This window comes from Ixodes scapularis, unplaced genomic scaffold, assembly GCF_016920785.2.
Source record: "Ixodes scapularis isolate PalLabHiFi unplaced genomic scaffold, ASM1692078v2 ptg000154l_1__unscaffolded, whole genome shotgun sequence".
Classification (NCBI taxonomy): Eukaryota; Metazoa; Arthropoda; class Arachnida; order Ixodida; family Ixodidae; genus Ixodes; species Ixodes scapularis.
In genome coordinates, this window is record NW_024609924.1 from 141,523 (window position 1) to 285,701 (window position 144,179).

General features: G+C 45.1%; 1 protein-coding gene across 1 annotated transcript; it reads left to right on the forward strand.

The window, feature by feature from the left end:
- Positions 1-14,039: 14,039 nt before the first annotated feature.
- On the forward strand, positions 14,040-111,050 carry LOC120838522. Its single transcript, XM_040208478.1, has 12 exons — positions 14,040-14,125; positions 26,753-26,921; positions 56,283-56,452; positions 56,525-56,619; positions 57,074-57,151; positions 72,714-72,850; positions 85,597-85,653; positions 85,989-86,042; positions 88,687-88,832; positions 94,605-94,690; positions 94,768-94,842; positions 110,896-111,050. Exons 1-12 carry the CDS (start codon positions 14,103-14,105, stop codon positions 111,048-111,050), a joined length of 1,245 nt encoding a protein of 414 aa, XP_040064412.1. The 5' UTR covers positions 14,040-14,102.
- Positions 111,051-144,179: the final 33,129 nt, after the last annotated feature.

Consider the following 144,179-nt stretch of genomic DNA (forward strand, 5'->3'; position numbering starts at 1 on the left):
GCTGCGGGGAGGGGCCGGGGCTGCGGGGGGGGCCGGGGCTGCAGGGGGTGCCGGGGCTGCGGGCTGCTCCAGCGCCCTGCTGGCCAGCAGGAGGAGCACTTGGACCAGGGTGCTGTGGGTGTTTTCTTGTCCCGAGGCCGCCCTGTCAAGGTTTGCAAAGATCCGCTCCAGGACCTCCAGGAGCTGAAATGGCAAAGGAGTTTCATTAACATTGGGCAGCATATTTCCATACACCCACAGTCTGCCAAGACCTTGCTCATGCCACAACTGTGTCATTCTGCACCATTGTGGACATGCACTGCTTTCTGTGGCCTCGTGGCAGCACCTTGGTCTTAACCTTGTTAGATGTAAGTGCGTGTAAGGTTAAGTTTGAGCCTGTACCCGGCCTCGGAACTCCCTCTCCTCTGCAGCCTGGTCCACGTTCTGCTGCAGCAGCAGGGCCTGTTGCTCCACGGCCTGGATGGCAGCCGCGTCGTGCCGCTCCTGCCTCGACTGCCGGGGGGGGGGGGGGGGGAGGGGGGGCGAGGCACGGTGGGCCGCACCCACGGCCCCCAGCTTGTCGTTGTGTCTGCCAAGAAACCGAGTATGGGTGATGATGGTGCTCATACCTGCACCACTGATGATAGGTCCCAGATGCCCTAGCAAGAGAGCTTACCTCGTGAGGTGGAGGGCACCGGCTCGGCTGCCATCTGGATAGCTAGGTTCGACATTGTACATGTACCTTTTTTTAGTACACGGAAGTGACGTCATCACGTCCGATTAATTGGAAACAAAAGTGACGTAATTTCTCTAGAAAAATGTGGGCGGAGTCGGCAAAACTGGGCGGAGTCGGCTACCGGACGTGACAACAAAATGACGTTTCGTTTTGTACCGAGTACGTTTCAAAAGGTACTTGCTCGGAACTAGGTGTCATTGGCAGCATGTTTTCGGCGGCGAGGCGTCGTCGTCTCGTCAATTCGACTTTTTCTTTAACAGAGCTTTTTTTTTCGCCCGAAAGGCTGTATCGGGAACACCGCGATGCATTCGAGCTCCCGGGGGAGATCTTTCGGAAGCAATACCGCCTGCCCAAGATCGTGGTGCGGAGGTTGTGCGACGAACTTCGCGAGGAACCGGAGGTGAGGAGAGTGCGTACCTCGTGGACGGTCATGACTGTGGAGCTTCAAGTGTTGTGTGCACTGCGCTTCTACGGCACGGGGAGCTTCCAAGGCATGGTGGCGAGCGACGAACACGTAGCGCGGGACCAAAAGACAGTCAGCGTTGCGGTCCGCGCCGTGTCCGTCGCTATCGTGCGTGGTCTCGGGGTCCAGCGTGGCTGGATCCACTTCCCCGAGACGCCAAGCGAGAGCTTCGACGCGGAGAAGGGCTTCAGGCTGCTCGGCAGGATACCCGGCGTCATCGGTTGCCTGGACGGGACCATGGTCTCCATCGTCGGCCCGTCCAAGAACGACCCCACCGTCACGAAGGCGGCGTACTGGTGCCGCAAGTACTTCTACGCCCTCAACGTGATGGTGGTCAGTACACTCATGTTACGTTGTCAAAACGCGCCCCAAATCTGTAGAAAAAAAAAAAACGTATTGCCGATACGGTTTAAGTATGCCGTTTTATGACTGCGGGCTGTGGGGTCTCACGACTGCGCGAGCGTGTGCTCTACATAGCATGTGAGCCGTGAGACTCTTCTCCCAAAAATAATACTTGTCTGTTAAAACGTGCAAGTTTCCGTAAAAAAAAAAACACATTATTTTTGTTTCAAGGTAGTTAGTTGTACCTTGCATCTAGGAAGGTGTGTTGACATGCATGTGTCAGACAAAATACGTTAAAGGTTCTGAAATTGCGACTGCTTTGTGAACCATAAGTACGATTTACTACTTGTGGATTCAGGTAATTACATGTCAATATCTCTCTCACTTTCAGGTGTGTGACGCCGACTGCCGGATAATGTGCATCGACCCACGGTATCCCGGGTCGGTGCACGACTCCTTCGTGTGGCAATTTTCCTGGCTCCGAAACCAACTCGAGCAAGGGCAGGTGCCACGCGACGGCCGGTTCCTGCTTGGTGAGCATACTAAATTCATTCCTTACGCACACGGTGGCTCCCACTGCTTGAAAGCCACAGTATCACACGTACTGTGCTTGTTGTGAGGCACACAGACACAGTTGCCGGAACTCCTTAAAGTGAGACAACACCCAAAGTTTGGCCATTAATCTCTGTTTATGTCCACATAACTCTCACACTCTGCAGGCTACGAAAGCCACACTACACCAATCTCACGACAGTGATAGACTATGCAAGGCATGCAACCGCAGTGCGAGTCGCTCTCCGGTTCGGCCCACTCACTGTTACTGTCTGCCTGTACCCTCTTGCTGGTTGGTTTTTGCATGAAGTTGGAGCTCTTTCACTGATACCTGGGGGCTCGCCTGGTCGCTTTGACGGTCGTCAGTTTGTACGGAATGGGATCAATTCCTCCTTGACCACTTGGGGCTCGCCAAATCTGTCCTCGGGTCGTCTCTGTCCCACACACTGGATTCATTTCCCTGACCCTTCTTCTTCGATTTGCCTATATAGCTCCTCCTATTAGACCCTCCGTGTCCCAACAGGACCTGACTCCTTTCCAATCTAACCACCCCCTCTCTTTTCCCCATCTCCAACTCCACCGAGGATTTGGAAAGAGGTTCGTCGAGCTGGCGCCTTATCCCCTTGCTTGCCAAAGACAAGGCCAGCGTGTTCTGCTCTGCCCGTGCCTAAGGTCACGGCCACACTCCCAAAAGCAACAGAGCTTTTATCTGTCGGATGCAAGGGCCTAATAATGCACTTGCATACAACACAGCACCCCTAAGGAATCGTGCACACATCCCATACAACCCACCAGGAAAACACATAGTTACATGAAATAACAGGGAGTTTGCAGGCAAGCTGGTGCTAATTAATCATAATGTAAACTGATACTGTAGTGCAGAAATATTAACACACTTTTAAGTCACACTTAAGTTACATTATAATTGACATAGTTGCACACAGCTGTTTTCTTGCCTTTTATTTGAAAAAGTAAAGAATGTAATATGTTCCATCCTCTACATGTGCAGGTGACAGCGGCTACCCCTTGGAGCCTTGGCTCATCACCCCTGTCCCCGGGAACCACGCGACCTCCACCGCTTGCGGCCGGTTTAATAAGGCGCATTTCTCGATCAGGTCTGTTGTGGAGCGCTGCATCGGGCTGTTGAAAAACAGATTCCGGTGTCTGCAAAGGCACCGGGCTCTGTATTACCACCCTTCAACAGCCACCGCCATTATTTCGGCATGTGCAGTGCTCCACAACATCTGCCTTGCATCGAGCGAGCCAGAACCGGAGTCAGACTCCGACCCTGAAGAGTCAGAGTTGGAGTCTGAGCCGAGCTCGGACGGTTCTGAGCCGAGCTAGGAGAGGTCAGCGTCGGCTCCCGAGAGGCTGGCTCCTGCCGGCCCTCCGGTGGGCCTTCCGGTCGGCCTCTCGGACAGGGGGAAGGCTCTGAGGCAGCGCCTTGTCGCCCGGTTCGGAACCCGCCGCAGACGTGCCCGTGCGGGGCGCCACACGCAAGGGGTCCGCCGCCACGACGGTAGTCCCGACCACCAGGGACACCGTCGGGAAGCCCCTCAGCGCCCTCGCTGCGGTGGTGCCCAGCACGGACGCCGCCAGCGACAGGGAACCTCTCGCCACCACGACTGAGGTCCTGACCACCAAGGACCCCGTCACATCCTTGCCCTCAGTGAAGCCCTCCCCGTGGAAGCCGTAAAGTGCACACTTTGCTTCCTGTTCCACAGTCATGGCCGTCCACAAGCTACATACTCTCTTCAGCTCCTACACCTTGTGAAGTTCATCGCACAGCCAGCGTGCTGCCTCCGGATACGTGTCGAGTGCATCGCGGTGAAATCGATACAGCCTTTTTTTTATTTTTATGAGCAGAAGGCATGAGACGCAGTCGACAGTGACAGAAAAGGTTCGGAGGTTTAGTTGCCAGACCAACAGGTCATCTGGATTGCCCCTGCAAAGAACTCAGAAGTAATTTAGACTATCTCTAGAAAGAAATGCTTGCTTTTGCAGAGATTGCTTTCTTAGTTGTTGATTGAACCAGGGATATTGTTGTCATGGACATTGTTTCATTTTACAAATGCTTCAAAGCGTCTTGCCTTCTGCTCCATTTTATTATCTCTTTTATGGTACTTCATCAAAGTTAGGTGATTGTGTTATCTCAAGACAGTGCACGTGTAGTTTGTTTTGAAAATTGCTTTATTTCTTAAAGAAAAACCTGTGACTTCATGAATAAATGTGTGATAACATGGAATGTAATATTTCATTCTTGGAAGTAAAACTGAGCTTCGACTGGAACCATGTAAGCAATTGGGCAATCTTAAGTATATATCACAGATATCTTGTTGAACACTCTGGTCTTATTTGAGCACAATAGTTAAATTTCGAAAGGAAAAAAAAAATATATTCTCTGACTAGCATACCACCATATAAACACTGGACCACTTTAAAAGAATTATCACAGGTGTTGCGCGAAACATTCTTATTTGAGCACAGCAATAGCAAGTTCTCGAAAGATAAAAAAATTGTTTCTGACTAAAGCAGCCGTCACTCGCGCGCTCCCCGTTGGTTCCGCCGACCCCTCCGCTGCCCCCGGCACACCCGGCTCCTCGTGGTTCGACATTTTGGTTTCAAGAAGGCGCGTAGCGCACATCCCGCATAATATTGAAACAACTTTCTCTCGAATTAATTCTTAAATGTATTGCAAAAGGGTACAAAAAAGCGGTTTGTTTTAACAACGCCCAACAGGTTTTGATTGTTTTTCAATACTTTTACCTGTACTAGAACAGATGCGACGGCCAGCGACGCACAGGATTGGTTGCCGTTCCTCTGCTAAACGCAGGAACTGCTCCCCGCGTCGTAGTAAATCCTACCCCTTATCCCGCGCGTAGGGACGCCTCAGGGAATGCGTAGCTACTTCCGCTCGTCGGTGGTTGGCTCCGGACGTCGCTCAAGCGGGTGACGGGTGTCAAGTTTGCGATGACGTAGCGGCGTCAAAGTGGGCAGAGCCGCCACGTGAGTGTTGCTAGGATACGCTCCCCCTTTGCATTACGTCACTTCCATGTACCTTTTCTCAAATGTCCAATCTAGCGATCCTGGCGCCTGCTGCTGCTTGGCCTCTCCTGGAAGGGGAATTTATAACTCGTGAGAACACGCAGCCTTGTCTGTGCTTCCCATTTGTTGACCAAACATTTTGACGAGCATGCATTCTACTCGGAGGAGAACGTTTAGAGAATGCCACCTCAGAGGCACTCTCACTTTCTTTTGATTGACAGGATTGGTTGCCGTTCCTTCGCTAAACGCAGGAACTGCTCCCCGCGTCGTAGTAAATCCTACCCCGTATCCCGCGCGTAGGGACGCCTCAGGGAATGCGTAGCTACTTCCGCTCGTCGGTGGTTGGCTCCGGACGTCGCTCAAACGGGTGACGGGTGTCAAGTTTGCGATGACGTAGCGGCGTCAAAGTGGGCAGAGCCGCCACGTGAGTGTTGCTAGGATACGCTCCTTCTTTGCATTACGTCACTTCCATGTACCTTTTCTCAAATGTCCAACCTAGCGATCCTGACTATCAACTTCGACGGTGTTGATTTTAAAATGCCATTCCCAAGCATCCATCGTGGTTTTTAGAGACCATGAAACATGACAGTCGCAGCTGATAATCTTTGTTGTGACGTCACACGTATGAGCCACGGTCGTCTCCGCGCGCTCTCTAGTGCTGCTCTTGTTCGGTGCCTAGGGAGGCGTAGGGATTTTTCGGTACCCCTCAACGAAAAACGTCACGAAGACAGACGGAGCTGCGGGTTTGTGAGAAAAGAAAACTTCGCAGCAATCTTTCGGCTACTCCCCCCACTATGTCATAACACAAAGAATATTTTTGTTGACGAGTTTAGCGACCCTGAAGAGTATTATCTTACACCGTGGCTGAGCCGCAGCATGCCGAGCCCTTCGTTCGTTTTCATCACGGTGGAAGAAATACATTTATAGGTGATGACTCTCTGTCTCGCGCGGCGGCCACATTATGTTCGGCGCACCGAGCGCGCTTCGCTCGCGCGGGGATAGATGGCGCCCCCGTATAGAGGGGCTTGTGAAGGCTTGTTTATACGGCTTGTGAAGGAAATTATGCATTCTTTACTCGGTCCCAGTGTACTGCGTAGTGAAATGATGGATTTCTGTTGGCGCACTGGCACTGATCGCCTTTTTCCCCGTGCGGTTCTTGCTTTTTTTTTTTTTTTACGAAAACATTTTGATGATGACTTAACGTGAGAAAAATACTCGTATAAATATAAAACCTCCGCATAATCTACTGGACCTTAAGGTTCTCAACCGCTGATGTTTTGCGGGCCCCTTGTAGATCGGCGGAGATGATGGAAGACCCCGTTCGTGGTGAGAGGAGAGGAAAGTTATAGGTTAAATATAAGAATGATTTAATAAATGGATATAACAAAGGGCTAGTGTGAAGTAGACATCTCTTATTGACATATACACGAGGAAACTCACCCCAAAATTTAAACGTCTATTCTCAATCTTCAAAAAAAGACAACTTTTATTGCCGGGAGGCAGGTCTTCGCGGAACCTTAGGATGCCTTCGCGGACCCCAAAAGGTCCGCGGATCTCAATTTGTGAACCACTGATTTAGAGTAAACAGCTGGGTTGTGCTCGCATGTTTTGTCAAACATCATGTTTGGTAACAGTTCCGTAAATTGTTTACACACAATGCATGGCTTTATATGAGATAGGGTGATTTTTCCACCATGCTCCTGCCTTATTGAAAAAAATAAATTCTAATAATGTTACATTGTGGGGCCTGAAAAATTCTTTACATGCGCATAACGGTGTTAGCATTACAAATGGTTTATACATACAATGTCAACTTGTACTGTGGAATATACAAACCTTGTGAGCAGAAAAAATTCCTTTTTATGATGACATAGTGACTGAAACGATCACACAGTATGATGACATACTAGCTGACATGATGACACAGTGACTGAAAGTCAGAAAAGTAGCGGTTATAAGACATAAATCACTTTTCATCTATACTCTTACAATATGGTGTCACCCCGTCTTACAGGTAAATAAAATACCTGACAAATATTTTTGCTTTAAAATGTACATAAAAGCTGAATTCACTGCATACTACCAAAGAACGCCATCTCCTACATCCTGTGTTTCTCGCCCAAGCCCGTAAAATAAGACGAGCGCTACTTCGCTGATTTCTTTATCTCTTGAGCTTGTTTGTTCCTACTCATCGTAATATGCTTACAGTGTTGTCGCATTCGCATGGTAAAGTAGTGGTGGAGCAACTGGGCGATTGTTTCTTCTTTGTGTTCAGCGCATGGAAACGTTATTGTGCACGTGTCAAGAACACTGTCGATTGTATCCCAGTAGAGTCTTGTGGCTTTTATTTTGCACGAAGAACTGTTCCGCTTTCTTCAGCAGCTGGAAAAGGTTTTTGTTGGGGTGTATAGAGCCTCCTCTGTTTTTTTACGTTTGTCAGTGCTGCTTCAGTAGAAGTGTTCTTGTCGATGATGAAAGCGGATTGGCATGCAGGGCAGCGTGTAGCTTTTTTTCTTTTCATGCTCAAAAACCTAGTTACATAATATAGCATGCAGTCCACAGCCTTGGTTTCATGAGCCTTTTCTCTCCAGACATCTTCGCATTCCCAGTCTTCGACAGAAATTAGACTGTCAAGCTCGGTCTTCACTGGGTCAACGAGATGAGGAGACTAGGCAGTAACTTGCGATCGGCCCTCGGGATTGCACGACGCCACTGCTTCAGGCGAGCGTCATTCGATGGAACTTTAAAAAAGAACACTCGCTCTGCGCAGTTCCAGTACCCCGAATTGCAGTTGGGAACGAAGCACATCTTTCCCATCCTTATAGCATAACTTCTTCTTCGGGTTAATGCTCATCTTCGTGCACGATGGTAACACCGGTGATTGACACAGCACCAAAGCAAGACATGATGCCAGCCATTGACCGCTCACCACCACCACACCGCGAAAAAGGCGAGCAAGCTACGCCCCCGACTCTGTGGCCGCCGAGGGGAGACCTCATACCCACGGTGCTCACACCTCAGCGCCCTCTGCGGCGGCACGGAACAACTACACTTCGTTTCACCCTATGTTGTACCGCAGCGAATGCTAGAAGTGCGAGCTCATAGCGTTGGCAGCTGCTCTTAGGTCACGAGAGCTTGTGCCGCCGGGATGTGCCCCAGAACAAGGAGCTCGCGCTTGTAGCCTTTCCTGCGATACATCATAAGGTGAAACAGAGTATACTCCTTGTTCAAGGCTAGCTCCGAACACGATCTGGTCGCTTGCTCCACGCGGACAGAGCGGCCAGAGTCACCACCTAAATGTATTTCTTCCACCGTGGTTTTCATGCATGTCAGAAAGAGAATGTGTGGTATGGAACGTGGTTTTATATGCATTTGAGCATTTGACCGCTGCATGACTTGGATGAAAACGAACGAAAGGCTAGGCATGCTGCGGCTCTGCGTCTACGCAGACAAGCACCACTAGAGCTTCGCCCCAATCAACATCATTCACCACGTGGCAGGGGCGGATCCAGACCTCCATTTTGGGGGGGGCGGTTCCTCGGCGTAAAACGGGGGGGGGGGGGGGGGGGGGGGGGGCAGGGAGTGTTTATATTTTTTGTGGAGTCACCGTTTTCACTAAACTCTGATAACGTAATATAGATCTTGAGAGCTTTTGTATCGGTTTACCTGTAGGGGATGAACTCTTTGAACTTTCTGTGACTATGCACACCAAGGCACACGCTCCCGTACTTTTGACTGCATAGCCTCAGAAAGCTGGGCATCTGGCCAACGCAATGTCTCTGCTCGTGCGGAAAATCACGTGCAATTGCAAGCCTACCAAAGCTATATTCACGTGCACGCCATACGTGCCTGCTCGTATGGGGCACCAGTCAGGACGCTACACTGTAGCGTCCTGACTGTAAATTTGACCGTAAAATTTACGGTCAAATACCAGGCAGCTGATGCTGCCAAGCATCAGCTGCCTGCTGTACTGCACTGGCTAAATTGCTCATCTACAGTGTAAACCAGTGTCGCCCCTACTGGCAGACCAACCTTACGCTGTATAAATCACTCAAACGTCCAATTTGACTTTTTTGATGCTGCCAAACTTGTACAGTAAAAATAACGGTGCACTGTAAATCTGGTTTACGATAAATTTAAACGGGGACCGTAGAAATCTACGGTCGGCCTTCAAATTTGCGGTAAAAAAAAAAATTTACAGCGCGCCGTTATTTTTACGGTGCAATTTAAACGGCGAGAAAGGTGGTAGTATTCAGGTTCATAACATCATTGTATAGTGATGTTATGAACCTCGACTGAACCAAGCACGTTTTGAAGGCTTTCAGCAAGTTGGCCGAACATGTATTGTTTGTACATGAAATGCCGACGTTGAAATTCATAAATGGTTTTTTGAACTATTGATACCGGCATAAGAAGCGTTCCGTTGAACTTCAGGTACAAAAAAAAAAAAACAAGGTCGTATTTTACGGCCTTCCTTTTTTCTCCTGCAGACAGAGACATTAACACGTCGTAGTTATCATTAGGGGATTGCATCACGTTAACAGCACCGTCTTCATTAGAATCCGCACTAGTCGACCGAGTCGAAGAGTCCTCAACCTGAAGCGGGCCTGCAGGCGATGCGCCGTCGCCCAAGAAACCCGTCACTCGTAAATGCGCCCAGTTCAAATGTGCCGTGATCGAACTATGATTTCACACCTTCTGACAGTTGGAGCACGAACACGAAAACAGAATACTGTCGGTGATGTGGCCTTTAGATGTGGCCACACAAGGGAGGCTTTTAGCAAAGCCTCCCTTGTGTGGCACTCCTCTAGGCATGGTGGCAAAGTGCACTGAAAGCTTTCCAAACTCGTCGAAACAAACCAAACTTCCCTTAGGCGTACCAATGCCTATGTCTTCTCAAAATATGACACCTGAGAGCATCATACGTAACAAACTGGCGACAGCATCCTTCGTCCACGTGCACACTGAAGAATTCGAGAGCTGAAAACGTGCTCATCGAATTGCACAACCATCAAGCGTGCTTGAACAGAAACTACAAATTCTGCAAGTAAACATCTTTTAGAGTGTTGTATTTATGCCACCATTACACTATCCTTGCCAATCAAGCAGCAGATTGATAGTGAAATACCTGCCTCGAGTATCCAGTTGCCTTCCGCTCCAAATTTTCAGGTGCACAAAAATCCGGGAATGCCACAAACGAACGAGGACAAAATGGCGCGGAGACGGGTGGGAAGGCGGGAAAATGAACTGAACGTCAGCTTTTTCCACTTCTTTCCGCGTTGTCCCAACCAACGTTCCTTTCTTTTGTTTATGCTTCTAGCTATTCGCATTGTTGCTCTACTGTTCGCTCTTAGTTCTCTTTTTTTTTTTCCTTTTTCAGTTAAGGCAGTTACGCTCTGCGTTGGCGCGGCTGGCGCGGACCAAGAAAGGAGGTGAAGGGGCGAGAGGAGACTCTCTGGGTTCCCGCAGCTTCCGAAAGGTCAAGCGTGGTGACCAATTAGCGAAGCGCGTCTTTTCTTTCTGTTTTCTTGCTCCATGAAGTTTTGCGTTTCCCTCTCGGTTTTTTTTGCTCGTTTACGGTGCATTTCAGATAATTCCTCTTCACGGCGTACTTGTAGTTTTTATTAGCGTATAGCGCCGTAAATTTGACGGTTACTTTTTACAGTGTATGCTTTCGAAGCTAAGCGCTTGTGAGCCCGAGCATGCTGGGCGACGATAAAAGCTGCGCACAATGCCTGGTTACTACTACTGATATGTCAAAAAACACCTCGACCGCACGAACACTCGTGTGGGGGAAGCTCCAAAACTAATAGATTGCATTTGTCCAAAGTGAAGTAGGGTAAGATGGGCCAAATGAGACGCGGGGCAAAATGCGACAGTTGGAGTGAAGGCACCCAACGAAAGTTTTTGTTTAGTGCCAGCTATTACCTAGACACAAGTCTCAAGCTTCACTGAGACGTGCCTTAGCCTGTTCCCTTTGCGTGAGCCATAAATGACTGCCTTTGGCAAGTCCTTTCCGGAGAAAAAGAAATGCCGATTTGAGATTGCCGAGTTTACCGCCCGTCAAAGAGGGGCATAATTCCGCGCGAGATATCGCTTCGAGAAGTACGCCCCGGTTGGCACAGACTTTCTACCAAGGTATAATTTAATTTCATTCCTAAGTTTTATTAGCTTCATACAAACCAAATTTGAGTGTTCAGAGTGCTTTTTTTTACGGAAATAATTATTCACGTAACGGGATACGCGCGAGACAAAACGCGACAATGTGGCATTGACGCGTGTGTCAATAATGTACCAGTTTCCTGGTTGTTCCTGAGTCATATTTTCCTCTCGGTGTCTAGGAGGATCAAAACGTACAAAAGAAAGACAACAGGGGCTTCATGGCGCATAAGTAACACTACGAATGCTCTTGAAAGTGAAGCAACAGCGTCACTCCCTTCGCGTTGCCGCCACACTTTTTGGCGCACCAAGGGATGTGCTTCAAAAGCGAGCAAAAAGACAAAAAATGGAAAAAGCAATGGCTCCACAAAAAAAAAAAAAAAAATGGCGAGGCGTTTGGGGGGGGGGGGGGGGCGATCGCCCCCACCGCCCCCCCCTTGGATCCGCCACTGCCACGTGGATGTTTTTTAACATTTGAACTTGTTTTTATATATAAAAAATCAGTTTGGAGGCGCCTGTTATTCATTAGAAAGATCACCCACAAAAACGCTGTACGCCTTTCTTTATTAAATAAACCGTCTTTAAGCGGCATAGATGCAAACTAGCATAGCCACTTCGTGCTTTGACATAGAGCGTCATTTGCTTGCATCCTACCAGTTGTGTCACAGGAGGGCGCCCGCGAGGTGGCGCCATCAAAACATGTCTAGAACTAATGTAATGGCCAATAGGCCATTACATTAGTTCTAGAAAATATTTCTGGCAACGAATATACACTTGTTTTTTTTTTTTTTTTTTCTGAGAATTGAAACTAAAATATTTTAAACTTCGCGTTTTGTAAAACGCCGCAGGTACTTCGCTCGCCTCCACCAATCGGATGACAATTTACAAAAGCCGTCGCGCATTTTCGTCACCCAAAATTCGTTTATACTCTGGTCGTTGCATTCTGGTATGACCGCTATCGCTGGAGCCTTTTCCTTGACTTTTGGTTCCAACTTATATACTATCTGAGATACATTTGGTGACTAATTTAGTCATCCTCAAATCCAACGTCTAAATTGTGTTGATATAACTTTTGATAAACTCTAGAGTACATGAAAAAAAGCAAACCAGAAGGAAGTAAAAGAATGCATGCCAGCTGGTTTGGAACGAACATGCTCAAAACGGTGTAACGCAAAAAAAAAAAAAAATAAAGAAAAACTGACAAACACAACACAAAGCCTCAAGAGAAGCTGGATTTATTTAACTGTCAACAGGAACAATACGCCTATCATCTACACTCAACTCACGTCAGAACAAAGGAAGGAAAAGACGTCAAAAAAGAAAAAGAAACAAAATTGAATTCAGAAACCGAAGATACTTTTAAGGTTGACAACCTTCGAGGTGTTCCGCCACCAAGCTGCCAACGGCCAACGCCGTTCACTGGTGAATGACCCAGCTCGTGGCCCTATGGTAACAAAAGATCGAAATGTCTGACTGCTTTTGCTCGTGTGCCTTTTGGCTAGAATCATCTACATTGTGCATTGATTAGCCGGCGTTGTTCTTAAAGGGGCCGTGCAACAATGTTTGGACTTCGGCAAATAATTGTGGCAGTTGTTCACTAAAACGTCTGAAAAAAAAAAATAACTTTGCGCGTTAGGTCCTTGGGAAAGAGTTCAAACAATTGACGTTTTAGGGGCCTTGAAATCACCTCATGGCGTGTTTTTCTACACGCGAAAACGTGACGCGCTATAAACGCTCGCGCGGAAGCTGACGCGGGGGCACCCGCACGCAGACAAAGCCAAGCACCGCCGGCCGCGCGGTTATCAGCGTTGCCAGATAACAGAATTCTCAACACGCGATGTAAATGTTGACGCGAAAACTACAAGATGGGAACGAAATTAACAAATAAGTAAATAAAACGGGTTTGTGTGTCAAAAGAAAAATCTTTTCAATTTTTATATGGAAAATAAAAATGCTTCTGAACACTTTGAAATGCGCTGAATACGAAACAGCGTAGTGTGCAAAATAACGTGATAGACCGACCCTCTTTGGGCGAGAGTTGTTTCGACGCCTCGGCGCGTGCGTCTTGTTCTGGGTCGGCTAGAAACCAACGCTCCCGCGAAAACGCGCGCCCGCGCGCAGGAAATGAAGTCAGTTTGACACCGACGCGCCTGAATCGCGACGAAAAACGCGATATGCCGTCTGCGCTTTACACTTTCTTCCGAGTCGCGTTCACATTGACGCGCGATGGGGATAAGGACTATAATGTTGGGTTTCCTTTCGAGCCTCCAGGGCGCGCGGCCTCTGCTTGTGAGTGCGATTCACATGTCGACCTCGAACGTTGGCCTGACAGATGTGCAGAGGGCGAGCACAACGGGGTAAGACTCAAAAAAAGAGAACGTTTTTTTTTTCAGTTTTTTTATTTTTTATTTTTTAGTTCCCATGGCCGCTACACCGCGGTCGCAAATCGCAAGATATTCCTGTTCTTTTCTTGGATATTACGCAACGGAATCACGATATTTCAAAAGTATAAGGCAGTTTCTTCATTTTTTTTGGTAAAGCAAACAATGTAAAACTATAAAACTGCAAAATATTTTAAGGTTAAAATTGTTGCAATCGCTCCTTTAAAGGTGGAACTCTCTTCGCAGTCACCACTTGCTTTTTTGTTTTCTTTCTCTATTATTGCTTTCCGGTAGGTCTGACATTCTGGGGTATGCTGAAAACAAACGCAACCTGATCGTAAATTTATATTTGTCCAGCGCAGGATTTCAGCATTTCGCACTCTGCTTTGGGCACGCAATCCTTCAGTGGTTCACCTCTGGGATCGGTCTGAGAAAACGAAGAAGGATGCTACCCTTCGACGAAAAGAAGTGAGGATTCATTTTAATATAAATTAATTAAAAAAATTTTTGGGTTATTACTTATTAGTTTAAGTCTGGATATAAAATTATACCAACCAGCATTTTATGTCACAAATGCATGAATTTGTGTACCACTCCAAAAACGTTCAATATCCCCATTTTATACACTTGGTAAGCTGCGACTAAGTTCCACTTTTGTTTAGCACTTTAATTCCACTTTTTTACATTATTACCATATTGCCCTATCCACTATCTCAATAGCTAACCACCCGATAACTGGTCATTTCAGCCGTCATCTTTGCACCGTAGCAGAAGGAGGTTGTGAGAGACAAATTTGTTACGTTGTTCCTTCCCCAACCACGATTTCGGCCTTGAGGAGTGGCCATACCAGTTGGGGCCTTTCCGCTGAGCGCTTCACCATAAAGCAGTTCTTCAGCCACCGCTAGCATAGCGCTCCTATTAGAAAAAAAAAAAAAAAAAAGTGGCGGGTTTGCCTTACTGGATACCCGACCCGGAGGAATAACACGGAGCCAACGGTTTCAGCAACAAGAAACTGAATTTAATTGGGCATGAACAAGACGATTAACATTGTTACCAGCGGCGCCTGAGTCCATGCAGCGACTCCCTGTGCGCCGCCTCTGATCCGCCTTATCAAGGCGGAGCACGTGATGTGCGCATGGCCGACTTGATTCCGCCGCCACGCGGGAAAGTTCGCCAGCTCTGCCCCGCAGTCAAGCAACTGGGCTGGGGAGCCGCCAGGGTGCACCCCCCCCCCCCCCCCCCCCCCCCTTCAAATATCGTCCGGCATGTCGTTGACGGAGATGTTGCGGGCGTCAGGGGGTGGATGGCGCTGCTGGGCGGACTGAACGTAGACTGACGTTGCAAGTCCGGTCGGCGCCGCTGGACGAGCGCGATGGCTCGTTGGAGGTCGCGCTCGCCACGTTGGTGGAAGCGCGCGATGCGTTCGGCGTACGCTCTCTCCCCAGCTCCTTGGTCACATGCTGCTCTTTCTGCAGCTGTTCGGTCAGCTTCAGCTTGTCAAAGACGTCCTCCATCTCCTCCAGCTGTCGCTTGAGCTCCTTGTTCTGGCTCAGGGCTCCGCTGGCGGGCACCCTGTTTCTCTGGATCATCTCTAGCAGGCGGCTGCTCTCCACGTAATCCTCCTTGATCTGAGCCAGCTGCCGCTTTGTCCTGTACGGGTCGTCCCTGACTTGCCAACGTCCTTGGTGTCCCGGTCCACCACGAGCCCGGCCACCATGTCGTTTCGATGACGGGTTTGATGACGGTGTCATCAACAAGCCATCTTTCTAGAGAAACAAGGAAGCAGACGACATAGGGCCTTAGTTGAGAGTTGAGCTTGACGTTATTTTCGCACCCTTCGAGAAAGTTCGAAATAACATATCTGAGATGCGCACACAATCTTCTCGCCCCTCTTTTGAAAAGGGGGCATATCCGTGGAAGTAGGTAGCTACCCCCAAAGTGCAAGAGAGACGAAGCCGAGGAGACAAAAAAAGAAAAAGGGATTCCTCTCTCTTTGGTGTCACCGACGTCGCAGGTTATATCGCCGCCTTGGTGAAAACAAGGGAGTTTCCGAAACGGGACTGCCGTCAGTGTCGCTCCGGTCCTGCGAGAAATCTTTGTCTTCTGTTTGAAAAATCGTTCAAGATCGGTGACATGAACAGGTCCGGTTTCTTCACCAGACTCACGGCGAAGTAGGTTGTAAGTTAGTGGTAAGCACTTTTCACGCACGCGAAACGGACCTTCCCAGCTGTTTGCAAGGGAGGCTGCGAAGTCTCGAGCGGCTTCACTCAGTGGGTGAGCACTCTGGGGTACAAAATCTCTCACCTCGAACTGCAAGTCACGTCGCCCCTGGTTGTACTGTTCTGCCTGCTGGACTCGGGCGACGTCGAGATTTTCTCGGGCCTCTCGAAGGTTATCGGAGAAGCGCTTTCGCAGGTCCTCTGCGAACTTCACGTAGGAGCGAAGCCTTCCCCCAGACTCTGTAGAAAGGAGACTGTTAAAAAGCGGGAACGCGAGCTCCTTGCCGAAATTCAATTGGGCAGGAGTGAGACCTGTCGACCAATTAGTATTCGTACGGGTTGCGAATGCCAGCCGGGGCAGTTTCGCGTCCCAGTCCTGGTGGCGCTCGGTGTAGGCCACTAACATCATCGTAAGGTTCCGATTTACCCTCTCCGCGATATTTGTGTGTGGGTGGTATGGGGAAGTTTTTTTGTGCTTAATTCTCAGCACCGCGCAAGAATCCACGAACACCTTACTCGTTCTGTAGGAGGCATTATCGCTTACAAGGTGTGCTGGAAAGCCAAACCTAGCGAATGTTTCAAGCAGGTTTTTCCAAATGTTTTGCGAATCTAGCTTCCGCAAAGAGAATAACTCAACCTACTTCGTGAAGTGGTCGATTGCAACGAACGAGTACTGACGGCCACGGGGATTACGTGGGAAGGGGCCCATGACGTCACAGCAACAAATCTGCCAAGAGCTGGGGCTCACGATTGGTTGCATAAGACGGAAGGGGGGGGGGGGGGGGGGGGGGCTGATCGCACGTGGCTGCTTGGAGCCTTCTGGCACTCCAAGCAGCTACGAGCGTGTCGGAGCAGATCCTGCCTCATGCCTGGCCAAGTAGCGATTTGGGATAAATTTTCATCAGTTTTGCTCCCACTGCTGTGTCCTGCCAAGGCAGAGTCATGTATGTATCGGATGAAAAGCTTACGTAGCTTGCGTGGTATCACGGTCCGAAACGCAGAGCCATCCGGATCGTCGTCGGCCTGGGGGATGCAGCACAGCAGGATGCCGTCGTCGCTCATCAAGTAGGAGTTGAACTCCTTGTCACTTGGGCGGTCGGCTGGACATCTTCCTGCCAGCCTAGCGGACAAGTGTTGGCAGAGTCCGTCATCCGGCGGCGTCTTGCGAAGCTCCTTGCGGCTCACCAATGTACCCCACCGTGAATCTGGGGATCCTCGTGCCGTGGCCCGAATGATCACCAAGCCATGGGTATTTTGCGGGTGTTCCTCGGCGAGTGGAGCACGAGAGAGCGCATCAGCAACCTTGTTAGTTTACCCCGGGCGGTACACAACGGAGTAGCCATGCTGTTGTAGCGTAAGCGCCCAACAAGCAAGATGTCCAACCGGATTTTGAAGTCCCCTGAGCCATGAGAGCGCTAAGTGATCAGATTGAATCTGAAACGTTGCGCCATTTAGGCACATGTTGGAGCGCTTCAAAGCGTGAATAATGGCGAGACATTCACGTTCTGCGACACTGTAGTTGCGCTTGGCTGGAGTTAGCGTGTGGCTCGTGAAAGTAACTGGACGAAGCACACCGTCATACTCCTGCACAAAGACAACACCCAGGTCACAGTCGCTTGCACCTGTCTGCAAAACGAATGGCTTGTTCAAGACTGGGAGCTCTAAACAAGCGTTGTCAGACACGGCTTTTGAAAGGGCTATAAATTCGCATTGCTGTTGTTCGGCATAACACCATCACCCGACGTCTTTTTTTAGAAGGTAATTGAGCGGTTGGAATATTTCGGAACAGTGTGGAAAGAAATCACGGTAGAACGCAATCATTTCTAGGTATCTTTGTAGGCTCTTTACGTCATTTGTGCTCGGGTATTCCGTTAGCGCGCGCAACATCTTTTCGCTGGGGCAGAGCGTGCCGTTATCCACAACGAATCCAAGGAGGTTAATCTTGGGCGCGGCCAAATGAACTCTTCCGGGATGAATCGTGACCCCAGCATTACGCATTCGTTCATGTACGATGCAAAGGTGTTTGACATGCTCCTCGATAGTTCTCGAGAAAACAACCACGTCATCCATGTATGCCATGGCAAATTCGTACTTTGAGTTCCCAATTACAACATCCATCAGGCGTTTAAAACTGGCTGGAGAGTTAGACAAGACAAACGGCAGTCGAGTGAACTCAAAAAACCCTCTGTGGCAGATGAAAGCAGTTTTTGGAACGTCTGATGGGTGAATTTCGATCTGAATAAACCCGCGACAGCAATCCAGCGTTGTAAACACGGTTGCGTTACAGAGCGCGTTCATCACGGAGGAAACGCTGGGGAAAGGGTAGCTGTCTCATACAGACACATCGTTAATCCGCCTGTAATCCACACGAAGTCCGGCTGTTCCGTCTTTTTTTCGGAGAGAGGACAACGGGAAACGCCCAAGGGCTCTTCGACTCACGTACTAAACTGGTGGCGATCATCTCCTCAAGCGCCGCTAGGAGTGCCCTTTCGTGGACGTTGATCGGTCGAGGGTTGCCCCTCCGAGGCGGCGCGTCACCGGTTTCAATGCGGTGCAGCAGGATGTAAGTCTTTCCAGGCGTTTCCGTGAACATCGGTGAGAAAGACTGCAGGTCGGCTGCTGCTTCGGCTGGCTGTTTACGGGCCCTTTCGCAACGATTCTCGAACGCCAGCAGGCAAGACGTCCGGTACCATGGTAAAGTGGGCTGCAGTGGGCGGTTTACGGATGCAGTCCTCCCGTCTAGTAAACAAAGTAAGCTCCGGTTGTCCCAGCCGGTATCCGCCACCGGAAAATTCAAGTGTCATGCTTTCGCCTGTAATGAAATCTCGGCCCAAGATCACGGGTACCACATGCCCTGGCATATAAATAAATCACTGAAGCCACTTCTTTCCATTAAACCAAGTGTGCAGCCTCACAGCTCCTCCAGCTGTTATCGTTGTACCAGAAGCTAGCTGCAAACGGGTTTCGCACTCCCGGCGGCTTATCTTTTTTGCTTCGCCGAGCTTGAAAACGAAATCCCCTATAAGCGACATAGCGGCCCCAGAATCCAAAAGTGCGGCAGCGGAGAAATCCAAGAGTGAAGTCATCATGCGTGGTTCAATGCTGTTAGGCTCGGGCTGAATTCGACATACCGATGAAATCCGTGCCGCGGCTTTACTTCTCCCAGGGACTGTAACGGCAATCGGCGAGTGGCTGTCTGGTTTCAGCGTCGCCGGCCGTAATCGTTCCTTGGTTGTTCTTGTCCCGGCCTTTTGCCGCCGTCTCGTGCCACCTCTTGTTTGTAGTGTCCATAAGTATTGGAGACTGGTTTCGGTGATGGCCGGGCTGCTCGCACTAGTAGCAGCAGAGTGACGACGGTTGCCTGCTTAGGCCACTCGCACCGACGTTCCGGTCGGACCGCCTCCAGTGATCCGGTAAAGAGCCACTATGGGAGGGCCTCCACCGGGCTTGTGACTGGCTGTTATAGGGAAGGCTTGCTCCGTTGCGGCGGGGGTCCATGCTGCATGGCTGCGGGATTGCGACCGCACCGTGCCAGTTTGCACATGCACTTGCAGGAGCGGAGTGGTGAAGATGGTTCGCTTGGGTGGTGATCTCCGTTGGGCCCCAGCTTACGATAGGGCACGGCCAGCGACCTCCAACCTGCCGTGGCGGCCCCCAGCTGAGACCCTCACGGGCCCCGCTGTGACCTCCGGGGACTTCTCGACGAGAGTTAGGCGAACATCCGCTTATCCCGCACGGGAGAACGCCATGCATGCCAGGTCCACTCTCCTGGTTGACGTGGTGGGGAAGCGAGGTCTTGTTCGGACAGTCCACTTGCGTGGAGGCCCCGGGCCCCGCCGTGCGTATGCCGGTTCGAGCGCGTACTTGGCTGGTGGCGGCGGCACGTAGTTCCGGTCGGCATGAAGAGCTTTCTCGATGAGGCGGGCGCCCCGGGATAGCTCTTCAAGGCTCTCAAAGGTGCGGTTGATAAGGTAGACGTGGTACCTTTGGTGACACTGTCTTCTGACCCGAGCTACACTGTCTGACTCTGGTGACTTCGGGTCCGCCCTCTTGAAGAGCTCTTGCATGACCCGAACGTACCGGACCAGACTTTCGTCCGGGTGCTGCATCCTTGTTTTGAGCTCTCGAAGAGTCTGCGTTGCGTAGCCTGCCGGCAGAAAATCTTCTCGAAGCCTTGTATGGAAGTCCGCCAGGCGAGCTCTCGGAGAATCTGCGTTGCGTAGCCTGCCGGCAGAAAATCTTCTCGAAGCCTTGTCTGGAAGTCCGCCAGGCTGGTAAGGGGAGCCTGCGATTCCAACCAGACCCTGGCGCTGGCTTGCACCGCCAGCGGGACAATGCACTCCACGATGAAAACGTCCGAGGCACCGGAAGCAAGGTGGTACGTCTGCAACTCGCCCAAGAAGTCTGCCACGTACATGACGTCGTCGTACCCCGTGTGGACTGGAACAGTCAAGTGTGGTCGGGGCTCTTGCGGTTGGGTGTCCTGCTGGCCAGGCGCATGGGCCAGGTGCTGCATCACAGAGTCGCACATCTCCGTGGCCTTCGTGAGCAGGTTCATTTGTGCCGCTGCGGCCATCGCGGCTTCCTGCTTCCGTGTAAGCGTGCCTGCAAGCTCAAAAAAAGGAAGTAACGCCCCCCGAAAACCAACACAAGCGAGCACCACAATTGCCGCGGTCACTAAAGAAACAGTCGGAAACACGCCAATACCACCAATGAGGACGTGACGGAAGCACCGAACGAGGGTAGGAAACACGGGGGTAAGGAAAAAGACTTACCGAAAAAAGAAACCAAGCCCCGTGAAATTCCTGCGAGTGTGGGGCATATCACGTTGGGCACCATTGTGGTCGGTTTGCCTCGCTGCATACCCGACCCGTAGGAATAACGAGGAGCCAACGGTTTCATCAAGAAACTACAATTAATGGGACATGGTCGAGACGACTAACATTCTTATTAAACTCTAAGAAAAAAAGGAGGAAAAAAGTAGCAACGGCGCGTCTTCCTCCCTTCTACTGACGCGCCCCCAAGCGGACACGAGAAAAGTGGAGGAACGAAACGTTTTTCTCCTTCTCCACGCAGACGGGAGAAAGCTTTCGCCCTCCCGACTCATCTTCTTTCGGTTTCGTTCTTCGAGCAGGTCGCGCAGTTGTTTAATAAATAGCTGTTGAGTTGATTGAGCTTCAGCCGCAGCGAAGACCGCCTGTAATTCCGTCTTCTAGTCTAAACGTGCAGAACATTTCGGTTGAATTGACGTTTTTATCACTCATTTTATTAAACCAGCAAATGAAGCCGCTAGGAACAGCGAAGTTCCGGAGCAGTGCCAGCAGCGCCACGTACACTGGGGGATGGCCGTCTCCGGATTGCGGGACTCGCGCGGTACGGAACTGCAGTCACTACAGTAGCGAAACCACGCGGGACTGTGTCGACGTTTTCGACGTTATGGAAACCGCAGGAACTGCGTCCAAGACAGGCAGGTTTTGCTGCCGGCTGCCTGGGTGCCTTCCGCCCTGAGTTCGGTTCTGTTTTCCGATGCCGAGTGCAACCGGCGTTCAACGTGGTTCTGTATTTGTGCGTGTCAGCAACATAGCTGCAACATCGTGATGGCAGTGTTGTGGGTTGTGAACAGAAGACTGGAATTATCGCTGATGTGACCGTGTGTTCGCGTATCAGCGGTGTAATAGCAAGATGAGATCGTAAACTGGGTCGGGCATTGATGCCGTTGGTCGGGCCGTGATCGGAGGGGGCGGGGTGTCGCAGGTTGACATTCCGCTTTACATTAAAAAGTGTAATACTACTTGAGGAGTTACGTGCAATGTGCAATCAATCAACGTGCGGATAGTCATGTTGGAACGCTGGTCTGAACAGTGGAAGCTCCCATCGCTATCGTACAGTGGCCAATGTGACTGTCGGAATTGTCTCGTCCCCGAGAGCGATTGCGCTTTGGGGCAAGGACTGAACAGTACGAAATCGTGACGGAAAGTACGTATATTTACAGTATGGAATTTCGGCATTAAAAAACAATACGTAAAATCGAAAAAAAAGCTACCCTTTATTTTTGCTGTTTAAATATACTACGGTTCATGGAGAAACTGCCCTCCAAGTGGCGCGCTGGGATGAGCGCTAGAAGTTTTCGGGCTCGCCACGGCGTAGCTCCGTACACTTAACACCTGCCGCAAGTCGAGGCTTTGACTGCATTCAAGTTGATCGAAAAGCGATTTCTCAGCCCGTGAAGCATGACTTCCAGCTGAGTGAATATCCCCTCTACAGAGATCAATTCAAGACGGCAATTGCAGCTTTGCGCGAACAGCACTAATAGAAAAACCAATAGAAATACAGGCTACCACGTGCCGTGTGGGGAAGCAAACTCATGGCCTCGAACCAGATTGGAGCGGCATGATTTATTGGCTTTCAAAGAATTACGGCATGATCGAGCGTTTACTTTTTAATAAGAGATTCATTCCCTGAGCCATTCAAAATACTCTCAGAGGTATGACATTGCTGGGAAAAAATCAACAATGCTGGGAATATGTTTTATTGCTTAGGGAGTCACCGAAAAGTTCCGTACGTTCAAAACGACCAGTATAAAAGACGGAAACGCAGAGCACGGGTGTAGTGTTCGGGTCAGTGTGGTGCTCCGTTGTATTGATATTTGTGTGCGCCGTGTATGTGCTCAATGTATGTTCACCTGATGCTTGTAATAAGCGTAATGTGTGTATGGTGGAGGATCCCCAAAGGTAAGACGCAAAGTGCGCGAAGTAACTGAGTATCGGTTGTCTACGTTTAACATCGAAGTGCTGTCGACTAGAAGACTGAGTAACTGCTTTAAAAGCGCAAGTTTCTGTACCTACGGGGGGAATCTGGATTCGGAAATAAACACAGTTGGCGGAAAGCTCGTGTTACGCTTTTATTTGCTGCTCCTCTCGTCCCGTACAAGAGACGTAGCGTCCTCGTCAAGCCTTATTGGGCTGGATTTGCTCGATTCGGGGCTGCCATATTGAGATGCAGGCGACGGAGGAACTTTGCTCCCCTGCTTCAGGGACGAAGGTTTCTCCGTTTCTAAAGGATCATAGGTTACAAGACCGTTCCTCCCCTAAGAGAGGACTATCCATACCCTTTTTTCTAAGAGTGTGGCAGCGCCTGAGTCGAGGCAGCGACTCTCTGTGCGCCGCCTCTGATCCGCCTTATCAAGGCGGCGCACGCGATGTGCGCGTGGCTGACTTGATTCCGCCGCCACGCGGGAAAGTTCGCCACCTGTGCCCCGCAGTCGGGCAACTGGGCTGGGGTGCCACCAGAGTGCCCACAATACCAAAAAAAAGTACAACATTTTTTTAAGAATGCAGATTGCTATTTCAAAGTGATTCAGTCGGCGTTGATGTCGACGCGCGAGTGCGAAATGTGGAAAATAAAGATAAAAGTGAGAGCACTGGGGATGAGGAGGGGAGGAGTGAGTATGCTGCGACAAAATGGCTAATTATGCTAATCGGCTTGCGTCCTTTAACCTTTGACTGCGTTCTGGATCAAGTTCAAACAATATACAGGAAGGCCGCCTGCTATCTTCAAGTGGAGCAGTCGACGCTGCTACCGTGAACGCATAAGTGCGAAAGAGCCAGAAATATTATTTCAAATAAGGATAAATCAGTGCGCCTAAGAGAAGAAGGCAGATATCACTACTCTCTTTTTCAGGGGCCTTCATAAGTCACAGTTTGCGTGTTTCGTAAAAAGTTTCTGAACACTGTGCGGTATTTCTGGGAGCGTGGACTTGGTCACAAGTAAACCAGCTCTAAATTAATGCCGAAAGTGCCACCGCTCAACTGACAAAAATTGTAATGCTTGTATTACTGACCAAGAAAAATCAGAAAACCAGTTGCCTTTTTCCAGATCAATCGAAGAATTATTAAGGTACCTATTTAATCTAATTCGGCTAGCTATTGTGACGCTTATCCCCCAATTCATTACCTAATGCCCGCCGAACTCGATAAACATCTCTTGAAGACGGTATCTACGCATCGATCGTACCCTATTTAAATATGGCGGACAAGTTTGAAACAAGCACCTAGTCCTTGAGTTGTTCATGTAATGTATGTTTCATTCGGTTCTCGTAATGGGAAAAACTTTGCATGTTATGTTACAACCCAACTTTCAAATTGTAGATAGATTGCTTAGTTGGCAAATAACCTGTTGATTACCGGTTGCATTTGTTAAGACTTCCCCGAATACTTAAGATCAGCACCAACATTTGTTAGACACGTGCCAAGTCAATTCGTTTTCTTTCTTTATACCCAGACATAGGTTTAAAGCAAAAACAACAAAAAGGTACTCACCCAAATTCTCAAAAATTGCTGGTGTTTGCTTTTCGTCTGTTAAACGACAATATCGATTACATTCTATTTTTTCTTGTGTTGGATATCTATCAACAAGAAATAAAAGTAGGCATTCGGGATTCAAACATCCTTTCAAAGGTATGGCAGGTCGGGTCAAATGCTAATGTAAAAAAAATACATCTACCCCGGTGCGTAATCAGCACACAATTACCAAGAAAAAAATTGAACAGGAAGCAATAACAAAATATTTGTGAAACTTCTTTTTTTTTTGAGAATTTGCGTTTGGTATTAAGAAGGCTTGCATTGATCAACCATTTTCTGCATTTAATTGGAGGTATATATTCAAATAATTCATTGCTTAGTCTAATGCGGTGGCTGCTGAAACTGTTAAAGTATTGCCAGCATTATAAAAATAACACCTCACATTTGGTGATAACAATAAGTGCGATTCGCATAGCCTTAGCAAAGCAAATACAGGACGTTAAAAAAAATATCGAATATATTTCATTAATTCGTTTGTTTCACATATATTCAAATGCCACGGGCTGATAAAAAAAAAATAAAAGCGTGATGTATGTCATTTACCTAGAAATATATATTTTATTCGAATATAAGACAGTAGACGTAACAAAAATCCGAGGGCACCTAAGCACTTTTTTTTAGTAATAAATGCGAAAGTATGAAATCTTAAATTGAACGCCGCGGTGTGTTCCGCGGGGTTTCGCAGGCGCCGACGGTGTAAGTACGTGCTTGAGGCGGCGCATGTTGGTCAGCGCCCAGAGGGGCAGAATCGGCCGAGCGCGCGTAACCGTGTTCCTTTTACCGGCGCGTGGGCCCGCAGCGCCATGGAGTGGCGGTTTTTTGGAACTAGGGCGCGCGCCAGGGAAGGGGAGTTTATCCTCCGTTTCGCTGCTACAGACTACAGGCTTCGCTCCATGGGGCAGGAAACTTTAGGCGCCGTTTCACACGGCTTCAAGAGCTGATAACGCCGGTTTTCCCCGTGGGACCCAGTTAATGCTTTCGCATTAAAAGCAGCGCCATGCTTTATTGGTTCGCAACCTTTTTTGATATCATAGCGGCAGCAAGATGAAAAATAGAACGTGAGGTGAATAAAAAGGCATATTCTGCATTATGAAACCAAGATTGTGTACACTAGATGAACGTAGGCGTTCCAAATATTAAAATATTATTTCTGCTTGTGAAAATGAAGTTCGCTGTTGTGCTATGACAGAACATGACATGTTGGTGGCGCAGAAGTATCGCTCCAATTTTCCCTTTGATGGTGTGTTTCACAAAGACAAAGATGAGAAACCGTCAAAGGTCGCGGATCAGGTCATTAATGTAGTAAATGAAATCTAGCTTCAGGCGGCGTTTCTATTGTTTCTTTTTGTTTTGTTTTTTAAAGAGACAAGGAAAACGTACCGCCGGGTAACGGGTCCCATAGCCCCCTAAAATTTTAACCAGTACAACGCGCATTCGCAGCGCAATATAAATGACGCTATTGAATGAAACTAAAATAAAATTCGCACCAACATCGAAACACGCAAATAGAACGAAAATAACCCAAAGAACGCAGAATATAATTATCACTTGAAACATGCTATAAGAGTCTCGATCGCTAAGACTTAAAATCTGCCTTCCTTAACAAAATAGTCATAATCACCAATATAATAAAAATGCCAGGTATCTTTCTAATAATGCACTCTACAATGTATGTAACAAATGTATGTAAAAATACTAATTATTAAAATATTTTATAGACAAGGAAACAAACACCCTCAAAAACAAAACAAAAAATGGTTGGTCAATTTTGTTAGGAATATAAAAAAAAATCGAAAGGTTTTTTTTTTTAATCACGTAGCTGAAAAGCACATGACGCCATAAAAATATAAAAATACAGTTAGCGCAGATTGACCGTATAATTTAAAGTAAGACAATAGTAGGGAACGCACCAAGATCACGTTTAATAATACAGTAATACAATATAAAAAGGTCGCCCATGGTGCCTTTGGGTAACTTTCGATACCGTCCGCATTGTTACAGAATTTCTACATATCAAGCTGATGAGTAATTTCAATGTCATATATATATATATATATATATATATATATATATGTATAACGCATTCAATAATTGCAAACAACTGGATCAGGGCATTCTATTCTAATGATGATCTGAAGTTTATTATTTCTCCTTGGTACGTGTCGCTACTGATAACGCGGTCTCAAAAAGGTACCTTTCAATTCAAAACTTTTTGAATTTTATAAATATTTACAGTGCTTCAGGAAAAAAATATACTTACACAAGACAAGTCCTAGAAGGACATCTTTCTAGTTGCTAGAATATGATCATAATTTCTTGGAGATCATCCCTTTTGATTAAATAAATCAATGCGTTGTTTTTCACACATAATTCCCTGACCAACCGTGCTGGACAGCTTATTGTAGTATTTGGAGTACCACTTATGTATTTTTAATACTAGTCTTTAGGTGCCATGGTGTATAACATTCCAGTCACAATTTTAGATTAATTTTTTTTTTATGCGGTGTGTGACACAGATTCCAGACGTTTTCACAGCCAAGACTCATGGTGAAAACAAGAAAGATGGCCTGGTGCCTGCAGTGTGGAGCGTGCCCACTTCTGTTAAGCTGCCTTGGTCTCGTTCTGGCCATCACAGCAACTGCAGCAAACACAGCGCAAGAGGGAACTCCTGTGGATGTATCAAAGGTAGTTCACCTTTGGACTTATTTCAGCCCAAAACAGCATTCCCAAGAGAGTTGCCTATCTAAACAATCGCTAGATTAAAGCCTAAATTTGTGATAGGATATGAATGAAACAATAAGTAATTAAATATGACGTCGTCTGAAATATTTAGTTTGAAAACATTATAATTATTTTGACGAGCACAAATGATAACGACATATCTTTAAATAGAAATTCGCGCGTTTCTTACTAAAGCAATAAAATTCAAATGACATACTCGTGTTGAATTACTAGGGACAGAATGTAGTCAGCATCACACTATTGATGAGTCATGATGCACTCGTGAAAAATAAACGTTTATAAAAACCAACTTGCCGGGATTTTTACTACGCAACTTGTTAATTTGTTTAGATTCATAACTTTAAAAAAAAGCTTAGAAATCGGGAACAAGAGGCTGTCCTTTCTAGAGTGTGTGGCATATCAGTAAGCAGACAATGGGCTTTCCAAGAAAGTTATCTACTTTGCGCTGTGTTTTACTGAAATTAAAACACTCTAACAATTTTACAAGCCAAATAAAATAAATTAGTGAAATGAGCCTGGTAATGAAAGAAGAGGACGACGATCAAGGCTAGCGGGCAGTAGAATTAAGAAAAAAGTAAGATTGAATAAACGGTCTGATTCGCCTCCCCTGTGTAGCAATAATTCGTAGACCACTACAAATTTGGCGCAGTCAACAACACCCGAAAAAGGTCGGTAACCTTCAAATAGATCCGTTCTCTTAAAGAAATTGTATTTTCGATTTACAATGCTCAAGGCGATACCATGATAGATTTTCCTCCACATGTTAGCACACCGCGGTAGGTTGAGCTGGTCACACAGATGGCAAAGAAGGAAATCACGGAACTTCTCAGCTCAAGATCAGTCAAGGTAAACCTTCAACTGCCAGTTTTCGAAGAAGTGGTGCGACGGCTATGTCAGAGAGTGTCGAAAGAGACTTCGATATCCACCTTGAGCACGACAATAATGCTACATGGCCTTCAGCTACAGCAATAGCATATAACCCAGCAGAGTGAGCTGATACAGGCCGTCGTATCTTCCATGAAAGAACCGACGTAGAGCTAAAACTGTTAAGCCAGACATGCTTGATGGATAATCATCGAGTCCGAAAGGATAGATTAACTTCCTTGAGTATGCTTCATAAAAGAACGTCTGGACCTCAGAACAGAACCACATCAATATGCATGTGCATTTTTTGACGGGAGTCGCAAAAAAGTGATTTGAACTTTGCCTGGTGGATCACCCGGAAGCAAGCTGGAATGATTGGGAGGCAAGTCTTCTCACCAGTTTCAAGAGGAATCCCGTAGACAGTTGGGATCAAGTTATCTTTTACAAATTCAAGACAGGCCTGCTCCTCGATTATTGTTTTAGAAGAGAAAGCTCCTGCAACTTGCCAAATCCCACCTGACAGAGTTAGCAAAAATAATATTGATACTTCATGGACTTCAACATGAAGTCTAAAAACATGTACAAGCCCGACATTTACATCCGTGGACGACTTGCTTCAGAGCTTGCAAGACATCAACATTTCCAGTAACACCATCGACAGAAGTTTTGCACCTCGAGCTGCATCACGCTCATGACACATAAATACAGCCATGTCAGAAATATAAATTTTCAACATAACGCTGTAACGCAGCGAACAACACCAAACGATATTCGTCAGCAAAGGAGTTCGTAGGAACAGCCAAGCTACAAGTCTAACCAGAACCAGGCGGTACGCTTTACGAATGTCAAGAAGCAGCCAGGAGGTTCGGGACAAGAAACAAGAAAACGAATAAAGGAGAGCGGTCAGTCTCACCCAAAGATGCCTAATTAGGCTGTGTACTTATCCTCCAGCTTCTTACATATCACCATTGATATTGATGGGCGTAAGACGCGTACCCTTCTTGATAGCGGCGCCCTAATATCGATCATCAACAAGACAAAGACAGACGTATTGAAAACCTACTTAGAAAAAACTATTCAAGTTCAAAGTTATGACGGCAAGAACAACTTTTAGGCAGAAGGGACAACTGTCACCGTTAACGTCAAGGGACAAAGTATTGAAGTTGTCGCTCTGGTGATTGCCGGAGTGGATAATGACTTTATACCATCCCGGACAGACATGAAAAGGCAAAAATAAACATCCACTGGGATGATGAAGTCAAAAAAGAAAAGGCGGCTGACTGCAGATAGTTGGCCAGCAATCGCCTAAGCACTCCGCTGCCAAAGCTTATTACCGCGCCTGAAGACATTTTTAAGTTATTCCCTGAATTGTTCAACATTGGCAGCTGTTCTTTGAATTCACAGTGCCCTTTAACATCGGTGACAAGAAAGTTGTGCGTAAAAAGCCCTATACCATAACCAGAGAGAAGGAGGCGTGGTTCAAGCAGCAGTTGCAAAACAAGCTTGATGCAGACATCATCAGGCCTTCGGCATCTCCGTTTGCGTCACCTATCACCATTGCTCCCAATGAGGACGGGACCTTCAGGCTCTGCACGGACTACCATGCTTCAAACAAGCAGATTGATCTAATCTCTTTCCCTATGCCTCGAATCGAAGCCACCACTGATGATACAGGAGGTTGCCGATACTTTTCGCGAATTGACTCCTGCAAGAGATTTTGGCAGGTGCCCTTAGAAGAAGAAACCAAGATGTATATAGCCTTCACAATGCCTTTTGACCTAAATGAGTATAACTGCCTCCCATTTGGTTGAAATGATTTCCCTGAGTGGTGCTGGAAGATGATGAACCAGGTCCTGAATTCGTACCTGGGGATTTTTTGCAACGTGTTCATTGATTACATCATCGTCGATTCGAAAACAAAGGGGAGTACCGACAACACTTATTACAAGGGTTGTCAGGTTTCAGCTCCGCAAAACTGAAGGTTAATTTCAAAAAGAGCGAGCTCTTCCAGACCGAGGTAGTTTTCCTCGGCAGACTTTTTAACGGCGCTACAAAAAGCACAATAGCCTGTAACGAGGATTTCCAAACTTGTTTTTTATTTATTTATTTATTTGTACATACTGCTGGCCCGTGGGGCCGTGGCAGGGAGGAAAAAAACACACACACACACACAAAAAAAAAAGAATATGACTCATACCTCCAACAGAGCTACGAACAATAAAGTGGTTACAAGATTAAATACAAAACGCGCCGAGAGCGCAAAATAGAAAACAAGAGCACTAAACGCACGTAAAAAGTGATAATAAATTTAACAATGACAATATACTGACAAATATTATCACCAATAACTAATAACTGAGGGCACGTGCCGTGTACAAAAACACTATATACGAAAAAAAAAGCAGTACAATATTTAAAGTATCACGTAATATATGCGTATTTAACCCCAAAAAGAAAGAAAGAAAAAAAAAAAGACGAAATAACACTAAGGCAATATGATCACTCTTTAAACAGAGTAAAAAAGTCTAACGGCGTCTTCGAACACTGAAACATCGTTGAGACTTACGATATGTTCGGGAAGCTTATTCCAATCGTTAATTGTATTTGCAAAAAAGGAACACTTGAAAACATCGATTCTGGGCAGATACGACTGCAATGCTTTGGAATGATTTAATCTATCTGATCTATTGGTTATGTTTCTAAGATAAGTGTCTCGGTTGATCTTTACTTGTCCATGATAAATCAAAAACAAAAACTTTAGGCGTGCAATTTTTCTCCTAACCGCTAAGGGTTCAAGCCCGCAGGCACTCAACATTTCTGTCACAGAGGACGTTGATTTGTAATTTAAAGTTATGAAACGTGCAGCCTTCCTCTGTATTCTATCGAGCTTGTCTATGTCAGTCTTGGTTGCGGGGTCCCAAACGACAGAGGCATATTCTAGAGTGGGTCGTATTAGAGTTTTGTAGGCCGTAAGTTTTATTTCTTCATTGCTATTTTTTAGTTTATTTCTAAGCATACATAATTTCCTATACGCAGCTGCGCAGATATTGATGATATGTGGCTGCCATTTTAAGTTTTGGATTACCGTTACCCCCAAATACTTGAAAGTTTCTGCTTTTGTTAGTTCTACATTCCCAATGTGATACTGAAACAGAGATACATTCTTCTTATTAGTGACGTGAGTATAGGATGACTTTTTGAAGTTAATTTCCATTTGCCATTGGAAGCACCACTGTTTGATATAGTCCAAACTGTCATTTAATGCTGCCTGGTCTTCGGATGTCTTAATGGGTGAGTAAACTAAGCAATCATCTGCAAACAAGTTTATTTGTACTGGCGGTTTAATGACCGCCAGTACAACTTGTTAAGCCATATGACGTACACTCTCTCCGAGTGCTCCATGGACTGGCAGGGACGCTTCAGAGCATTCATTAAAAACTACGCACTGAAACCAAAATGCCTCACTAGGCTCACGCAGAAGGATGTGATCTTTGATTGGACGAAAGAGTTTGAGAGAGCGTACCGAGATATGGTTCAAGCTATTTCGTCGGACCCTATCTTATCTTACCAGACTTTGCACTCCCGATCGATCTAAACACGGACGCCTCTCATTATAGGACAGAGGCCGTGCTTTACCAGCGAGACGCAAAGCAGCCCGCTCACTAGCAGCTTCTAATGGCGGGCTACCACAGCTATACGTTGAACAAATCGGAGTTGTATTTTGCGGCCACTGAAGAAAAGGCAATGGCAGCTCTGAAGGCTGATCACTGTTTTTGCCGTATGTGGAAGACGCTTCGCTCCGTTCAAGTTGTTCACAGGCCACCAAGCCCTGACTCACATTCTTAATATGACACAGCCAAAAGACCGACTTGCGAGATTGGTCAGTGAGCTTTGGGCAGTTCCAGTTTTACATTATGCACCGCCCTCGTTAATTATTAACAGACGCCGATGCTTTTTCATGCCTTCTTGTTCCTCTAAGTGACGGCGGTTAGGGAACTGTAATCCGAGCAAAGCGGTGGGAGGGAACTGAACGTCTATTTCTTTAATAGGACAAGTTCCAAGTACCTCCTTTAATGATACATAAGTTTTACAAGAGTATAATTACAGGCCAGATTTCGGTGGACACTGTGGCTTTTGGCAAACCTACAAAACGCTCCTCAAGAGGTTCACCTGGCCAAACATGAAGCAGGACACTAGCAAATACATTCAGCCTTGTCACATATCTCAACTTCACAAGGCTAATTTCAAGCACGTTACAGACGTAATGACAACTCCGGAGTACTCAAAGGAACCATTTAAGGTTGTCCATTTAGATTTCGCAGAGTTGAAAAAGAAGAGCGAAGGAGTAAAATAGACGCAAGCGTTTCATATTTGTATTTATGATTGCACAAGAATGATAGCCACACGACCTGGAGAAGAAGATGCAAACAGCGTCAGACTTTACTCAACCGAGACATATTCAAGGACGTTAAGGTAATCAAATCCGAAAATGGATCAACCTTCAGAAAGAAGAGGCTCGAACAATGGGCAAGACAGCGAAGTATTTCACTGAAATTTTCTGCACCATATCATCCAGAAGAAAGACGTTTTAACTGTTCGAGCTTTTCGGAACTATGAGAACTACGTGAAAATGTACCCAGGTTTTCTAGGAGGTTGGAAGTGCTGTCTTAAGGCAGCTGTGTCTCACAACAGATCGTACACGAAGGGCGTGGGATGTAGCCCGATCGTTGAAGTCTCTGGGAAAGTTTCCTTTCTATCGGTCAATCATGAGCTGAGTTTGACAGAAAAATTGCGACTCACAGAAACAACCAGAACAAACGCCACAAAACAAAAGTACAGGGACAACATGAAACTGTTCATAAAAGTCACAACGCCGCGATACCAAAACCAAAGGTTGATGATGTCGTTCTCGTCAGAATTGAAATCCTTAGGTCAAACTCCAGTCTTTCTGGACCTTACAGCGAAGTGAAAACAGCTGAACAGCAGAGCATATTGAAGTCGATTTGGTACTTATGCCCTAACGAGGCGACGAGGACTGCCTCAATTGGACATGTTTTCCAGTATTATCCCGAGAGGGATAACTTCAGAAGTCTGGGAGAGTGAAGTGAGCCTGGTAATAAAAGGAGACGACGATGATCAAGGCTAGCGATGAGGAGGATAAAGAAGATGGTAGAATAAACAGGTCTGATTAGCTTCCCCGGTGTGCCAACAATATGTAGACGACTTCAATTAGTAAGGTATTAAAACTTTGCTGAATAAAAAAAGTAAGAGATGAGCGGCATATTTAATTTCGCTTACAATATGAAACTAAAATTATTGATGATTGAACTTTTTACCTCGGGATATGAAAACGCTAATTGTACGTGTACATTGAGCTAAACCGAGGCCGCATGGCATTCAAATTTGTTGTTTTATTGTGAAAGAGTTGCATTAGTAGAAAGCGCTTCTCTTCCATTTTAAATGGTAAGAGGCTGTCACATTCGATATTGTGCTTTTGAGAGACAAAGAAAATATGTGTGAGTTCACACTTTTTTATGATCAAAAAAGCAACTCACGCAACTTTAGCTACTACATTTATAAACCCGTAATAAATTATTCGCCTGTTCATATTCTATGCCCTACGGTTCTTTAGGAATAAAAGCTGGTTCACACACAACTGCTTACAGTCATGATGATGATTAGGAGTTTATTGGCGCAGCAGCAACGAGGGCTATTGTTTGCCAAACTAAACGTAATTTTGGCATAATATAACGAGAACTCTCCAAGGCTACAAAGTTATGACTTATATAAATATCCAGTTTGTTTCGAAAACTCTACAAAACCGCTGAGCGGAACTAAAGGTTTATCGCCAAGCAAAAACGAGGAGTGAAATGGTAGGTGATCTCTCAAACGTTCCGCGAAACGTGCTTGACGTCGTGAATTTTGAGACGAACAATGCCAAAAAAATGTGTAAAATGGTCAAAATTTCTTTATAATGGTCACATAATGTAACATCTTCTCCACAAATGATATACTGATATATCAATCGACAGTGACCTATTCTTACGGGGCACAGAAGAACCTCCACGTGACTTTCCTTGTTGTAATAGCTCTCCGAAATGCCCAGAACGGGCTGGACAACGTGGAGTTTGGCTTGGCTCCCTGTATCCCATTCCAGCTGTCATGTGGGAAAAATAGATATCCTCAAAACTGGTTTGAGATCCTGGTAGGGTAAGCCAATGGATATTGTTGATGAGGCTTGATACAACACGGCCAATTTATCCACCACTACATTGCCCACGATTACAACGTGACTCGGCGCCGAGCAAAACTTTATGTCCCGACCGCGTCGGAGGGCCCTGTTGATTTGAATGTGTAGATGTGCAAGGAGATTCTTTGCAGGCGTCTGGGAGGACACAGATAGTAAGACACTTTGTGGATCGACAAACGAGCTGTTGAAGATATACTCTTGTCGAGTATATGTTCGACAGCTCCTAAAATACCGTAGAGCTATGCAGTGAACATGCCTGCCATACAGTCACCTTGTATAGCTTTCCGGTATGAAGTAGAATAGAAAGCACATCCTACAAAAACGACGATTTGAACCCATTTGAATAAAACTCCAAGTGGTTTGCATATTTCCGCTGCAGAGAGATGAACTCCTGCTGGACGATTTTTGGTGAAATGAACCTCCCACTATATTTAGCAAGTGACCAGTCAAAGAAAACCGGCACAGCATCCCAAGGAGCAACCCTATCAGTGTGCTTAAGCAAGGCAACCTCATCGAGGGAGATATTTTGATATTGGCAAGTTGTTTCCAGGTGGAAGATCAATGGTCTAACATTGGTCGGTTTGTTTTCGAAAAGTTGCAAACTTCCGCAAGTAGGAAAGATGCAAGTAGGGCCCTGTAGGAAAGATGTTTTGGACTTGAAAATGCATTGTATGTATAAGAGACGCGAAGGTACTGCCTCAGTTTATCGAGGGACATTTGGTGCGTATAACCATACAAAGTCCTCAAAGGAGATTTGTGAAATCCACCTGTGACATGTCGGAGTCCATTGTGATGTATTGGATCCAGCATCCAGCATCGTGTGCAATTATACCATAGTCGAGACGGGATCAAACTAAGGAGTTGTATAGTCGTAAGAGACTGCGCCTATCTGGTACCCATGACAAATGCAACCGCACCTTAAGGATGTTTTAATAGCGTCAAGCACTTTCGTTTCAACTCCTTCAGATGAGGCACAAAGGTAGAATTCTTGCAAACAAACACACCCAAAGAATTGTGTTCCTGCTGGACCGATATTTAAAGGCTATAGATGCAAGGAAGAATCAAGAGACGATTCTTTGGGCAACGAAGAAAAAACGCAGACAGTTTTTTTTTTTCAGGAAAAAATTCAAAGCCATTTTTATCTGCCCACCTGCACTTATTGATTCCAAGTTACAACTGCCGTTCACAATTAGAGAGGTTACAGGAATTGACACTAATATCTGCACATCATCCCCATATAGAAAGTAAGATACTGATGATGGCATGATCTTTGCTAGACTTAATCTTAACAGCAAAGAGGGTAACACTCAACACGCCCAATGGAACTTGGGCGTGCCGCAAAACTGTCATTTGCGGCCCCTCAAACGACAGTTTTACAAGTACCAAAGAATTTCGTGCCTCCAAATAGTATCATATGCTTTTTATAAAGAAAGAACAACACTGAGACATAATGCTGCCGGTGTACAAATGCCTCGTGTAAAAATGAGGTCCCATCGACACGTTCGAACCTTCTGGCGGTCGCTGGGTGAGCCCGCATTCCCAGAGCTGAGGGAGAAGACTCGAAAGTTCCTCGGCCAGTTGTGGTCACCGCGAGTGAGAAGCAGTGTTGACTGTAACGCGTCACAAGTAACGGAGTTATCGGCAACGTGTTGCTTTTTTTTTTTTGGTAACGAAGTGAGGTACTCGTTCACTTTTTCAAAAAGAGTAATGGGTGACGTACGTACTTATGTTACTTATTTCAAGTAAAGAGTAACGTAGTGACGTTACTCGTTACATCTCATATCCAAAACTTAGAACAATTACACGTAAATATTTTTGTGTTTTTAGGCGCCAAGCATTGTGAATGTTTGAGGGTTTTTTTTTTTACCGTTTTCTTTGCGTTTTCTTTCGTGAGTGTTTGGGTGAAACCGCAAAAAAAAAAAAGTCATTATGGGCAGTTTCTGCACGAACATAATGTTCTTTGAGATATGGTGCTTATCCATGCCTGTACCGTAGAAACAATAAAACCTGTCAGTTTGTAATTTAAAAAGTAACGTAAAACTAACCTGCGTTACTTTTTATCGGTAACGGTAACGCGTGCCTTTTATATTGAGGTAACGAAGGCTGGTAACGCGTTCTTTTTATTTACAAGTAAGGAGTAACGTATTTTGTTACCTTTTGTCGGTAACGCCTACAACACTGCTGCGAACACAAGTTACGTTGTGAGGGAGCGTAGAGCGCCGCTCGTCACTACGGGTGGCCCTTACCCACACGAACCAGTCGGAACACAGAACCAGGTTGCTGAACATTTCTTCCTGTGGCCGTTAAGACGGCCATCGTGGGAAGGAGTTCCAAAGGGATCCCCACAGGCATTACATGTCATGGTTTCAAATGGCATTATGGTGCTACATAATACTGTGACGTCACATTGTGACGTCACGGTGTGATCTTGCACATCCGCCAAATAAGGCGTGGAAAACAGAGACCCGACGACTAGTCTCAACGATGTTTATGCTGGAACCGTCCCGCAATGCCCGGTCGAAACACGTGACCGATCAGACATGTTTAATATGGCGACGCGCGACGATGGAAATGACGGCACCGTGACAATATGAAGTTTTGGCGGAGCGCCGTGATGACTCCGATAACGATACGCTAAACACCGCCGGCGCCTTTCCGCGTGCATCGTATGATTATCCGTGCCATTACGGGGGTATCGGAACGATCTGCTAACACTATCTAATAATATTACGTAACCTAAACAAAGAAAAATTATGTTTTCTTTAGTTGCATACATGCAAGATCATTTTTTACTTGAATTTAAATGGCGAGTGAAAACTACCAGCTAAGTCCTAGACTAGAGGATCTCAACCATTGTTGTTCTGCGGCTTCTGGGTCGGCGGAAATGATGAATCCGGACCCTGTTTCTGGTTAGGGGAATGGAAAGGTAGGGGTTAATTATGATAATTATTTTGATAAATGGAAATAACTGAGGGCTAGTGTGAAGTATACTTCTCTTATTGAGATGTACACGAGAAAATTCACCCGAAAGTGTGAACGCTTCTTATCAGTCTGAGAAAAGACAAGCTGTTTTATCGAGCTTGAATGTTGAGGCTGGGGTCGTGAGCCCCCTTTTGAGAACCACTACCCTAGATCATGAAATATATATCGGTACGTATCACCTACCGATATGTATTGATTACGTAAACATGCGTATTACGTTCCAATACGCACTATGTAACGATAAATGAGAACTATCTCGTAGTCGATTTTCTGAGTATTTGCAAGTAATCTCAGCAAAAAAAAAAGAGAAGATAGTTACCGCATAGAGCTGCTCGTAATACCTCGTACTTTGTGTTATTTGTGATGTCGGTTCGAAGGGCTAGCGGAAAATATTTCCTGCGTGCTTTCCCGACCGGTAAAACGACCAGTAATTTGTGATGGCTTATGAGACGTTCTTCGTGGTTAATCATACTTTCTTGACGGCATATCCAACATTTTTTTAGCCCATCTGACTTCCGTAAAGGTCTAATTGACTATCTCAATGGTCCGACAGACTTTCATGACAGTATCGGATGCACTATCAGACATTTTTTGATGGGGCTTGACGGGCGATCACCAGCGGTGCTGTCGCCCACCTGAGACCACCAGTATACCTTCATGGGTGATCAAAACGTCAAAACGTTTGACGGTTTCACGATACCCTACTCTGCTGGATGAAACCCGATCATCTTCGGGACGTCCGAGCGGTGACCAAGAGGTGGTGCCAAATATCTTGGGTCTTCAAATTTATGTCGTCGTGTCGTAAATTTTGCGTACCTTCGTTTATTTAGACTCTAGAAGGAGGGGCCGCGGGGCGTCTCTGTCTCCTCCAGGTAGATCTTTTTATATTCTTGGAAGTTTAGTGTCTCTCCAAATAATGTATTATAACTTTAATAGATGTAGGAATAATTGATATTGCTAATAAGTCAAGAACAATATAGTTAAGGCGCATTGATCATCTTCGGAAAGTTCAAAGGAATCAGAAACGCCAGAAATGTATTTTGTTATTAGAGAGAGAAAGAATGTCTTTATTATCGAATACAAACTAAGTGCTCAAGACGTGCTACGCCTGCCACACCAGGCCGAGCTGGTCCTCTGCATGAGGTGAAGCCAGTCAGATATGCCAGGAGAGGACTCAGAATAATGAAGGGGGTAGACAGGTACTGAACAACGACAGGACAATAAAAGAGACAATGGGACAGATTGGCGTAGAGTTCAGGACGATTGGGGCGGCAGGAGTCAGAGCGGAAACGGTTGAAATAAATTTTTGCAGGTGTGATGAGTGTGTTTGTTCCAATTTTATGAAGCATGTAGGCCTGGAAAATAGAAAAACGGGGTGTGGAGCAGGTAGACTGGTGTGCTCCTGCTTGAATTAAAGGTAGGACCAGAAGATGGCTATCTTGATCAGAAGACCCTCCTTCCACAAAGAGCGGCTGGACCACGGGATCGCTAGAGCGGGTCAGGAGTCTCGCGGGCGAGCTAATTGCACAGCTCGTTTTCTGCAATCCTGGGTATCTGGATATTTGCAGACGACTGCGTAATTTACAGGCCCATTCTCTCGCTCGGCGATCACCATACCTTGCAAACAGATATTTCACAAGTCATTCAATGGTGCAATAAATGGCAGATGACTCTCAATTTCGACAAATGTAAATCCATTTCCTTTACTCGTCGTGCTCTTCAACCTTTTTCTTACCCTTTTGACGCGTCCCTTATCACCGTTTGCAGTTCATATTAATATCTCGGTATTCATTTAACATCTGACCTTTCATGGACGTCTCACATCAGTAATATAGTAGCTAGCGCAAACCGTACCCTCTGTTTTTTGCGCCGAAACCTGATACCCGCAACACCAGAGATAAAACAATTAGTATACTCAACTTTGGTTCGGTCTAAGCTTGAATTCGCTTCTTCTGTGTGGTGCCCTTGGCAATTTTACCTATCTAACAAACTTGAATTTATCCAAAACAGGGCTCTTCGTTTTATTTTTTCTGATTACTCATCATTCACGAGCATATCTGGATTGCACGAAGCAGCTAACCTTCACACGCTTTCATTGAGGCGCCGAGTGTCCCGTCTCTCTCTCCTTCACCGAATCTTTCACCATAACGTGCCTCTTCGTGAATCTCTGTTTTTACCCCCGTGGCAGATTTTCCCCCGCTTTGACCACTCCTGCAAGTTGCGGCCCATTTTTTCGTCAACTACTTCATACAGTAATTCAACTTTACCTTTGGCAATAAACGAGATGAACATACTACCAAATCACATTGTTACCATAACTGACACACATAAATTTGCCGCCTCTGTAACCCCCTTCATCTCTTCATTATCCGACTAGTTTCCTCTTCTATTGTGTTAAAATTGCGTGTGGAAGAGTTCGATTAAGAAAAATAATAACAAATGTACCACTCCCTTGTGTAATGCCTGTAAGGGCCTTCAAGGATAATAAATGATGATGATGATGATGATGATGAATGTGACCGTACAACGTTTCAGCCCCTGAAGAGCCATATTTAGATCAGAGTGTATATCCGGGGGTGGGGTGCGCTTTTGAAACGTCCGAAAGGGCGACTTGGGATGCAGTGTATACTACGTATTGCTGGATTGGGGAAAGGTGTACGAATTTCTAGACTGCATGCACGATAGGGAGGGTTTTCATAGTGGATTGTCCGGGAGTCGAGGTATGGACCGCTGGTAGACGAGAGAGGGATTAGAAAAGAAAGGGGAGTGAAAGAACTGAGCTGCAGCACCGTTCGATCCACGTATGGAGGCACCGGTGTATGCTACAGTATGAGTCTCTAGAGGCGGGAAGTGACGGGCAGCTTGGGCCTGTCTGCGTCCGGGGTGTAAGAACAGGGACATGTTTTGGAGGAAGGGGATAATCATGAGGTCAGAGATATATGGGAGGCCAGGGGCTTGAAGATATATGAGCATGGGAGAGATGTAAGCCTGTGAAATAATCCATAGGCCTTGCTGAGTGGGGGATAGCCGAGCAAGTTGACAGTCTCGGTGAAGATTAAGGAGAGAACGTTTAGGGAGAAATAGCCCGGTACAAGAGGCGTTGCGTAGAGGTTTGGATGGGGAGTTGGAGTGCCGCTTTGTAGAGAGTGTTCAGAGCGGATCCTAATAGGTCTATTTGGGTTTGAGAACGAGTGAGATATGGAAGGTAGTAGAAGATTTTTTTGAGCGCGTGGGTTTGGGAAAGACGACAGGATTGAGTCTCGTGGAGACCAGATGACGTTTGATTACATGGCGGACAAAGTGAGTGACTCTATAGCAGGTAGCGAGGGATTGTTAGAGAGCCTGTACTTTTTTATGTGAGTGAAGTGGCATGCTTACAACGCAACGAAATCTGACTGCAGGAAGGGGTTGTGAGTTGTGAGTAAGAGAGATGAGATGGTTGTGCGTCCGCTAATAGTTAGAGTGGGCGAGGAATAGTTCAGATTGTTCTGGTGCGGTAGTCAGGGCGGCCTTGGGGAGAGAGGTAGAAATTATGTCGATATCCTGCTAAGAGAGGTCTCGACCTTTCCTTGCGATCCCCGCAGGGGGCACCTGTGAAAGCACGTGTTTGGAGAGTGGTGTCTCCACGGACCCCGAGCCATGCAGGTTTGCCCGCCCACGTCTGGGTGTGCGTGGCTTTCCCGTGTCCAGGGAAAAGGGCATCCTGGTGGTTGAGCCGAGCCCGGGGTAGGTTCGGACCCTTCGGGGCCCCCCGGGCGAGGCAATGGACCACTTCGGCCCCCGCTTCCCGTAGACGAGTGTCCTGGCTTGGCCCGACCAGGATGATTCAGTCAGTCGCCACTTCTACTATCCCCTCCCTTCTTTCACCCTTGTCTTCTCCTTCTTTTCACTCTTCTCATTTCTCTTCTTTCCTTTTTCTATTCCTTCGGCGGCAAAGGCTAACCTTGGGTGGCGACAGAACTCTCTCTTAACCCACACTTGGTTATAGCATCCTAGTAGCACTGGTAGAGTAACATACTCAGACAAGCCAGACCTTTTATGATATGTTACCTATCCCTCGTTGAACTCCGTGGTGGGTGGTGCGCTACAGATGCCGAAGTTCGCGCTCTTTATATGGCGGCCCTCCTCTCTAAACCCGGTTCAAGGCAGGCTTCTAAGAGGCCTCGCCCTGAGCCCCAAGTCACTGAAAAATCCCCTGAGCTGGGAACATTTGCAGTTTTTTGTCATTCACTCGAACCTCGAAGACAAACCAGTGTCGAAATTGTCCCCCTTTGTGGTAGCCAAGGTGCTAGAAAACCTCATCGGCTTCTCATACAAAGCGAAAAAAACTTCACTCCGGCGACCTTCTCGTTGAAGTAAATACAAAAGTTCAAAGTGAGGCACTCTCCAAGATGACCAGCATAGTGGACGTCGAAGTGTCCGCGAGTCTCACCGGACGCTCAACACGATCCGTGGAGTCTTCTCTGAAGAAGACTTCCTCGATGCTAGCAAGGAAGAAATTCTGGAAGGACTGAAATATGCTGGTGTTGCCGCTGTCAAACGTAATATGTTCCGGAGGGATGGCAAGGAAACTCCATCAAAGCATGTGATCTTGACCTTTGCGAGACACACCCTCCCTGAAACTGTGAAGGCGGGTTATCTCCAGTGTCGCATTCATCCCTATGTTCCCAACTCGCAACGGTGCTTCCGCTGCCAGCGCTTTGGGCATGGGTCACGCAGTTGCCGAGGAAAAGAAACTTGTGCGAAATGTGGAAGCCAGGAACATGTTGCTGACATCTCTGAGGCGGCGGCCCGCTGTAGTAACTGCAGTGGGCCCCATCCAGCTTACTCCCGCACCTGTCCCCTTTGGCGTCAAGAGAAAGAAATTCTTTCCTTAAAGGCAAAGGAGAATATCCCCTACTTGGAAGCTAAGAAGCTGTCGTTCCTCTCAAAGAGAGGTTACGCTGAGGTAGTGTGCAGGGGTCCTGCACCACGCTCGGATACTGGGGCCACTCAGGTCTCTCCTGAGATCTTGGCGGCTAACCTAAGGGCCCCATTCCAACAACAGGAGCGGCATGCTGCTCCCCTGGGCAAGGACGGGCCAGCAATAGTCGTGCCCGCCCTCCCCTTCAAGACTATGGGTCAGGATCAGCAGGCTCCCTCTTCTCGCGGGGAGGGTGCCTTAGCTGCTTCCTCTGCTCAGGACATGCCAGCACCGTCTGCACCTGTCAACACTGGCCGCTCTCCTAAGGAGAAGACGGGAGGCCCTCGACCTCAGTCCCTGGAGAGGCAGCCAGCAACCAAGGAGCTGCGTTGCTCGCACGCAGGTTCCTCGTCGGGAAAAGAGGTGGAACAGATGGATGGGGCAGAACCCCTCCCCAGTACATCGACCACCCTTCCACCTAGTTCTGGTCGTGGTCGCGGATTGGGGCCCCGCGGCACAGACCCTCCCGGGCTAGCAGGCAAGTCTGCCTGCGGGGCTAAGGAGAACACTGGCGCTGCCTTGTCTGCCCCCTCATCGACTCCGGGTTCTGACCAGGATGAGATGGAGTGGCAGACTACAAAGAAACAAAAATCGAAAAAACTCGTAACTCCTCCGAAGTGAGGCAACTGACTCACTTTTTACATGTGCTCTGGTTTTTGTGCCTAAAAGGGCTTCAGTACTCATACAGTGGAACTGTCGTGGCCTGTTGTGAATTGTAAATTGGAATCCTCCTCACGGGAAACAGCCGCACAGTGCTCGTGTAAATATGTGGTTAACGAGAACGAGGAAGACGAAGGAACGGTTTGAAAAAAGGCAGATCGAAGAAGAAGATGTACGGAACGACTGCGATGACCGACACCCGTAGATTAACTTCGCCATGTAAATAGTAAATTCATTTAGTTTTCATACCGTAAGTCTTTGACGTTCAATTACTGCAACAACTGAATGGTGCCGAAACCCGGGACTTCAAGCCAGGAACGACCCTCAGCGAAACGAAGTCAGTTGCTGAGCAGCGAACGAGTGAACGCCACGGACTAACCTCGAACGAAATTTGGATCGACATCGGAACAAGTAACTATTACCCGAAGCTTACCAACCTCTCGATTTATTCAAACATGGAAAGGGTGCGAACGAAAAGGACTGCTCGCAGAGCACAAAATACCCGAATTGTCAGAGAGGCCACCGCAATTCTCAACACTGCGGATGTAATTCAAATCGAGGCCATAGCAAGAAAGCTTGAGGTAAATTATGAAGAACTCAAGGAGCTGAACACCGAGCTCGAGCCCCTCATTGCCGATGGAGATCTTGAGAACGAATACCAGTCGGTAATTGAGTACGAGGAAGAAACGACCCACACCTTGAGCATGCTTCAAAGTCGAGCAATTCAACTACATTCTGGTGAACCAGCGCGACCATCAACATCGGCAATTGCCTCACGAAGCGAAGAATGAAGACGGAGCGGTATTAAACTACCGAAGTTGCAGCTGCAATCCTTTAGGGCGAGCTTGCTGAGTGGCAGCCATTTTGGCAACAATTCAAGCGTGCCATTCACGAAAACGGAGAGCTGTCAAGCGGCGAGAAGTTTCAATACTTAAGGACGCTGGTTAGTGGACCCGCCAAGGCATCTATCGATGGTCTCCAAGTGACGGATGCGTGCTACAACGACGCAATTGAAATCTTAACTAGACAGTTTGGAGACTACAGGCGAATCCAGCAAGACCACCTTACAAAGCTTCGAACGCTTCCGAGTGTCACCTACTCAAACGACACCAAGGGTTTGAGGAGACTTTACGATCAGGTGCAAACCCACATCCGCGGTCTTCATGGACTTGGTGTCAGCTCAGACAGCTACTCGACCATGCTGATGGACATTGTCATCAAGGCTCTTCCATCTGAAATAGTGGTGGATTTCTACCGACGTGCTGGCCATTCTGAAAGGAAGACCGTCCATCCGTACGAGGGAGACGTGGCTGCACATTCATCTCCACCCACATTACAAGCAGATGAGGGGTCAATCTCAGGTACTTCCAGAACTGCTGAGTTGACCGCCAGGCCAACATATCGAAATGAGGACGCTCAACTCAACAGCAGAAGGGCGGAGGGAGATTTGCAACAGTTGCTTGAATATCTGCTAATCGAGATCGAGAGTAGAGAAAGATCTGGTGTCAGAGATGATCGTCCACCAAGAACAAATCGAGAGCAACTACATCAACGAGCTCATCTTCCGACTTCTGCGGTTCTCCATGCCAAAGCTCAAGATAACAAGGAGGAGTGCATTTTTTGCAAAACTACAGGACACAGCACGGAAAACTGCACCAGTAGCATCTCTCTAATGGAGAAGAAGAAGAAACTTTCAGGAGAGATGCGATGTTTCCGGTGCACCCTGAGAGGGCATAGGTCAAAGGACTGTCACAGGAAATCGTCTTGCACTTCCTGTGCGGGGCGACACGCAACATCCATGTGCGATCCGACCTGGAAACCTTCAGCGAACACTAGTGCAACACAAACCATGACGACTAGTGTTCAAAGCGCTGGCATTGGTAGCACTGGGATTTCGATAGACGACGACGTCTTACTTCAGACCTTTCGGACCTGGGTGGTCGAGGATGGGAATACTGTCTACGCACGTGCCATCTTAGACGGTGGAAGTCAGCGAACGTTTATACGAGAAGACGTTTCTCGCAAGATGGGTCTTAAGGTGCTAGGAAAGACCAGACTACGCTTGAACACGTTTGGAAGTTCTACTTCACTGCCGCAAAAACGAAGGCTGGTTCAAGTGAAGCTGCGTAGTCAGTACAACAACGAAGAATGCAGCGTTGAAGCGGTAGAAATCCCATTTATATGCGAGGACATTGTTCAGGTACCTGTAAACCATGAGTTTGTCCGCAGCATTGAGGAAGACGGAGGCTGCATCGCTGACAATCTTCTCTTCCCCGGCGTTTCTACCGAACCAGGCATAAGCCTGCTTATTGGGTCAGACCAAATGTGGAAAGTCGCCAGTGAGCCGGTGCGACGTTGTGAAAGCAACTGCAGCCTGATGGCTTCAGACACAACTTTTGGGTGGACTTTTCAAGGCCCTACATCACTTCAGAGTTCCTTAACCTGCAGTACAAACAAGGGGGGCTCTAATAAAAAAAGACGACGACACCGAGAAAACCACCGCCAAGACGAAGCATAAACGTTTCGTCGGATCCCCGATTTCCGTAAACCTGCAGTGGCAAGAGAACGACCACGAGTACGAAGAACGAATTCAAGGAGACCTCACTTGCGTCGGAAAGTACACTTACTAGGATATAGGCGGCAGCCTCAAGTGCAGTCACCCGCCGCATTCGCAGCACTCCCCGAAATTAACCAATCAAAGGAACGACCGGCAGTGTCAGCTGTCTTCGTCAAAACGCTCTGACATCAATGGGGGCCAGAGGCTGGATGTTGCAAGCGAATCAGACAGTGTTGGGCTCGAGGTTCAAATCAGACTGGATGAGACTTCCGACAGCCGCTCGCAATCAAAGAAGTCGAGAGTATCCGACACGTGGCAGTCTTCGAACATGGTTGTGTCGTGCGCTCACAATAATTTTGAGAAGGCGAGTGTCAGCGAAGAGGACAACGGCAAGCGTAATTTGCAGTCGGACAGTGTGTTTTGCAATCAGACGTCGACCAGGAAGTTTCTCAAAAGAAGGAGAACAAACCGAAGAATGGCCGACAAAGAGCTCTTCGCTTACTCCGTGGTAGTAGTAGTTGCCGTCGTCTCACTTACGCTGGTCGTCGCTCTGAGCAGTCGAGAAATACATGGGTTAGGACTGGACCATCATCTCGTCTTCAACCTTTCCAACCTGAAGGCTATGAAAGAAGATCCAACCTTTCGGCATGCTGCACCCACGAGACACAGGGACGCGCGTTACTTGACCAGTGGGCGAATGTTTCTAAAAATTCTAGGACTGAACTACTTCCGTCGTGCGTGCCGCAATTTCTACAAGTTTGACTGCAAACATTTGCCAGTCCGTCCAGCGACTACATCGCAAGACAATTTGATAGAAGGGCTGCTCGCTGTCGTCAAATCAGAAGACAAATACCCGGAGCTGATTACGGCGTGGAGGTTGTACAAAGAATGTCTTCAGAAAGATGCGATCGCGGAACAGGGCGGGGACACGCTGGCAGAGCTTCATACTGACCCCGGACTCCACGGCTTATAGAACGTGCTGAAAGGCAAGAGTGCAAGAGTGCAAGAATACCACCGAATAACGAATACAGTGGAAATTCATTGTTGACCGAGCTGCCTGGTGGGGTTTGTTTTGGGAGCGTATGGTATGGGGGGAGTGCGGCCAAAACATGCCATCGGAAAGTTCTTAGAAAAAATTGGTGCAGTTTTGAAGAGCTTACCACTATACTCCATGAGATTGAGGCAGTTGTTAACTCACGACCCCTCTCATTTCTGCAAGCCTCTCCCGACGAGCCCAAGCGTTGACCCCGGCGCATTTTTTCACTGGAAAGCGACCGACAGCTCTTGCAACTGCGGGTGCTGAGAAACTCCAAACCTCTACGAGAGAAAATGTCACCCGGCGTTAGAGAAAGCATCAACAACTGCTAGACCACTTTTGGCAGCGGTGGCGAAAAGAATACTTGCTCCAGCTGCGATCAGCACACGAAACAACTTGTCACCGAAATAGCCAAGCGCAAGAAGGCGATCTGGTTCTAGTTGAGGAAAACAAAACGCCCAGACACCTGTGGCGGACTGGACGAATTGGGCAGGTATTCTACGGCCGGGATAGTATAGTGTGATCCTGCGCTGTGAACGTGCCAGGCGGACAAGTGCTGAAAAGACCCGTACAACTTTTATATCCCCTAGAGCTTTATGTTGAATGAGCGCCTGGATGATGTAGAGCATCTTCTGGAAGAGTACAAGCCACGAGCGCTGTGCTTCCAAGAGACTCGTTTGAGTCCCACCCATACTAATTTCTTCAGACGTTGCCAGGTTTTTCGGAGGGATCGCACGAGCTCTGTCAGTTCCTCTGGGGGAGTTTCGGTGGTTCTCCCGAGAGAAGTTCCCTGCACAGAGGTTCCACTGTCCACACCGCTTGAAGCAATGGCTGTTCGGTTCTTGCACCATAAGGCTCTTACAGTATGCTCTTTATATCTGCCACCTTCCTTTACTTTGAAATGTTCAGATTTTAACTCGCTGATAGACCAGGTTCCTGAACCTTTCCTTTTGATGGGCGATTTTAATTGTCACAGCCCTTTATGGGGGAGCACACGTCAGGATGCCAGAGGAAAAATTGTTGAGTCAGTTTTAACCACACGAAGTCTTTGTCTTTTTAACACGGGCCAGCCAACCTATTTTAGTCCATCATCTTTGTCATCAACTTCCATCGACCTTTCAATTGGTTCTGCTAGTTTACTTACAGATTTTTCCTGGAGTGTGGATTCCAATCCACGTGGAAGCGATCATTTTCCTACTCTTTTAACCTGTAGCGTAGCCCCTCTTTTAATTAATTCACGCCCGCCTTTTTGGAAGCTTGACAAGGCTGATTGGCGCCTTTTCAAGCAGGCATCGCTTTTAGCATATTCTCGAATCGAAAGTCTTACAATTGACGAACTCAATCATCATTTAAACGAGCGCATTATCACAGCAGCCAAGCTGTCCATTCCGCAGATATCTCAATTTCTTCCTAGGAGGCCAAAGCCCTGGTGGAATTCGGAATGTGAAGAGACACGCAAGAAACAAAATCGGGCTTGGGGTATTCTGAGACGATACCCCACTAGAGATAATCTCATATCCTTTCGGAAAATGAAGGCCCGTGCACGCTACGTCCGAAGAAAAGCCAAACGGGAAAGTTGGCAAGGCTATGCTTCCACTATAAATAGCAGTACCTCACCTAAGGAGGTTTGGGATCAAATACACAAGATCAATGGTTCCTATCATGCATTTAAAGTCCCCCCGCTTTTTAGAAATGGAGCATGCCCAGTCACACTCGAGGAACAAGCTGATATTTTTGGAGAACATTTTGAATATATATCCAGTTCACATAATTATTCATCTACCTTCCTTCGACACAAGCTGAAGGTTGGGAGAAATCCCTTGAAAACCTCAGGAGCTGAACAGGAGGAATATAATGCTACATTTAGCTTGCACGAGCTCCTCGCATTTTTTCATAACACAAAGCCCTCAGCTCCTGGACCAGATGGTATACATTATTCAATGCTACAGTATCTTCATCCTTCTACACTCGATGTCATTTTATATCTTTATAACCGCATATGGCAGGAGGGCTATTTCCCTTCATCTTGGAAGGTAGCACATGTCCTTCCACTTTTGAAGGCTGGTAAGGATGCTTCTTGTGTTTCCAGTTATAGGCCCATTGCTCTTACCAGCTGTCTCTGTAAGACACTGGAGCGAATGATTAATCGTAGCCTAATGCACTATCTCGAACATGGTAAGGTGCTCGACAAATTTCAGTGCGGCTATTGTTCATCAAGGTCCACAGTCGACCACTTGGTCAGTCTCAAAACTGTTGTGCGTGAGGCCTTTGCACACGGGCAGCACTGCCTCTCCGTGTTCTTTGATCTCGAGAAAGCATATGACACGGCTTGGCGCTTTGGCATTTTGAGGGACATGTTGGACCTCGGACTACGTGATCGCATGCTTCGTGTAATTCAGACCTATTTAGACAGGCGCACTTTTCGAGTCCAGCTGGGAAACACACTGTCCCGTGAATTTCGACAGGAAAATGGAGTGTCACAGGGGGGAGTGCTAAGTGTCACCTTGTTTATAGTTAAAATGAACTCCATTGCTTCTGTAACCCCTCCGTCGGTTCAGTATTCACTTTACGTCGATGATTTACAAACTTCAGTTTCCTCCCGTAACCTCTCAGTCTGTGAACGCAGGGTTCAGCTAGGCATCAACAAGCTTACTGAGTGGGCTGGCAGTAATGGGTTTAAGTTCTCTCCTGAAAAGACTGCATGTGTTTGCTTCACCCGCAAACGTGGAATCCTTCTTGAACCATTCCTAACAATCTACAATAGTAATGTTAGTGTCCAACCTCAGCACAAATTTTTGGATTTTACGTTTGATAGTAAACTGAATTTTAATGCTCATGTAAAAAAAGCTCACAAGTCTCTCAATACTCCTAAAGTTCTCTCTCACCGGTCTTGGGGCTCGGATCGATTGTGCCTCCTTCGGATCCATCGCTCTTTGGTGCGCTCCCGATTGGACTATGGCTGCTTTGTTTATGGGTCTGCCAGGCAATCTGTGCTCAAGATGTTGGATCCCATTCATCACCTTGGGCTTCGTTTGTCTACGGGTGCGTTTCGTATGTCCCCTGTGCCCAGTTTGTATGCAGAGGCTAATGAGTGTTGCCTCAAAAGACGTAGATTCACATTGGGCATGATGTACTCTCTTCGCATCCGATCTGTCCTCCAGCACCCCACTCGAGAAGTTCAAGAAACACGGTCGGAACGACTCTTTCTCGCAAAACCTAGCGTGATCCCTCCATTCAGTAGGCGATTGAAGACCTTGGCAGAGTCTTTCGGAGTAGATGTGGCATCCCACGTAGTCGAATTCCCTGGCACCATAGCACCTTGGGAGCACGCCGACATACACTGCAACCTGTCTCTTGCATAGTATAACAAGAAAAGCACTCCAAGTTCTTTGCTTCTGCAAGAATTTCATGAACTTGCTCAATTGTATGACGATTATACAAAGTTCTATACAGATGGAACAAAATCTGAGACCTTTGTTGGTTGCTCTGTCACTGGCTCTTCAGTGGAAGTTGTAAGGCGGATAAAAACTGCTGCTACCATTCTCACAGCGGAGCTGTATGGCCTTCTGTTGGCTACGGAACACATAGCCCGTCACAGGATACCCCTGGCAGTGGTTTTCACTGACTCTTTTAGTGCTTTGCGAGCCATCTCTTCACTGCCGCCTACAAGGAACGCCCTTGTTGTTGAAGTTCAGAAGAAAATTATTCTGGCAGCCAAAAAGCATTGCACCATTGTCTTTTGTTGGATTCCCAACCAGGTTGGTATCCCAGGCAATGAGGCAGCCGACCGTGCTGCCCGCATATGCGTCAGCAGAGAGGTAGATATTAAAAGGATCCCCTACATGGACTACCGCACTTTTGTAAAGTCCCGCATACGAGCACAATGCCAAGCCGAGTGGAATGAGGAGATCTACAACAAGCTGCATCTCGTTAAGCCAGACCTGGGTGAATGGGCGAGCGCCCGGCACCAGGAACGCTTTTATGAAGTAGTACTGTGTCGCTTGCGCATTGGCCACACTCATCTGACTCACGGCTACCTGCTCCATGGGGAGGATGTCCCTTTGTGTGAACAGTGTGACAAACCTCTAATTGTTCTCCATTTTCTAATTGAGTGCCTTTTCTATGAACGGGAACGCCGATCTCACTTGGCAGAGTTATACAGAAAGCACATTCCTTTACACACAATGCTGTTATTGGGTGATGAACCATTCGTAACTTACAAGCAGGTTTTTAAGTTTTTAGAAGCTATTGGTCTTCTACATCGACTCTGAACTTTAAAGTGTTTCACTCATGTTCATTTTTGTTCGTGACATTATTCGATTGATGTCTCATCCCTTTACTTTTAACCGTGACCACTAGAGTCTTTATCCTGGCTTACCCTCAATGCAATAGTTTATTCTTTGGCGCTTTTTGGCCTTAGCAGTCCTTGCGCCATAAAAAGCCAATCCAAACCAAACTTTCCACGCGATCGCGAGCAGCACCAGTGAGTGATGTCGTCGGCGTAAAATACATAGGTATAACGCAAGAGACTTCCGCCTGAACTGACAGCCTGATTAATATCTAACAGAAAAAAAATGCAAATGAGTACACAATCTGCGTTTCATGAGATAGCCAAAGCCGTTGAGGCGTCGAAATGTGTACTTTGCTATATTTGATTTTAGTTCATGTGCTTTATGGTATTTTTAGGAACTTTACTTTATGGTAGCAAAGTTATCAGGGATGGATTCTGGGAGATGTGTGCTTTTGAGGAATGCTTTAACGATATGCGTTTTTATGGTTCGTGCTTTTGAGAAAAAAATTTATTCTGATACGTGCTTTTTTGAATGAAATGCTCTTGTAGAACATGGTTTTGGTTAATCGATTATTGTAGGCGCGCCGCAGAGCCTTACAAACCCTAAACGGCGGCAGTGCGAGCGCAATTGCGGAGTTGCTGCTGCGTTGCCGGGAGAGAGCCGGATCGACAGCGCGTCTTGCCATGGATGACGTGATCGCGCGAGAGGCAATGGCTGTGGGGGAGAGAAATGTGTCCAGGAACTGAAAAAAAAAAAAAGAAAGTGGGGGAGACGAGAGCGGGCGGTGGACGCTAGAGCACAGAGCTATGACTGGAATAATTAGTCAGTAAAAGCAAAGCTAGCTACCTTTGTCTCTGCTCACTCTTCGAACGCTTTCGAATGCCAAACGACGGCATCCAGCGTTCAGTGTTCGCGTTTAAACGCTTTCAAACAGTGAGTAGAGGAAAGAGCAGTTCGCTTTCCGTCTACCCACTAATCATTAAAGTCAGATCTTGGCGTGATAGAGTACCCGCGCGCTCAATGAGGTGGCACGCGCCCCGCGGTCACGTGGATGTTTGCAGACGGACGCCGCGTGATTTCGCAGGAAAGGGACACTAAATGTGTCCGCTGTGAAAAGGTTTTACAGCTAAAATGAATATACTCAAGAAAAAAAAAAGGCTTAATTTTTAAGGCCAGTTGAAACATTAAAGCGAGTCTCAAATTTAGTGTGTTTGCACACTACATTGTCTAAGGTAACTCTAAGTAACCCCCTACCACCGTATTTCGATTAACTATATATGGGCAAAATTGCTAACTTTGTGTGTCTGCTAGTAGTAATGAAAAAACACTGTTCAACCAGGTAGCTTCTGGTTTAATGAAGAAACAATGGGCGACCAAGTTTACACTTGAGAATTTAGGATTCTATAATTATTAAAATGTGAAGCGCTACGGCCGTTATCTGTGGTTTATGTCAATCGACACGACAATGTTTCAATAGATAACTTTTCAACTTAACTTTTATTTATAAATTAAAGATACCTTTTTAATGCTAACACTTTCTAAAATATTTATCACCCACAAGTGTCCCTGGTCACTCGGGTAAATTAGCCGGCAAAGCTTTAAAAACCCAATCGTTAGAAATACTCTATAAGATGAAATTGTTGCTTTAATAAAAATCATGAGTTTGGGTTTCACACGGGAAATCGGCTCATTCATATCTTAAACTTAATAAATATAAATGAGCATTATATGCGCTTTAATTTTTGTTTTTGTGTCTTCAGCGTCATAGTCTTATTCCATTAATATAATACGCTGTTTCTGCGTCAGATCATCAATAACGGTCCGGGTCATATTTTTTGTATACTTATGTACAAAAACTAAATGTTAAAGCCATGTTCTTGGCAGAAGCATTCAGCTATTGGCGGCGTGCGCGAACTACAAAGGGCGTTTCTCTAGCTATCATCATCATCGTTTGTGACGTCATGAGTAAGACCGACTAAGACAGACTGCGCAGATCTTGGATCCCTCGGCTGGTCAGCTCGCTCCTGGCGCTGTTTGAGTAACACGCGGCAAAGATGGTTTCACGCGTTGTGTCTATTTGGTGAAGTGATATTTGTAGTGGGATAATTTACCAAAGCTTGAAACCGTGGCACGAGTAGTCGTGCTAACAAGCATTTTGGCGCTGATGTGTTGAAGCGATGGGATTGTGTTGTGCTGTTCTCTACCCCAATGCAGAAAGCTGGATGATGGAAATAGAATATCCAGCGCTTTATCAAACCACAACATCCACCACGGCGAATAGGGTGTATCTTTTTTTTCATTATGATTCAATTCGTGCAAAATCAAACTGAGAAAGGAATGTCTCATCAAATTGAAAACAAGAAAGCGAAATTTGAGAACCACTCGTGCGTGTGGTAAACACTTCAGTGAAAGCGACTTCGTGTATACTGTTGGTTCTAATATGTTTTGTGAGTGCTGGTCTCTTATTCGTTTGTTTTATTTGTTGTCTTAAAAAACTGGCAGAAAGAAGTGGTGGCTGGCTTTCGGAGTCTTCTCAATTAAATCCCTGCTTATTCGCCCGGTCAACGCAAAACGTGCGAGACACCCTCGCCATCGATGTCTTAAATCTAATAAGCCGGTGACACTTCAGTGTCCCAAGAAATGAGGTATACACCTGCTATAAAATACTACTGGCTGTATGATTAATTTTGCGTACCCAAATGCGCCTAAAGCGTGATACGCGTCTCAGCGAGGGCTTTTAAACTTGTAAACATGCTTAGTAAAAATTAGATATAACAAATTAAGCAATCGCCTGATTTTGTCGGGCCATGTCCAACAATTTAAGAAGTTATGAAAATGTATGCTTTTTTTTCGAGCAGAAGTCGCGATGTGACAAACTTTTTTGCCAGGTATTCGATACGGGAGGCGCTAAGCGTCACTTTCCGACGAGCATTTGCTCTTTAGCAACACTCAAGTCTTACTTGGATAAAAGCGTTAGTATCGGTAAGCTTAGTGTAGCTAAAACAAGTGTGCGGCGTTTTGCAACGTAACTGTGCGCGCGTGCACAACTCCGATGACAGCACGTCATTTACTCTGGTGAATGCAAAACCTTTTTTTTTTCCACAGGAGCCTCCACAGGTCCGAACTAACATAGCCACTCCGTGCTTCGACATAGCGCGTCGTCTGCTCGTATACTACCAGCTCCGTCACAGGAGGGCGTCCGCGATATGGCGCCACCAGAGCATCTCGTCACCAATACGCAAACGTCGTAGCTAATTTTCTTTCAGAGATATAAAATTTAGAATCCTTAGGCGAGAATATTGCCAAGGTTTCGCTATGGTAGTTTGCACAGCCGTCAATTTCACACTGAAGCATGCACGTAGTAATAATTTTTTTCCGCTTATTTTGTTAAATATTTACATTTACACAAAATATTAAAAATACAATAAAAGATTTCTGTGCAAGAAAATTTGCAAAACACGTCAAATAAACACGTTATACAGGCATATTCACAAATTATTTTAAACGAACTACTTAATTAAAACGACTCAAAATATATCCAAATTATCGTCGTTAAATGCATTATACAAATGTATAAAACTATGCTTATCTATTAGTGTAGTTCTTTTATTGATGAAGAAACGCTGTTCATTTCTCTAAATGTCGCTAAAGTTCTCGTCAATATTTAAAAGAAGTTCAACTTTTTTTTAAACTCTCCTTAACCGGTTACAGTGGCTTTAAATAACTTTTGATAGCAAAACAATGAGTAACACATGATGTCTTTAAGAGAAAAGCGACAACAAACCTGCTCTCGAATTGCGGTAGTTTGTCTTCGTTATAGGGGCTTTGCCGCACGATGTCTGATCCAAGAAGACATATTTGACAACCGACAAAGGCTGTACATTGGTGCTGTTTTATCGCAGCTTACAAAAAGTCATGCTGTCACTAGCTTAGCTAGCTTTATATTTGTGTTTCCATTTCGTTGCCTCCTAAACTCCCCCCCCCCCTTTCCTCCCTCTCCACTTCCCATTATCTCACGAAGGACTATCGGCAGACGACACTGTTGCCGGCAGTTGAGAGCTGGAGGCACAGCACATTGCCGAGACCGAGAAAACAAGGCGAGGGAAGTAGTAGATCTGGAGAAGCGTTATCTCGGTGTTCAACATTATCTGACGACAAACAAGCCAGCTTACCCTTTCTAAGTATTCACGCGTACCCAATGGAATTCAGATACAACTTGATAACCTCAAGCGTTTTGTCGTTCGGTGTTTCTGTGTCAGTTGATACAGTGGTGGTCCGGGTCATATTTTGCATATTTCTGTAAGATATAGACTATATGAAAGTCATGTCCTCGGGAGAATCACTCAGCTATACACACAGGGCGTGTCACAAAACGCGGACCAATTCGTTTCTGTGAAAGGTACGCATCGCACCAAAAATAAAGAAGGGTTTATGTAAAATTAGTTCCTGACAAAGAGCAAATTTAGGAAGAAATCTGTGTTTGATATAATTAGGTTCATAATTACGTTTAGTGACTTTACAATGAATATATTTAAAGGTACCATTTCAGTTAGAAACATGGTAAGCATAATTGAAAACTTTTAAATCCTTCACAGTATAGAGATACCAGAAATCCGCAGCATTTACGGCGCTCAGTAAAATACGCTCACTTTGAACGTGTTCTAATAGGGGAGGGGGGGAGGGGGAGGTTGAAGGTGGAGCGTTCGACGGCAACGCAAGGAAACAAATAAAAAGCTCAACTAGCGACACCATAATTTTCTGTACTTCATACTACAGAGCAGCGTCGCTGTAAAACCTTTGTCGGTTATAAAAAAAAAAAAAAAATCTTTTTGCGGCCGACGTCGCGCGGCGAAGCACCCTTAACGGAGACAAGCTAGCTCAATTTGAGTAAAGGTTTGTGGTCGTTTTCATCTTAAAGGAGGTCATATGTTACTAAATGTTTTGCCATCACAAGTTAGTTCAGGTCACTGTAAACGTTAAGAAAAGTTAATGAAAAATAAGAACTTCAGAGTGTTTTTTTTTAAATATTGACGTGCAATTTTCCTTATTTAGAAAAATGGGCTGCGTCTCTTCATTAATAACAACCCTACAATATTAGATAAGCGTATGTGTCTTATATATACGTAAAACGCATTTAAAGATTATAATTTTGCTAAATTGTGCACCGTTTTAAATAAAGTAGTTACGTGGTAATAATTTGTGAATGTGTCTCTAAAACGTGTGTACTCGACATGTTCCATAAATATTTTTGCAGGTAAATATAATGCTGTAATTATTAATATTATGTGTACATGTCGTACAGCTTTCGTAAAAGAAGTAGGAAATATTACTACTATGTGCATGCTTAGGTGTAAAATTGACGGCTGTGCGATGCACCATAGTGAAACCTTGGCAATCTCCCCGCCTCGAGCTTCAAAATTTTATACCTCGGGAAGAAAATGAGCTTCGGCTTTCGCATATAGCTGAATGCTCCTCCCAAGAATATGGCTTTAAGATAAACTTTTTACATAGCTAAAAAAGCTATGACCCGGACCATCATTGCATGATCTCGCGTGGAAACACCGAGTAGTCAAAAGATAGACGGAAAATACGAATCAAAAGTTTACAAATAAAAATCTGACTTAAAAAAATGTGTTACACGCCGAGTTAAGGGACAAAAACAGTTTATAAAACACGTGTTGCACTTCTTTTTATTTCCAGATGCTCGGGGAGGTTCACGGAAGAATGTTTGACTATGTGTACAATTCTGAAAGCTTAATACTCAATGACTCTCCCGCAACCTGCTTGACACTTCAGTTCTTATATTCTCAAGAGGAAACAAGCAGTTTTGGTGAACTCTGGGCGCACTATAAGACAACTGACGGAAACAGGTAAGGTTAATGTTCGTCTTACTTTACACCGTAAAATACCACTCTCTGAACTCATAATGAATGAAATTTCAGGCACGTTAAAAGAATAGAACTCGAGCATAAAAAATCAAATGAAAACAAACTTCGAAACACTCTGATTTTGATCTTTTCAAAGTCATGCAAGAAGGGTATGAATGAAATATCTATTTTAAGCATGCTGATATAAGTTTGGAAATGTTTTTTTTTAATATATATTTTGCATGGAGTTGATAATATTGTAAAAAAATAAAAGCTCCAAATATGTTTTCAAGAGAGCGAATGAAATGCAATGTTGTAATTGAAATGAAGTGAATGAAGTGCGTACTCGAATAACACTGACAAAATCTGAAAATGCATTCGCAGCTAAAAATATTCTATATTCAAATTTATTCGAGAAATTCCCAGTAAGCATATAAAATAATTCTTTCTTCGTGATGAAATGAAGCTTACCAACATGCAATTTTTAAGGGAAAAGTGTAACCTCTGAAAAACGGCCAGTGAAAGCCTTGTTGAGCAACATAACTAGGGTCTTCCAAGCTGGGCTTGTACCAATTATTCTGTATTTGATGATCAATGACTAATTAGATGCATGAATCTTTGCAGGTAGATACCCAAAGAGAGTTGAGTTCGAAGTTCAGGAACGCCATTTATGCTACGTCTTGAAGGCAACAATTATAAGTGGTACGTAACATCTTGAAAATTTAAATATTCTCGCGTTTCTACATCTAGTCCCTAAACAACCCTCTCGTATCACACAACTGTATACTTTAAAAATGGTGTTCATAATTTTAACTTTGCCGCCTCGGCGCCTCCGAAACAAAGTGGCGGCCTTCTGATTCGCAGTTGGCGGGTTTGAATACTGCCCAAGGTGACCGCAATCATATGGAGACCTATTGCGTACAAGTCGTCTTGTAAAGGAGATTTTGGTTGTACGTCGAAAGATCCCAAAGTAGTCAAAATTAATTCTTAGTCTTCCACTGGGGCGTGCTGAATCAAGCCAGAAGATCTCTGTTGGTTTGGCACGTAAAGCCCCAAATTTGATGGATATTTTTGACCTTTCTGTAGAATTACTTATAAATTTTATTTCATTGCTTATGAGTCAGTCAATAAAAAAGCTGCGATACCTTTTAATTTAACAATAGCACAAATCAAACTTTCATGGTATGCGCTAGATTAGTTAGGTCTAAAAGCGACATTCTTGCATATTGCTACCAAACGACGATGTTTGTCTATTATTATTAAGCGTATCACACATTCGACCCCCCCCCCATTACTGGCTTTTACATTTCTCAGTCATAGCTATGATTCCATGTTTTCATTAGATACCAATACACCCCTATAAAACACCTTGGGATGTTGTTTCTTGAAATCGGGGAAAACATTGAGGACGTTGAGAGGATGTCAGACCTGGAGACGGCGGTGTCTCAGTATGAGCCCTTAGCCTCGGTGCCTCGGAGGCGGGAGCATTCTACTTTGACTGGGTTACCTCTTGGGAGCCTGATGATTCAAACCCAGTGAGCAACAGTACCACCAAGCTCCTAGGGCTCTTTTGTGCTACATACACCGATCGAACGGCGTGCGAGATCACCGTGGCTCGCTGCTGCCCCGCCTCAACGAAATCTGGACGTCTGCAAATCGGACTGTCACCCTCTGCAATAACAGCAATCATTCTTGTCGTCATCTTGCAAGCATACACTCATCTCATTATCATGTTCATTAGAAGCGGCATTGCAGGCCTCCATGGTACGCGCTGTTGCTTTTCCGCGGTGTCGCGGCTCTCCAGAGCCAAATGAAGATATTTTTATTTTATTATTATTATTATTATTATTATTATTATTATTATAAAAACATCGTATCGCAGCAACTATAGAACATGAAAGTCTCCGGTTTTCATTAAAAAAAATTAACAGCAAAACTTTTTTGTTCCTTTTCTTTTTTCTTTTTTTTTTTAACACAATTTGTTATAACCGTCCTTGAGGTTGCCTATTTGTTTGCGAACCAGGTCCCTTGCCCCATCTTCTTTTGTCTTCGTTGAAGGGATGAAGTTTTTCAATTATTTGGGTCATAGACGTATGTTCCATAGACTCTGAAGTAAAGAGGATACGGAGGGGAATTGAAGTTATTTGGGGTCTCAACTTTTTTTTTTTTTTTTAAATATGCAATTGCTGCATAACTTCAGCCACGATATACCCAGATGTTTCGCCTGGCACTGAAAATAAGCAACGAAAAGCACCGTTTTCCAAAACAATTTATCTCGTAAAGACCGCCCCTCCCCCCCTTCAATTTGAAGGAAAATAACCCTGATAACAAGAGATCCTAAGCAGAGCCCTACGGAAGCGCTGCCCTACAGTGTTAGCAAAATAGGTGTATATGGGTAATATTTGGTGGCTAAATACACCCGATTTGGAATAATGAGGAAAGATATACATGCTCCGCATTTAATGAACAGTCACCAATATCCCCGGAGATCGTAAAAAACGTAGTTATTGTTCGCGAATACACGTCCGTACGTGTTCACGACCACGAAGACAAAACGAGCTCTTTGGAAAACAAGCCTACTAAGTAAAACCCAATTCACCAGATAGAGAACGGGGACGAGACATTTCGTCTCTGTAGTTTCGAAAAAAAAAAAGACTGTTTTAATCTACCAAATATTAATCGAACAATTTTTTCGTCTTCAAAAGTAACTCATTCAAATCTAGTGAACAAAGCTGCCTTGCTTCTTAATTTTAAAGCTGAGGAAAATTCGAAATGGGAGGGAAAACCAAAGCTGGGGGGGGGGGGGGGGGGGGGGGGCGTAATTCGCGAACTTCTTGAGAACGACGATTCCTTCTTACTATACGGGGGTTAAACAGGTTTTAGGAGACAGTATGTGTTAGTTTGAAGTTACATATATGATTGTTTTCAGAAATAAAAACCAGTTGCGAGTGCGCTCTTTTCTGTCCACTTCTTCGTCCTTGTATTTTTTGCGCTTCTTTAGGCGGTCTTCTTGAGAAGCCATTATTTTAACGTTCAGGATGTTGCGCACATTCAGCAGTGCATTGATCCGCGTGGAATAACCCGACATTTACGGGCTAGCTCATCGATTGACTTGGCATGTTCGGAATTGACACATTGGACAATAAAAAAATAAATACCACTCTACATATGTCGATGCATAAGAGGGTGAGCAGGCCAAAGACACATATTAAGCGGCCTGTAGTACTTTGCAAAGTGAAAGGTGGAAACAATCAGGATATAATCAAGAACTTCAAGGTATTTCCACATAAGTCTGAATGAGCCCGTCCTGATTAAAAGAGGGGAGGGGGCTTGGGCTTTTGTGTTAGTTTTATGGAAACAGGCTGCCGGTGTATCGTGCAGGTAGAGTGAGAATAAACCATGGTCTGCTACGGAAATGTGCCCTCCCCCCGTCAGTATTATTTCTTGCTTTTGTGCTTTTGCGATGCGGGATATTAAGCATAACGGGGCACATTGCCGACCAGCTTGAAGAAAAGCTTTGCCAACTGTGATGAAAAACGTGTGGGAAAATTTTAGCTTTGTCGGTTAGTGCGTGGCATGGAATGCTCAGGCGATGCCCAGTGTGCTGTCATTATTGCTTGCACCCACCTTTGGTCATACATTTTGTTAGCACTTCGGCATTTTCGTCTACATGACCGGCTTGTAATGCAGCTACTTGCAGAATCGAGGCTGGCTACTTTACATCTCCGACATGACTGCGGCTGATGCTAAAATCGCCGATGGCAACTATGCGAAACGAGGAAAAGACCCTACCCATATTTGAAGTTAACTTCTCACCTACAGCATCCCTTCTTGTGAGCGACTGCGGGTTGAGTGTATTGCATGGTTGTCATTTTAGACTGTTTATCCGATGCTAAGTAGAAGGAAAGTGCTTAATGAATGTAAGCTTCTGGCGTCTGGCATTCAAAAATTACTACATTTTATAGCTTTCTGCTTACTTTTTGACTGCTTCCAACCACATATCAACTTCAAAATATTACATCGAAAAGGCCCACCACCAAATTTTAAATTGGTTTGAAACCTGGACGGAAAGAGACTTCGTAAAATGTGGGAACATGAACAGAAAATTCGTTTTTCGAAAATTTACGTTATTTTTGAGAGTTACATGCAACTTAAAATAACAAATACAAGCAACCCATTATGGCTCTGTGACGCATCTGGCGAAATTAAGTGATTGGAGAGCTGGAGTGAAGCGGCTGGCCGATAGACTGCTTGTTAGGTACGGTAGGAAGCAAAAGTTTGCGGAGCACGCGGGCACCAGCCGAAATGACTGACTACGCCTTTTGTTGGCATGTTGCCGCTCTCGAGACTCATGTTTTGCTCAAGCGCTTGCTACTGTGTTTGCAGATTTTTTTTTTCTGGCTTCCCTGGCTTTTGTCTGACGCGCCAGTGATAACTGGGATTGGCACCAGGTGCCGCGAAATGTTATCTAAAGCATCCGAGCACCGTCACCAATCACGGTGCGGCTGAGGCAGACGTGCTGTATGACGACTCACAAAGCGGCACGTTGCTCCGGTCTCGGTCATCTCGTGCTCGTCGGACGGAAGCAAATGAAAACGACATGACTGCGAACACAAAAAGAAGCACATTCTCGAAGCGTGAGTTTTTAAAGCGACCGCACACCATCGGAAGGCGCAACCTGTCATTTCGGCTGGCGCTCTCGTGCCCCGCAAACTTTTGCTGCCGACTCTACGTGGCTGCTGTGCTGAGGACGCACACGCATCGTCACATTATTGTAGCATCAGGTTCAGAATGTGATCGGCGTTACTAATGATCCTGGGCAATTTACACTTGAGCCTCAGTGAAATATTAGCGCTGCAGCTCAGAGCAATGTTCGTCGAGCACTATGCCGTGCCCCTCCGTGCCCCTTCGCACTGAGAAGAGCCCGACCAAACATATCTAGAGCAATGGTTCTCAAACTTTTGGCCGTCACTGACCTCCGGACCCACTCGGAGGCCGTTAGAGGACCCCCAATGCATTCTGCATCAGAGGTCTTATGAGATTGCGTTAGATAATTTTTTTCTTTAGAGCGGCTTTTTGTTATTTGCCGTGGACCCATACGAGTGCTTTCAAATACCCCTGGGGATCCGCGGACCACAGATTAAAAAACGCTTGTCTAGAGCAAGACCTCCTCTATAATGAAGATCAGCTCACTCTAGTTGGCCCAACGATTTTCTTTGAGGCAGCTAGGGGTAAGCTGTACCATGATAGACATTAAAAATAAAAAACAAATTAGGATAACAAGTGCAAATCAACTTTTATTTTCTCCTAAATCTCACACAAACGTCGACAAAGAAAGAAATTAACGATTTTACATTCATCAAAGCCGCTTAAAAGAAGGCGGAGTCATGCCAAGCCACTGCGGCGAATCCACCGGTTGGCTTCGAAAGACATGATGAATCTTCTATTTCTCAGCGACCTTTTTCTCAGAGATGACCAGTGTGCTATTATGGTAGCTATCCTTTTACATTGACTCGCAAACATAAACAACATCGAAAGGGAGTGGATGGTGCCTTTAACTTACACCGCGTACGCGGTCAAAACTGCAGTGCACTGAATAGAGTCCGAATAAACATTATGGGCTTCAATTTTTTTTTTTTTAACACCGCGTCTGTTGTTTGTAGGTTGAAATACTCCAGTGAAAAATTTCTGGCCGGCTATTTATTTGAGATATCTGTTACTTTCAACGTGTGCATACAATGTACACTGGCATTCCTTATTTCGAGTGGCAACGACTCCCAGCACACGCAATTAGCAGATGCTCCTACATAGCTCAAGAGTTCGTAGTGAATCCTTATGAGCTCTACCTTTGTCACATCATTAATCTTCAAGCTTTTGCCTGCACTCCGTTCAACTGCGTCCGGCTCAATAGGTCTACTGCACTGGCTAAATTGCTCATCTGCAGCTGGAAGACTCGTCGCCGGTTGAGGCAGACCAAGGCAGAACAAGTTCTAGGCTGTATAAGCATACAAACAACACAATTTTTTTTGTGCGAAGTTTCTCGGGTATCATGTTCTTGTAGACTTGTCCACGCCAACTCACAAACTTGCCCGATCAATCGCATCAGTGCGCAAACAAATGCTGCAAAGTGAGGACACCAAATTGACCCGTGAGAACAGCACGTGGCAAGAGCTGCATATTTGAGTCGTTGAAATTAGTGTCCCAGAAAGGCCCGGCTGGTTCCAGCATCATGATTTTCCAATGTGATGCTCATTCGACAGCTTCTGGGATAGCCACCATCCGCTATTAATTACTCTTTAATGTGCGAGTACACCTGCACAGCAATTCACAGCTTTCGTCGCTGGCGCAACGGTGGGGTGTATCTCAAAACGTCCCATTGCCCGTTATTTGAAAACGTCCCATTCGCACCTTGAGGTGCGCATTTCGTCCCATTCTTATTTGGTCCGCCTTGTTTGATCTTTCTCATAAGATCCAAATTGTATTTTTCGCAACTGGACCCATTCTCATATCGCCCGTTCGCGCTACGACCGAATGGCCATAGTTCGGCATGCCTCATAACGTCATTATACCTTCGCGGCTTCTTAGTGAGCCTTACCTTGCTTGGGCCCCCCACATACCATCAGATATATGTTATGTGTAGAGGTACGCACTGAGAATCGTACAATGACGTCAGCTTCCCTTCCTCGAAGCAAACGAAACAAAAAGCGGTGAACGTTTAATTTGGAAACTTTGTTTGAACAGAAATAGCATACATAGTAGCAGTAGTTCTCAACCATTGATGTTTCGCGGACCCCTTGTAGAAAGGTGGAGATGATGGAGGGTCCCGTTCGGGGTGAGATGAATAGAAAGGTATAGTTTATCATGATAATGATTTAATAAATGAATATAACTAATTGCTAGTGGGAAGTAGACTTATCTCATGGACATACACACGAGAGTACTCATCCGAAAATTGGAACGTTTCTTCTGAACGTGAAGAAAGACAACTAATATTGCCGTGCTTGACTGATGAGAGAGGGCTTCACGGACCCCTAGGATGCCTTCGGAGACCCCCATTTGAGAACCACTGCATTATAGAAGTGGTGGCATTGTTCCAAGTCGAGAGACCTCAAAAAACGTGACATTTCGGAATACGACCTGGCTGCGATGAATAGTTGGTTTGTTTTATCGTCAGCTAGTAACTTTTCATGACGACCTCGACGCGCTGCTAAAATCCTTAGCAGAGAGAGTATGCCTGTAGAGTGGCACACACACACACACACACACGCACAAACTATATCAATGTATTTATTATTATTACCCTAAAAATGATTTTCAGCGATATATTTTTGGAAATGGCTGTTTTGAAAAGGGCCAGGTGAGGAGGGTGAAACGAGAACGAGCCCAAATAAGGAGGGTTGGAATGCGAACGATGAAACTAGAAAGGGCCAAACGCGACGGGTCGAAGTCAGAAGATCTTTTTTGAGAGTGGTTGTTTTAAGGAGTGCCAAGTGAGAAGGGCGAAACGAGATAACCACCCCAACGGTGAACTTAGAATGTGTGCCGTAAACCATCCCTTTTTTTTTGCCTGATAAAATTAAAGTTCGCATGCACTTAAATTTTGCGGCCACTACGTGTTTCCTGAGTAGCCAGAGCCACTAATGTGGTAATAATATAAAGATAGCGGAAGCCATATGGTTCTTTTAGACAACCTTCTTATGCCAATTTCTCATTATCAACATAATAAAATACGCAGCTTCTTTCTCACGTAGGACCCACCATTTCATGCACCCTGGCTGGCGAAGACTACTGAAGGAAAGACATCGGAGCCTTGATAAACAGTCCCTGTTCGAGGTGTCAAAGGCTTTGACTGCAGTTTGCAAAAGTTTTGTTCAAATTTTATATCAGTACCTCCTTTTTTAAGTTGCACTATTCCTGTTGGCTCCCCTCCTCTCGCCAACATCTTCTTTTTTTAAAGAAATAATGAATTTTCAAGTTGATGTTTTCACACCTCCATGACTGGTACCTGCACTACTGACAACACTGAACTGGAGCAGCACATCATGTGATGTGTTATCCGTGGAATTCAAGATGCACCATAGAGTAGGAATGTCATGAAGAAAAGCAAATTTTTGGCATTCCACGAAGCAGTCCGACATGAATGCTACTTTTGTGAGTCGTTCCACCTGTGGGCAACCTGGCGATTCCAAGCGGTTGGCCCAGGCTGCCCCTCCGACAATCATAAGTGGTCATCTTGACCACGAGGGGGCCAAGGGCAACTGGCCACGCGAGCGGCGCTCCGCCGCTGATAAAAGGCCTTCGCAGCGGATGCGCGGGGGCTGTTGGGATCGCGGCGCAGGCGATAGCGCTCATTAAATGTTTACGTGTTGTTGAACCGGTGTGCTGTGTCATTCTCCGAGACGGGTAGCAGCAAGGGAAGTCCCAGGCACCTTATACTACGCCCGATTCAATCAAGCCATGCTCCAGTCGTTCCCAAGGAAGTTTCACAATATAGCAAGTGCAATCAAACAGTTTACCAACTCACATTTTGACGCCCCAAGTCCTGTTATCCTCCGGTGGCGGAAGCAGCTGAACGGCCCCCTCTATCAATCAATACCCTCTACAAAATGCTATCTACCAGTCGAGACTCTCTCTACTCAGACCTCACATGAAGCCTTCCGACAATGACCGCATGAAGACTGTCCCTCAAAGACTCCTAACTGAAGACCGTCAAATCAAGACTCTCGAATAGAGACTCCCAAATGAAGACTGTCTAGACCCCTGCCTACTATCTCCTTAATAGCCAGCCCGATTTCTTTGTCCCCCACCCCCTCTCGCTCCTACGGAGAATCTCATGCCCCCTTGTAAGGCCACGGGGGAGAGCCGCGGCGCCTGTCTGGGGAGAGATCCCGGCTCGGTACTGTAACGCGAACCTCAACAGATGTTCGCCAGTAGGCATGTCATCCTCAGCGTTGTTGACGTGACGGGTTCAAAGGGTCCCAGACTGGCGGATAATGTCGGCTTTGGCACTGGAGACGTTGGAGGCGTAAACAGGTGTTCACCCCTGCGGGGGATGTGGGCTTTGGCACCGAGCACGTGGAGATAAATCCCGAGTCTCTCCACATTCATGAGCAGATGCATCCGCCTCTGCTCCGGCCATATCACATAGAAATGCTCTCTTGTTTATAACTACCATATAAATGTTATAAAAATATATATAAGCCCTCTGCTGCACAGTGATCAAATTTTAAGAAAATATGAAAATCTGCAATTTCCCAGTACTTTTTGAGCAGCACCTACGGGACTGCTGTGAATTCTAGACGTCTGCCGGTAATAAACCCTGGCAAGTTTATTGCACTATTTCCTACAGAAAAGAAGCGACACTTTCTAATTTTACAACAAAAAACCGACTTGTGAAACACACCTTTGACAAAGAGTTTAGATTGCTACGTGCAGACGTCGATTTTTACAGTTTATTTTAGTTCGAGCCTGGTGACTTGGGACACCGTATACTTGTCTTTTGTTTATCGCTGCAGCACAAATAGTTGCTATCATACACTGTAAATAGCTGCCAATTAACAGAGTCGACAAATAAATGAGCAGAAACTATTAAAGCGCAGCTCTTGAGGAGGAAGAGAGAAGGGCACGGAGGGGAGGGTAGGCCCCTCTGTACCCTCCTTTCCTCCTCCCTAGCCTGTTTAACTTAGCAAGAAAATTTCCTTAGCTAAAATTAGCGGGGAAACTTTTTCCCGCTGAATTTCACGGGAAACATTTTCCGCTAAATTTAGGGAAGAAATATTGCCCGATGAGTTTAGCGGGTTAGGGAAGAGGAGGGGAGGGTACGGAGGGGCATACCCTGCCCTCCGTAACCTCCCTTCTTCCTCCTCAAGAACTGCGCTCTAATTCCGCGTTACAGATATTTGTATACGTCTTTCATTTTTTTTTTGCACATCTGTTTTTTTATTTTTGTTTTCCAGTTTTATTCTTCGCATGCAAGTCAAGATCACGCGCATGAAACGGGCGTGATTCTTGTGCGCGCGAGTACAATGTGAAATTTCTGGCTGTCATGTTTGAGATTAAACTGTATCAAGTAGATATAAATTTAAATAAGTCATGAATCGGATATAGGTTGTTGATTTTTAGACAATTAGGTCTGAATTAGTCAGGATACAATTTGCAAGTGTGCATGAAATAACTCAAAAATGGAAAGAAGCAAATTGTAGATTACAAAACCTGCTTCCGAATAGATTACTTTTTTTCGGAAGTACTTACGTGATAGTGCAACCGAAGACTCGATTTTTACGTTTCTTTCTAAATAAACTTTAAAAATCAATTGTTTTCCAAAGATTTTGTTTTATTAACAAGGCCTTTTAATATACATTTGCACATCAAATTCGAAAAATGAAGTCACGGATTGCGATTGTGTACAGCTTGATCTAAATTTCCTAACTGTTAATAGAAAAGACCACCGTGCTTGTGCTAACATTAGAAGTGGGTACATAAGGTTTCTATAATCTCTGATAAAACACACTGCTCCTTTCGTGACCATAAAGGGTGTGGGGTCAACCTTCAAGCCGACAACTCAGAAAACAGCAGATCCAGATCTCAAGCTAGAAAAACTTTAGAGATACATTTTTATTGGCGAATGCACGCTACTGTTGGCATGTCTGTATATCCTTATCGTTTGCTTACCGCGCTCAACGGTTAACTTAACTTGGTCCCTGCACTACCTTATTACGTTAATTCATGAAATGCAAGTTGGCGTTAGCGTGAGTGAGGCTCTGTCACCTATAGCGAATCTAGCACGTATACTTTCCCTTAAAGGAGCTGTGCAACAGTTTCAGCGCTTTGCTTAAATAATTTGGGAGTTAGTGTCTCAACCTTTCTAAAGTAAAGAAAAAAAAAACCGCTTTTGCCTGCATGCCCTAGTTTTTTTTTTTTTTTTTTTTTTTTAAATGGACAAAGATTGAGGTTTTCGGCACCTCTCAACTCCTTCCCCATCTTCTGAGTCACGTGCGCTGCGACGTCAATGGGGTTTGCGCGGGGTTCCGGTGAAGCTCTCTCTTTAGAGCCATCACTGAGCAGCGAGAACTCATCAGCTCGCGACCGCGTGACCACGTGCTGGCGGGCGCAGCGCGAACAATATGGTGAAAGGAGGAAAGTCTCATCCAAGTCCGGCCATCCCCGTCCGGCTCTGTCCCCCTCCCCCTTCGGCTTCTGGCGGCTGTTCGCGGTAGCAGAGAGAGCTGACGGTTTTGTGGTCCCAGGATAGATGGCGCCACTAAAACTCCGTATAATAAAAGTTCTCTCGATGATACCAGGTTTTTGACGCATTTATATTTATGTTAGAACGACAAGATTTATAGAAAAGTTACCTTTTATCGAACAGGTATTCGCAGAACTTGCTATCTTTCTACAAGACCCCCCATTGACGCCACGCCGCGTGTTTCTCATGGCCGCCGCTCGCGGCCGCAGGTCGGGGAATATTCTAATTTTTGCATCGCGATTATGCGGCGGCCTGGCAATTATGCGGCGGAATCGCAACATTTCGATGGAAAGAGGTGTGTTTTCTGTCCTTGCGACAAGGTGAACAATGTCAAAATTAGAAGATGCCAATTATTTCAACGTTAAAATTGTTGCACAGCTCCTTTAACCTCACGAGTGTGCGTGTAAAGGGGTGTCGAAACAAGATACTACAAAACGCACGACTCTGGCAAATCGTTCGGCGCTCCGCTTCTGGTCGTTTTTCTTTGCCAGGGGTAAACTTCCTCCCGTCAATCCTGCGGGGGGGAAACTTCCCCCCGTCGAACCTCCGAGGAAGAGATTTGACTGGGGGAAGTTTCTCCCCAGCAGATTGGACGGGGGGGATGGAGGGGGGAGTTTCCCCCCGGCAATGAAAAACGACCGAAAGCGGAGCGCCGCACGATTTGTCATAGTCGTGAGTTTTGTAGTATCCTGTTTGGACACCCCTTGAATCAAACGTGACCCAAGCAGCACAGATTGTGGCCAAGCATTGGCAAAGGGCTGGCGATGTCCTTTTTACCATTGGCGAAAGAGTGGCCATTCATCGGCCAATACTTAGACAATGGCTGATGGCGAGTGGCCATTGGCCAATGGCAAGAGAAATACCAGTCATCGGCAAATAGCTGGCCACTGTCTGGCCGCTGACCAGAGGACCATGGCCAGCCATTTGCCAATGATCGACCACATCTGTGCTACTTGGGTAAACCAAGACGGGGCTGCAGCCAGCAGCCTCGACAGCGTCATACAACGGAGTGTAAACGGTCTAGATTGGTATGAGCAACCACCCTCTTCGCTAGAACATTCAAACCTGTATCAATGTTTATGTCCCACAGTGTCCAGCGTTGGTAGTGCGAGCACTTCATCGCTTCGTCACGTGGCTATCTTGTATAGCGCAATACGATACATCCCCCTGTTCTTTTTTCTTTTTTTTATAAAAATGTTTTTGCGATCACGTTAGTTAAAAAACAAATAAAAAAGAGAGAACACATTAAGGCACTTGATTAAAGTTACAGTCATAGTGTAGTCATAGAGGAGGTCTTGTTTGCCGCTGGGATTTTCGTGGAGGAGATTGTGAACGCCTGCTTAAAGGCACTAAAGCATGGCCCGGTGATGCCAATGACGGTAAGTCTGTATGAGTTTCCTCGTCCGAGGTGTCATCTTGCGGTGTGTTCGGTCTGAAAGGCTCGCTTGTCGGTAGCAGATGTTGCCGGTTCCTCCCAATAACCCTGCCGTCCTCGGTTAAAACTTGGTACGACCTCGGGCTTGTCTCGGCGACGACTTTTGCCTTCTTAGACCACCACCTCTTTTTGACTCTGACGACCTGGCCCTCTTTCAATTGCGGAAGTGGACCTCTGGAATTCTCTTTCTGGACGTGCTTCTGCACCTTCAAACCTGGCTGGTCACCGAAGTCCGGAAGACTTGACCTCAACCTTCGTCCTTGCAGCAGCTCCCCTGGCGAACGTCCGTCTTCTAGTGGGGTTGATCTATAACTCAGCAAACCCAGCCAAAAATCTTCTCGGCTTTCTTTTGCCTTCTTAACGATCCGCTTCACAACCTGCACGCCTCTCTCTGATAAACCGTTTGACCGAGGGAACTCCGGGCTTGACGTTATGTGTCTGAAGTCATACTTGCGAGCAAATAAGGTGAATTCTCGACTTGAGAACTGGGGTCCATTGTCACTGCCTACTTATACTGCCTTTTTGAATCTCGTCCGCATCAGAGGTATTTCAAAAGACTTTGAACGAGATTTTTGACTCTCTGCCCGGTGTTCACGTGTACGTTGATGATATTTTGGTGTGGGGAACGTCCAGGACTCAGATCGACCAACGACTAAAAGGTGTGCTCGAAGCCGCCATGCAAGCAGGACTAACTTTTAATTCCACTTCTGACACCATGTATCGATGCTTATTATTGCGACATCATTATCAGTTCGATGTTATGTCCCACAGTGTCCAGCGTGTGTCCATTCAGCCCAAAAGCTCCGAACGATGTCCCGGGCGCTCGCGTTGGAAGCGCGAGCACTTCATCGCTTCGTCACGTTGCTATCTTGTATAGCGCAGTACCTACGATACAATCTTCAGCACTCGAACTTCAGAGTACGAAATTGAATTGTCCTGCACTTTAGCTATATATATGGTGTCTCTTTGCAATAAATTAGAGTAAGGGAAATATTTATCTGTCAGAATCAATGATGTATCAATGTATTATATAAGTAATGATCGAGTTGTATTGTTCCATTCATCGAAATTACGATGGGAGTCACTGGCCCTTTGTGTACACTCTAAAAAACGTCTGTGCGTCTACTTTCGTGCACAACACTCGGAGAACCAATCATCGCAACTTACGGAGACAGCTCAGCGAATGACGATGCCGAAACATTTGTTTAGACCAAAAAACGCAGTCTGAGTTGTGACATTAAGCAATGCAAAACGTCACGCTTGCATTGCGTAATGTCACAACTACGTCTGCGTTTTTTGGTCTAAACAGATGTTTCGGCATCGTCATTCGCTGAGCTGTCTCCGTAAATTGCGCTGATTGGTTCTCCTAGTGTTGTGCGTAAAAGTAGAAACACAGACGTTTTTTAGAGTGTAAATCGAAAGGTCTGATATATATAACCAGCGGTTCACTCATGCTGTTGTGTAGGTGTGTTTGGTTGTCTGTGCCTCAGTACGTTGTTTGTATTTGCATATTAATATGTTGTTATATATCAGCTGTGTTGTGCAGGTGTGTGTATGCTGCTATCTGCTCATGCGGGGTGTTTCCGAAAGTTTCAATCTCCCTTTATTTGTTGTAGTTTTCAGCATGCTCACTCGGTGGCACAAGCAGCCGCCCAATTTCATTTTGGTTTTCTTTATACGTCTACTTACTGTGTATAGAACTATAGCTACTATGACCATCTAGAAGGAAAGTAACCACGTATTAAAATGCTGCTGCAAACGTAGCAGCCGCTCAGTTCTTTCGCTGGCTCTTTAAGTGGCCGTTTCCACGCGGAAAGCTGTGAAGTCTGCGCACACACGAGATATGAGTGGATACGCCAAAACCTTGCGACGTCGCACGTAGTGTACAACGCTGCTCGCGTGAAAAAAGTAGGCAGGACGTCAGAAACGCCGGCCGGGTCGGTGTTGGAGCTATTGGTCGTCGCTCACGTCGAAGAGAGGCTGTGTTCAAATAAGTTTTCATACCTGTAGTCGTCAGAAAGATTCCTCCTTGAACATTATTCGGTCTCGGTGAACATGCAGCTCGCATGGGACCTCGGAGGTCAACTGAGCCACTACACGAATGGAACCTGATCGACGGGGAAAGACGACGGCTGGATGCAGTCGCTCCAACTCTAGCGTAATTGCCGTAAGGGTGTCAGCGCTTGGGGACGAATGCCTGTGGTGGTTTAGCGCGCTATGGAAGCCTCCGAAATTACACGTGGAAACTACACTTCCACGCCAGCGAAAATCCATGTAAAGCGCTGGGCCCAGCTCTTAGTCATGTCAAGCGGCCGCCATTTTAAATGTATGCAGCCATCGCACCCCCCCCCCCCTCTCTCTAGACGTGTGATCGCGGAAACCAGTACACGTTTAAAGATGTTCATGTTACACAAGACCTCGCGTGTAAACAAAATACACTGAGGCTTAAGAGTAAAACGAACGTCATTTGGGTGTTCACCCTGGGACAACGGTCTGAGCGTCTAGAGGTGTAGATTTTTACTAACAGTGTATAGTGTAAAACGTAATGTACAAACGTAACGTACAATGCTCACACCAGTAAAAACGCCTGAACGTTGTGGTTCGGTTTATTCTTTGCTGCATATCTAAGCCAGTCGGATTTTTTTCTTTGATATTATATTCAATCTATGCGCGCTCCTATAACACAAAGTTACAATTAAGCGTCAATTTGTGTAATAAAAACACGTCCAAACATCTCAAAAAACACTTTCACTGAGATATTTCAAAACAGAGGACGTGTAGCAATGTATTTTGTAAAGAGTAGCCCATAAAAACGAAAATAAATATGTAGTTTTGGGACATATTGAGAGCCGGATATTTTAGTGCACCATCTTTTAGAATTTATGTGGTTTATAGTATTTTTAAGTTACAACATATTTGTTCAGCCTAGCAATTTGAATTAATAATATGAAACAAGGCGGGCCGTTGAGTAATCAGTTGCATTTAATTTCGCAAAAGCTACATTTCTGGACTTTGTAAACTCTGAGAAAAGAAAGCGTGATTCTCAGATGCAGAGGATTGGTAAATCAAAACTGATTGTGTACCTATTTACCACTGATTTGTAACTTCCTAAATATTATGTTCATCGAACCTTTAGGTATAGCGTGAAAGATTTTTAAAAGACTCGCATTAACACATGAATGTATATTCGTTTTCACGTCAAGTAAGAAAACAAGTTGTGCGCATCGTTCATACGTTGCGCACTGTAAATCTTTCGAGATTTGATTCTCGGAAAAAAAAAATGAACGATGCTTTCGGCGTTTTCAATATGTTCGCCTTGATAATATTATAATATATATCGAATCAGAAATTCACCTACATATATCTTAGTTATCCAGATAAAGGGGGAACATTAGAAGTGGTTCCCGATTGGCCAAACGTTCTTTACTCATCTCTTGAGGTGAAAACGGGTATAGTTGTATTGAAAATTGTGCATGTTTGAAATCGATGGCATTTAGCAACACTTTATGGAACCTAAAATTGGTACTCCAGAGCAATGACATAATCTACATGACGAAACAATCAAGAAATATATATATTTCCAGGGTGTGTTATTATAGGCCTAATCACAAGCAGTAGTTACAATCATCCACAGGACTGTCTTTCGACAACAGAACTGATCGAGTGTAAATACGAAGTTTTCAAGGTTTCCGAAACCCATCGGTGCCTTGAATACGAAGAGGTAATAAACATATATTTCTATTTTACCCTAATTTCCAATTGTTCTCAACGGTGTAACTACTAGGCATAAATGACAAAATGTGCAAAGATTGCGACACCCTTAAAAAGTTAGTTCATAACATAAAAATAGTCAATCACAGTAAACAATAGAACGATCCAAGCAAATGACGAAACTGAGAATATCATCAGATCAAAAAAGCCGATGTGCACAGGGACAGCGAACACAAGGTGTCATTTTTTCATTGTCCATGCGCATATTGCATTCAAAATATTAGAACTTTGAATTGTTGCTTTCTGCGGTTTTTTGTACTTTGCTGTAATTGACTTTTCTTATAACGAAGGAAACTGAGCTTACAGCTCACTGCCGTAGCACATCTGGGGCTATCGAACCGTGAGATATTATGTGCTTCCGTCCGTTGCACCTCGAATGTTAAATTTGTAAGGAACACCGCGAATTTGTATTTAATTATTCACCAATTAAACATCCTCCCTAAATCTCGCGAAAAGGCGTGTGCCCGCAAACCTTTACATGGAAAACTTGAATTGTTACATTCAACTCAGAAGTATTGGCGCGAAAGCGGAGCTGCGTGGAAACAAATTGAGAGCTCCGGGCTGACGGAAGTCGGAAGACGTGCGGGAATAGCAAATGCTAGTGCATGACACATCCTGTGTCAGCAGTCAGAAAAAATGCGTCGTTTTGTTGGAGGGCAGAACGTGTTTCCTTATTCCAGTGATTATTTACTCAATAGTTAATTTTATTCTGCAAAATTCTCTGTCCATATTTGTTATTCTTTTTCTTTTTTTTAAGACGTGTGCCAGTGATTCAGGTTGTTGTCTTTTTCTGAGGGAGAGTGCAAAAAAAGTTAAAGGTACAGGCGTTTAAAAAAAAAATCTAACAGGAGCGTATTCAGTACTTACAAGCTGTTAAGATTGAATAGCATAGAATTAAAATATTATGGGTGACAGGTGATTGTCTTTCTTCCATTTGGATTTTTTAAAAACTTTTTTAAAGTATCCGCTGATCAAACGTATCCGCTCAGACACTTACCAGATCTTCTGTACATTAGGATAAGCTCTCATACTCATAATTTAATTTCCGAAGAGCGTTTGAAGTCAGAATCGAAAGAGTCAGCGCTTTGATTACCACTACGGCCACAGCGGCCAAAAGCGAAGCGGTTGTCTCGAACGTATCACGTGCACGGTGCGTTAAATTTCGTAAACCTAAAAGCCTTTGCAAGGCAGAACACGGTGTGAGTAAAAACGTGGCAGTGCTAGAGTTAAAGGGCGCACTCCCTTAGGGCCTTCACCCTTCTGCTAGCAGCCTCGAGTCCACCTATTATTCTCAATACAGGAACGGTCTTTGGGTGGAATTTTTAATTGTTGTCCAGAAAATATGTATTAGGATAATTCTTGAAATAAAAAAACAGCTAAAGCGTCGGCGGCTTTGGTATTTTTAGGTTATTGACTATTGAAGGCGGTCGAGGCGAAAACTGACAGTGCTCCCAAAATGCTGCACTAAAGCTGTTTTGTGGCACTCTCAGAATAGATTTCAATAAGCATTTATTAATAAAATCATTTTATATTTTAACAATTTGAGTCAACATTATACGCACAAAATAAAATTTGTCAGCACATTTGAATAAACGAGTGTTTTAAAATCTAGCAAATTTTATCGACTTTTTTAAAAACGCTTTTTTTATTGGCGTCATGTTTTATTAGTTGCAAGGTACATAAGTGGTTTATAAGAAGCTACTGACATATTATTCTTAATTTTTGTCATCTGACCGCAAATAAAAATTTAAGTTTGCCATACCCGTGTTGGTAAAACGGCACGCTTTGTTGTGGATGAAACTCACTTTTTGCCCACATTATGCAAAGTTTAACTTAAATAGTAATACTAATAATTGTTTTGTATATATGTTTATACAGCCTGAAGTTAGTCGGCCTTAAAAGGCGTCTCGTGGTTCAGCTGTAGATTAAAAATTTAGACTGTGCAGTACAACTGTTAGCCTGGGGCTTATAACGTGCACCAAGCAGTATACTGCTTGATGCACGTTAAAGGGATGTTGAACCGAAATCTGGATTCCACTTAACACGGCTGAAGAAGCGTTCAATGGGACGCTACAAACACCAAAACATCACTCATACAGCGATATATCTAACAGATGACCGTATTTTTCTGAAAAAAAGGAGGCGCATTTGACAGGTATGTTGACGTTTTCTTTCTCCAAGAAGACTCGAGAAGGAGAGGAAACGGCCTAGCGTCTTCCACGCCTCGCCGCCTAGAGGTGGCGAAGCGAAGAGAAGAAGAAACGGGATATGTTGACGTCACGTGCCTCGTCGGCCTCGTTCAATCGGTACCTCTTTTTCCAAAAATACGGCCGTCCATTCGAAATATTGCCTTATGGGTGGTATTGTACGGATTCTAGCGTCCCGCCTACGCCTCCTGCATTGTTTTCTGAAATTTAAATATCGATTCACCATCCCTTTACAGGGTCGTATAGCACTATAGTGCTACATGACGATGCTCCTCGAAATCCAAACGGGCAGGAGCAAGGATTGACCCAGGATCCATCGGTTCTACAGAGCGAACTTTCGCTACGCGTGCTCCGAGCTGAGATGCGCTAAGCAACCCGGTCACCATTTTTTTTAATGCGACAGAATTTTTTCCTTACTTTATCCGGTTTTCGCGATGCGGGATCTGGCCTCGAATGCGCCGTGCCTATGCGTGGCGCGCGTACTCGCTGAACACACGCAGGACGTCAAACTAAGCACGACGTCGTCCAAGAGGTCGTCCCAGATGTCGTTATTGAGGCTGCCTTACAGGTCGTCCTTCAGGTCGCTCTAGGCGTCGCCTTAGATCTCGTTCTAGAGGTCGTCCTTGAAATCGCCCTGAAGTACGTCCAAGAGGCAATCCTAGACGTCGTCTTTGACGCCGCTTTCTCGGACGTCGTTCTCGACATCGTCCTAGCACACAGATAAACCTGAGCCGCACATACATAGAGGGGCAGTGCGCAGACATTCACATTTGCGCCGAAGCTACGATGCAATGATCGGTTTGTGTTGAACTAGTTGGTAAATGGTCAATGATGGTGCTGAAACAACTTGAACATTGAACGATTACACAAAGACAGCACAAGACACACACACGAAGCTGTAATGATGGTGGGGAAACCACTTGAGCATCAAAACGATCACACAGAGATCAATCAGTCAATTTCGAAGTGGAGGGCTGCGATCTCGCTGACGACAATGTTTGCGTCGTAAACCACTTGTTATTTCTAGTGTTTACGCATATTTTGCGTTATCGTATTCACAGCGAGCTGAGTCTCATGGCGAATGCTCTCGCAATTCATAGAAAACCACCAATATTGGTTTCTACAGGAAATCGGTTACAATTTATTGCCATTTTACATTCAAGATATCTTAAACACTTCCTACATATCAAGTTCCGTAGTATATATCTTACACAGCACAAAAAGTGTGAAATTCAAGCAGCAAGAGTTCTGAAGGGGCATTCACAGGCGTTCCAAGAGTCCAGCGACATGTAAGTGGTGTAACATATACCAGAGTCACTCTATTACAGGCAAACAGCAACCACCTGCGCATCAGTACCACTTTTCCTGAATCTCAGATATAATTTTTGAAGTGTTATAGTTGTTTCATGTCAGGTAGGTCCTCAATGAAAAAAGCCCACTTTTGAGGTGTCTCCAGAAGGGCATAAATTCACTTTATTTGGGTAATGATTTCAATAAAATAAATGCGTACTTTCTGGGACACATTTTTTAGCATGTCCGAGTGCCATTCGAGGCCTCTAAATGCTGAAAGGACCGAGAAGAATGAAAACGTCATATGGGATTCCCCCATGCTTTTTCGCAGTTCTAAACCGGATATAGTGTGATTGGCCGGTTTTTTTTTATAGTTTGTTGTGGGATGTCTCGAAGAAAAAATGCATCCCAGAAATTAATTAAAGCGTGTTCAATTGTATCTGTCTATTCACAAAGCAAACAGTTTATAATCCAAGAAGCAAATATTCCCATCCCCTGGAGCCATACCTTAAGAGGGAATGTTCCAGTATGCAGTTTATATAGGAAAAATTCTGTAGTGGGTGGAGTGCATATCGCTTTAACCCTATATAACACATTTTACCTGGCTCATTATTGAACAGTGAGCGAAACGGAGGAGTTCGGAAAAGATTATCCGAGAGAGGTCGAGTAAGCTCTTTTCATGAAACAGCAACTGGATACTGTCGAGAAAATCAGGCAAACAAAAAGTTATAGCAATCAAATTTTTGTTAAGGAATTCAAAAGCTATCATAGTATCCTCTATTTCAGGAGACACCAAAAATAAAGACAAAAGGCCAGATAGATTGATTTGTAGCACTGTATGTGCGAATGGTTGCTCCTCGTCTCGCAAAGAGAAGAAGAAAAAAAACGCGATGTAACTTGAAGGATAAACGAATGTGGCAGGCCTAAGCCTCTTACAGGTATAAGTCAAAAAAGATTTTCACGTCCTATTGGTTCCTGTCCAAACTTCGCAATAAGCAAATCACAAACCCTATGGATCTTTTGAACAATCACACGAACACGATGCAGGACCTGCAATGCGTAGATAATTTTGGTATTAAGAGAAGGGTTGCAAACAGTTGCTCTCGCAAACATTCACAACTTTCATTCGGGCAAACATTATACACTCGTTTTCAGTTCGTTAATAACCGCCGACCAGTATGTCGCTTTGTTGCGTAATTTTAGAAATGGCACGCCAAAATGTTTACAAGTTGTTTTATTCCATTTAACGCCTTCATACTCTGCAGTCATAGTCGCAACAACTCGTACCAGAAGCCAACATATTTTTCCAGTTTACCGCTGCAACTGTTATTTCACATCATTCTTTGGTCAACACAACAGCTTCGGTAACCCTTTTCTTGTCACGACATAAAATATCAACGTCATCGGAATGCGCTAAGTTTTTTATATATAATTGAGACTGAAACCTCGCAGGCTGTTACTATGGCGATGCTGAGACAATTTGTTTCGGAAGAAATATCAAATAAAAAAAGATGATATCGGGCACCTTTACCAAACGGAAGACTGCTGTCTTTGTCAGACCAAGTACTGTTGTTGTATTCGATTTTTTAAATCTATTTAGCTAAAAAAAATTCTCTGAAGTTATTTTTTTTGGCGGTTGTTCACCATAAAGAAAGGTTTGCATTTGAGACCGCACAACGGCGCCTTGGTAAGGTTCGTGACGAAAACTCTGAAGTTCCGTTTTTACGTGGTGGATATCTGTTTCACCACTACCGGGATCTGCGCACGCTCCCTCGTGAACTGCACGCAGAGCATGATTCCCTTACCACTCCTCGGTGCGAGCTTGGAACTTAAGAATGCCTGATCGTTCGATAGCCACTTGCACTACATACTATTTTAAATGCTCCCATTTTTCCAACAGTGACAGTCTTCCTCTTGTCGTCGCCATCGCAAACAGCTCATCTACGGTCGTAGTCCTTCAACAGTTTTGAATTAAGCTTCCCGTGTTGTCAAATAAGTTTTTTCTCTTCCTGGTTCTTTTCGTTACGGTCACTAAACAATGATGAGTAAAATAATAGTGTATAAACTACTTGCTGGATCTGTCGAAAAACAGATACTGCAAGGCGAGCAGGCATGGCCGATTTGAAATGTGTGAACTTAAATTGCGTTCTTTGTCTTTGTATTACTACGACGTCTACTAAATTGCATCCACCAAACATTTTATTCGAGAAGTTCTCACTACTATCACAGATTTCGTTGTCCGGTGAACAATCGGAAACATTGCAGACACAATCTCAATCTCCCAGAAAACAACAATTCAGTCACATTCTGAATACTGACGAAGGTAAAAAAAAAATATTTTCCTTCCTTTCGTTTTGTTGGAAGCATACACGCAGATGATTCTTCAGTCTAAGTTGAACAACATGAAATCACAAAAATAGAACGCCCTTTATCATGGTTAAGCCTCGATAAATTAAAGAAAAGTATGTATTTCTTTAAAAAAGAAAATCCGTATAGACTAACGCAAACCTCATACTTCGAAATATATGGACGTAATACTTACTCAGTTTTTTAGTCGTCAGACATTTCTGTTTTCTCTTTTGCCAAAAAATGTAATTCTTGGTTTGCCTGATATCGTAACTGGTGCTGCTTTCCGCAGGAATTTAAACATCTTACAATTAGGGTGCCAAAGAAAAAAGATGCTACAGCTCAAACATTTTTTAAATGGTATGTTTAATAATCTAATATAAGGGCTATCCAGGATAGCCTCGTTCCCCCGACCTTTCGCGCTCCCAGACACTTGCCTGCAGGTCATGCCGTTTGTAGCAGATCTTTTATCACAAAGTCCCCTTTTTAGTTATATGTCCGGGCTATCATCGCTCTGGTGAAGGCTGTCGACGTTCTTACTTCGAAATGCAACGTCCTTTTTTGTTGGTGGCCATGTTCCATCCCGAAAACTGTACGTCAAATTGGTTAACTGCTCATTGATTCTGGAGATTGACCAACAGTCGCTTGTTCAGCAGGCTTGCGTCCGGCACGTCGACTTCAACACTATAGTAACTGGCTGGTGCGGTTCTCTGGATATCTCCATCTTCTGCAGTGTAAAGCTCTTGATTATTGACCATCGCTCCTTCTTGTTTTGGTGGAGCTACACTTTCACGAGGATGATGTTCTTCCTATGTCTTAGCTGGGGGCCTATTGGGGACGCCATCGTCAGGAAAATATCGGGGAGCACATGCAAGGTTGGCGTTCGTTCTGAGCGACGAGCCGGCCACCACTTGTTCCGCTTCTCCGGCGGCCATATCATCTCTTTGGATTCATCGAGTGTCTGAGGCTTGACATCCAAAGCATAGATAGGTTGCACGTGACATCATTCAAAGAGCGGTCCAATGACCACCGAGAAGCGGGGGAGAAAGAGCTCCCCTCTTATCCTGACCCTCTTTTGCGCCCCCCGGATTTGCACAGACGTCACTATTTTCCTCCCAGAAGATTATAGAAGATTAGCCCGTCACTCAAAATTCTTACAATAGCAGCTTCCCTCTTCTCCTCTTACATGGTGGTCAAAAGTATGCGATGTGACGTCAGTGCAACCCATGTATACGTTCAAACGAAGTCCTCTACCTCGTGGTCAAATCGATGACATTCAAGGAATCTTGAAACGCAGCAGTCTTTGATGTTGCCGGTGCGCTTACCCCCCATTCACACTGGAAGCGGATCCGCGTTCGCGAAGCGGTTGCGAAAGCGGTTGTATAAAGATCCAGTGCAATTGCACGCGCATTTGATGACATCGTGTGCGCGTGCAATTGTACTGAATCCTTATACAACCGCGTTCGCAACCGCTTTGCGAACGCGGATCCGCTTCCAGTGTGAATGAGCCCTTAGAGCGCAAGCAGAGTGGTGCGCGTCCAGGCAGCGCAACAAACGCGTTTTCACAGAATAAACGTAGCTGCTGCGGCATGATGTCCGCAGTAAAACCTTCCTCGACCGTCGTCCGCACCAGTTTGGCTGTAGACTCAATATCCTGGAAGCCCTCCACATGCTAGGTTTCACGAGCGATTTTTGTCACGCTGCCAAAGGGTTCCTTGACCTTCGTGCTACGTCATTTGGCACATTAAAATTGATACAGTGAAGCTTAAACCTTAATTCGGCTTTGCTTGGTTCAATGGCCAGACCGCGTTTCTCCTTAACCTTCAGCTGCTTGGCACGAACTAGTCCGTGCATTGCAGCCGACGATCGTTGCATCATAATCCAAACGGGGTTCATTTGGTAGACACCGATAGAGGCCACCTACTACGGGACATACGGTTGTCCGCGTCTCAAATTTTCAATCCTGTATGGGCGGCCCTTGACATCACAGTGCAGGATAACTGAGTTCCTAAACATTGCACTGCGTGGTAGCGATGGCAGAGCCCCCTGGTACTCATGAGTCGATGCATTCTATACAGAAACAATAGAACCACGGCCTGCAAGGGCCATTGTAAACGGTCCTCTGGGGCTCATAGTTTGAAAGTCTTGCGCGTCCGACGACTTCGCGCGCTCACGCTCACCGATCCCCCTTGTTTGCCCTTACTTTCCAGCTTACTTGATAAGTAATATTATTAGGCGATTTACTAGATTCAAGGCCAAATGTAGGCCAAAATTGCACTGAGTCAAGGACGTGGTCATGACAAACAACTGACATGAATCAAGCTTTAATTGTGGTCAAAGAAATAAAATGCAATATTTTGTCAATGAGACTGGGGTGATGATGTTAAAAGTTTACCAGCTCACCCGCATCTTTTTTTCTATGTATATATTTTGTGTTTATATATTTGAATAAAACAATCAGCCTTGCAATTAATACAGCATGAAGCAAATTCAAAATATTTTTAAAGAAAATATGCATATAATTGTTATATTTTTAAGCGTACGCCTATATAAAGGGACGTCACTTTTTATTTTGTTCTGATTTCTACATATATCTTTAATATGTTAAACTATAGGACTTTTTCAATTTATTAAGCATAATGAAACGTACTTCGACCGTGTTACAAAATGTTCTACTACAGTAGTTGTAAAAGTGACTTAATAGCGAGTAGTTAAGCACGCAATTTCAGACGGAGAAACTACAGTTTTTGCCTCGGCCGCTTCAAAAGTAAATACCTGAAAACAAAAATCCTCCATGTTTTTGTTGGAGATCTCTTTCACTTCAAACTTTCTTCAGAAATATATATTTGTTTGGCCCAAATGAAAAATTCGACCCCTAATACGTGCCTGAGCTGAGGTGAAAACAAAAGGTCTTACGCCGAAAGCTTCTTTCTATTCGTCTTCTCAAAAATGGGCCAAAAACTCGAAGGGCGCAAAAACTTAGCCTTTAATGTTAATAATAATAATAATAATGCTTTATTTTATTTGTGCCCCAGACCAGAACAACCAATAGGCTATAATGTGGCGAGAGGGCGATAGAGTTATCGGGCCCTGTTTCTAAAACCTTCTCGTGTGAACCCGCGCTCGTTCCCAAGACGTGCAAACGTGTGTGCGTGGCCTAGTCGGTAGCATCACGTGTCTGTGCGACGTCACGTGTCGCGTGATGTGACAGACACGTCATGCCACCGTGACGTCATCTTTCACGTGACGTCAACGTGATTGTTGTCGGTTGCTCAAAATTCTCGCGTGAGGCCATGTGGCAGGCGTCCTAAGCCTATCGACCTGCTAAATATGGCGGAAACATTTTCGCTGAATTTAGCGGTAAATATTCCCACAAAATTTAGCGGGTTTGTGAAGTCATAACGTCAAAGTCATGCATAATGTCACGCGCATTGCTCCACTTGTTAGTTTTGACGTCACAGCCACGTGTGACGTTACACGCATAACGTCACACGTTACGCACATGTTACCCTATCGACCAATTAGGATTTTGAGGGCCCACCGACGCCGACGCCGACGCTGAATTTTTTGCGACACGAGCTTCTTCACGCTATCGCGTTAAGATCGCTGCTGCCGCCAAGATAATTCTCGAAAGAATGCGTTAGCATTATGCGCAGCGGTTATATATAACAAAGCATGCTGAATGCACCTTCTCATAACTCTTCCGCGTGGTGTACATTCCCGAAACACTTCTTATCCCTGGTGCGAGCAGATTAGGGGTCCTATGCTACACAGCAGGAGCAAGCGGTACAGGGAATCCGAGGCATCGCCGCTATCTGCGATTGGTCAGCAACAAGGCGCTGACCAATCACAGACGGCGGCAATGTCCTAAAGTCTCTTCCACGCTTGGTCCCGCTGTGTAGCATAGGGCGCTATAAACGCCCTATGCTACACAGCGCGCTATACGCTATAAACGACAGAGACATTTCGTTGTTGTGCGTTCAGGGGCGATGACACTGCGCGCTTACGGCCCGTTAACAATGTGTGACGACTGCGAGTCAAGAAGTCCATGTGAGGCCGCAGTACGGAACCGCAGCCCATGTGCATCCACAGCGGTCGGAACACACGTTCACGGTGGTCTACGAATGGGATGGATGACATGGTGGCGCCCCCACGCTGCTAAAAAAATGCCATTGTTTTTAAGCTAGGGGAAACGCTGTAGTGCATGCCGCTGTTTGTCGGTCGCGGACGAACAGCTATAGTTTCATAAAGACATTACAGATTGCTGCACCTCCCGGGTTTCGCGGGGTTTCGCGTTTAGGTATAAACTTTGAAAAGAGTAATTGCCGACGTGCATATTTACGCCGACAACCATGTGGGACGCTGCACTAATAGCTGTTATAGGCTCTGGTTCCCACTTGTAATTATTAAGCTGTCGTAGTAGTAGTGCATTGGTCGTCGATGTCGCCAAATGCTTGAACATAGAAAATTCCCAAAATCTGCTGCGATTTCCTAAGGATTCGATCTTGGGTCCACAGAGTGTGAAGCGAGCGCGCTACAACAGAGTAACATCAGCTGCTTTAACACACCGCCTAATAAACCACATATGTTTACAAACGCTAAGCATAGAAGTCTCCCACTCCGCGCGTAATTGGCCCTAGTTGTGGTGAAGTCGCACTACTAAAGAAGAGTCTCACGGCGCATTCATTAGAGCAGCGGTTCTTTAACTTTTGACCGTCACGGACCTCTCGGCCCACTCAGAGGCCATTCGAGGACCACCAATGCACTCTATATCACATGTCTTGTGCAAAGCCGTAAAAAAAAAAAAAAAAAAAAAAAATTATAGTTTTTTATTTTTATGAACGCTTTGAGGACCCCTAGGAGTACGGGGAACACAGTCTAACAACCATTGTTTTTGATGGATAAATTAATGCGATACTTGACTTTCAATTTTTAGATTTATTTTAGTTTGAGCAAACAGAAAATAAGTAGTATTGTTGGTCATCCTGCTAGGTTTGTCTGGAGCAGTGTTAAAGTAGTTACCCTCTCATTCGCCATAAAACGGGAGCCATCAAAAATATCGTACCTTAAACGAGTGCTTTCCGAGTACCACGAGTATTGGCTAGAGATTCAACACCATAGTTTGGTGGCCTAGTTGGCTGAACATCATAAACTATTACCTCGAAATACAAAGACTAGGGAGGACAAGAGGGAACGAGCGCAACTTTTAACTGACGCTTAATCAAAATATAAAGAAAGAAAAGGACGAAAATAAATTTATATAAAAATTTAAAAAAGGCAAAAAGTATTTAGACGAAAGATTGAGATAGATAAAAAGGTAACAAGAAATTAAAATACAAAAAATATAAAGGTAAATTCATTAAAAAATGTAGAACAAATGGTCGAGAACAAAAAACTCGCAGAGCGACAGGGCGGACAAATGCATCATGAGACATCTCCACAAGTACATAAACTGTGATTGCGGTGTTGGGTATGAGATACCGTTTTCATGTGGAAAACTTTGTGTGGGCCACACCGAACGATGCCTCAACATCAGGCTCAGGGAGCGTGAACTTTCACTGCAACCCTCGCCGTCAGGTAACCTAGCCTTACATGTGAGGGACTGTGGGTGCGCCCCGTTGTTAGCTAGCGCAGGAATTCTGAGACTGTTCCACGACAAAAGAACTAGAGAAATTCACGAAGCCCAAGTCATCGCAGCGAAAAGCGAATCCTGCATAAGCGCGCCATTAGTGAACTTGCCGCCCAAGGAACTACGATACTTCCTTATTTCCTAAACTTTCTTTTCTTCTCAATCTTTTGTTTTCAATTTTTAAAAATAATTCTACATTTATATTTTTATTGCTTGATTTTTCATTAACTTTTTAAAATCCTCTTTCTAGATAATTTTTTTTTTCATTTTTCTATACATATTTATCTTCGTTCTTTTCTTTCTTATATTTTCACTAAGACGTCGATTGAAAGTACTGCTTCTTGTTTTGTCCTCCCTTGTTCCTTGTCTTTCGCACTGATATCTTTTGACAAAAGATTCAAATTGGCCAGTTCGCCCATTTCTAACACCCTAAAGACCGCCGTTTAGTTGCGTGTGCTGCAGAGATGAAATGAATCTTTTTTTTTTTATTTCTTGATGCAAAAAGTTGATACAAAGGTGTAATTTTCACTTTGTGAAATTCAATTCACATGGCAAGTTCATATAAAAAGTGTATACGAGTTACTTGTTTTTAGGTCGAACATACTTTTTTTTAACAGTGAAGAGTATTAATACGGTGTGGGCAAGTGAGTTATACCGCCAGTGGTACGTAATAGTCACATAATACATAACACACGACATAATAACGATGGCTCAAATATTTACATAAAATTTTTCCATGGACATTTTTAATAAGTGAAAACGAAAACTTGATTCAAATCCAAAACTTGCTGCGCGTCATCTGAAGCCACGAAATCAGTCGAATATAGGAAGATTTGAAGCCCGTGGTAAGTGCGGGGGCACTAACCACGTGCTCCAAACTTGTCCCCTTAAGCACGTGGAAAGTATAGCGCGGGATCGCGCTAAAGTTTTCACTAGTGCAATGCCATTTTCACCAATTATGAAGTTATTTAAGAATTTTAAGGTTATTATGCGAGTTATCGAGACGATCAGACCCCTATATTGTGTACCCCTGACCGTGTCATTCACCTACAAAACCGCATTAAGTCGGCATCTAGCGTCTCATTTTATATTATTATGTTCAAAATAAACGCAAGCACCCTGTATATATAAAGTGCATGTTTCACCCAATTCTTCCGACACTACATATAGTGTGCATGGTTTCTGACAGATAGTATTTTTAATTCTAAACATTAACCATCTTAGGTCACTGATCCTATAAGTGAGGTAAAACAAGATACCCAGGAAGACCCCGCAGATACCGTGAGTGCCCTTCTCCCACTGTTATTTGTTTGCGACGGTTGCAGTGAAAACTACATTTGGCCAATAAGCGCATGCAGTCATTGGGAGCATTCAGGCTTGTAGGCCGGGCTAAGTACCAATGTGCACTAGTTATGGCAGCACCTGGCACTAAAAACAGTCGTTACCAGTCTTGCAATACAGGCATTTGAAATAACGTTACATTTTTTTTGTTTAAGAGTTGGCTTGCGCTGTAAGGTAGAGTCGTACCACACTCTTTTTCAGCTAGTTGAAACTTTTCGGTAGTTTCTATAAAAATGCGCGTTAACAATATTTTGATTCACTTTGCCATTTTTCAGACGCCACTCAATGAAAGACATAAGCTGCTCCAAAGCTACCAAAATTTCACGCAGGTGGGTGAGAACTCTTCAATCTAATAAACGTTCGAAATTTGTTACGCCCGAAATAGCATAGCAAAAAACAATGACCCCATTTGGCCTCCACCTGATCAACCTTTTATAGACGCGGAGTAGGTCTAAGGGCTGAACTGAATGCCAAAATTGTTGCGCTCAAGTGGACCGAAAAATTGTTACTCGCAGTCCTCGGTAGCATTAACCATGCATAACCCAGCAAAGGAAATGCATAAGCGTGCAAACCATACAAAAGGCATACTTAGACATGATTATTTATGCCTAAAACATATTTAGTTTACTGGACTGGTCTGAAAAACAAGGAACCCTTTGTTTTTTCACACACGCATCACCAGGAGGGACAACCACTTGCAATTTAAAAAAAAAGTACATATTGCGTCTTGTTTTTAGTGGGTACTTCCCCAGATTACTGAACACAGTCGATACCTTTATTATTTCATGTGGGTAGTGACTATAGAACGGAGACGGTATAATCAGGTCAGTCGTGTTCATGTGAAGCTTTTTTCAGCTCTCCGTGAGTAGGTAGTCCAAGAAAAATTGGCTTTGGAAGAAATCAATTGTGCCTTATTTATAGAACCTAAGCACAGGTGCTTCCGTGGAGGCTTCGTCCAGGTTGGTCAGAAAAGAAAACAGTCTAGCTTTTATGTTAAGGCAAAAGCCTAACTTGTCCCATTGAGAAAAAAAAAAAATCAGTGTAAACGGCCATAAAAACGTGATTGCGCGGCACGAACCGCTCAATCCTATGCCCAAGAACGACGCTGTCCTTAGCGTTGTTTTTGATGACGTAGTGTTTTTGGTGACGCTCAGCAAGTTTCTAATTAAAGCCGTATGTCTATTAATACTAATTATAACGTGAATTAACAAATTTTTCTTAATTAAATGGTTGACCGTTACGATTAGTTTCCTATACTATGTCTTCATGGTCGCATTACTCGCCTCTTCAAACTAGAGTTCCTGTATACGCTCCCCCGAAGGGGGAGCCAGAGTTGCGCATTTGTTTTCCCCGCGCCGCCACGCCGCTATTCGCCGAGATCCATCACGTGAGGAGCAAAGCATCCACGCCGTGCGAGAAAGCCACCTTTACGGTCGCCCCGCCGACGTTTCTCGCGCCCTGGCGTATGTTCCCCTGCTTTCCGCCTCCTTTTCCTCCTCTCCTGTTTTCTGTGCGCGGCGGCGCGCGCGGCGCCGCTATTCGTCAAATTAGTCACGTGAGGAGCAAAGCATCCATGGCGTGTGGGAAAGCCGGCGCTACGGCCACCCGCCGAGGCTGAATACGCAACTCTGCTACCGTAGGTAGCATATACAGTAAGTCTACTTCAAACCGCGTAGGTGTAGCTTTCACGGCTTTTAATGCATTCAATACGTCCAAAACGATAGCAATATGACGCTCTTTCCGACAAAAACCCGGTGGTGTCTTTTGTTTGCCAACGCCGGGGAGGGAGGGAAAAGGAGGAAGAAAGTGACACGTGCGATCTGTCATTGATCCGAAACACTGACGTGAACACGGGTGAACCTCTCTCTCTCTTCTCGGCGCTGAAAAAGTGGCAGACACCGCCGGGTTTTGGTAAAAACGAGCCCTTTTGTTTTCGTCAGTCACGCGCAATGCTAGTGCGGAGCCAGTGAAGAGAAAGCGACCTACAACACCTCCTGATAACAAAGCCGTAGTGCTGCATGAGATGACGTAATCAGGGAAGGCCAACGCTGGATACAGATAGGAAACGGGTGCTGCGTCAGCACTCGGCTTCAAGTCAAGTTTGTTCCGAACGTTGAATGGATCGTCGTGTCAAATATGTGCCCAGCATTGGCCTCCTCTGATGACGCCATCTCATTCAGCATTACGCCTTTGTTATCAGGAAGTGGTGCACCCCGGCGCGGTGGAATGCGGGCGTGCTCAGTTGCCGCTCTACCGTCGCCTGCTGTTCTTCGCTCTGGATTTCCGCAGTAGGGGTGAGTGGGCAGTGATGTGTGTGTGTATAGTTAAAACGATCGATGCGACTCCCTCCACGAGTGGTATGGATGCGATTCATTCCACGAGTGGTATGGTTGGGGTTCTTTGCGCGAGTTATATTATGACCGTATCCAATGGCGTCGGCGTAAGGTCAGAGGAATAAACTACAGGAAGATCTACTGGTGAATGTTTTGAGAATGCGTTAGCATGACCTTTGGGAAACGTCACCCTTTGGGAAACGCTAACACTGACCAGGTAACGAGGCCAAAAAATATGCAAAAATTTAGGAAGCAAAAGAAAGCCCAAAGAGAAAAGTGAAGGGGCCAGCGTTAACGTTTCCCAAAGAGGGATGTGTCTGACTTTTCCCAAGGGTTATGGCAGCGCAATCCCTAAGAATCCACCAATGAATATCCTTGTACTTTTGTTTTACAAAAGCTTCGCTATTTCCAAGAGCAGAAACTGTTCTTTCTCACCCAAAGCAGAAACCCGCAAGTACAAAGGACAAGACCTGAAAAGAATATTTTTTTCAACTGAAATTACAGAAACAGAGCAACAGAAGAAAACAGATCAAATGTGGCAAAAAAGCTGCCAAGCTTTTTTTTTTCTTTTTTTTTTACACAGTTACTTTTTACAGTGTACTGACTACAAAAAGTTATTGACATAGGTATTGTTTTTCAGGGTCTTTTATTTGGAACACTCTTATTGGTGTACTCCTCATTGGCAGAAGACCCTTCCCGATTGTGCATGATCACGTACCGTCCGAATGAAGAACCGGGACCTGACGGGAGACTTCATATTCTCACAACGTTCAACAAGGATGAAAAGTAGGCTTGTTTCCCGATTAACGTCACTGCATATATACCAGATGTTTCTTTTATTGACGCGAATACTAAACGGTAGAGTTTGAAGTAAGAAAACTGGGGATGGAAACCTAATTTAAGAACAAGTTTTTTGCGTACTGCAGTCTGGGGTTAGTTTGCTATGAGAGCTTCGAAGTGACGAAATGGGGTCCAGCCGAAGCCTAATGAAGTTGTCACTGGCGAGTGCTCTTAACGTAAGTCGCGCATACACTTAGAGCAAACGGATCATACTTCCTCCCTCTCTCTTTCTCTCCTAAGTGTATCGATTATAGTATTCCGCGTACCAGTGGCATTCTGGAACTTGCAGGAGCCACAGTTACAGAAGACATGCTTCCTCTTACCGCGCAATCTTAGGAACGCGCTCACAGGACAGACAACGTCAATATTATTATTCAAATAATTATTTGCTAGATTCAATTTCGTCTTATGGGTTTATCTACGTCAAAGTAACGTCCAAGGAATGCTGGCATTGGATAGTGTGTAGCCTTTACTTCTAAGTGATATCAAAGATAGTTTGAAACAAGCGCAATTACAAAAATGTGAGGCGTGCATAAATTATGGCTGTCGTTGCCCAGACTCTGAAGAAATTTTAGGCGTGATTTTGACCTAATATTTCCGATAAAAAGGTCCCCTGGATAAAATCGTTCTAAAAGAAACTCTTGTTTATATGCTGCCAATTAATATTTGACGTTAGTTTTTTGCATTTACACGTGTGCATCTCTACTTGTACTCAACATTAATTGTACATAAACTATAAATGTTCGCAACACAGTAATTCTATGTCGAGTAGCTGGACCAAGCACGACAAACAAAAATATGCACAGAAATAGAGTGTAACTATAACCTCTCACATAAGCGGCAGGGACATTTTAAGATTCGTGTTGCGTTCCACGTGTTCGACTTGTAATAACAAATTAAGCATTTCTTTTTGTATTTGATAAACTTTTGAGTATTAGTTTTGAGTTTTTAGGTGTAAAGTGTTAGGTGTAATCGCTGTAATTACTGTAATCGCACCCTTAATTGTTTACATTGTTTTACCATCAACCCTGCCTGCTAAGGTATTTTTATTGTCAATTCCAAAAAACTTGGTAGACCTACAGAGAGAGAGACTGGTGACCGAGTACGTCAGCGCACCGCAGCTCGAAAAATGTGGAGCCAAAACTCGTGTTGCAAAGCCCAGGAACTCTGGGTTCAATCCCCACCCCTGCCAGTTTCGATCTGAATGATCCTACCGGCGTGCAGTCGAGTATAACTGCTGCGTCATGTGCGCAAATCCCAAGCTAGCATTCGCAATGCACTGGCAACATTTCTCATCTACAACGCAAACCAGAGCCGCCGCAACTGAGAGGTAGACCGACCTTACGCTGTATAACTAAACAAGGACGTCAATATTTTTTTGGTAAATCTACAGATAAAAATTATGGTAATTTGTTCAATGCCTAAATTGAGCCTCGATATAGACCATTTTACTAAATGAGGGCGAGAGAAAAGGTGGAAAGTGTTGTCGCACGTTTTCCTCCTCGCTTGGTTGGGGGCTTGGGGCAAACGGGAGAAGGACCCGGATGAGCCAGCGGGATGTTTGTGTTACTCAAAGTTTTCGCGTTTGCATGTTTCTTTTTCTCCTTTTGTAATTTGATGTTAACAAATATCTGATCACCGGGGTAACAAAAAGCGCAAAGTAATCTCGTGCACGGGAGCCAGCAATGTGAGTCATAGCCTTTTGCATGATCAGGAACTCATTGTTCAGATTGTAGTGTTTAACAAATCAAAGTCTTCTGTTATCGCCATCATACCGATTAAGCTTGTAAAGATTTTTTTTTTGTATACGATTAAGAATAAGGATTAAGATAAAGAGTTCAATGGCGCAGCGGCAACGGTGGCCATAAATACGATGCACACCGCGTTGTACCCCGCAGCTGCACTCAGCAATAACCATTAGCCCGTTTTGTCTCACACACACCCACGGATCGGTTGTTTTTCACTGGACTGGTGCGCTTGCACATGATTTTTCAGCAATGTCAGGTCGGCGTCAAACTAACACGTGCACACTATTTCAAGCCAAGCTGAGTTTCTAAGCTAAATTTAAAAATGCATCCTGGGCATCATTTCCAAAATAAAATGATGTACATTACTGGACCCTGACGTTTATATCTTGCAGTTGCTGTGATGCCGATGATTATACATCGCATGGTAGCTGAAGTATTATTCACACCACCAGGCATGGGTGAAATTTATGTAAAAGTTAATTTTAAGATTACTCGATCGGGACGTTCTGCAGGATTGCAGAGAAACGGTAAATAAAGTTTACCGTCATAACAGCAATAGACTTAGGTGATTGTGAGAATAGGTATACAACTTGCGTGTTAGTAAAGCAGCTGAAATGACATTTTTTATCAAACTAGATTTAGCTCTAAGCAGAGTCTGAGTTTACAGTACCTAAGTAAGTACACACGTAGATTTCAAACAACTGAGCCAGTATTCGGCTCGCGCTCGCAAGCGCTCGCAACAAGTCCATTTCGACGCTGTTGTTTTCAATTGTCCAGAAGCGACACACCATTCCACACGCGACCTTCAAATAAATCGTCTTACGCGCTAGCAAGCAGAAGCTTTCTTCGTTTGCATTCATCACTGTATTAGTAGTAATAATAATAGCATTTATTTGGAATGAGAAAAAACGCCGCGCCACAGGAAGGCTATAGGCTTATACCATGAAGGGGTGCGGCGCCACGTCTTAAGTTTTATTTGGCGTGCCCTCCTGTTATTACGATTATAATTTGTGTCGCACTCGGAACAACAGAAACTTTTTTTATCTACCTGCTTCTGAGTCTACCATTACAAACACTTTAAAGTAAAGCATGAAATCAGTGTTTCTTTCAGTGCTGCCCCTGATGTTCCCACCATTAACACCGCGGCGAATGGAATGATCCTGGGAAAAAAGTTTAGCAGTGCCAGCTACCGTAACTATTGCTAAAATGTGTTTCAACACGCAAACCGCGGCGCATGACGTTACATAAGACGTACCAGCGACTACTGAAGCACAGAAATCCTTAACTTAGCACGACAACAGACACTGCAGCCAGAGACTAAAACCGAAAATAAGAACGGTTCAGTTAGGGTTACAGTACGGGTTACCCGGGCGCACCTTTCGCCGTCCAAGTCGTTAGGTCCGGGTTGGGTGACGAACTTCGTTCTGGGAAGCTGGGTAGTTCTTGTCGAAGACGAAGTTTTTCCTTTTGGGCGTCGATGACTAACTTAGTTGAACTTGGCAGTTGCTTTTCAAAAAACAATTTATTACTTTCGTATCGAATAAAAGTACATACGCGAAGCAATACGGCAAAAGGTTACTTCCCATGTACGCGGCTGGGAAGGGGGTGCTCGTATCGTGTGTTTGCTTATCCAAGCTCGGGAGTTTGCCAACTGATTGAATAAAGTTCCGATTACGGGTACATTTGTCTGCAGAGTCTTTCGATCGGGTTCGATTACGGAGCGCTAGCTTTCGAACTCCAGCACTAAACTGTAACCACTTGCTCCGTTTCCACTAAAAATAACTCGTTGGCCCATCCCCTTTCGGTGGACCGGCGAATCCTCGACGTGTCGTCAGACAGCTGTTTACGAAACGAAAGCCTGAACGGGGTGAATTGTGCCGCTAGGCTCAGCAAGTACCCGCGAAACTGCGCTTTCCTTGACAACTGTCTTTGCACAGCCGGTGTCTAGTGGTGAATTCCACTCGTAGATCCGGAGCGCTTTCCGAAATCCGCGAGGGAGGCGGAATTCCGCTCCGTGGGACCCACTCCGAATCGACGAGGGGAAGTTAAATTTGCATTTTTGGAGCGACCTCCCCCACACCCCTCGTCACCCCTTCTCCCTCCGCCGTACAAAATGGCCGCTGCTCGAACTTGACCAGCCCACCAACGCCTCAGCCGGCTGATCTTTCCGACGACCAGTGACGACTGTCAATGTTTAGCTGCAGAAATAACACGCGGCACAGGCCGGGGGAAATTATACGCACCACGACGCCCATGTCACAAATCACGAATACGTCCGCGTTCGGCACCGTCACATACCTTTCGGCCGCCTCGAAGCGGCGGGGCACGGACAGCGATAGCCCGCGGTGGAGTTCAGATTTCTGGTACGACTTTAATAAACACAGAGGTAACAAACCATCACTTGCGCGGTCGTTGGAATCACTTCTTGCTTTATTTCATGGGAAAATGCATGCGGAATGCCGTGTAAAAGGTAAACAATCCTTGGCTGCAGAAAGAAGAGGCCTAACCTTGCGTCTGCCTCCGGCTTCTCTGTCGTTCTTCCTCTCACGATCACAGATGTCAGAGCTTGCGATTTACCACGCTCCAGAGTACCGGCTGATCTACGCGAGGTAGAAGCGTTCAAGCCGTCACAATCCCACGTAAACAACCGACGCACCCGCACAGATCCAACTCGACGGCCCGACTGGCCCGCCGACCTCTCCAACCTCGCCGCGCATGCGCACTGCCGGTTTAGGCAGAAATCACGTGGGCCGCTCTGTCAACTGCCGGAGAGATCTGTGAAATCCCGCAGAGCAATTTCGGCAGGGTTTGATGCGCTCCGTGGGGCGGGTGCTGCCAGAGATCTACGAGCGGAAGATGACCGGCTCGAGCCAGATCTGCGAGCGGAATATGCGCGCTCCAAATGGAGCGCTCGAGATCTGCGAGCGAAATTCACCATAACACGGCCCTGAACTCTTGGTCGCTTGAGGCCAGTTCGACGTGGATCTGTTCTGAACCTCTGAGTCGTTTCCTGCCTCAGCCGTGAGGTGTTGAGGGAAACTCGGGGGTACAAGTCTGTCACCGACCACCACTCTTTGTACAAGAGGCTTTCAAGCCGTTTGGTCTTGCTCTTCCGCGATTAGTGGAGTTTCTCGCAATATGCCCGCTCTGGTTAAAACAGAAGCAACGAGGCGTAGCGCAAGGAGGACTCTGTTTGGAAGTGTCCGTTTCTGGTTTCGAGATGTTGCCTCTGGCCTCTGCTCGTCGCCACTCGCCGTCCCTCTCGGCGTCCTCATACATCTGTACCACCTTTGCCAGCTCACGCGCCCCCAGTCATCCTGTCTCCTCGCGCAACGTGACATGTTGGAGAAGCAGCTTACTGAGGCTTGCTTTTACTTGGTCTGCCTGGCGAGGCCCCCCTGGTCTCTATGTTCCGCGCCTCCTGAGAGTAGTTAAAGTACCTGGTTCGTCTTGACGCGAACTGTGCACATCCTTCCTTTCTGCGCTTTCCCGTGCTAGCGAACCGCTTACGGTACTAGCCAGGGGTGAGAAGGAGCTCGTCAAGGAATGCAGTTTTAACCGTAATATTAGCTGCGATTTCTTCAACAGATAACCTCTCGCAGAGGTATTTCACTCTTTTTGATAAGGCGGAAATAATTAAATGCACTCTGCTCACGATCGGCGCTCCGTAGGCCATGAACACGTTCTCAACTCCGTCGAACCTTACCGGAGCTTCCGCTTCAGGCGGCAGTTTCTGGTTCTTGAGCGGCTTAGCGCATTGTTCCACCGGGTCCAATCAGCCCATAACAGTCCCTTCCGGAGCCGAGACCCTCGCACCACTAGCACTGGATATACGCATTGCGGCGATCCTGCCCTCCGACTCTAGTTTGAGCTTCATCATTGCTGTTTTGGTCACCATAAACATTTTGTTTTACCCTTGCGTACGACGTTCCGGTTCAAATTGTTACCAATGCCTATTTTTTTCTTTCAGATTTACAGTTCAAACGTACAGTCCTTACACCGTCGCTGGTTACGATACGAAATATGCAACAGTAGCCAGGATTTTTCGGAACGGGGGTATGTAAAGCAAATTGAAAGTTCTATGCTGGTAGTGTCATTGGGGTGCATTTACATTGATTTTTATTTTCATATAGCGTTCCTTGAAACAAGGGTGATCTTCACGGACGGTAGACGCTGCACTATACTAAGAACTAAAGGATATTCTAACCGTAAGTATATGTTCGCAACAAATTATGATATTAGTCACCCTAAAAAAATGTGTATAAAATAATATGTTTATATCTAATTAATGCAATGATAACATATTCTAACTTGAATCCTAAATTTGAAAAAATATCTGTCATGGAAACCTGCCAAACAACAAAAACATATTTTATATTGAAGAATTATTATTTTTTTTATTTTTTTTTTAAATAGATTCCTCCTTTTATAATAACAATCATAACATCTGAAGTTAAACAAAGTTAACATAATATTAACATCCGCATCATTTTTTGTTTTACACTTTCAAACGAAGATACAATTCACGTGGAATTGTTACATGTAAATTTTTAATATGTGCCTCAATATTACGGGGTTCGGGAAATGATTCTAATTCTTGAACAAACGGGACTATCCTGGTAGTTTATAGGCCGCATACGTGCAAATTATTTGACATATAAGTGAATCTGGAAGAACTGAGGACGGAGATTGAGAAGAGAACTGGGGGTGAAGGTGAAGTGAGAAAATGAGTGATTTTAAGGCACGTGTAGAATAATTTCAAAGGAAATCAACCTCAGCAGCAGATAAAGTGGTATTCTCACAGGATTTGCCTCCGTCCGCTTTTTCGTTCGTCAAATTCAATACAAAGCATTTAGAGCTCATTCGCTCACGTCCGTCCGAAACCACAATCTGTCGTAGATAACAAACCGCAACGAACAAATTGTACGTAAACTGCTACTTGGAACTCAAGTTGAACGCTGTTTAATAGCTACACGCTTCCTGTCACGGCTGGTCCCGGAGCTCTCGTTTTCGGGCTGTGTCCCTTAGGGCTCATTCAAACTGGCGTTTAAACCGGATTCGTGGGGCAATTGCCAACGCGGCTGCTTAAATATTCAGTTCAATTTCACGCGCATTTGATGACGGAAGCGAGACTATACGTTTCGCGGCTATGATTGAAACGCCTGAGTGAATGCGGCATTTATCCTCCCACTTTGCTTTGCCGTGTCTGCCGTTGTCGCTTCAGCGCCGCTTTGGTGCTATGGGAAGCCCGCAAGGAAAGGCCATCACAATACGTGTTTATGCTGCTGCTCATCGCACACGGAAGGAAGTCTACGAAGGTGCTAAGAGCTGTCCATATAATTGCTAGGCCTTTGAAAAGTATCCCATACTGTTAGAAAGTATCCACATGACATTGTTGTTCTCGTGTTTTTGCTTTGATGTGCAGATAGAGGATAATCACTCTGTTCTTCTAACGCCCATGACCTATAAAGTGTGCGCGTAAAAAGCTCACGAAAATGCATGTCCTAAAAAAAAATTCTTATAGTTAGCAGACTGTTTTGTTTCTATCCCGACGAGCCCGTGCTCGAATCACAGCGCACTTAGGGGGACAGTCTGCAACACCATCGTTTGAAAAGGACCCTCTCGAAGACCCGGAACAAAGGCTTTCAAACATTGGCCGAAGTATTCACCGCCAGCGGGTCTTCGTCTTCCTCTTTCTCCACCAATAGCAGAAGCTGCTGCTGCGGCGACATAAACCTCCGGGCGAAAGACAGTGGCTGTCGGACCTCGTCTTCATCGAAGCCAACATCCACCACCAATCGCACCAGGATCCCGCCGAGGACGCAATATCGTCACGTCACCGCGGCTCTACAGGGTGTTTCACGAAAGGTGGACGAATTCGATATTGAAAAAAAAAAAACTACGCATCGCACTGAAAAAAGGCCTGTGTCGGCTTGGTTCTGAGCCAGGGGCCTATTTAGTAAAATTATTAAAGTTCGGGATAATTAAGTTGTTAATTATTTTCAAGTAATTATTTTTTAAATATTGAGTTTAAAGGCATGGTTTCAATTTGAATCTTGCTGAGCATCATCAAAAACATTAGATCAACATATTGCAGAACGTTAGAAGGCACGCGCGGTGTTTTAAGGCGTTCTGAAAAATCGAGCAACTTCGACGAGTTTTTAGGCTTCGGTTTGCAATCCAAGCGCTTCTCGGCACCGACGGCACCTCGCCCCGTGGAGAAACAGTGCAACCATGCAACCTGCCTCTGCTGCGTTGCGCCAGGACAGCGCAGCAGACGTTGGTTGCACTATTTATCAACAGGGTGCGGTGCCGTTGGTGCCGAGAGGCGCTCCGATTGCAAACTGAAACTTAAAAACCCGCGAAAGTTGTGCGCTTTTTCAGAAAGCCGTAAAATACGTCGCGTGGCTTTTATCGTTCTGCAATTTATTCATTTAGCGTTTTTCGATGATGCTCAGCAAGATTGTAATGACCGGAGGGATAGGCAAGGAGGAGCTGGACCACCTGTGCGCACTGAGGGAGAGGAGCACGAGAGTATGGAAGACTTTGGAAGATAGACAGGTTTCTCAGCCCGATTAGCTATAGTCTTGCTTCCTTCTAGGAAGAACTATCTATTGCACACATGGTACGCGTTAAACTATCCGATGAAAAGTGCCGTGAATGCAGGCGTCTGACATCAGGAAACTCAGAGTATCGCTAAACCTTTATCATGCTAGAGCGTTTATCGGGCCATGCACTTTTTTCTGTACAAATACCCAAAGGAACTTTTGCACTGCGAGGAATAAGAGCGTATTTAAGTTATCAAACTTCCCAAAAACGCGACATCTACTTTTCACTGCTCAGTTGCTTACAACATTATAAAGCGGTGAAACGCCTACACTAACTACATAATATTACCGCGACGAGACCTCAGCGTCCCACCACTCCCTCGACTCTGATCACTTAGCGCGCTGACAGCGCGCTTGAATTTAAAATTAGGAATGTTCAACGTGCCTCTAAAGTGCAGGGTTTAATTGACATGTTCAGTTTGCCATGAGTAAAGCTTGAGTGCGGTCGCTAAACGTTTCCCTTTGCGCATATCAGACAACCTCGAATCGATCTTAGAGAGTCTAGATTTAAGAGACGCAGCAATTCAAACCATGGAGAGTGACAATAATAATCCGTGAAGAGGGGCAATAAGGGAGACAACGGACAAACGCAAATCTCCTAGCAGAGGTTAATGACTAGTGCGCGACTAAAAAAAAAAAAAAAAACGCGTAGTCCTGATTTTGAACCAGGGACCTCTCAATTTCCTGTGGAGGGCTCTACCGACTGAACTATTTTCTGTCGAGCACCAACCACCTAGCTTTGTTTGGAGATTTGTGTTTGTGGACATCTTGTAGACCCCCTTTACAGGGATCATTTTCGTTATTCTTGTCCAGCTCGCTTGCACCTTTACATTAAGTGAATTCTCCCCATGGAGAGTGTTTACAATTTAATGGCGGACGCTTATTCCGCCAATTGCACATGCGCGGCGTCGTCTTCTGGCCAGCAAAAAAGCGGGACGAACTGCGAAGACGCTTTTGTCACGGCCTTTCTCAGCTCATATTGCAAACACCGCCCATAAACGAAGTGACTGCGATCGGGCAGTGGGAAACACTCTGTAATCTAGGTAAAACAATGAATTCCGGTGACTGAGGAACAATGTAACGACGCATATTAGAAATGGGGACTAACGTTTTACGCGTTCGGACGCGGGTTGCCCTACTTGAATTGTTACTCCGTCGTGCAATCGTGATCAGTATTAGCAAGAACGCGCGCGGGTGGCGCTTGATATATTCTGGCTACCTCGAGGCTGATAAAGCAGCGTAGCGGAAGGGGGGACGGGGAGGGGGGGGGGGGGGGGGGGGGGGGTCTGGGAGTGTGTGCACATTAGAGTAAACGGACACAAAGTCACTGGATCCTGTTAAAGTGATGCCATTGCCTTCCCTGTTTGCTAGCCAGACACAAACAGATACTAACATAAAGACGACCAAAAACCTCTCAAGGCGATTGGCTAATTCGTCTCCGTTACCCATGGCAATCTCCATTTCGGTTCATTCAAATCTTGAGAGCTTCTTGAGGGTCGTCCTAAACCACTTGCATCAAGGTGACCATGGAGCATCATCGTAGTGAAGGAGTTCCTTGCCAACATAAGCGTCTTTGGCACTGTATGCAATCAACTTATCAGTCATGTCCATCTTCACGGATCCCTTACAATTATATTGTTTTTTCTTGTGCCATTTTAAGCCAATCAAATTATTTTTCAATGACTCCAAGAACCGAAACCGCATTTGGTGGCGATACTACACTCTTAGAAAAAAGGGTCAGTATAGTCCTCCCTAAAGGGAGGAACGCTCTTGACACATATGTTCCTTCAGAAAGGGAGAAACTTTCGTCCCTTAAGCAGGGGAGGAAAAGTTCCTCCGTCGACTGCATCTCATTATGGCGGCCACGAATCGAGCAAATCGAGCTCGGTAAGGCTTAACGAGAACACTTAGTCTATTGCACGAAGCGAGAGGAGCAGGAAATAAAAACGTAACACGAGCTTTCCGCGAACTGTATTTATTTCCGAAGTTTCTTTACCCCTGCAGGTAAACAAACTTACGTTTCGAAAGCATGCAGTCACTCAGTCTTCTCATCGTCAGCACTGCGATGTACAACGGAGACAACCTGCACTCAGTTCGCGCACTTTACGTCCTACCTTTGCTATTCCTCGAGCCACAATTCCTTGGTCAACCGTTGCGTCAACCGCACATCACGGAGGAGTGAAAATCATTCGCCCGCAAAACCAAAAGCCGCTCTCAAAAAAAAGCAAATCCGAAGCAACCTCTTGGCTTATCTCAGCACGGTAACACGAAATTATGGCGTAGCCGCGTAGCGTAAAAGGATGTTAAATCGCTGGCCACCAGATGGCAGGGTAAAGCAGAGTAATCGCGCGTAGCTACTCTAGGTGGCGCTAGGTACCGCCCAATTCATGTTTTACAAAAAAATATTTTTATTTCCTTACGCCACATTGCGTTTCCTTTTCTTCGGAATCTCTAACACATGTAGACACGTTACGCACACTACAAACATCAGGTCAACATATATTGAACGCATACACAGGCATCGCACATACAAACATCAATACAACAGCACACTACCCCGATCACTACTACCGAGCCCTGCGTTTCCGTCTTTTATAGTGGTCGATTTGAACGTACGGAATTTTTCGGTGACTCCCTAAGCAAAAAAAAATATTCCGAACATGTTCATTTTTTTCCAGCAATGTCATACATCTGAGGCTATTTTTAATGGCTCAGGGGATGAATCTCTTATTAAAAAGAAGACGCTCGATCATGCCATAATTATTTGAAAGCCAATAAATCGAGCCGCTCCAATGTGGCTCCAAGCCATGAGTTTGTTTTCCCGCATGGCCCTTCGTAGCCAGTATTTATATTGTAGTGTTCGTTTTTCCATTTGTGCTGTTCGCGCAAAGCTGCAATTGCCGTCTTGAATTAATCTCTGTAGAGCGGATATCCACTCAGCTGGAAGTGATGCTTCACGGGCACAGAAATCGCTTTTCGATCAACTTGAATGCAGTCAAAGCCGCGACTTCCGACAACTGTTAAGTGTACGGAGCTGCGCCGTTGCGAGCTCGAAAACTTCTAGCGCTCATCCCAGCGCGCCACTTAGAGGGCAGTTTCTACAGGAACCGTAATATATTTAAACAGTAAAATAAAGGATAGCGTTTTGTTTGTTTTTTTCGATTTTGCCTGTCTTTTTTTTTTATGCTAAACTTCCATTATAAATATACGTACTTTCCGTCATACTTTCGTAGTGTTGTCTTTTCCCCAGAGCGCAATCGCTCTCGGGGACCGACAGTCACATTGGCCACTGTACGATAGGAGCTTACCGTTCAGACCAGCGTTCCAACATGGTTATCCACACGTCGATCGACTGCACCTAATCCCTCAAGTGGTTTTAAACTCTTTAATGTAAAGCGGAATGTCATCTTGCGACACCCCGGCCCCTCCGATAACGGCCCGACCAGCGGCATCAATGCCCGACAGTTTACGTCATCTCATCATGTTGTTACACCACTGACACGCGAACACACGGTCACATCGGCGATAATTCCAGTCTTCTGTTCACAACCCACAACACTGCCATCACGATGTCGCTGACACGAAGAAATACAGAACCACGTTGAAGATGTTGCTGACACGCAGAAGAATCACGTTGAACGCCGGTTGGCACTCGGCACGGGACAACGGAACCGAACTCAGCACGGAAGGCACCCAGGCAGCCGGCAGGAAAACCTTCCTTCCTTGGACGCAATTCCCGCGATTTCCATAACGTCGAAAACGTCGACACAGTTCCTCGTGGTTTCGCTGCTGTAGTTCCGCGTGTGTCCCGCAAATTGGAGACGGCCGTCTTACCCAGTGTATGTAGCGCTGCTGGGACTGCTCCGGAACTTCGCTGTTTCTAGCGGCTTCGTTAGCTCGTTTGATAAAATTAGTGGTAAAAACGTCAATGCAACCGAAATGTTCTGCACGTTTGGACTAGAAGACGGAATTACAGGCGGCCTTCGCTGCCGCTGAAGCTCAATCAACTCAACATTAATTTATTAAACAACGTGCGCGATGTGCTCGAAAAACGAAACCGAAAGAAGATGGGTCGGGAGGGCGAAAGCTTTCTCCGGTCTGCCTGGAGGAGGAAAACGTCTCGGAGAATAATAAGGGCTTTAATTTTCCTTTCATCGGTCCGGGTTTGTTTATGTGTGTTTTGGTAAACAAAAATAAAAAAAATAAAAAAACTTTGCAAAAAAAAAAAAAAAAAAAAACCCGACTTTTCTGGGGATCGAACCGATGACCACTTCGTCAGTAGCGCGATGTCCTACCCCTGCGCCAACTGAACAAGGAGGAACTCGCCCTCCTCCTTTCATCTGAACTGCCATTCCTCCCTTCTCTGGGCAACTTGTCCGCAACAAGGAGGAACAGTCGCTTTTGCTACCTTTCTCCTCCCTTTTTTCTTAGAGTGTAAGATGCGCGTTTGTTTCGCCGGTGCATAGCGAAATCTCAGTAAAAAAAAGAACCGTAAATTTGAAGCTACCTGTCACCAGCGGATTTAGGTTGCCTCACCCAGAACGGAGAGGTCAAGGTGAAAGTGTTCATTTTACGAACCAGAATGGTGACCAGTTAGGGGCTGCCTTCTCAGAATCCAGTGACTTTAGCAGCTCTTTCTCCACTCTACGGTTTCGTCAACATCGAGGCAGCACAGCACTGCCACGCGCTACGTCGTTCCTGCTTATACTGGGCTCGTTTGGGTAAAGAAAAATCTAGGCCACTGTACGTCCGATATATGTGTTGATATACGAGGGAAGTACACCGCCCTACAATGTTCTGCCCCGTTGGCGGAGGAGCGGGTAATTCGGACGATCATACTTTTCGCGATAGTACTTGCTCCTAAAAATAAAAACGGGGATTTCTGAGCGTTAAACTCGATATAGCCCTTTTTTTTTTGTGGTATGTTTTTTGTTTAGGAAGTTTATTTATGCCCGCCCTAAAAGAACCTAAAAGAATGCTAAATATCATACAGCCTGACTACAGCTTCCATGACCCGCCGTAGCCACGCACCCCTGTACCCTCCTTGGCGTTGCCTTCTTTACTGAGAGCGCAGCCAACGCTACAAGACGAGGGACCACTCGGGCAGCGTCAAGAGCTCAAAGTTTTTTTTAGAATAGAATAGTTTATTTTAGACATACATGTGTGATACATATGTCTGGGGGGCTGCAGCAAAAGAAGGCAAAAGAGCCCTCTGACGAGGCCACCCCCCCCCCCATAGCAGTATACAATAATTTAGCAACAAGAATGAAATAAACATAGGCATCAGTAAACCATTCCGATCAATATCACCCATATAAACATATGAACATAAGCAATGCGTCACAGTAAAAACCAAAAAATAGAAACAAACAAAAAAAGAAAGGTTAAATAAACGAGAAAATTGCATTCATTGACATTAACATCGTCATTATCAACAAAATCATCCACCGCACGTCTGACATTAACACATCACAACACTTCATAACACCATGAAAGAAAGGCATTGAAGGCACTATATTTGCAATAAGAACACGTAAAAGTTACATTTTCTTACAATAATCTAAGGGAGGCGATCAGCTCCAAGGAGCTGATCGCCTACCTCGTTGCCCAGTGTACCGAACGATGTGGCGTTTTTAATCTGTTTTTTTGCGTCTGCTGTCATTAGCTATACCAGGCAAGCGCAGGGAATACGCTGTGACACTGTATTTTCAATGTGCGCGTCCACGTTTGTATGTGAGTCTTAAACTGTTCTCTTCTAGCTCCTGCCTCACCTAAAATGTGTGCACTCACAGGATCCGCTTCCCTCCGCTTTATTAAGTGTCCTTCAAGAAACTGCCTATCTTTACGTGGGTGGCTAAGCACCTTTCTGAAACTTATCACAAGAAAAATAATGCTCAGTCACAAAGTTGTAGGTGAATGCATGGCATTCAATATATCGCTGAGAACTGCTGTGCATGTTCAATACGCGTTCTGCAGTCCAGTATGTAAATATGGCAGCGTGCAGAAGGCATTTATTGGTATGGTCTATAAACCCTTTTTTTCGTTAAGGTAACCATGTTGATTTCTGATATAGTTTGTTCGGGTAGAACACTTTATTGCCACTTAAGAGGCCTTTAAATTTAAAACGGTCTTGCCAAGTTTTGTTTATTTTTGTCTTAGATATGCATAAACGCTTTGTTTTATTCTTTGTCACCGTATTCAACTACGCCCTATTACGAAAAAAAAGAGAACCGTCTCATAGGAACGGTTCATATACGGGGTTTTCACACAGCCTGAAATGATAAATTACGGGAATAGAAACCGCCTTTCAACCACCATCGGTGTGGTCAGAGCCGCGAATCGCGGCATTATATTGTGTAGGGTTAGCTACCCTATGGCGGAATCGAAAAGCAGCAATTGATGAGTTTAACTTGCCTAAATAAGCGTTTCGCTCGTAGAGATCGTCATGCGTGGTTAGCGGCAGAAGGAACATAAAAAATGAAAGCCGTTTACAATTCCCTGTAACGCCAGTTAGAGCGCAGCTCTTGAGGAGGAAGATGGAAGCGTACTGAGGGATAGGTGACTCCTTGAGGTCACGTGACCTCAAGGGGGTCACGTGACTTCAGGGGGTCACGTGACCTCAAGGGGGTCACGTGACCTAAGGGGGGTCACGTGACCTGAAGGGGTCACATGACCTTAGGGGGTCACGTGACTTCAGGGGTCACGTGACCTCGGGGGGGTCACGTGACCTAGGGGTGTCACGTGGCCTGGGTAGGTCACGTGACCCCCTGAGGTCACGTGACCCCCAGAAGTCACGTGACTTCAGGGGGTCACGTGACCTTAGGGGGTCACGAGACTTCAGGGGGTCACGTGACCTAGGGGTGTCACGTGACCTAGGGGTGTCACGTGACCTGGGTGGGTCACGTGACCTCGGGGGGGGTCACGTGACATCGCGGTTACGCCGACGGCGACGGCGACGCCGACGCCGCTCAAGCCGGAAACGGGCCCGTAAGAGCTGCGCTCTAAGACTATGCCTTCTCCCTAGAGCCTGCTAAAGGAGATGTAATTCGATAGCGATATATCTCCTTTGGAAAGTGACACCGTGACGTCACCTGGTCACGTGACGACCGGGTTTCTCTTCGTAATGTCAATGACGTGTTATATGGCGCAATGTCACGTGACGTTTCTGTGTCGCGTGTCATTGTCACATGGTTGGTGTCACGTGACTTCACGGTGTCTCGTGGTGGCGCCATTGCCGTCACAGGTAGTCACGGACGTGGTCACGTGGTTGGTGTGTCCTGACCACGTCATGATGATGATATCACGTGATCACCGGGTGAGAGTGGTGCTCACGGGACCAACACTCTGAGGAATATAAGAAAATATATGCTTTTCGACTAGAATCGGTGGCAGTAGTGGCAAAGTTGCGAAAAATTTAACAAACAAATTTGAATAGTTCACTGTCTTGTTGAGCGCTCGATGCTGAGGTGATAAAGTTCCGACGAGCCGGGAGGGGGGGTGGGGGGGGGGGGGGGAGGCGATGTAGAAGCCATTAGACTTGACGTGTTGGTGAGGCAGCGTCGTAGTACGGGGTGGCGTGTTGGGGAATACGCCACCCCGTACGCCGACGCTGCCTTGTTGAGGCAACCTCGGCGACGGTGGATATGACGATGCTGTATTGTTAAGGTAGCGCCGCCATACCTTGTTAATGGATCGAGGGCGGACAGGCTGGAGACCGGGCTTGGGATATATGGATTACGGTGTTCTAATGAGATATGATAAGATGATGGTAGCGTCCGATGGTAAGTCCCATTCCGTCTCCGGCGCGAGTCCGCGGGTCCCCTCTGTAGAGCCCCGGTGACGTGACGATATCGCGTCACCGGCGGGGTCCTGGTGTGATTGGTGGTGGATGTTCACTTCGATGAAGATGAGTTCCAACAGCCACTCTCTTTGGTCCGGAGATTTATGTCGCTGCCGCTGCAGCTTCTCCTGATTTTGGAGAAAAGGGGAGATGAAGACCCGTTGACGTTGGTTACGTTGGCCAATGTCCGAAAGCCTTGGTTCCGGGTCTTTGAGAGGGTCTTTCTCAAACGATGGTGTTGCAGACTGTCTCTATAAGTGCGCTAAGATTCTATAGACGTCATCGTCGGGGTAGAAACAAAACAGCCTGTTACCAATAACAAATTTCTTTGGGACATGCACCTTCATGAGCAGCCCACGCACACTCTATAGGTCATAGAAGTTAGAAGCGCTCAGTTATTACCATCTCTGTGCACATCAAATTAGAAACACGAGAACAACAATGTCATGTGAATACTCTCGAACAGAGGGTGAAACGTTTCAAATGCATAGCAGTTATAGGGACAGCTCTTAGCGCCTTCGTGGACTTTCTTCCGTGTGAAATCAGCAGCAGCATAACTAACTACACGTATTGTGGTGGCCCTTCCTTGCGGGCTTCCGTAGCACCGAAGTGTTGCAGAAGCGACAATGGGAGACTCGGCAAAGCAAAGTGGGAGGAGTAATGCCTCATTCACACTGGCGTCCGAATCGTAACCTCGAAGCGTATCCGCTCGTTTGTGTCATGAAATGCTCGTGAAATTGAACTCAATCTTTAAGCAACCGCGTTTGCATCTGCCTCAGATATGCGGTTCAACCGCCAGTGTGGGTGAGCCCTAAGGGTCGCATTCGCAAAATGAGAGCTCCGGGACCAGCCATGACAGGAAGCGTGTTGCATTTACACAGCGTTCCACTGGCGATTCAAAGGCCAGTTTACGTACAATTCGTTCGTTGCAGTTTGTAGTATGCGACAGACTGTCGTTTTGGACCGACATTAGAAAATGCGCTATTAATGATATTCATTGATTTTGATGGACAAAAAAAAAAAACGAACTGATGCAGATTTTGTGAGGATACCCCTTTATGTGCTGCTGAGGTTCATTTCCCTTGGAATTATTTCGCCCTTGCCTTAAAGTCACCCCTTTTTTCACCTTACCCTCAGGCTCAAGTTTTCTCAATCGCTGTCCTCAGTTCTTCCTAAATGGCCTCTATTTCAGCTGCAGCCCCCTCTCTTGTTCCAGCACCTTGTCAGCCCCCTTTTAAACCTCCTACAAAACTAACATCTAAAGGTCTTCATCACTAATAAACCTGGTCTCGCTGAAAAGAAGCTCCTCTCAGACATGTGTTTCTGTGATGAGCCTTTGTTTACCTTTGGAACCTTCCACCGTTTCAACATATAGAAATGCTTAGCTTATTGAAAGAGAGCAATACAGCTTGGTTCCGGCTGCTTGCGACTCTCTGCGGCTGCTTGAGAGTCCTGCCGTATGGGAGCCGGGCGCGGATTTTCGAAGATCTGTTACAATGGGATCAAGGATTAAAACCCACGGTTGTTTAGGGTGAACGCTTCAACGTGCGTTTCCTCGTTACACTTCCGTGTTTCGCTGGAAGCCCATAGGATGAACGCAAGAACGTATTCTACTCTATTCCTTATGGACTTTCTCGCCGAAAAAACTCCACCTACCACCATAAACAATGCTTCTTGCATGCACCATCCTGCTCCACCCATAATTTACCTTATTATTCTAACTGGAATTGATAGTCCGCGCCAAACTGTATGCAGGTATCATGCATATAGCCTGCACATAATTATCATTATTGATTAAAACAACCTAGTTCCGCTCGAAGCGTCGGTTGTGCAACGTCCCAAGTAGCACTGAACTAGAGCCCCCAAAGAAACATCGATGGATAGATGAATGCGGCTGAACCTTTTTAATCGATAACTAGCCTGCAGCCAAAACTTTTATTTTCAACAGGTAATTGATTTTAAATTTACAAAGCACTAAGGTTAACCCTTTTATTGGTATCTGCCTAAACGTTACAATTCGTCTGTCGGTAGAACCCTTTTGCGACCTGGTGCACGCCCCTTCCGTCTTTCCTATGGAAAGCAGACGAATAACTAAACTTTATTGTCTCTCATACCTTTACTTATAAACCCCGAGAGAAGAGATCGAAAAAAAGAGAAAGAAAAAAGAAAGCAACAAAACGATGTCTCAAACCTCAGCTGCACGATTTATATACGGAACAGCTCTATATACACAGGGCGGAGCACATCCCAACTTCAGAACGACACCCGTCAACCGCACAAGCAAAGGAATGGGGACACCCTCCTAACGGTGCATTTACACTTCCGGATTTTCAGGTAGATCCGCACAGGCGAAGAGTGATTTTTGGAACCGGGTGGCGGAAAATTTGGATCCTCGCTGGCGGAAAATTTGGATCAGTCCGGGATCTATATCCAGATATTGCGCCAGCGACGACTCGATTCCGTCACCGGGCGCCGAAATTCACTTTCCCTCTGAGCGGATCTGTCCGCCAATCCGCAAGTGTAAACGCGTAATTAAAAGGATAACCCATCAGTACCATAGTTGACATCCCGAAGCGGTAAAGCGGGGGGCAGTTTGTTCAGTTTTGCGAAATGCGTTGGACAAAGTTTGCTGCCACCACCCCTAAGAGCCTTTCGGTATTCGGATGAGCAGGTTGGCCAATTCGGGGCAGTGTTTGAAAGTTGTGATTAGTGTGATGCGAAATGTTTAGGACTTTAGGTTAACCTAGGCAAGAGAGTGTTAGAGCAAAAAAACCTAAGATGAGGGAACGTTTGCCTTTTTTAAGCTTTGCGCACAGTTTGAAAGCTGTGGCAGGAAATCATGAAAAAAGAGTTTTCTTTAAGAATTACATCATATTAAGTAGGTTGATACCTTTTTTCACGAAGTCAGATTGGTTGTCAAAAGAAGCTCTGCGATCAGGCAACGGCTTGTGAGAAATCGGTCGTGTAAGAAATTCCCATGGCATGTGACTTCTCATTTGTCGCTGAAATTGAACGCTGTTTGAACGACAGGCTACTTGAGCACAAAAGGGTTGTCAGAGCTTTTTTGGCAAACTCCGAGCTTGTGAAACATCTCAAGAGTATAAGAATTGTTATCCAGGATGCGCACCAAAGAATGCTAAGTTAACAAAAGGATCCATTCAAGAGAGTTAGAAAAAACGCTTCGCATCACAAGCGCCGGCAATTGTATCAACATGCCCGTGATTACCTTGGGCGGGATTACGCTGTCCTTCTTATCTGTATATGTTTGGCTTCTTAGTGTGGGTTGTATGAGCTATCCTCCTTAGGTGGGCGTCCCCCACTGTTTTGCGTGTAGGTTTTACGAGTGGCGAGCGGAACTTGTAATGTCCCTTTTTTTCTCTCTTTTCTTTTTATTCCTTGTTTGGGTGTTTTAGTATAAGTATGATCCTTCACCAGCTCGCATGCGCCATTACCCTTATTTCAGCACTTTATTCTCTCCTCGAGTTATGCCATCAGACCGATAATCTCTGCTTAGTGATCTCCACTTTCTCAACGTCTATATTTTCGTCACTGTCTAGTCCAAAAGCCATACTAGATTTGCCTTGCCTTAGACAACATCCTGATGAAATCCTTTGCAGTAAATTATAATTTACTGCAAAGAATTGTCTAGATACTTGCCCTGGTCGTCTCCATCCCCCTTACACTTTCTATACATCTTCAGAGTTGATTTAGTCTGCATCCTCGCTTTTCAAATTCTCCTCTCTGCTCTTTAGCTATTTTCTTTACTGAGTATAACGAATCTTCGTCCATTTTATCGCTTAAAACGTACCACCTGAGTTGCCTAGTTGGCCTCTTGACCTTAGTATTATAGCCCTGTATCTATAAAGAGCTAAAAAAATTGCATGACAATCGTTCTTCGTTTACTTTTTTCATTTTTTAGAGCGCAGCTCTTAGGGGTCCGTTTCCGGCTTGAGCGGCGTCGCCGTTGCCGTCGGCGTAACCGCGCGGTGCATTATGGGAAATCTCCCATAATGCACCGCGTGAGCCCCCCTCGGGGTCACGTGACCCTCCCCCTTCATCCGAGGTCACGTGACCCCTCGAGTTCACGTGACTCCCCTGAGGTCACGTGACCACTCATGACGTCATCAGTGACGTCATTGATGACGTCACCGGCATCCGCATCGCCATCGCCATCATCACTAATGACGTCATCAGTGACGTTACTGATGACATCACCGGCATCCGCATCGTCATCGTCATCATCACTGTTAACGTCATCATGACGTCACTGATGACGTCACCGGCATCGTCATCGTCGTCATCACTGATGATATCATCAGTGACGTCACTGATGACGTCATCAGTATCCGCATCGTCATCGTCACTGATAACGTCATCAGTGACGTCACTGATGACGTCATCGGCATCGGCATCGTCACGTGACTCCCAGGTCACGTGACCCCCCGACGTCACGTGACCCCCCAGCCCCGAGGTCTCTTGACCCACTCCCCCAATACCCTACCCTCGTCCTCCTCAAGAGCTGCGCTCTAATTCGGCGTTAAAGGGAGTTGTAAACGGCTTTCACTTTTTTTTAGAGCGCAGCTCTTAGGTGCCCGTTTCCGGCTTGAGCGGCGTCGGCGTCGCCGTCGCCTTCGGCGTAACCGCGAGGTCACGTGACTCCCCAGAGGTCACGTGACCCATTAAGATCACCCTAAGGTCACGTGACCCCTAAGATCACGTGACCCCCAAGGTCATGGGACCCCCAGAGGTCATGTGACCCCAAGGTCACCTGACTCCCAGAGGTCACATGACCCCCCAAGGTCACGTGACTCCCAGGGGTCACATGACTCCCCCCTCCCCCCCCCCCGAGGTCACGTGACCCCCTCCCCCCGAGGTCAGGTGACCCCCCGGAGCATATTCAAGAATGAGAGGAGGAGGAGGAGGAGGAAGAGGAGGAGAGGTCTACCCTCCCCCCAGTACCCTTCAATCCTGCTCCTCAAGAGCTGCGCTCCAATTCGGCGTTACAGGGAGCTGTAAACGGCTTTCACTTTTTTTTTCATTCTTTCTTACTATTGTTGCTCTCGAATGGTGACCATCCCATATCACCTTTTTCCTCTTGATTCGGTGTTTTATTACGCACTTCCAATACCAGCATACCAACACGACGTTTACTTTTAACCTTGATTGCATATCAGGTTTGATAAACATGACTGCATTTCCAAAAGTCTAGCTCAGCACCATTATTTTCTTTCAAATGTTTCTCCCTTCATACATGAAATAATTCCGGAAAGTTATATTACTTATTAAAGCTGCGTTTTGTTGCTTTTAACAGTTCAATGGTTTTCTTACTCAGTAAGATAATCTGAACTTTCATAAATTTATATAGCTCTAGGTACTTATATATTTATTTACTCTCTAAACCACGAATCCTTGCATTTTATGTTGTTAATTTTTATCATCATCACAATTATGACTGCTGATTTGTTGCTACTAAGTTCTAGACATAATCATGTCCACTCCGCGTGAAGATATCTATAAAATGATATATGAACTATTTATAAATCAACACATCTAGCTCCCAGTTTGGTTCAGGTCAAGGGCGCAAGTAAATTAAAAAGCATGCGGGTTTTTCTATATTTTTTGCCAATGCAGAAATATAGCAAGTTTATTATACAAACGCAGAACAAACGCAATATCATAATTGTGTGTAACGCTTTTTTCTTGTTTAATATTGACAAACGAATAGAGAATTGAGTACTAATAATGAATTGATTTCTATGAGTCTTAAATTAAACGGAGCTTTGTCTAATACTGTTATTTTTTTCGTTTTTCAGTGTGTGAATTATTTACAGGTGGTCGCTTTAATAATGGAATCGTCAATAGCTATTGCTTTTTCATCTACATGGTGTATTGTAAGGAACCAGCAAAAGTTTTTAGGAAGTTGAGCGATTGTTGGCCGCCTGCGAAGACACCAATCCCGCAGCAGTAATCCACTACAGTTGATATTTCTGCTGCTCTAATAATCCAATAAATAAAAAAGATACATGTGCAACACTCTTCATGTACGCACACATTTTGTATTCTCTCTGCTGAAAGCTGTAGCAGGAATTAGCAGTACCTATTACAAAAAAAAATAATGGCAAAACCATGTACTTCCTAGGCGATTGCAGTTATATCGGAGACAGAAATACAAAATCAGGAAAATTTCCTAAAAGCTTGCATTACGAAATCATTGCGCTTATTGTTTTTCTTGGTTTACATACTAGTGAAAACCTTTTAACTGCTTGTGACTTGTAATATACTAGATTTTTACGAAAGTAAACGTCATGTTATTAACGACTGAGTTCAAAACGCAAGTAACAGCTTAGTGATTTCAGGTAAGATCGAATAGAGGTGGCTGGTCGAGAGCTTTAAGTTGCTTGATATTTTAATGCGAATGAATTAACTATTTTATGGAGCGAGCCCACGTCATCAGCTTTGAAACCGTGCAAAACGGTACCTTAATGAAACCACGCGCAAAGCTAGCCAACGGCACCTTTTACACATCGGTCCCATTGGCTGGTGGGCGTCGACGAGGCTCCCATTGGCCGCTAAGCGTCAGTTTGTGTGGTGTCATCCTGACTGTGTTATCACATTGTTGTCTTATCACTGATCACCGCGTTCGCTCGCCTATGATCGGTTATAAGGCCCGTGGCGTTAGTTCTGCTGGAAACTACGTTGCTCTCTGTTCCTTCCTCGCGCCGCAAGGCACACGACACACTCAAGGTCAGCGCGTTGTACGCCGCAGAATAAAGAAGGGAGCGAAGAGCGGCGTGCGTGCTTCCGCATTCACAACTCATTAGAAGTGCTTAGGTGTACCTCGAGCCCATTTATGTAAATTTTTAATGAATAGAATAAAAAAAATTCATAAATATTTTATCCAGCAAAAGACCTCGGCATACAAAAAAGGTATAACATAGGCGGATAGTGAAAAATTTAATCTACGAAAATCCCTTTTTAATAGGCGCTGTGCATGCACAAGCATGTTTGTGCTGTCGATGTATAAAATTCATATCAAGTGTTTCTGTGCAACATCATCGCGAAGCAACACACAATTGGAATTTTTTTTGTTACAACTGCCTTGGTATTAAAAATGTAAAAAATGGGAACGCGTATTTATGGTGAGATGACGACGAGAGACATTAAATTTTCGCATTGATTTTTCTGCCCTTTACGTACCCGCGTTTGCGTTGCAAGGTTCTTCCGGTATTCATCTTTGTCCGCGATAGTTTTTGTGTGACGTGATAGCTCTATGGTGGTGTCGTCATCGAAGTGTTCATGGGTCTGCTTGATAGAGCGAACAGGCTTAGCAACTGCCTAGACATCGTAGATACGCTTCATGAGCGCCGATCGATATTCTTCAGTCCTTTACTGTTGGTCCCTGACTGAAGTTACGACAAAAAATTGTGGCGCAATCAGTGGTTCTTCGGAGTAGTTCATGTGCGGCTACGTGAGAATGCTGCGGTCGTCACTGTCGATGCGTTAGGTTGTGTGGAATGCTCGAGCGACACCCCGACCCTGCTGCCTCAATAGACTGCACCTGCTTCTCTTCCGGCCTTAATAAATAATGGTTGTGCACCAAACTGACACATTTATGGCAGTATTCATTGATCTGAGAAAAGCGACGCCCTTGCCAAGTAGCCGCCTCGGTGGCTCCAAGGCGAGAGCGTCGGCCTACGGATCCCCATGTGGCGGGTTCGAATCCCGGCCGAGGTGCCCGCAATATATGACAGAGGCTTATTACGGAGAAGGCGCCGTGTAACCGAGCTTTCGGTTGCACGTCAAAAGATCCCCAGGTGGTCGAAATTAATCCTCAGTCCTCCGCTGGGGCGTGCCAGATGCCCGTCGTAGGTTTGGCACGTAAAACCCCCAAATTTTGGCCCTTGCCAAGTGTTGTTGTGGCGAGCGATGAATGGTAAGTCGACTGAGCTTGAGCAATAATTGCCTCGTTCCAAACATGAGGTCACCGTGGGACAAAGCTACGGTTGTCTTGCTGTCATCTCCAATGTCAAAAGGTAGAATATCATGCGACCCTCTTCTTCGCATCGTGCAGAGTAAAGCAAATAAGCTTTGCCACCTCGCGATTATGTTGTCCCGTTCGATCAGCAGACGTTGCCGATGTCTCCATGACGTGGAGCAGACGACGCACGATGCGCTGTAAGACGCGCTAGCGACGACACAGACGTGAGCTAGACGGCGCTTCGCCCGCTGCCGTCTTGCTCCAATCAGCTGTGGAACGTGTTCTGAGTATGCACAGTAGCTTTCTTCTACGGAGTACCAGACGCCGCTCAAGCGTTCACAGCCCAGTGCCTTGGCGGATATTCTCTGCCTGAGTGATACGCGCTGGAAAGGGCCATTCTCGGGGGTGGCTTTCTGTGGCACTGAAGACAAAGGTACAAATTCTTAATGCCAAAATAATACTAGACACGAAATAGTTCATGAATCATTTTGATTATTATTATTAATTTCGTCTAATATATTTTCGCTCAAACAATCAATCCATAATTTGATTTACGGCCTTGACGCCAACAGATATCCAGTCAAAGAGCTGCCAGAGGTAGCTTGACGTGGTCAAGGTCTCATCTCAAACTTGTTAGCAGGACATTTATTGTAATATATAAAAGCAAAATGCATACAAAAAATAAACTGTAAATAATAAAGTGGTGTATATTCAAGTAATAAACAGCAGCATTCTTTCAACTTTAAAGAGCATTATGCAAAATAGAAGAACACAATTTTCATGCACACAACTATTAGATTATTAGGTCTGAGTTCAGTTTCACATTAAGGTTTTAACAATAAGGGGTGGAGGCCAACAAAACGCAATATTCTGTTTCGAGATTTTTTCCCCCGTTCTCAAGTTTTGTTATTTCCATCGTGCAACAATTGCCGCCTGCAAATCTGTTTTTCCGTGTTCCATTGGACGTTTTAGCGCACGATATCTAGATTAGCTTAACCCAGTAGTTTTTGAAAAAGTGTAGTTATTAATAGAAGTCGGAAGAAAAGAGGTACAGTGCAAGTCTCACAAAAAGTAAAAAGAAATCGACAAGACTTTGTTGTGGCTTCTATAGAGTACAATGCTAGCGAGAGAGCCAAAAGCGTGCAATTGTATTGCCTTGGCTTTATTTTTTTTTTATCTTCGAGGAAATGTAAAGTACATCTGAGGTCGCTAAAATGTCGGAAAGCATCCCCCAACTAAAAGACCCCCATCCCTAAAATTTTAGAAAGCTAGTATTTAGAAAATTAAGCAACCGCCCAAATAATCTATAAACATCATGAGAGATGCCCCCAGCTGGTGTAACGAACGACGGTGTGATCGATTTGTTTCAAACGAAAATATGTATAATACTGGTGGCACCTTGAGGAGATTAGTTGAGTGTTTTGTAGGTGATATATCACAAGACTCTCGACGTGTTCCTTTTCTTTCTTTCTTTTTTTCTCACACCTGAGAACTGACACGAAGCAAGACAAATGTTAAAAACATCTCTTTACCAAACATGCTCACTCCTGCTGTTGGTGAAAACGTATATTTGTTAGAATAATAAATTCGCTCTCCGCATCCTCTTTTGAGACAGGGCGCGAGCGCGTGAGTGACGCCTCGGCGTGTGTTCTCCTTTAAACAAAGCATTCTGCTGAGCTAGGCTCGCTTGCCGGCGGCTTTGTTACTACTTTAGACATTTGTTAAATGACCTTGGGTTTTTTGGTATACCATATGCCGTGCACACAACCGACGGCCCATTACGCGAAAAAGCGGCTGCGCTCTGCCCGAAAGATGGTCACGTCGATAAGCCATCAAGCACGCGCCTCAGAAAAAAACACAAAGAAAAGCACAGCAACGCAGATGCTTCGTCACGCGAGCCTGCGGGGGCGCTCAAGGTCAAAGCCGACGCGCGTCCGCAATAAAACACAAAGAAAAGCAGAGCAATGCGGATGCTTCGTCACGGAAGCCGTCGTGAAGCCGATTGGGTTCGCTGCGCCTGCGCAGTATGGGAGCTTGATGTCATCGCAAGAGCGCTGTGTGAAAAAGGAAGGCGTGGCGCGCTGCTTGTAGGAATGCGCTGCGTGAAGGAATGCTTTGGCATTCCTCTTCCGTGAGTAGCCTTATGTGTCTCTGTCACTCTCTGCCGAATTGTTTTGCTCTTGTTTTTTGTGTATAAAATAGTTAAAATAAACAATACAAATTAAATTTTTTTCAGTCAAATCTTACATTCACAGTTTGTTACACCATACCCCAAGTAACTTGCATCACTTTTTTAAAAAAGAAAGTGAACTGCGGAAGTGGAACCGACTGTATATCGCTAGCAAGCGCCTTACGAAAGTGCAAATTTTTTTTCTTAGCTCGCCTAGTTGTTTCTTTCATCAACAATAATTCGACAACTTTTTTAGTATTCGTTAAAAAACAAAAAAGTGACACCCGCAACAAATATTTCGCCAGGCAATTTCATATGGTGCCAGGACACCACCCAATCAATATTTTGCTGTGGGGTTACGTATCATTTCAATAAAGTCATGAAACGCAGCTGCTCTGTAACCGAAACATGATCATGGAGTTTTATGACCTACTAGCGTACCGAGAAGAAAGGGGAAATATGAAGGAGGATAGAGTTTCCGGACGTCATGTGGCTATCGCTCTCTACCAAAGAGGTAGAGGGGCTTAGAGCGATAAACCGGAGTTCCGGCCCACGCACGAAAGTGACTCCTCCTCAGGCAGCCCCCATAATACGGAAATGTAACTACTCGTCACGTGACTCAACCAAATGCGCGACGTCACAAGTAAGATGGCAGCGCCCAGGCAATCATTGTCGATGTTGGGCCAAAGCTTCTCGGATGCGTAGTTCGTTGTTGTTGGTCCGAGCGAGCTGATTTCAGGTGCGGGAGCCGAGATCCGAAGCCGGCAGAAAACGACTGTAGGATACAGCGCTGTAGCATCCACCAAGCATGGACGTAAGGTGAAACGGACTATATAAGGCAGCATATTCTTGCTACTAAAAAAAAAAGGAATCGGCGTTCTGAGGAGTGTTATAGCGATGTAAGATTGCGCCTACCACGGCTTTCCGAACCATCTAACCAAGAACACCGCTATAGCCCACATCGAAGACTTCAGCGACGTGACCGAGGCACTTGCAGCGGCAGAAGCATCTCACATACCCGAACCTGAAAAGACCACACAATCAGCGCTTGACGTCGACCCGAATCTGTCATCACAGCAGAGACAATAACTCCTCGAGCTACTTGACGAGTTCCACGATTACTTCGCCGCGCCATCTGGAGTTCGCCCGACCACCATCGCCAAGCATGGAATTATCACTGACGATTCGCCCACCCTCTTCGTCAACCGCCGTGCCTGGCTTTCTTGCAAGACCGAAAGGACATTCAGGCGCAGTTAAGAGACATGGCCAACTTTTTGGGACATTTCGTGGAATAAAACCTTTTCGAGAATTGATCAAATTTTGTTGATTTACGTTTTATGATATCTAGGCAATTGCGGTCCTTTGAAATATTTAGAATATTTTGTCGAGAAAAGCATAAATTGACAATTTTTATATGAATATCACACATTGGATCCAATTAAAAAAAAGTCATAGAGCCGTTGAATAAAATCTATACCTTTTCTTAAGTTGATATTTTAAATAAAGGGAAGAACATAAAATTTTAGGACGGACAAGACATTTTCAACTGGCAGCAAACGTTTAATGACTACTTCGACGACTTTTACGGGCTGGGCTTTTGTCTCCTGAGGGAGGGGGAATTAGGACGCGTTATCAGGGAAAGGAGGGGGGGGGGTTGGGGAAGAAGGAAATAACCGAAATAGCATGGATATCCATAAGGATGAACGGAAGAATCGTGTCGAATCGGTGAAAGAGACAGAGGGAGGCCAATCCTAAATAACCGGTCGAAGGAAGGCAATGTCGGCCTCGAATAAGGCTGAAGAGGGGGAACATGTAGGGCTGTTGCGCATTTTGCAGGCCTTCAAAGTTCCCTGCCCGTACCTCGACTTGTGCGAAGCTAGCTCTGATGTGGCCTCAAGGTGGGCGGTACACGATGCACAAGCAAGTCGCAACGTGTTTGGCAATAGGGTGACAACTCGTGATAACGCACTGTTTCTTGCATGAGAGATAATGTGGCGTGTTTTTTCAGCGCAGGCGTTTGGGGGGTCGCGAGAGTTGACAATTTTGCATAAAGAATATAGCCTGAAACGACAAGAAAATAAACTTTCTTGCCGAACCTAGCACCCAAGGACTTGATGCCGTGCCCCTTGTTGTTGATTTACGACATACACGCATACTGCGATGACTTAGGTGCACCTTGTCCTCTTTTGATTGGTTCCTGTACGATTATTATGCGCGTTAGCGTCATTTCCAGCAGATCCTGGGGGTGACCTGCATTAATCAAGCGAGATATTTGCATGGTTTAACTCTTAGCTACCTAATGGGGGCAAAATATAATCCTAGAAGACGTCAAAGGGGTCTTAACTATCCCATGTTTTTACGGTTTTGGAGTTGTAGCTATTAAACAGGAGCAGGGGCTTGCACTACCTCTGCTGGGAAAACCAGCAAAAGCCGGATCCTGTGGGCCGAAGCCGGACGTTCAGAAATTAGAGTAACTCTGAGGTTGGATCTTTTTTCGTGAAATTTAGGCCGAACGAGTTGTTCGAGAACGCCTGCTCAATTTCTGCGGGATCCAAGGTGTGAATGATAAGGTAGGCGTCCACATACCGATAAAACTGAAGTTTCCAGGGAAAGGGACTTGAGCGCCTTTTGAATAGATTGCTCGACGAAAAATAGGCATACCGCGCTCAGGGCGGGAGCAAGGCAGGATCCAATGCAGACGCCTGACTTTTTCTTAAACACTTTGCCCTTGTGCTCTTCAAGGGCGGATCGAAGGTACTCATTTATTTGGTCTGTGAATCCCGAAAAGAAAATTCAGGACGAGTTCTGAAATTTTAATACTCCGTGAAGGTGAACGGCCTAAGATACGAACCTAAGCCAGTTGGCAACGTCGAGACTGTAATACAGGTCCTCTGCATCGAGGGAGAAAATTCCGAGTGCCTCGGATGTGGACTGAAAGGGTTCAAGACTTTGTAGCAGGTTAAGAGTGTTCTGAATCCGGGGGTGAGGTAGGTCTAATACTGCGAATATGGCAAAGTGCTTTTTCCAGCAATCGCGTTCAGAGATAATGCTGCGAGGTGGGACGCCTGGTTTTTGCATTTTTGCAGAAAAAAACATAGAAAGATACTTTAGACCTGGAAATTCAATGCCTCTTTTCAGGAATTTTTCGTCAAAAATGCTGTTGAAAAGGCGCTCACGTCCCTGTCCCTTGGGACTTCAGTTTAACTTTATATGAACGACTACCTGATCTTTCACATCTCGGATCGCACAAAAATTGAGCAAGAGTTCTCGAACAACTCCTTCAGCCTGAAATTCACGAAAGAATATCCAACCTCTGAAGGGCTCCAATTTCTTAACGTCCGGCTTCGGCCTACAGGGTCCGGTTTTTGCTGGTCGTTCCAGCAGAGGTCGTGCAAGGCCCTGCTCCCGTTTAATAGCTACCACTCCAAAACCGTAAAAAATGGGATAGTAAAGACCTCTTGGGACGTCTTAAACATATATGGTTAACTAGTTGGGTAAACATCATTTAAAAGTAGCGCAAGGACGACGGAAGAAAGAACGAGAAGACCGGAATGTCTTCTCCTTCTTCCTTCTGTGTATTTTGTATATATGCTACAAAAAGCATCCTTATTTTTTCATATCGGATGCCTTTTTTTATCTTCCTTCTGCTTCTTCCTTCTTCTTTTTTTTGTCTTTGAAATACCTCATTTATTTTTGTCATCTTTTCTCCTGTAAATAAAACGCCACTTCTCAGTTAGCGCTCTTTCATGTCTTCTCGGACTACCTTCCGTCGTCGTCCTTCCGCTATATTTTAAGTGGCGTTTCGACGTCCTTTAGGACAATATCCTGCCCCACTGGGCAGCTAAGAGTCGCTTCATGCAAAGTTCTTGCTTGATTAAGTCTGGTTACTCCCAGTATCTTCTAGAAATGATACTAAAGCGCATAATATTTCGACAAGCACCAATCAGAAAAGGGCAGGGTGCACCTGCGTCATCGCAATATGCGTGTATGCCGTATATCCATTACACAGGACACCGCATCAGGTCCTGGGCTGCTGGGTTCGGCGCGAAAGTGCTCTTTTCTTGCCGTTCCAGGCTATCATCTTTATGCAAAATAGTCAACTCTCGAGAGCCCCCCCATAAGCCAGTTTCAAGATCATGTCACTGTCTATCTCCCATGCAAAAACAGTGCGTTTACTCAATCTCCTCTGCTGCAGCTCCCAATACATCGGCGCGTCCGGTCGGTGTATCAACGACAGAGTTCGCAAGCTTGCCAATGCGGTAAAATAACGCCGCTCTCAATTCCTCTGTCCTGAGTTATCACCCTATTTCCGAAGATTTCGCAACTTGTGCATCATGTACACCCAACCTTTAAGCCACATTGGTGTTAGCTTCGTAAAACTCAAGGTACGGACGGGATATTTTGGAGGTCTAAAATGCGCCACAGACCTACAAACATCGGTTCCCCCTCCCTATCCCTATCCGAGGCCGACCTTGCCTTCCTTCGACCGGATCTTCAGCCTTGACCCCCCTCTGTCTCCTTCACCAGTTAGATAGTATCCTTCCGTTCCACTCTTTTGCTATCCATGCTGTTTCGTGTCTTTCACATTTCCCCTTCTTGTTTCCCTAATAACGCGCCGCTCTTCCCCCTCCATTTGGGGAAAAACCCCAGCCCGTCGTAGTCGTAGGAGTGGTCATTAAACGTTTGCTGCCAATATGGAAACGTCTTGCCCGTCCTTGTCTTTTATGTTCTTCCCTTTGTTTATATTATACTCTTACCAGCACGCTTTCCATTCCAAGCCTTAATTTGAATTACTGCTTCTTATTTTTCTGGCTTTTATCAATAATATACCCGAGGAACATTGCGATGGTTGTTGTTCAATTGAAAATCTAAATGTAGTGCATGCGCCGAGGCTTTGATGTCCAAGAAAGTTCGGGATAAAATGCTCAATGACGACGTCATCCAGGCTTCAAGCAGTCCATGGGATGCGCTGATGGTGCTGGTCAAAAAGAAAGAACTGGACGAACCAGGATTCGGACCTCGTTCCTCCTCGTGGCAACCGCGTGCGTTGCCAACTACGCCACACACGTGGTAATATCATGTATAACGGAATATTTGGAAAGTATATGAACTTCCGATTGAAGATATCTGCTCCTCATCCTATTTGTTTTTTTGCCAGTCTTGTGCAGGATCTTGAACACACTGTAAGCATGGAACTCCAGCTATATGGTGCGTTGAAAACTATAAAATGAACGTTTTGGTCAGCCTCGGGCAGCAAACGGAGTCGATGACCGAGCGCGTTGAAGCTCTGTGGCTCCTCCAGTGTTAGGTCGCACTGCAGGGACAGAGAGCATATTCTTGTAGGTTTTATAACTATGCGTGTTACAGTGGTACGTGCTTATGTAGTACACGTCAAAGGTACGAAGTGAACAGTTGTATTGCATTCGCCAAGATGCTTCCCTTGAGCATCGACACAGGATGCCATTTTCATGTAGATTGATTTCCCGCTGTCTAGAAATATGTTACCCGAATCTGCAGGCTAGGCGACTCGCATGGCGTTCACGCCAAGAATGCACATCCGATGTTAACAGCATCATGTCGCGCATCGTCGTTCATTCCACTTTTCGCTTGACCAAACCAGACTGTTTTGAGGAGTGTCTAAATTTTGGAAATAACACGCTAAGACTAAATGTCTGACACAAAACGGGAGTGAATCACTTGAGCACTTGAAATAAAATTATTGAGCACGACAACTCTAAGCTAATATAAATGTAATAAATAGGATTCTTACTAAATCCGCGTCAAATTATAAACACTTCAAATGTAAGCACTGACCGCCGTTGACACGCAACCGACATAATTCCCAGAATCCACAACAAAGTAAACCAGCGACCGCACCCTGATCACGAACGCCAAAGAAAAAAGCAGACCGGAACCGGAGTAACCACGACGTATGCTTTTACACTAAACACGACAAAGCAGGCGAGCGATAATACAATGACAGTCGATTTGGTGTTGGTCGTCTCCCAAGGGCAATAACAATATGCTGACTTCACTTATCTGTGTCCACTTCATGAGGGCCACTTCGCACACTATTCCCAACTTTGATAGAGAATGCCGCTGAGTGGCTTGAAGAGATAGAATTGTTGGTCGTTCTCGAAAACTGGACACATATCAATATCCTTCTTCGATTTGTCACATGAGACTTACAGAAATAGCGGTGGTCGCGGCATGCAGAAGAAATCGCCATTCCGGAATGAAAGTGAAGTGGCTTCGATGGCACACAAAAATTGTCACCGGCCATCAAGCGAACGGTACAGCAAAAGGAACAACCACGCAAGTAACCCATGCCCCAGCTTGCTACGTTGACGCAGAAAAGTGCCAACAAACGTTTTGCACTACAAAGTGAAGTGATTTGGCACGACTGCGTTTTTTTCTAACTCTGGCATCCCAGCCAGCCCTGCAGCTTCAGCGCATCGGATGTCAGTGGTATTATATGACGTATGATTACAAGACGGCTGGTGGGGGCTAGGAAGACAATGGGGTCAGTCAAAGTCGCCAATCGACCAAACCGAACACCAACATGTAGGAGCTGGAGCGTCATCTGACAACTAGGAGCACAGCCACTATGACTGAACGCCTGATACTAAACTGACGTAGAAAGAACTTCCTATGGAACTGTTTGATAAGAATCAATAATTATGTAATCAAGTGAAAATATACGTACTTGATATGCGAACAGAATACTCATCATATTCCCACTCCAGCCTTTACTCCTTCAGAGTAAACGCCACCCCGAATCGTGTTCACTGCATGCAGTGGATCTTTGGAGTACACTAAAAAAACTTACACCGATTATAAATAAATGGGACAAACCAGGCTTTTTGCATGAGGGCTGCGGTCTTTCCACCTCTCCTGAACATATATAGTGTATCCTGAAACAAACTCCAGTGATCAACAAATGCCATTTAATCATTTATTCCCTCCAAGAGCCCTCGTAAGCACAGCAACGGGTACATTTAAAACGACACACACATAATAATAGCATCATAGCACACAAACATTAGTGGGCACAAAACAGGCCCAGATATACTGAAACCCAATATTACACCTGTACGAAATAATTCTTTCTGTGACTTGTTAATTGCAAAGACGAACACGCCTCTGAGCATCTAGTTTAATAGTATGTGACGATTCAGGGTAAATGCATTCTTATATAGCAGGAGATTCTATATACATATGACAATAGACCCTTTGCAAAACACTATCAAGCAACATTGACAGTCGAAATTTCTTTCGGCGTAAAGCACGTTAAAGAACCCCGGTTCACGTCGAACGCTAATGCATCACTCGAGTCCAATAGGCGCTGAGCCGAGTTCGCGGTGACTGCTGACATAACATTCCTGTCGATGCATGCCCAAAGTGCATGCCCAAATGGTGAAGGCCTTAGATAATGCACTTTTCTGGAAACTAGCGCGCGCACTAAAGCAGTGCGTGAAGCATTATGGGAACAGTGAGGGTAGCTTCTCCGTCTTCTGCTGCCACCGTCGTTCCGCCTGCGCTCACCACATTTCCTACGTCACAACCACTTTTCCTTAAGCATCTAGTCCTTCGAAAACAGATGCCATGACAGGTTACCATATTTCAGGGTGTTGTTGTCGCATCCTGGCACGCAGCACGTCTGTCCACTGCCCTTTTTTAGATAGGCAAACCATCACTTTGGGTTGGCCACCGTTTATTTTGTTTTTAACGGGCCATTGCGCGTCGGTTAAGAGCCAAAGGACCGGGGTATCACTCGCGGATCCAACGTGTTTCTGTTCTCTCTCTCTTTGCTACGAAAATTATTTGAGCTAGTTGGTACATTTAATTTTCCTTCGTAAATAAACAACACAACAAAAACGCAGCTCGTTCCAACAACATGTGTAGATTGCTGTGTCACTTGCAAGCATGAATGAATTAAGAATGGCACCGCAGTTCAGGCGGTAGCGTGCGCCACCTAGCATGCAAAAGCTCGACTAGATTAGATTGGCTTGCCGAAAGGGCACGACACTCTTACAGTTTCCATATTGCCCGGAGCGCTCACTAGTGGCTGTGGCGTTTCCAGAAAGGTTCGATAGCGTAGTAGTCAAGTGAAGTCAAAAGTCTTTATTTCTTTCCGTTTGGAGAGGGGAGGCAGAGAAAGAAGCAACTCAGTGTTGCTTGCCGAGCCTCTGCACCCCCTCCCCCCCTTTACAGCAGCATAGAAACAAATCTATACACGTAGACACATTCAAACAAATTCACAATCTCTACACCAATAAAAATAAAAATAAATGAGCTAAATCGTACAATCCATTCATGCTTGAACTATTCAGGAACGTATTTAAGAAAATTATGAACAAAAACAGAAAGTACATCCTTCCGAGTTCCACTCAAAATATTTATATTCGATTCACTGCAACAATTTAAAGCGTGCGGTAGTGTATATCTCAGCATTTCAACGCAGTAATTGGTCCTGGAGCACGCTACTGCCCACGCATCTTCAGAACAAGTGTTGTAGAACGTTTCTTTGAACTGAAGATCTTGAGATCGATAAAAGTAAACTGTTGGTACAAAACGACTTTCTATAGGCAAGGGATAATTTGCATCTATAGTGACTGGTAATTTGCACAATATTAAATTTTTTAAACAATGGTTTCGTATGATTGTCGTAGCTAGTATGACATATCATACGAATCACTCTCTTCTGAAGAATATGCATTTGATTGATATTTGTTGAGGTCATATTTCCCCATACAAAAAAGCAATCGTTAGATTGAGCGTAAAAAAATAGAGTTGTAAACGAGTATCATGACCGAAGTAGGAATCATGTGGCAATATCTGTATATTATACCCACAGCCTTCGATAGCTTTTTGCATGTTTATCGCACCATATCGTTCCAAGTCGTGTACTGATTAAAGATTACCCCCAGGTCTTTCACGCTCTCAACTATATCAATAGAGCCTGTACCAAGCAAAAGTACAGACCAAGGACTACAATTTGTATTTCGACATCTAAATACCACGGCGTTTGTTTTACTTACGTTTATTTGCAGGGAATTTCATGATGCCCAAGCATTTAATTTATAAAGATAATGGTTTGCATTGCTTATAATTTTATATATGTTAACACCGAAAAAAAATATGCTCGCATCGTCCGCATAAATAATGCAGTTCACATTACCGTCAATATTTACTAGGTCAATAATATACAAGTTGAAAAGGAGTGGCCCCATAATATTGCCCTGTGGTACACCGGAGGTTAGTGGTCTGCAATTCTGATCGTTTTCCATTTATTTCAATACACTGTTGGCGGTTTTGAAGGTAACTTCTAACCATTTGTAACGCGACCTCACGAACACCATGAAGGTACAGTTTTGTAAGTAACGTAAGTAGCCTACTATAGTCCGTTTCACCACAATTCGGCAAACGGCTAAGGCTGGAGTCCCAGTGAGCTACTCTGTGCGTCGGAGAGAGGTATGTACAACCTACCATGGTAGTGCTCTCCTTCTGCGGAGAGTTATCACATACTTTCACTCCCTCATCTCCGATGCCCAAGTTCTGGTGAAACGAAGTATAAGAGCCATACATTTTTCAAAAATGTGTATTGGTGAAACTGATACTAATTTATTTATCAATACTGCCAGCCCAATATAGGGCCAAGGCAGGAGTGGGGTGATACAGTGTCACACATGCACATTATGAACACAACAGTTCTAAACAAAAAGCAATCTTAGCACCGAAAATTAATATCTACGACATATTCGAAAGAAGAGAAACAATACAGTAACCAAATGTAATACTAGTAATAACAATAACAGTATAGCAGTAAATGTAACAGCAGTAATAAAAAATAAAGACAGTAAAATAATTTCATAAGAGCAATAAAAGCAATCTTAGCACTGAAAAATATTATCTACGGCTTTTTCGAAAGAACAGAGTGAATCAATATTGACAACATCACCGGGAAGGCTGTTCCACAAATCAATTGTATGCACAAAAAAAGATTGTTTATAGCTATTTATTCGAGCTTTAATAGGGGCTACGGTCTTTGAGTGATGCAAGCGTTCCGAGTAAAAACTTTTTGGTTTTAAGTAAACGGAGCCATCAATTTTTATACAGTTCTTGAAAATCTGAAAGAACAGCTTCAACCGTTGGCTCTCTCTTCTGTTTGACAGAGGGCTTATATTGGCTCTCCTTTTAAGTTCGGTCACAGACGTAGTTCGTCTGAAATCTGAAAAAACTATACGCACAGCTAGCGACTGAATATCTTCGAGTTCTCTGACCAGAGAGCTCTGCCATGGGCTCCACACTGCAGACGCGTATTCTAACACAGGTCTAATAATTGCCTTATACGCAAGAATTTTAACGGAAGGGGGAGTTTTACCCAGCGTTCTCTTCAGGTACCACAATTTGTTAGTTGCCCGCTTTTTAACATACTCCACATGCCTTTTCCACCCGAGGTCAGAAGACAAAATCACTCCTAAATATTTGTAACTGTCCACTTCAGTCAATACTACGCCAGCAACCTCATAGCTAAAGTTTAAGACAGTTCTTTTTGTAGTTATATGCATGTACTGAGTTTTGCTAATATTAATCTTCATGTTATTTTCACGACACCAAGACGCAATGTTAGCCAGTGCTTCACTCACTTTTATCTGGTCTTGTATTTCAACAACGGGACTGTAAATAACGCAGTCGTCGGCAAACATTCTTAGCTTAATTGGGACATCTTCATTGGATGGGAACAAACTGTTAACGTAAGTTAAAAAAAAGTAGGGGCCCTAAGACAGAACCTTGGGGCACCCCAGAATGAACATCTAACAGCCCTGAGTAAGTACCACTTATATCCACAAATTGTTGACGGTTTGAAAGATATGCATTGATCCACTTTGTAATGACTTGAGCCGAACACATCGCGGTCTTGGTTACGACTGGTAGGTTTTACTTTGCTGATCCGGTAACAAACAGATAACAAGGTTGACAAACAAAACACAAAGTCCGCTAAACATAGCTAAAACAGTGAAACTTGTCACTACATTACATCCCTCCCCTCTTAGTAAGGTGCACAGTCTCGTTAGTTAATACACATAAGGTCCCAATCTGGAGACTGGTCGACGCAGTCTTGATGATCTTCGAGGAGGAGGACTTGTCGGCTGGTCATGGACCTCTGCATTTGGTGAAGGCACTTGTTCCATTGGCTCTTGACGACAGGTGATGGGTGGCAGTTGAACAGCCTTGTCCCGGCTCGTTGGGTTGATGCTCACGTCCAGCCAAGCCTTGCGCAGCTGGTCACGGTGGCGTCGATGAGTCTCGCCATTCTCCTGCTGCACTTTGTACGAGACTGGGCCCATTATGGCAACCACCTTTGCTGCTTTCCATCGCGGGCCAGGGATGAAACTTCTCATGTAGACCGCATCTCCTAGTTGGAACTTCTTCACCTTTAGGTCTGGCCTCTCCGGTTCTCTAATCCGATCCGGATGAAGCCTGTCCAGGGGCGAACGCAACTTCCGTCCCATCATGATCTCAGCTGGTGTCTTGCCGGTCACTGAGTGGGGGGTGGTGTGCTGTTTGAACAGAAATCGCGAGATTCTGCACTGGGTATCTCCCTCCGACTGCTTCTTGAGTGTTGCCTTCACCTCCCTCACCATCCGCTCTGCCCTGCCATTGCTTGCAGGGTGGTATGGAGCTGTGTACACAAAGCGGACAGCATTGAGCTTGAGGAAGTCTTGCATCTCTCGGCTGGTGAATGCAGTTCCATTATCGGACACAATGACGTCCGGCAACCCATGTGTTGCAAGACACTTGCGCAGGCTCCTGATTACGGCAGTAGAGGTCATCGATGGCATGATATCTACTTCCACCCAGTTGGAATAAGCATCGACGATCACCAAGAAGACCTCGCCCTTAACTGGACCTGCGAAGTCGACGTGCAACCTGCTCCAGGGCTGCTCTGGTTTAATCCAGAAGTGTACTGGTGCCTTGGGGTCGCTCTGACGGTTGGCTTGGCACTTGTCGCAGTAGCGCACAAACTCCTCTATCTCTTCATCGAGTTTCGGCCACCAGATTAGGCTACGAGCCATTGCCTTCCTCGCCGTCATTCCAGGATGATTTGCGTGCAAGAGCTGTAGGACTTGGCTCCTTGCCGCCTTGGGGATCACGACACGGTTACCCCATAACAAACAGTCTCGATGCACTGACAATTCTGTTTGCCTCACTTCGAATGGTGCGAAGTCTCCACCAGAACTGTCATCGGGCCATCCGCTGAGCACCCACTGCTTCACCCTTGAGAGCACGGTGTCCTTTCCAGTCAAGCCCGCAATGTCAGTAGCCAGAAGTGGAGGGTACTGGATGGCTTCAAGCAACAGGATGTCACCGGGTGGTGCTGGTTCGTCAACATCTCCAGGCAGTGGCAGCCGGCTTAGACCATCCGCGTTAGAGTTGTCTTGACCCTTCCGGTACTTGATCTGGTAATTGTACGCACTCAACAGGAGTGTCCACCGTAGCATTCGAGGTGACAGGACCTCAGGCATGCGCTTGTCTGTGCCAAACAATCCCAGTAGCGGCTTATGATCTGTTATGATCGTAAAACTTCTTCCTGCCAGATACTGGTGAAAGTGTCTAACCCCGTAGACAACGGCAAGACCTTCTTGGTCGATTTGTGCATAATTCCGCTCGTTCTTGCCAAGAGTACGTGAGGCATATGCGAAAGGAAGCTCATTCCCGTCGTTGTCTTGGTGTGCCAACACTGCTCCAACCCCCACTGGTGAGGCGTCACAGCATAGCACCAGAGGACGACTGGTGTCGTACTTCACCAGAAGTGACTCGGAAGTCAGCAGTTTCTTGAGGCTTTCAAAAGCGTTCTGGTGTTCCCTTGTCCAGGTCCACTTACGCCCGTCGTCTAGCAGGCGATGCAAAATCTCTGCAACCTCTGCCTTCCCTTCCAGGAATCGACTGTAGAAGTTCACCATGCCCAAGAAGGCTTGTAGTTCTTTTTTGTTAGTTGGAGCTGGAGCGCTGTGGATTGCTGCAACCTTGCTGGCACTTGGGTGAATCCCCGAAGCATCGATCTTGTGTCCAAGGTACTCTATGCTTGTCTTGCCAAACTGGCACTTGTCCTTGTTGACCCTCAGTCTGGCGTCTTGTAACCGTCGCAACACAGCCTCCACACGCTCGTTGTGCTCTTGTTTTGTTTTTCCCGAGATGATGATATCATCCAGGTACGCCACAACACCAGGGATTCCAGAGATCAGACTGTCGACGACACGCTGAAACAGTCCCGGCGCTGCCGAAACACCGAAAGGCAGTCGTCGGACTCTGTAAAGTCCTTTCAAGGTGTTGATTGTGAGGAGCTCTGCAGACTCATCGTCCAGCGTCAGCTGCTGGTAGGCCTGCGTGAGGTCGAGTTTTGTGAAGATGCAGCTGGTGCCTATTGCTGCAAACACTTCGGTGGTGGTCGGTAGAGGGTAAACATTGCTTTTCACTGCCTTGTTCACCGTACTTCGATAATCCCCACACAGTCTCAGGGACCCGTCTTTTTTTCTTACCACTACCAGTGGCGTCGCCCAGCTGGCATACTGGGTAGGCTCCAAGATGCCTTGCTTCTGGAGGCGGTCCAGCTCGTTGTTGACGTCTTCACGAAGAGCAAATGGCACTGGACGACACTTGAGGAACTTCGGCTCAGCGGTGTCTTTCAGTTCAATGTGAAGGGGTGCTCCTGTGAATCCTGGCAAGTCGCTGCCGAAAATCTCCTGAAAAGCTTCCGTTAGGTCCTCCTCGGAGCTACTCAGCTGTTGGATGCCTTGCACTCCAATCCCCAACGCTGGAAACCAGTTCCTGCCCAGCAAACTGTTGCCTTGCCTTCTGACCACTAGCAACGGTAATGTTGCAACGTGATCTCTGAACACGACGTCCACCATCGCTTTACCGAGGGTCGGCAGCGTTTCACTGGACCATGTGACCAGCTTGGTGCTCGATTCCACGATAGGGATCTTTTTTCTTGAGCTTGCTTCAATTTTCCTGAACGTGTCTTCGCTGACTATCGAACAGGATGCACCAGAGTCCACTTCCATAGTGACTTGCTCATTTGCAATGGAAACCTCGACCATGTACTTCTTTGGTGCCTCGGTTAGCTCGCAGATGGAGAATAACTCATCCACTTCGTGCACCTGTTTTGCGTTTCCACGCTTGCTTCCTGTCGCTGGCTTCACCGCCTGTTTTTTTGAACGACACGCTGCCGCGATGTGCCCTAGCTTCTGACACTTATAACATGTCGAAGTCTTGAACTTGCATGAAGTTGGAAGATGCTTACCATTACAACGGTAGCAACTCTCTTTCTTTTCGTGAGGCGAGCTCTTCTCTGCGGTTGCATGCACGCTGGCGTCCCCTTCCACGACCGTCTTTCGATCCTCGTTGATGTCCTTCAGCTGCGTGGCTGCGGCTTCCGCCGTGAGCGCCAAGTCATACGCCGCGTCGAACGTCAACTTGTGTTCGGCGAGCAGCCTCTGTTGTATCGCCTCGCTGCGAATTCCACACACAAAGCGATCACGGAGCATGACATCGAGCGGCAACTGTTTGTCCCCGAACTCACAGTCGCCCGCTAGCTTGCGGAGAGCTGTCACGTAGTCAGCGATGCTTTCCCCCGCCGCTTGATTCCGTTTGTAAAACTTGAATCTTGCGTAGAGCTCGGAAGGCCGCGGGTGCATGTGCGACTTCACTGCTGCCACAATGTCTGCATAGTTCGCTGTCGTCGGACGACTAGGCTTTACCAGCGTAACTATGAGCGAGTACGTTTCGGCGCCGCAGCAACTGAGTAAAACCGCGCGCTTTTGTTCTTCGCTAGCCAGCTTGTGACACACGCAGTACATCTCCAACCTTTCGACATACTCTTCCCATGCGCTCCCTGATCCGAGCTGGTATTCTCCGATGCCGTTGGTTGTCATACTGCCGCCGCTGTGCCGTCGCTGTGGCCGCTTCTGCCGCCGTGGGTTTTTCTTTGTTCTCTAACGGACGTCGCCGTTTAGGCTTAGTTTCTCGTCGCCAATTGTAATGACTTGAGCCGAACACATCGCGGTCTTGGTTACGACTGGTAGGTTTTACTTTGCTGATCCGGTAACAAACAGATAACAAGGTTGACAACCAAAACACAAAGTCCGCTAAACATAGCTAAAACAGTGAAACTTGTCACTACATTACACACTTAGTCAAAGAAAAAGGAACTCCGAGGTCTATTAATGTCTTAATCAGTCTGCGGTGAGGTACCCGGTCGAATGCCTTCGACAGGTCGATGAAAACTGCATCAACCTGCGTACGGTTGTTAACGTAAGTGGCTAATTCATGGTAAAATTCAATCAACTGGGTTACCGTTGACAGGCCACTGCGGAAACCATGTTGGTTGGGGTTTAGAACATTATGCATTTCTAAGAAAGAAACGAGTTGTTTGTTTATGATATGTTCTAGTAATTTACAGGCCGTGCAAGTCATGGAGATAAGACGATAATTATCAATTGAGTCACTTCTGCCAGACTTCTTTACAGGGACAACCCTAGCGACTAGCCAGTCATTCGGTAATGCAGCATCCTTGATTGATATAGAAAATATTCGTACAAGGTATTTGGCCACCCATTCTACATATCTTTTAAAGAATGCATTCGGCAAAGCATCTGGTCCCGGGGATTTTTTTTCATCGAGTGAAAGTAGTAGTGCAACAACACCCTCCTCAGATATAAAACTGCTCATGTCATCTGCGGGAGGAATAATGATGTTCTGACATGACTCTCTTGTAAATACAGACTGGAAAAACTGATTGAACTTAACTGCTATTATTGCCTTGTCACTCACCAGGCTGCCGTCAATAGATATCTGTTTAATACCACGTTTTGTAGGAGATAGGTGACGCCAGAACTTTTCGGGGTTAGATAGCAAACATTCAGGTAACGTCCTTGTATGGTATGTTTCTTTAGCCAATTTTATTAAGCTTTTTAGTTGCCTCGCCTGCTGATTTACATAATCAGATCGACGCTTCCGAAGCCTTTTCAGCTTCCGTTTGACGTGCAGAATTTCAAGTGTTATCCACGGGTTTCGGCGTTTTATCTTTTTTGTCTTTTTTGGAATAAAATAAGCAAGACAATGGCCCACTATACACTTAAAGCTCAGCCACATATCATTTACCTCAGTCCGCTGATTGAAGTTATCGAGGCACTGCTCAAGATAGTCAATAACGGATTCATCATTTGCCCTACCAAAATCATAGTACATCTTCTTTTCATAGTGTTTAGACTTAGTAACAGAATGGCAGTCAAAACCTTGCTGCGTGACTGCTTTTCGGGGCAAGGGACAAACACAAATAGAAGTTATTTTGTTCGGGTCATTAGATGAAATAAATAATCGGGCGACTGATACCAGACACTCTTGGGGAAAGAAATAATGTCTGTAATAAATTCCACGAAAGTTAAAAATGTGCAGTGCCTTTTTGTATTTGCGAGTTCCATTAAATTTAAGGAGTCGTTGAAATGTGCAGTACTATCTCTGTCCCTCTAAACAGAGCGAGGCTGAATTTTATTTTAATGAATCTAGATTTTGCAAAGATGAATAAGACTTGGCAGCAGCGGCAGCTCGAGCAAGCACGCTCCAACTTATCACCTGTATTATTCGCAATGATCTTTCGGCGTGGTCATCAAGTTTCAATCAAGCCGACGTCAGTACCACGTGCTTTGGTCCCTTGGTTCCATCGGAAACGCCCCCAGCGACAACTGCGACATCATCGACGGAAATCTTCCTACATAAGGCAGCCCAAGCGACCGGGACCGCACTTGGCAGCAGCGGCAGCTCGAGCAAGCACGCTCCAACTTATCACCTGTATTATTCGCAGTGATCTTTCGGCGTGGTCATCAAGTTTCAATCAAGCCGACGTCAGTACCACGTGCTTTGGTCCCTTGGTTCCATCGGAAACGCCCCCAGCGACAACTGCGACATCATCGACGGAAATCTTCCTACATAAGGCAGCCCAAGCGACCGGGACCACACTTGGCAGCAGCGGCAGCTCGAGCAAGCACGCTCCAACTTATCACCTGTATTATTCGCAGGTTGGTCATTTTTTTTAACGCATAGACTAAAATTTCAAACTGTACCGCTGCCGCTGCTTTGCCATACTGTGTCGATGTCTAGCAATGATGATGTGCTCTGCGCACGATGTGACGATCTACTTCCAGATGACGGTCGTTTTATGTCCTGTACTGAGTGTCAGTCCCAGTACCACCTGGGTAACTGCTCTGGTGTGTCTGCCAGAAACTTTAAAGCAAAACGTGATAGCCTCATAAGCTCATGGAAATGCCACGGCTGCACGAAAGGTGGTGCGTCAGGCAATCAAAAGAGTATGCAAGCGCAGGAACACAGCATAGCGGTCATTCTTGCTGGAATCAATGCAAAACTAGACACCCTCTTGACGTTAAAAGAGACTGTTGAAAGTATCGAAAAATCCCAGCAACTGATATCGTCCCAGTACGACGGGATTATGAAGCAGGTGGCCCAACAGGAGGAAAAAATAACAGATCTGCATAAACGATTAGAACGAATGGAAAAGCAGGAACTTCAGTCAAGTGTTCATGAACTGGAATGGCGCAGCAGAAAGTTAAATCTCGAGATCCACGGTATCGCCCAAACTGAAAAAGAAAACTTACTCTGCAAAATTAACGAAATCGGTGCCAGAATGGAAGTTCCACCCCTTACTGAAAGTGACATAACTGATATGCACAGGCTCCCCTCACGACCAGATAAGATTCCGGGCATTATTGCCCGTTTCGCGAGACAGAGCAGCAGGGAGCTTTGGCTAGAACAGAGGAAAAAGCTGAAGGGTATAAAACCCTCTGTGTACATTCAAGAAAACATGACGAAGCGCAACCGGGAGCTGCTGTCGGCAGCAAAAGAATGGAGCAACCCTAGTCAGTACAAGTACGTCTGGCATAGGAATGGTAACGTGCTCGTAAGGAAAGCTGACGGGGAGCGAGCGCATGTTGTTCGGTGTCGAGATGACCTGTCTAAAATTGTATAAGTTTCCGATTGTCTTGACTTCACAGTTAGTTTTTGTACACCGTAATGGCCGAACGGTGTTTTATAGCTCCCCATGATTTAAAACGCTACATCGGTAATGACCACTCATTGAAATGCTTTCATCTAAATGCTCAATCAGCTAGAAACAAACATTCCGATATTGAGCTACTATTGGACCAGTTCGGTTTTGTGTTCGATATAATCATGCTTACCGAGACTTGGTATTCGGACGAAGATAGCGTACTTTGCTTACCAGCCTATAACACCAACTTTTTAAACCGTACCTGCAGGCGTGGAGGGGGAGTTGCCCTTTTAACTAAAAAGAATTTGTGCTGTGAAATACTTAGCGACTTCAGTGCTGTCACCAAAGATTATGAGATACTATGTTTGCGTAATAACCAGAATGTGTTTGCTGTTTGTTATCGACCACCCGATGGCAACGTCACGACATTTTTTCAGTTTTTTCATACTTTTCTTAGTTTTGTAAACGAGTCCAATTACAATATTATCTGCGGCGGTGATTTTAATATAAACATGCTTGTTGACAGTGCTACGAAACGCGATATGATCACTATTATGAATGAAAACTGCTGCGTGAACACCGTATCTGCTCCAACTCGGGTACGATCAGAATCTGAGACCCTTATCGATCTGTTTATAACTAATTTTGATAAACAACACAAATCTGGTGTAATAGGCTGTGATTTGAGTGACCATCTTCCTATATTTTTGTGTGTAGAAACAACTTTACGAAAAAATGCTAAAAACAATTGCGAAGTATATTTTCAACCTATAACCTTAGACAAGCTAGATGCTTTCCGTCAGTGCATTTCGAATGCCGATTGGAGTGCGGTGTACCTTAAAAATGAAGCTGACGATGCTTATGACGCGTTCATGAATGAATTCAAACATATATATGATTCTCACTTCCCGTCTAAACTTTTGAAGGAATCAAAAAATGCGCGAAAACCGTGGATAACAAAAGATCTTTTATGTCAAATTAACCACAAGGATTTATTATATAAGCGGTTTTTAAGAACAAGAGAGCCGGAAAAGCTTCGGATATTTAAAGCGTACCGCAACAATCTGACAAAAGAATTACGTCGTGCGAGGACGCGCTATTACAATGCAATGTTTAAGTCATCCGAGGGGCGTTCGGATATCATGTGGAAAAACCTAAACATGTTGCTACATCGTAATTGCTCATCAGGTTCTGTTGACGAGTTGACTTTAAATGGAGAAAAATTAACGGGAGGCCTCTTGGCAGATGTGTTTAATGAATTCTTTATTAAATTTGGCAACACTCCAACCAACCCTAATGCATACAGAAACATTGATCAAAGCGATGTTAACTCTATCTTTTTGGACCCAGTTGTTCCGATGGAAGTAATCTCTATAACAATGCTATTAAAAAATAGTGGTTTTACTGACGCCGACAATATTCAGATTCGCCCGGTGAAGTATGTTATAGATCTTATTGCTCCCTTGCTAACGCATATTTTTAATGTTGCTATTACTACGAGTGTTTTTCCTAAAGGGATGCGATTGGCCAAAGTGTTAGTGCTGCATAAGAAGGGTGCGAAAGATGACGTAGGAAACTACCGCCCTATTTCGATACTCCCAGTCTTTTAAAAGGTTCTTGAGAAAGTGCTACATCACCGGTTTAGTCAATTTTCTGACAGGTGTGGTTTATTAAACTCGACTCAATTTGGCTTTAGAAAAAATCTTTCAACTGAAGCGGCCCTCCTAGCACAAAAAGAACATATTCTAGAGCAATTCGAAAATAGAAAACTAGTACTTGGTGTTTTCATCGATTTCACTAAAGCTTTCGATAGCCTAAATCATAAAATACTCTTACAGAAACTCGAACATTATGGTTTTCGAGGCGGCCCGTTAATGCTTCTGAACTCTTACCTTAAACACCGACAACAGTACGTATATCTAAACGGCCATTCATCTGCAACGAGAACTATCACGTCAGGTGTCCCTCAAGGAAGCATTCTAGGTCCCTTTCTATTCAATATATATGTAAACGATATAGTGAACGTAGATCAAACGGTTAAACTAGTCATTTATGCGGACGATACTAGCATATTTTTTTCCGCTGACGAGCCAAATTTACTGATAGCCCATGCAAATATAACGTTATCAAAACTGGAGTCTTGGGCACAGGCAAATTCATTGCAAATAAACACAAATAAAACGAAAGCCATTCTTTTTCGTCCGAAATGTAAGGTTTTATCATGCGCTAATAGCCTCATCTTAAACACAATGCCCATTGAAATCGTTAATAGCTTTAAGACACTTGGAGTCATCTTTTCTGAGAACATGTCATGGGATAACCATGTACAATATGTAATATCTAAATTATCTAGCATTGTTGGATTAGCAAACCGCAACCGCTCTATCTTACCAACTTCCGCCAAACTGATTATTTACAACTCTCTTTTTTTCTCTTATCTCAGCTATTGCCACCTTATCTGGGGCACGACCACAGCTGGAAACCTAGAAAAGATATTCCTGCTTCAAAAGAAAATGGTTAGAATTATCTGCAACGCCCCACTTGACTTTCATACTGCTAGTTTGTTCAAAAAATACTCTGTCATAACCATACATAACTTGTACAGTTACAGGTTGACCGCTGGTTTTAAAAGAGATCAAAAACGAAACTCACAATTCCTGACGACTCTCGCGAGGTTAACTAGAAATGTTGTAACCTATCCTACACGGCACGCTGAATATTGGAGGATGGTACCTCATAGAACTAACTATGGCCTGCAAATGTTAAAATATACTTTACCACATTTACTTAACAGCTTTATTAGTCGTGACTTTCAACTGGACTCGCTTTCTATGAATGAGCTTCGAAATTACTATGTACAATAACCGCACAGTGTAACGGTTTCTGTGACAATCTGTCATGCCGGGGCTCTTTTTGTAACAGCTATTTTTCTTGTCTTTGCTTTTGTTTGTTTGTTTGAGCTGTTATGTTTCTGCCACTGTAGGAGGTCGGGGACCCGTCAAGCTGTTTTCACAGCTTTTTTCCCCGGCCTACCCTTCATCATGTGATGAAAAAAATAAAGGCATTATTATTATTATTATATTATTATATTATCTGAGAGGAGTCTGATCTCACACTGGAGGTTAGTGTGAACTTTTGATACCGATTGGCAAGGTCGGAAGCCTACTAATACTATTGTTTAAGTTATGTCGAATGCAGTTATGTGTGCACTTATCGATGAAAATATGAAGACATGTTAACTGTCTTGTGAGTTCCAACTGAATGAATGAATTGTTTCATAAACGTAAGTAATAAACTATTTTCCTACTGCTTGGTTCGAATCCTTCTTAAGAGTTCGCGTTCTCGTCACCTGAGCAAGTGGCAGCTCTTCTGTTAAAAAGAATACAGCGATCGAATGCAAGCCAGACAATGCACGTTTATATCAAAATCTTGAGAACTATCAATTCGTAATATCTTTGACTAATACAAAGGGTTAAAGGTCACAGGAGCTTTCTCGCTAAAGGTTGCTGTGATTATGCGGAGACCCTGGGCTGGAACAACTGCCCTTAGGCCCTACAAACGTCGCATGCAATTCACTTTCATTGTCAGACATTCCAACGTTCAAACAGAGCTAGAAAAATGCAAAAATGTTATGCTAAAAGTTCTGTCGATCCTTGAACACATCCGGGAATCACAGCACCGCCACGGCGGTACGACTAATGCTGTCTCACAGGTGCTAATATCCAAAACGACCTTGCGAAAAAAAAAAAAAACATATAAAGTCTTATTCCTTCACATTTGTAGGTTATACCTGCGTCAGAGAGCACGAAGAACTCCAAAATCGTAGGCACGCCGCCGCACATCACGTCTACTTCGCACCGAACCAACTCGCATACTCCTGCTTTAAGTGTACCTTTCTTCTTTCTTTTTTTTTTTTTTTTTTTTTGCTGTTCTTTTGACTTATGGTGCAACGACTTAAGCCTGATTCACATGGTGCGAATTGGCTTGCGATTTCGCAGCCGCGACGTTGAGCACCACAGCCTCCACCACGCTCTTTTTGACGCACGAGCGACGTCGGAACTCCGAAGTCGCAAGTAAACTCGCACCTTGTGAATAAGACTTTAGTCTGGTAGGAGATGATCATTGCGAGATCGCGGATGAGAGCTTCAGGGGCGCCGTTTGATGCAGTATTATGCGGCCCCCGGGGCAGTATTATGCCCCGAACGCCGCAAAACCCCCTGTTCTGTTAGTTTAATTAATTTCGTTTTACATATCTGACAACGTTTACTGCGGTTACTGCCTACTACAGTTCTTTATTTCCCTCGGACGGGCGATGGACTGCCAACCGAGTTTGTAAATACGCGTTTGAAATACCGCAACTCATTTGAATGGTGACCACTAAAAAATACATTTCAATAAACGCGCTGTTTCTGTTTTATTGCACTGGTAATATCAAGCGAAGCGCAGTTGCTGTGAAGTATATCGCACGCGGCTTGTCCGCTAGACCGGTGCCGTATGGCCGCAGCGGCCAGCACAGCACACACCTAACGAACAAATCGCAAAGAAAAAAAAAGAAAAGAAAAGCGAGTAGGGGGAGGCGAGAAGGTCACAGTCAACGACAGTGGTGGCGCCATCTGGCCGTCTTTCGAGATCGAGAAACTTCTTTCTCCCACCCTACGTATATTCGCCTTTCTGCCACCAGCGCCTTGTGGCGCTAGTTCCTCCTTACGACGGTAGAGGCTGGAGCTGCACTCGGCTGTCCATAGGACCTCCACTCGCGTTTGTGCTCGCGACGATGCACATGGCGTTGCAAATAGTAGTCCTTTATCAAATCTGTCGCGGCGTTTGCGCCACGACCATTTCGCCAACTCCGTAATCCAGACATCGTGTCAAGCAAAGGACAGATCGCGCTACCGCGTGCAAGTAACTTTCTAATGTATCATGGAAAAAAAAAAAAACAGCGGGAATTTACGTTTGTTTTGTGGGTTTGCCAAGCTCGAAACCATACTGCGGAGTCCAAAAACAAAACAGGAAACTCGATCGCGAGTTGACACTAATCAGCGAGTTCCGCGTTATTCGTAGTTTTTGAGGTATTCGAAGACCTCGAATACCTCGAACAGCAAAAGTGCAAATCAAATCGATTCGAATATCAAGTATTATTCGCGAAGTATTCGAAGTTTCGAATATTCGCACACCCATAGTTTTTGGTTGTGTCCATTAATCTCAGACAACATTAAAAACTTGCTGGAAATCGAACTACTTTACATACTAATGCACCAGCTTCATCATCACAGAAAAAAAAGCTGATGTCATTCGCGCAGAAAATGAACGGTGCTTCCTCATCAATGTTTACAATATTATTAATATCGACATAAGCTAAAATGGGTCCCAGTACACTTTCTTGTGGTACACCAGTGGGAACATTTAAAAAAGAAGAGCAGTGATTGCGGAAGACCGAGCTTTGCTGCACCAGTCCAAGTAATTCAAGCAAAACTGCGCAACTTTACTTCTGTCCTGTAAATTGTATTTCCTCTCGGGTTTGTGTTAATGACGGAAAGTGAAACCACGCTTCAAAGTTTAAAGCGCTTTCTTAGCAACACGGAGCTCCCCTGAGGACTTCTAAACAATAGAAATTTGAACTATGCCATGTTCGGCGACGAGTTCCGACAGACTTAGTCAATAAATGGGATATATATATATATATATATATATATATATATATATATATATATATATATATATATCGGTAAAAATTGAACTAAATATATATATATATGGGTGGTTTCATCTCAAATCGTGCAGGCAAAAAGGGTCGAATTTTTAATTTCGATGAAAAAAATATATGTTATGGCGCCGTTTTTAAAACCGCAGTCGACACAAACCGCAAGTTCGTCGGATTTTTTCTTCTCGACTTATGAATTTTTAAAGAGGCCGCGGCGAAAAGCAGTGTTTTTAACACCCGTCGTGGGTCGGATGTTTCGCTTGATCTCCCGCCATGGATTTTCAGTCCACATTATATTATCTTTTTTGAAGCACTCTGTGGGCACATTTAAAAGGCTCCAATACCATGAAATAATTTCAGACCTTTTGCTTTTTTTCTGTAAAAATGTCAAAAACGCCTCCTCGGTCAATTGTTGACGAACTTTGACAATTAATTACTGGCGATCTACTTGGGTTACACCAATATTTTTTATGTCCACGGAGAGCCCAAAACACGCTCTTTCTATTTATTATAAAATGCCTTGGCTGTATGAAATATCCTTTGCGGTACGTTTACGTTAATATTATGCAAAAACCAAAAACAACCATTTTTGAAATTGATTTTCTCAAAAAACCCATTTTTTATTTTTTTATTTTTTGTTCAAATGTAGGTATGATAGTTGTCTACACGAAAATCAAGCCTAGAAAGTGTATATTTTGTTTGCATGTTTTATATTTAGGCCTCAATATCGGAAAAAGACGTCTTTGTTTTGCAAGACCTAAGTCAGACATAGCGACCCATGCGTTTCTATGAATTGTGAAAAAGTTTTCTTGAATTTTCTTCTGCATTTTGTAATCAATTATAAACGGATTTTGTGATATTGAATATTTATGTATGTTTTGATAAGAGCGGGAACCATGAGATACATATCTAACCAAATCAGCAGGCCTAGTAGACATTCAATAACCAAAAGGCACAGACGTTGTATTGTTTCGATTTATAAACCTTTCAAAGTAAACTAGCACGACTAGCTATTAGCTGTCATATTACTAAGACAAAGAAAGTCACCACAACGTCGATATATTATATACAATTCTTTACGAAACCAAACACTGGGGCTTGTTCACCGCACATCGCACAGGTCACCAGGGAATGTCCTTTCACTTCCGTAATACACAAAAGTGGTGACACAGAAACGGTCCGAAACACACAGAGAGTGTGTCATGGAGAGGGGTAGGAAATAAAAATAAATAAATAGGAATTAAATTGCCCAACTCCGATCTTAACGAAAATTGCGTTAAAAAAATAATAAAGTATTTAGGTTCGAGCGGTGGCAAGGCGGTAGGTCCACGCCTGGTGGAGAGTCAGACAAAGAAGTCGACGGCACGTAAAGGTAAAACGAAACAAAAAATCAATAATTTAATAAAGACGGGAAAACTCAGCCGCACATAGCAAGAACAAAAACCAACTCCCCCGGGCATTCCCTAAACGGGACGCAACCAAATGCGTGCGAACACGCTCTCTACATCACCGCCAGACCGCTCCACCATGATGGAATAAACCCAAAAACTGAACAGTGCTAACAAACAGTTAGTAAGAAAACATTGAAAAAAAAAAAAAAAAAAGTTCAGAAAAAACCGCATTTGAGAAACAAAGTTCAGCGGGGCGAAGAAACACACACGAGTCGGTCCCACGACATTGAAGTCTGGCAGGATGACGGCGTCCACATGATGCTCGAATCTGTTCCTCCCTCTATTACGCACATCCACGACGGCTGTGCGGAACAGTGGCTGTACGAAAGAAAGTGAAGAATAGATTCCAGCAGGCGATGCGCGAGAAGGTAACCGAGACTATGCTTCAAGCTTCACATCGGGAGAGGAGCTTTCGAGGTAGTTTCTGCAGTTATTCAAACTTTCTCTTTCCCCTTCTCTTTTTCAATAGAACACGTCAGCCGGCGCTAACGTTTCATCTCGGGAGAAGCCCACTCTTTACAAACGGTTATAGTTGACAAGGAGGCTGACTTCGACCCAACTAGTCTCCGGGCAGAATACAAACAGAAGCATATTTACCAACACGCTCGTTTTAATGTCAGTCTCCGGGCTTTGCTGTTTCCAAAAGAGATAACCCTTTATAAGGACAGAACGAGCGGGTTGGTGGGGATAATTAAACCTAAACACTCCCTTCTCGTTTTCTTCCTCAAGTTTAATAGATAACCCTTCGGTGCTATCGGATCTCCCCGGAGAGAGAGAGAGAGCACGGCCGTTTCAAGGTAAGGATAGGGCGCTCGAAGCTAGGGCAAACAGGCAGTATCGTTTCACGCATGCACGGATGGCTGGTTTCAAATTTCCCCACATCCCTAAAGAAACCGGCCTATCTTCGTGTGTGCGTCTGCGGGATTTCTGTCCCGCGCCGCCGGTTTTAGCGCGCACGCGGCGTTGTTTTGGCTGGCACAACAGTTGTTGACCGTCGACATTGTAAGGCCGTGGTGTCCTCATCCTTTCAGGCAACGATTCTTTTGCTTTCCCTTGTGCAATACTCTGACAGACTCCTCCTGGGTGGCTGTCACTGTTCGCCGCGTCAACGAAACAATCGTACCATTTCACTCTTCGTGACACAGGGTGCGCTGCTCGCTTTACTGTCACGGGCCGTCCCATCTAACACAACGAGAGCGAAAGGTCCTGGTCATCTGCTGGCTCCGAAAGGGCGGGACGTTCATGCAGTCCAATGAGGGCCCCGAATCAATAAGACGTCTGCCGACTCCTACACGTTAAAAATTTACGACACCTGCTGGTCTGTTAAGAAGTGTTGCTTTCTCTTTTTGGAACTCCTCCGATGTAGCTTGCCGCCTATAATAAAATTTAAATAATCAATAAATATATCAGGGTGGAAATACTGTATTTCAGTTTTATGTGGGATCGTTGAAAAAAAGAAAAAAACTATTTCCAAGCTTGTGAAGACGCGCAACTCGCAAGTCCATTTCGAGCCGTAAAAACACGTTTTTGTACAATATTGATGCTTAAATGTAGAACATACAAACAAAATATACACTTTCTAGGCTTGATTTTCGTGTAGAGAACTATCATATCTACATTTGAACAAAAAATAAAAAAAATAAAAAATGGGTTTTTTGAGAAAATAATTTCAAATATGGTACTTTTTAGTTTTTCCATGGTATTAACGTAAACGTACCGCAAAGGATATTTCATACAGCCAAGGCATTTTATAATAAATAGAAAGAGAGTGTTTTGGGCTCTCCGTGGACATAAAAAATATTGGTGTAACCCAAGTAGATCGCCAGTAATTAATTGTCAAAGTTCGTCAACAATTGACCGAGGAGGCGTTTTTGACATTTTTACAGAAAAAAAGCAAAAGGCCTAAACTTATTTCATGGTATTGGAGCCTTTTAAATGTGTCCACAGAGTGCTTCAAAAAAAGATAATATAATGTGGACTGAAAATCCATGGCGGGAGATCAAGCGAAACATCCGACCCACGACGGGTGTGAAAAACACTGCTTTTCGCCGCGGCCTCTTTAAAAATTCATAAGTCGAGAAGAAAAAATCCGACGAACTTGCGGCTTATGTCGACTGCGGTTTTAGAAACGGCGGCATAACATATATTTTTTTCATCGAAATTAAAAATTCGACCCTTTTTGCCTGCACGATTTGAGATGAAACCACCCATATATATATATATATATAGATATAAAGGCAGTGCCACTGCCGAAACGTCGACGGACGTCAGGCCCTTTTCTTATTTTTTATACATTTTTTATTTTCAATTCTTTATTTTATTTTTCATTTAACAATTTATTTTTGTAAGTTCTTGTGTGTTAACTTTGACTTTTACTCCGTCCTGTTTAGAAGTTTCTTTCCCGCGTAATTAGTGCTCTTGTGCCTAGTCTTCATTATTCCCATAAACTAGTACAACTTTTTTTTTCGGCACTTCACCCTTTTTTTTTGCGTGACTTTTTTTCGCCATTAAATTAGAATTTTATTCTTTTCATCCTACGGCTGCTGTGTCTGCGCACATCACTTTTGCCCATATATAGATATATATATAGTTCAATTTTTACCCATATTTTAAGAGCTCTCGGTCTCAGATAAAAATTGTCTGAGTTGTTCCGTTAGTTTGGTTTAGTGAGTAAGCGTTTCAGCACCCATTTTGAAAATTTAGGCCCACGCATGATTGAAAGCGCTTCTTATTATTCTTCTATCAGAGTCTCCTCTACGGGTTTGATACCTGAAAGCTCTGAGCGCGCGCAATTTCAAGGCGGGAAAGGTGCCGGTTTTCTTCTGGAGATGGCGCCAGCTATCAGAAGATATTTATCACATGGAAAAGCCATCCTCTGCCTGGCAGGGAGCAGGGAGTCACTCGCATACTAGCCGTTGCAGAGCATCTAAAATGCCTCCTTACTCCTGCAATAAGACCAAACATTTTGTTTGATACTGAGAGTTTACCCAGGTAAGCTTTGGAAATTCGGCACGCTCCTCAAGCTGATGATAGTAAAGCGCTTCGCTGGCTTTCAAAGGTTTTTAATTGGTAAAGTTGCTGCAGGATGGCGCCACTGGCCCGGATGCGTGCTGTGAGGGAGCATGAGATAAAAGAATTTCCTAGATGGGGCTAAATAGACACTTACAGCCCCAAATTATTTTTTTTTTATTTGCCGGATGATTAATTATGGTGTCAGAAGACTACCCGATCAATATTTTCCTAGAGCGTCATGTACACCTTTAATGAAGTAAAAAAATGCCAACTGCTCGAAACCGAAACTGAAACTCGACCGGGCAAGAAATGTAGGGGTGGAGAGGAGAGTTTTTCTGGAAGTCACTTGAATAAACCTAGTGTCACTAAATAAGCTACGCTTCAGAGTAACGTCACTTGGCCATATTGTGTCTTAAAATAATGGTTGCCAGTTATCTGAAGCTTTATCTGAAATCACAGGAAGCGCTTTTCCGCCTTCCACAAATGTTCAAACAGTTCGCGGCAGAGCCAAGCAATGTTACATAACCTTTCTAACACCGAACCGAATGCCGAGGAAGTCGCACTTTTGAATCATGACGATCGGCAGGTGCGTCTGCTCTGCATACGAGCCAAAATGGCGGCGCCCACAACAATGTCGGGGAACGGAGTGCCGATACTCTAAGCGTAGCTCATTTAGTGGCTCTAAATAAACCCAACCGCATTTTCTTTCCTTTTTTTT

What these genes read in the sequence shown, in the direction of transcription:
- LOC120838522 (XM_040208478.1), top strand. Translation starts at nt 14,103, where the DNA reads ATGCTACCCTTCGACGAAAAGAA. An exon ending in AAGACAACTGACGGAAACAG is followed by an intron (nt 56,453 to 56,524) that starts GTAAGGTTAATG and finishes ATGAAATTTCAG; the next exon opens with GCACGTTAAAAGAATAGAAC. An exon ending in GGTGCCTTGAATACGAAGAG is followed by an intron (nt 72,851 to 85,596) that starts GTAATAAACATA and finishes TAACCATCTTAG; the next exon opens with GTCACTGATCCTATAAGTGA.